The sequence below is a fragment of the Peromyscus californicus genome, unplaced genomic scaffold (genome assembly GCF_007827085.1).
Source record: "Peromyscus californicus insignis strain IS unplaced genomic scaffold, ASM782708v3 Scaffold_6__1_contigs__length_162567912, whole genome shotgun sequence".
In the NCBI taxonomy this organism is placed as follows: Eukaryota; Metazoa; Chordata; class Mammalia; order Rodentia; family Cricetidae; genus Peromyscus; species Peromyscus californicus.
This window is the reverse complement of record NW_026294584.1, coordinates 88,126,540-88,270,718: the sequence shown is the minus strand read 5'-3', so window position 1 is coordinate 88,270,718 and position 144,179 is coordinate 88,126,540. Positions and strand designations below refer to the sequence as shown.

Here is a 144,179-nt window from a genome sequence, read left to right as displayed (position 1 = left end):
CCCGTGGGTTGCAACAGGCGACCCGGCGGTTTGGAACATTCCGAGGCTGGCTAGCTGGCCACGCCCTGGGACTTCGGAGGGAGGGTGTGGTGGACGAGCCCCGATTCCTCGGCCTGCGGGCTACAGGAACGCCCCGGCCCGGGCATGCCACGTCGAGAGGCGTCCGCGGAGGGCGCGGGATCCAGGGAGCCCTGGTCACCCCCAAGCCTCAGGCCACCCACTATCGCTTTGGTTCGCCCATCAGGGTTGTAAGAAAATGGCAGACAAGCCGGACATGGGGGAAATCGCCAGCTTCGATAAGGCCAAGCTGAAGAAAACCGAGACGCAGGAGAAGAACACCCTGCCGACCAAAGAGAGTGAGTGTTCCCCCCCCCCCCCCCGCCTCCAGGTTCCCACCACAGCGCTCCACCCTTCCCTGCTGTGCCAGCCCGGCACCCCCCACCCTCATCCAGCCACTATCCTCCCACCCCGAATCTGAGAGGCCACAGCCACCCTTCCAGTTACACAAAGCACTTTGTCCCTTCCAAACCCCCTCCTTGTCCCCAGGCCTCGTGGGTGACTCACCCACACCAGGTTGGGTAGTTGGGGGGGAGGGGAGTCTGCAAGGTGGGTCCATCCTCCAATGCCCGCATCCCGCCCTTTGCAGCCATTGAACAGGAAAAGAGGAGTGAAATTTCCTAAAAGCCTAGACTGGAGGATTTCCCCACCCCACCCCACCCCGTCATCTCCGAGACCCCCTCGTGATGTGGAGGAAGAGCCACCTCCAAGATGGACGCGAGCCACAAGCTGCACTGTGAACCCGGGCACTCCGCGCCGCTGCCACCGGCCCGCGGGTCTCTGAAGGGGGGCCCCCCACTAATCGGACTGCCAAATTTCACCGGTTTGCCCTGGGATATTATAGAAAATTATTTGTATAATTGATGAAAATAAAACACACCTCGTGGCATGGCTGGCGTGGTCTGAATCTTTTAGTTGAGTATGCGTGGGCAGAGCGGCACTGGAAGTGAGTTGTGCCGCAGAGACGGGTGGAGGGGGGGGAGTGCATCATTTTATTTTGGTTTTACGTGCTTCGCCCTAAGGTTTCCTGGGTTCTCGGCTCTTAATGCAACCCCCGTAAATTTTAACCCCATTTTGAAAAATGCTGCCCCAAAGATTTGCATTTGATCAGCTCTTCAAACACCGCCGCCTCTTCCGCCCTGTAATCTCACGCATACCAGAAGCAGTGATTTAAAGTCTGAGGGGGAAGGGGGCAAAGAATCATTCTGGAATGTTGGAAATTGGGCGAGGTCGGGGTTCGTCCCTCACACACACATGACAAGGTTTTCCTCTAGATGGTACAGAATGAGATCAAATAAAAACAAAGGCCGGATCTAGTGAAACAACCGTGTGTTTTATCAGAACTTGCAGAATGAGCATCAGAACTACAGCCACAGGGAACAGGCTAGGTTTTGGGGGTGGGTAGTTTTGGTTTGGATTTTTTTCTTTTTGTCTCTGGACCTTCTGCGAATACGTTCGCCTTTAGTGGGGAGTGTTGGCTGAGCTGGGAGTCTCACAGGGGGAGTCTCCTGGGCTGAGATCTGCTGGAAGGCTAGAAGTGAAGGGAGGGAGTGTGGTCGCGTTGTGGCGGCAGAACTGAAGGAGGTCACACCCTCCAATGACCCGTGGGGAAGGGGTGGAACTAGGCCTAGTGGAGGAGGAGCCCAGGACTCCTGGGCATGAAAACGATTTAATGATTACAGGGGTAGCCTTTTTCTGGAGGAGGGGAGGGAGAGAGACTATCGGACAGGGTTTGCTCCACATTTTTGTCTTACCCCCAAGGGACTCGATAAATGGATGAGGGCAGTTAGTTCAAATGAGGTGTATCCTCCAGCAACAAGAAATTTAAAACCTAGTAGTGAGACAAGCAGTCAGGGTAGATCAGAGGCAGGCAGGTTGGGGAGGCTCTGCCTAGTTTACTTAAAGGAGCAACATGACAGACCTACACTCAGTTCCTTCTGCTGGTACCCGGAGGCCTGAATCACCTTTGAATGGGGAAGGATTCTTTTTCACTGATAGTAGTGATTCCCCCAGACACAGCTTTTGTAGAGACCCAGAATAGGATGGGGCTGATCAATAGTCCCATGCTTGAGTAAGAAATCTCTAGTTGATGCTCTCATAAGTGGGCCTAATCTCATTAGTTCAGAAGAAAAAAAAAAAAGAGGAGAACCCACTGAAAATCATAACCGGCCTCACCTACTCCGTCTTGGTCACGCTAAACCCAAGCAACTCCCATGATTCCCTTCCCCTGCACTGACTTGTTGACTCTGGTACCTAGATTGGCAGGGCCTGAGCATGATGAACCCCTGGGGATTCCTATGGTTTAGGGAAGCCAAACACACTTGTTTCCCTCCCTGGGGCCAATCCAGGGTCCGGGAGGAAGGAAGTACTGTTGGTTTACAATTGAGGCTAATGACGCAAGGCTGTCTACTCCATTAGTCAGCTTCGCCACTAGGAGAAACACCTGTGAGATGGTCTTCTTTTGTCTCATCTTCTTTTGTCTCAGAAGTCCCAGTCTGCATTCTGCTGACCCTGCCTTGGATCTGTGGTCAGGCCCACATCAGAGTGGGTTGCAGAGTGAAGCAAGACCTCTCACCACCAGGGAGCAAAAGAGAAAGAGGAAGGAATGGGGGTCCCACAGTCCACCTTCCATGTGGCCCCAGCTCAAAGGTTCCAGCACCTCTCAACAGTGCCACCCTGAGGATCAAGCCTCCAACATGTGGAGCCTTGATACCATCTCAAGATCCAAATTATAGGAAGAACCATGTACACGTTAGGAGATATTTTGGAGCTAGATGTGGTAAGTGGTGCATACCTATAATCTCAACACTTGGGAGGTGGGGTTAGGAGGATTTGGAGTTGAAGGTCATCCTCAGCTACCCAGTGAATTCAAGATCTGCAGCGGGCTACTTGAGACCCTGTCTCAAAAAATAAAAAAAATAAGGATACTGGGATGCTTGTTTCTACAACATTTAGAGGCCGTGTACAGGTACCATCAGTGTACTAAGTCTGCAGAGTTTTGTTGTTTTGTTTTTTAAGAGCAAGTAACTGCAAAATGCTCGATGAAAGACATGCTAGAGACATGAGCAGTCCCCTTCGGGAAAGCAGACAAAGAAGTTAGCTGTGAGAGCCGCTGCCTTGGTGAAAGAGGAAGCATGTGAATGAAGACAGGAAGTGAGAATGAGTGGGGTTTGTTCAGCTGTAGGCTCCTCCCCCCATTGACACCAGAACAGTTCAGTGAAGGGAAAGAGCAATCACTGAATGAAAACAGAAGCAACCTCAAAATGAACCCAGGAAGGAAGGTGGGTGTGTTGTATCCTGTAGTCATTTGGAGGCCACTCTAGATGTGGGGGTCAAAACAAAGTGATCTGAGAGGCATGTGTGGGAAGACACAAATAGTAATCACCAACAGCAGCACCTGCCCCCATCACCACCATCTCCACCAAACCAACCCCATCCTCACTAGCACACTGCCACTACCATAACCAACACTTACACCATGCCTGCACCTCATCACACCCGCGCTATCCACAACATCTGTTCCATCATCACCACCATCACCATTACCTTCATAATCACCATTACCACCACCACCACCATCATCACCATTACCTTCATAATCACCACTACCACCACCACCACCATCATCACCATTACCTTCATAATCACCATTACCACCACCACCACCATCACCATTACCTTCATAATCACCATTACCACCACCACCACCATCACCAACACTACTGTCACCTTTTCTATCACCACCCTCACTACCATAATCACCATCACCACATCAGTACCATCATTCTTGATGCCCACGGCCAGAAGAGGGTGTTGGATCCCCTGGAACTAGAGTTACAGATGATTGTGAACCACCATGTGGCTGCTGGAAATCAAACCCAAGTCTTCTGGAAGGACATCCAGTGCTCTTAACCACCAAGCCATCTCAACAGTTCTTGTTTTTAAATTTTTTTGTGTGCGCATGTGCATATGTGCAAAAGAGTGTGGATACATGTGCCCATACTTGCACATGTAGAGGCCAAAGGTCAACATGGGGCATCTTCATCTACTGCATGCTCTCCACCTTATTTTTTTATTGTTGTTTGTATGTGTATGTGTTCCTGTGTATGCTGTGTAAATATCCGTGTGTTTGAAAGTACAAGCGTGCACACAGCAGTTGTGCAAAAGTCAGAGGACAACTTCAATGTCAGTCTTCACCTGTAAGCCAGGCGTAGCTGAAGTTTTCCTGGTCCTGTCCGGCTCCCGCGGCCCTGTGGCCACTTGGACCCAAGTAAACACACAGAGGCTTATATCAGGCTCACTGGCCCGACTTCTAGAGCATCTCCCATCTCCACCTCCTGTCTCCTTGTAGGGACACACAGGAATTACAGATGCTTTGTGCTGCTGTGTCCAGCCTGTTTGCACGGGTTCTGGAGATCCTAACTCAAGTCATCAGGGTGGTGAAGAAAGCTCTTCACCCACTGATCCATCTCCCCAGCCCATCTCCTCCTTCTCTTTTGAGGCAGGATCCATCACTCACCCTGGAACTCGCCGTTTCAACTAGACTCACTGGCCCATGGGATCTGCCTGTCCACAAGCACTGGAGTTGCAAACACATGCTGCCACACACAGCTTTTCACATGGCTACTGAGCATCTGAACTCAAGAGTTCACACCTATGCAGCAAGCACTTTACCCACTGACCCACCTCTCCAGCCCCTTTTAAAAAAATATGTATTTCTTCTATGTGTATGAGTGTTTTGCCTTGCGTGTGTGTATATATACCATGTGTGTGCCTGCTGGCCTTGGAAGCCAAAAGAAGGTATCAAATCATCCCCTGAAACTGGAGTTACAGATGGGTGGTGCCACCTCTGGGCCACTGTGGGTGGTCCTGCATTGTGTAAGAAAGCAGGCTGAGCAAGCCAGGAGGAACAAATCAATCAGCAGCATGCCTCCATGGCTCATGCTTTTAGTTCCTGCCTCCGGGTTCCTGCCTTGAGTTCCTGCCCCGACTTCCCTCAGTGATGGAGTGTGAACTGGGAGTTGTAAGCTGAAATAAATCCTTTCTTCCCCACCTTGCCTTTGGTCATGGTATTTTATCACAGCAATAGAAACCAAGATAGCCCCCAAAATCTCAGTGATTTACAACAACAGAAATACATACCTTGTTCATGTTGCTTTCTCCTCGGTTTCTCATCTGCACCCCTCTTTCATTCTGAGAGGCAGGCTGAACAAGCAGGCCCTACCTGGGGCACAGCGCTAATGGAGAAGGTTACACAGAGTCACTCAGTGGTATTTTCCTCTCCTCAGACTTAACTTCTATCCAGTCACACTAAGCAAAGCAAATCAGGAAGCAAGGAACTGTCAGTCACAAGCCATCAGGCTCTGGTGTCTAATTCTGTCATAGGGAGAACAGGAAATAACTGGTACCCTGGGGTGGTTTGAGTGGGGGATGTACCCAATAGGCTCATGTATTTGGACACCCAATCCCCAGCTCATGGCCCTGTTTGGGAAGGTTATGGAACCTTTAGGAGTGGAGACTTGCTGGAGGAAGCCTGTGACTGAGGGGCAGGCGTTGAGGTTTTATCACCTGGGCCCATTTCCTGTTCTTTCAGCTTCCTGACTGCCAGACCAGCCTAGGTTTCTCCTGCCTGCCTTCCCCACCATGATGGACTCTATCCCTCTGGAAATACAAACCAAAATAAACCCTTTCTTTCCTAGCTTCCTTCGTGTCGGGGTACTTTATCATAGCAACAGAAGAATAACCAATACAGATGTATAATACAATTTATTGCATGTACCACAATGCATATACACAGAAAATTTTATAAAGTATCTTTCTTAAATCAGACACATTGGTTCACACCTGTAATTCCAACACTGCAGAGGTGGAGGCAGGAGGATTAGGGGTTTAGGTCACCTTGGCTACATCGTGAGTTGAGATCATCCAGGGTAAATGAGACCCTGTCTCAAAAAAAAAAAAAAAAATGTGTTTTAACGATTACCTTTTTTAGCCGGGAATGAGGCATGATGATGCACACCTTAAATCCCAGCACTTAGGAGGCAGAGACAGGTGGATCTCTGTGAGTTCGAGGATAGCTTGGTCTACAAAAGTGAGTTCCAGGACAGCCAGGGCTACACAGAGAAGCTCTGTCTCTAAAAACAAAAAAGAAACAAACAAACAAAAAGACTATCTTTCTTTATTTCACCTTTATATTCTAATGGAAATCATTTTGGTTTGTGTTTTTACAGTGTATGGATACACTGTAAAGTTATCCTTAATTTTTATTTCAAAAAAAGAAGTATCATCAAATATTTGAGAGATTAAGATATTTGGTCGCTGAGGGTTGGTGATGGCTGTTGCTTTGTTGTTGGCTGATTCAGGAGTAGGTGTGGACTGTGATTCTAGCACAGGAGCCATGGGAGGAAATCTGTTTGAAGGATTCTGGGGAAACTGTCCGTAATAAAAACATACAAATACCACTGGTGAAGGATGTGGTGTTTGAACCAAGACAGTCATCTTGAAACCATTAAAGGAAATTGAGCTGAACAAGGAGGTAACGTTAAAACATGGAAAGGATATAAGTACTGGTTGAGCCCTGGAGTCACAGTTTCCTAAAAGACCTTTCTTTGTCTCTGAACTGCTTGTGTGAATAATAAATGTCCCTGTGTCTAGTGAGATGGCTTGGCATTTAGTGTTCCCGCCACACAAGCTGGAAACAGAGTTCCAATGCTGCACTTCAGTGGCCAGAAGGTGAGACACAGAATCCCTTGGAGCAAGCTGGGCAGCCAGACTAGCCTTATGGGCAGTGAGCTCTGGGTTCGGCCCGACAGCTTTACTCAATGAGTAAGGGAAGGAGTGATTGAGGAAGACTCCCAAATTCAACCTCGGAGCTCTACATGCACATACACACATGTGCACATGCAAACAAATGAAAACATGCATACCCACATGAGGAAAATAGATCATTTTCTCATGTTTAGAAACTCTGTAGTTGGGTTTTCTGTTACAGTCGAAAGAACTCTAATACCTGCCATCAGGACTAAGAGAAATCTGACATCGGAAGCAATGCTGACTCAAACAAGGGACTCAAACAAGAAGAAGACCAGCAGATAGCGGTCAGCTGTACTGTCTATAGTCAGCAAGATGGTCCGACAGGTAAAGACGCTGCCACCAAGCTGGCAGCCAGAATTGATGCCCGGCAGCTGGAGTTCAATCCTCGGGACCCACGTGGGGGACGGAGAGAACTGACTCCATCATGTTCTCCTCTGGCCCCCGTACATGCTGCAGCATACACACATACACATAAATAAGCGGTATTTAAAAACTTTAGGAACTAGAGAGCTGGATAGGCAGCGCTTATTGCTCGTCCAGAGGACCCAAGTTTAGTTTCTAGTTTCTAGCACTCACATTGGGTGGCTCATCACTACCTGTAACTGCAAGTCCAAGGGATCCATGCCCTCTTCTAGCCTCTGTGAGCACTTTCACACATATGATGCAAATGTGCACACACACACACACACACACACACACACACACACACACACACACAGCAGTGGACAAATTTTAAGGAATTGTCTGGCGCAGGTATGGGGCCTGGAAAATCTGAAATCTGCAGACTGAAAAACTCCAGCACCAGCTTTTGCATGTTATAATCTTTGTTATTTATTTTTTAATATATTTATTATTTTATTTTATATGTAGGAATGTTCTGCCTGCATGTACATATGTGCACTGTGTACAATTCTGGTGCCCATGGAGGTCAGAAGAGGACATCAGATCCCCTGCAACTGGAGTGAACTACTATATGCTGGGAATTAAACCCGGGTCCCCTGCAAGAGCAGCACATGCCCTTAACTGCTGAGACATTTCTCTAGCCCCTTATTTATTTCTTGAAACAAGGCTTCATGCTGCAGCACCGGCAGGCCTAGATGTTACTGTCTAGCCCAGGTTGACCTCAAACTCACAATAAAATTCTTTTGCCTTAGACTCCTAAGTTATGAGATGTCAGACATGAGCCTCCACACCAACCTCTGCTTTATATTGAAGTCATGAGTGCACAGTGTGTGTGTGCGTGTGTGTGTGTGTGTGTGTGTGTGTGTGTGTGTGTGTGTGTGTGTGTGTTTGAGGTAGCCCAGGCTATCCTCAAGCTTGCTATGTAGCTGAGGATGATACTGAACTTATCTTCCTGTCTCCACAAGCTCTGGGATTACAGTGCTAGGGATTGAATCCAGACATATGTGCATGCTAGGCAACCACTAACAACTGTGCATATACTCAGCCCCTTATGATGGCCTTCACATAGGATTCCTTCTCAGAGAAATTACTTTTGCTCTTAAGGCCTCAACTGACAGGATGCCATCTTCCCACAAGCTAATCTCCTTGTGACTCACATCACCAAAACACCTCTGCAGCAGCTTCTAGACTGTGGGGGACTAAATAACTGGGCACCAGACCCTACCCAAGTAGACACGTGACATGAGCCACCGCAATGTCGAAAGGATAGTTCCCTTTTTCTCCTCGCAGGCTCCAGATTTGCCTGCTTCTGGTCTGACCTGCTGGGAGAGCATGAGAATGCAGAGACCAGCTCCTGCCCGCATTGGGGCCAGGAAATGTCTCACCCTGAGGACAGAACTCAAATGCTGCGGGTAGAGTGCAGCAGAGACCAAAGGTGGAAAGGAACCTCAGAGTCACTCTGCCAGACCTTGGGTGCTGCTCCCAGACTTCTTCCTCTGGCACAGAAATAAGCTCTTAGAATGTCACTCCTTGGGTTTTCCAACTTATGTAGCTCAGCCCAATTTTATGCAGCACAAAAATCAGAAAATACAGTTTAAGGAAAGCAAGAAACATTCTAAAACTTTTTAACATCTGTTTATTTATTTATTCGTGTGTGTGTGTGTGTGTGTGTGTGTGTGTGTACATATGTGTGTGTGTGTGTGTGTGTGTGTGTGTGTGTGTGTGTGTGTGTGTGTGTGTACATGTTTTCATGGGTCAGCTACCCTTCCACTATTCCACCATGTGGGTCTTGGGGACCAAACTCAGGTCCTCAGTCTTGGCAGCAAGTGCCTTGACTTGCTGAGTCACCCGATCAGCCCTTATCTTTTTACCATTGTTGTACATGCGTTATGTGTACGATGGGGTGCACGTATGTGGAGGTCAGAGAACAACTTTATACAGCTGGTTCTCTCCCTCTCACATGGTTCCAGGGGACCCCACTCAGCTGATCAGGCCTGTCATGGCGAACACCTTTGCTGAACCATCTTCACAGACCTGGAGACATTTGTAAAGAACACGATTCATGATGACAGAAATAAGACTAAAGAAAACTCGGGGGTCGGGGGCAACAGCTTGGAATGTTGCTCAGTTTGTAGAGTGCTTGCCTAGCATGCATGAAGCCTTGGGTTTTATCCCTAGAGCCACATAGACCAGGCATGCTGGTACATGTACAGAAGCAAGAGGATCAGAAGTGTGAGGTCATCCTCAACTCCAAAGCAAACTTAAACCCAGCCTAGGATGATACATGAGGCTCTGTCTCAAAAAAAAAAAAATCATGCATAAATCCGTCTCTTTCTGCACAGAATCTGTCCCACCTACACACAAGTGGGCACGCACACTTTGTTAACACATAGGAGAGCGCCAGGCCCAGATGGTTTCACAGATGATTTCTTTCAAAGCTGCAAGAAAACAATAACTTCAGTACCTCAAGATTTGTTTCGGTAGCTAGAAAAGGACATATGTCTCCCATGATGATTAATCTTGGGTGTCAGCCTGACTGGAACCTTAAAGCATTAGTTCTGGGAGTGTCCTTAAGTGTGCTTGCAGAGGACACAGGCATGTGTTAGGGGGCTGAGCTGGGAAGAGCTTCACTCTATGGAGATGGGCACCATCCAACCAGCTGTGAGCCCAGATAAAGCAAAAGAGCAGAAAACAATTGGATTCACCCCGCCACCACCACCCTTTCCTAGAGCTGGAACACCCTCCTTCTGAGGCCTTTGGGGATTTGGCCCACGCTTCAGACTGAAAATTACAACATCACTTCCCTGGTTCAGAAGCTTTTGGCCTTGGCCTGGGCCAGGTCTCCAGCCTGCAGAGAGCCTGTGGTGGGATGTCTTGTACCCGTAGTCAACCACCCCAATAAATCTACCCTCAGGCACCTGTATCTATCCAGAGGCAATTGGTTCCATTTCTCTGGAGAATCTTGCAGAGTTCAAATGGCAGCTTTGATGTTAGTCTTTTCTCTTCCTTTTTAGAAGGTTTCTCTATTTTCATTTTATGTGTATGAGTAAACATACATATGTATGTATGTATGCATGCATGTATTATGTATATATGTATGTATGTGAGAGACACAGGCTCCCCGGTAGGGAGAGGGGCCATGGCCAGACAATAAGGGTGTCTAGCTTCCAAGACGGCCAGCTTCTTCCTCACCTTCCTGGCAGCTTGAAACAAAGGCCTGATAAGATTTCATTTCCCCACCAGCAGACCCCTGCTGATAGACTTCCTCAACAAGTTTGAAGCTGGATCAAGACCTGTTACACAACAGTTGTGGGCCAATCCTGTCTTTCTGCAAACTGACCAAGCCTAAATTAGGGGAGAAAAACTCTTCCAAGACTTAAAAAAAAAACCAACCTTGAGAAAAGACTAGAGTTTTCATCTATCTGATCTCCCCGCCCCCTCCCGCGAAGCGGCCACCACTGCCACCTCCCCGTGAGTCTTTTTCTCTGGGTGTTCGTTGTTTGCTACACAAGTGTCTTTCCTCACCCCAGTAAACACTATTCTCCAACTGCTGACTCTATCTCCCCTACTCAGCTTGCTGCCAAACTTGATCCTGGTGTTTGATCCCCAGGCCCCACATGAGATCTGGTGTGTATGGGCATGCCATGCTGTGGATGAATGAGGAGTCAGAGAACAACTTGTAGAGGTCATCTCTACTTCTACCATGTGGCACCCAGGGATCAAACTCAGGTCACCAGACTTGACAGCAAGTGCCTTTACCACTGAGCCAGCTCGATGACCCCTTAAGCTGCTCCTTGTTCAGCTGGAATCTCCAGCTCACTCCTGCTTAATCCAGCCATTCCTCCCTCTCCAAACCCTGCCCTCTCAGAAACACCACCTAAAGTCCAGTTCTGTAGCAGTGGCAACTCCTCCCCCAAAGCTGCTAGCTGCTCAAGACCCCACCTAAAAGCATACCATGTTGGGTACAAACCCAGCCCATGGCTTATGCATCACCATCCCTCAGCTACAGGGTATTTAAGCCCCCTCCTTTAGACCAGCAACATGATTTTTTTTTCCTACCCTCTTCCCCCACCTCGATCTCTGGGGGCTGGACCCAGGAGTGCTTTGCCCAAATAACCTGGTCTTTTACTCTTAATTTGGCTTGGTCTTGCTTACTGTGTTGGTGAAGAAACCTACTATCGGAGTACAGAAACCTATCACTCCTCCAGGTGTTTGTCATAGGAAAAAGAAGAGAAGTAAAACACTCTAGCCACTCAACGGTATCAGGACACAACAAGGATGCTTGACCTATCACCTCCAGGTTTCTGTAAGTACAGCTAATGATGTAATGATGTCTGATGAAATAGCCTACTGTTGGATTTCTTAGAATGGGCCCCGATATTAACTACACATGGCTATGAGGTATGCCTGTCACATCTGCGTTTCTCTAGGGAAGGACATTTCCCTAGACAAGGGAAGGCATGGCTGTGGGTCTCAGCAACTTGAGGAGACTTCAGACTTCAGTCCTTCCCACTCATAGTCTTTCTAAACTATAGGAAGCATAGTTTATAACTCATTTTATCTATCCTTAACTCTAAAGCCAGAATCACATGGCTGAAGCTGCCAAGTTCTGCTGCCTGCTGGGGCTAGAACATGTCCCCCTCATTCAATTACATCTTCACTAGCTTTCTGTACTTCATTGCCTAAGCTTGACTGTCCAGATCTCTAGACCAGGCTGGCCTCAAACTCAGAGATCCACCAGCCTCTGCCTTCCCAGTGCTGAGATTAAAGATATGCCCCCACCACACCTGGCTCTAAGCTTTTCTTTAGCTCCTTTTCACAAGTTGGAAACTTAGCTGGGTGGGATCTTGTCCTGTGGTCACTGCTCTGGGATGGTCTTTCTGTATGCTGTGAATATGTGTTGCACTCATTGGTTGATAAATAAAGCTGTTAGGCCAATGGTGAGGCAGAATAAGATTAGGTGGTACATTCAAACTGAAGACAGAGATGAAGAAAGATGAAGTCAAACAGACGCCATCCAGCTGCCCGAGGAACAAGATGCCAGCAGACCAGTAATACCATGACCACATGACAAAATATAGATTAATAGAAATAGATTAGTTTAAGATATCAGAGGTTGCTAGCAATAAGCCTGAGACTTAGACCAAACAGCTTGTAATTAATAAGCCTCTGTGTGTTTATTTGGGACTGAGTGGCTGTGGGACACAGGAGAACTTCCACCTATAGGTCACCACTCCCTTTATTCCATTTCTTAATCCATTTATCTCCTTGAACATAGAACTTAGTTCCATTCCACTTCCTAGAGCCCCTTTTCTCCTCAAATTTTACATTTTGTAATTTATCCTGCTCAACTTGCTCCTTTTCATTATAAATCTTAATTAGGGTTAACACTAATCATCACACAACAATGTCTGTACTAGGCTGTTTTGAGATTTCCTCTACCAATGGAATTAATCCAAAACTCTTCACTTTAGCCTCAGGCAGACTCTTCACAAGGGCAAAGAGCAGCCACGTTCTTCACCAAAATATTACGAGAACGATCTCTAGGCCACATATTAATATTCTTCTCCTCTGTAACCTCTTAAGCCAGGCCCCCACAGTTCATCAAATGACACTCAGCACCACTGTCTTCCATGTTCCTACTAGGATGGCCCATTAAGTAGTGCTTAACGCATTCCACTGCTTTCCTAACCCAAAGTCCCAAAGTCTAAATTCCTCCAAACAAAAGCATGGTCAGGCCAGTCACAGCAATACCCTACTCCTGGTACCAACTTCTGTCTTAGGGTTTCTATTGCTGTGAAGAGACACCAACACCACAGCAACTCTTATAAAGGAAAACATTTAAGGTGGCAGCTTCCAGTTCAGAGGTTCAGTCCATTATCATTATGGAAGGGAGCATGGCAGCAGGCTGACATGGTGCTGGCTACATCTTGATCAGAAGGCAACAGGAAGTGAACCGAGACACTGGGCAGTATCTTGAGCATATATGAGACCTCAAAGCCCACCTCTACTGTGACACACTTCCTCCAACAAAACTGTGCTTACTCCAACAAGCTCACACCTACTAATAGTGCCACTCCCTATGAGATTATGGGGGCCAATTACATTCAAACTACCACAACCGCATACCCCCAAGAAGAGAAAAATGCTGTCTGGTGGCTGGCCAAGGAGGTAGTCCCAGAAAAAGATGAGCCAGGGTCACAAATCTCATTTAACATTGTATGCTTGATGGCAGTATTTACAATCTCCCAAGAAGCAGTTTCCTCTGACTCCAAAACAAATGGTATGCCTTGGAATTGAACAGTAGGGTGGCCCTGAATGGACCTGTCCCAAAGGTCCCTATAGTTTATGAAAGAGAGGAAGGAAAGAAGGCCCTGCTGTCCAAGGACAGATGCCCAGGACAAAGGACACAGAAAGGCATAACATAGTAGCCAGGCATAAGATGTGTGGGACAAGGCGAGATAAGTATAGGAATACCTATGGGTGGCCCAAGGGTAGGTAAAAAACTAGAGTACCATATAGATAAATTTTTTAATATAGCTTATAGATGTATGCTTTTATATTGGTTTTGTTGTTGCTTGGATTTTTTGTTTATTTGTTTGTTTTTTGAGATAGGGCTTCTCTGTGCAGCTCCGACTGACCTGGAACTCACTCTGTAGACCAGGCTAGCCTCAAACTCACAGAGATCCACCTGCCTCTGCCTTCTGAGTGCTGGAATTAAAAGTATGCACCACCACCACCACCACCACCACCACCACCACCACCACCACCACCACCACCACCCAGCTAGATGTGTGCTTTTAAATCAACAGTGTTCTAAGCAATTTTGATTGTTTGTTTTATGAGACAGGATCTCACATACCTGAGGCTGACCTGGAACTTGCTATGTAGTTAAGGATGACCTTAAACTTCTGATCCGGCCTCCACCTCCTGAGGCATGTGTTATTGGGATCAGACTAGGGCTTTATACAGGCTAGGCAAGCACTCTACAGACTGAGCTACACCCCCAGCTTGAATTCGAGGATTAGATTCCAGAGGTGAGAAAATACAACCAGCTCTGTTAAGTTAAAAAAAAAAAAAAAAAAAAACTAAGACAGGATCCCATGTAGCCCAGGCTGGCCCCAAGTTCATTATATGGTCAACAATGCCCTTGGGCTCCTGGATCCTTTTGTCTCCATCTCCCAAGAGGTAACAACACAGCTGTGAGCCACCATGCAATTTTGAACTTGAATACCTTTATATGGCACTTGCCCTCTCACCGGACCCCACCACTGCCCCCTAGCTGCACCCTTATGTTGTCAATTGCCCCTGAGGTACCTGCCTTTGTGACCCAGAAGGCTGCTGAGTAACCTTGTGTGGTATGGCTGCAGTTCATACGGTGCCAGCATCCAGTTCCTCTCAGTGATGTGTGAGCATGGCCCCTCCATCATTATCACTGTACAACAATGTCAAGTGCCCAGGCTCTCAATCAAAGAGTACTGAGCTAAACCATACCTGGCTTTAAACACAGAATTGAAGGGCAGATGTCCCGTCCTCACTTTCATCATCACTGTGGTGCCTCATTTCTAAGATACAGTCACCGTCCAACTGGGATTCCTTTCTGCCTGGGAATGCTCAGAGAATCTGGGTGGTTTTGAGGAGAGACATCTCTAATGTAAGGTTACAAAGATCTCAACCCACCAAGGCTGCGGGGACCTGGCTCCTACATCAAGCAAAGACCAGACCTCAGAAGGGAAGAGGTGCACCATCTGGTGGCCCTTTCTGGAGTGGCAGCAGATAAGTGGGACACATTCTGTATTGGCTTTTCCGTGATCATGAGCAAAACTTAAAACCCAGAGACTACTCTAAAACCTAATGACCACACCAGACCAGAAACAGTAACAAAAGGAAACACCAAAAGAAGTCCTTTAGAACCAAGCACGGCGGTACAGGCCTGTTATCTCAGCACTAGGAAGGCAGAGGAAGGAGTTCCCACAAATTCAAGGCCAGCCTGGTCTACATACTGAGTTTCAAGACAGCCTGAACCACATGGAGAGACCCTGTTTCAAAAAGAAAGAATGAAAGAAAGAAGGAAAGAAAGAGAGAAAGAAAGAAAGAAAGAAAGAAAGAAAGAAAGAAAGAAAGAAAGAAAGAAGGAAGGAAGGAAGGAAGGAAGGAAGGAAGGAAGGAAGGAAGGAAGAAAAGAAAGAAACCAAAAACCTATTTGTGTTTTATTTTCATACTCTTTTAAAAAATTGTACATGTATTTATTTATGGGACAGGGTGACTTGAACACACGACGCCATGCATGTAGAAGTCAGAGGCCACCTTGCACGAGTCCCTTCTTCTACCACGTGAGTCTTGGAGATTAAATTTAGTTCATCAGACTTGGCAGTGAGTGCCTTTACTGCCTGAGCCATCTCAGGCCCAATTTCCTGTCTCAATTGATCTAATAGCTAATTGTCCAAAGTTACAATAACAACAATATCAACAGTCCAACAATGCATCTGTCAGTTACCGTGCATGGTAAGTGGAGTAAAGGATGCTAACGTTTATAAAAAGGTACCAAGTCAACTCGTGGGGAGGTGATAACAGCTGTCAAAAACCAAAATGTCTCGTCTTGGCTTCCAAATCAAACATGATACTGAATCCATCTAGGTAAGGTTTTCTCTTTGGGAAGTAGAGGGGGAAATGTCAGAGAGTTAGGGGAGAGAGATCTAAGGAGGAACTGGGCGACTAGAAAAATCAAGATGTGTCCCAAGCTACATAAGTGCTGGGAACACAGATGGCAACCTGGAGGTTCACATGAGGGTCTCAGAGGTGAGACCCTTCCTAATGCAGCTGGGGGAGGAAGAAAATGCAGGGAGCATTCCAGTGCCCCCAGGACAAGGACCCAGAAGGGAAGGATTCTTCCAAGGACCAGCCAGATTTCTCCCATGGGAAAGGAGCCACAGAATAGCCAAGCCACTGGGAACCATGACAATACATCCAGTTGGAAGCTGCCATGAAGACCAGGCTGGCCTTGAACTCAGAGATCTACCTGCCTCTGCCTCCCAACTGCCTGGATTAAATGTGTGCACCACCACAGCTGGCTTCTTGAAGCATCTTCTTTGGTGATAAGGAGACTGAGCTAATCAGACACCACCCAATGGGATGCTTTCTGGTGTGTTTCTGTCAGCCATATCGTTCTAAGCCTGCCTTTACTGACTGGCAATAGAGAAGCACCAAAATTATCACGCTCTTCTTATCCTGTATAAAGGATAAGCGATTGAGTGATTGTATGTTCCTTAGATTATTAGAAGGAGGAAAGAGAATTGATAAATGAGTACGTCAGAGTAACTGAGACAAATTGACTTTTACTGACAGAATTGCCAGATTTTTTTTTTCCCTTGTCAGGGTCCTACATATCATAGTCTTGCCTCTAACTTGTTATATAGCCAAGGGTAACCTAGAACTTTCAACCATCCTGCCTCCATTTCCTGAGTGCTATGATCTGGTTAATACGGTGCTGGGGACTGAATCCAGGGCTGTGTGTGTGTGTGTGTGTGTGTGTGTGTGTGTGTGTGTGTGTTAGACAAGCACTCTACTAACTGAGCTGGCAATGGGAAGTTTTTCTCATTGCTCAGTTCCCACCACTGAGAACAATAACCAGCACATAGTAGGTGCTTAGTATATATTTGCTGACTACAAAAGTCTTTCTGCTGGTATAACTGCAAAATTAAATAGCATTATGTGTGTGAAAACCTGTGTTTGTGTGTGTGTGTGTGTGTGTGTGTGTGTGTGTGTGTGTGTGTGTGTGTGGTGTAATGTTTGCTCACATACATATTCGAGTACATCAGGTGTCCTGCTCTACTATTCTCTGACCTGTTCCACTAGCTAGTTTTTTTTGTCAACTGGACACAATCTTGAGTCATCTGGGAAGACAGGTCCTCAATTGAGAAAATACCCCATCAAATTCCTGTAGGAAAATCTGTGGGGCATTTTCTTGATTAATATTGGTGTGGGAGGACCCGGTCAACTCGGGGCAGTGCCACCCCCAGGCAGGTGGTTTTAGGAGGTATTAGAATGCAAACTGAGTAAGCTGTTGAGAGCAAGCCGGTGAGCAGCACTCCTCCATTGTCTCTGCTTTGGTTCCTGTCTCCAGGTTCCTGCCTCGAGTTTCTGTGCTGACTTTTCTCAGTGATGGACCGTGAGGTGGAAGTGTAAGGGGAAATAAACCCTTTCCTCCCCTGAGTAGTTTTTAGTCAAACTAGGATACTCCCTTATAGATGAGGGGATGTAATGGTATATACATCTACAATTTCAACCTCCATTTTGTTTCAGAACGGGTTTAAGGTGCTTTGTAGGTTGGGGAATTTTGTTAGTGGTTGCTTGGTTGGTTTGGGGGATAGGGAATCTAACTCAGGCTCCCACACACATCAGAACATTCTACTGCTAAGCTATGTCTTCATCCTGAAATTATACTGCAGCAAGGGCTATGAATGTGGCTCCATTGATAGAGTGCTTGCCTAGCATGCACAAGACAATGGGTTGGCTCTCCAGCACTAAACAAATCTATCACCTGTATACCTGTAATCCCAACACTAGGGAAATGGAGGGAGGGTGGTCAGAAGTTCAACGTCATCCTTCATGACATAGTTCTAGCTTCTGGTCCAGCTCCTGGGATAAAATGCATGACAAAAAGCAACTTAAGTGAGAAAGGATTTCTGGGTAGTCCATCACTGTGGGGAAGTCAAGGCAAGAGCTTAAAGGAAATGATAGTCACATCACATTCACAGAGAGGGGATGGACACACGCATGCCTCTTGCTTGGCTCGCCTTTTTTCTTAAAACTCTTATACAGTTTAAGACCTTGCCCATGCATGATCCCACCCATACTCAGGATGGATCTTCCCACCTCATTAAACCCAATGAAGAGCAGTCCCCTACAGACATGCCCACAGGCCAACCTGATCTAGACAATTTTCTCATTGAGACTCCCTTCTTAGGCGATTCTAGATTGTGTCTGTTATGGCCAGATCGCAGGGACCCCCAAAAGACCACCACAGAGACCGAATCCCATATGTAAAAGCAAAGAGCCTTTATTTTTCAAGCTCCAAGCTTGGTCTCTCTGTCTGTCAGCAGTGAGAGCAGAGCCCTGAGCTCAGGTGGAGTGGGGTTTTTTTGTTTTTTTTTTTAATCACAGCAGAGGTTGGGGTGAGGGGATTTCCAGGGTTCAGGACCCTGATTGGCTGACTTTTGTACAGGGAATGTTTGGAATGTCAGGTATTTTCCTCTTAGATGCAGGCCCCACTGGGCGGGGTCAGCTCATGGCTTTTCCTGGGTCCAGAGGTTGCCTGCCAGAAGCTGTCTGGGCCTCTAAGCCTGTCATGGCAGCTGTATGGTCAAGCTGTTTTGCCCCACCACACACACACATACACAGTGTCAAGCTGACAGTTAAAGCAAACCATCATCCACAGTAAATTGAAGACTGGCCTGGGATCCACGAGACACGGTCTAAAATAAACAAAATACAAATAAACAAAAAAAGCCAAGAAACCCCAAATTCCTATGCAATGTCAGTGCTATAGTCAATGGGGTTAATCTGAGTCGTGATCATTGATAATGGAAAACTTTCCCAACGCAGCCTTCCCCCACCCTGTGAGGATTTGAAATATGGTCAGAACCGGCAACTTTTTGGTCACCATGGAGCAGAGAATTCGCGGTGGTGCTGCTGGGCCCTGAGACGGAAGGCTGGGAATTGCTGTTTAGAGGGATTTGGCTGTTTGGTGTGTTTTTTGCTGTTGTTTTGTTTTCTTTTTGTTTTATTATTGTTGTTTCTTTGTTTGTTTTTTGTTCTTAGAGACAGGGTTTCTCTGTGTAGCTCTGGTTGTCCAGGTGTCAGGACCAACTTGCCTATGCCCCTGTGAACAGGGTCAGTGATACTGTACTGCCGAGGTGAGGTGTAGGGCCCTCTTTCCTGAGGGCTTCGGCCAGTGAGGGGCGGGGCCAACTCTGTATAGCCCTAACCTCTCTGCCTTCAACAGGGTCACAGACCAATTCATGGCCCTTGGCATCAGCCCAGACCCAGACATCTGGCCCTGGGTGGCTGCAGAGCATCTGCATCAGCCCATTCCTCATCTCCCTCTCCCTCACCTCTTCAAATCTGCCTCTCTCACATGCACATGACTCATTCTCTCTCTCTCTCTCTCTCTCTCTCTCTCTCTCTCTCTCTCTCTCTCTCTCTCTCCCACCCTCCCCTCCCCTTCCCTTCCCCTGGGCTAGAGTCTTCCTTGCCTCCCCCCACCCCTCCACCCCCCCCACCCCCCCACCCCCCCCCACCCCCGACATGGCAGGGAGCAGGAGTCCCCAGGTGACTCCTGGCTGAGTCCTGCCCCACCTGCGGCATGGCATGGCAGGGGGTTATTGATCCTGGGTATCTTAGTAGTGGCTGGCTACACCACTGAAGAAAAAAACCTCTCATCCTCTAGTAGCCACAAACTGCCTATAGATTTCCAGGAAGAAATGGGATCTCTCTCCCCTTTTCTTTGGATTTTTGAGAAAAAAACTTCATAGAGCCTGTTAAAAATTATAGTGGTGCTGGTTACCATACAGAAAGGTCATGAGGCACAAGCCACGACAAAAACCAATATTAGAGCTTTATTGGGGGGGGGGGGCAAAAGAACCAGGCCTGGGGAAGAAGCACATGCAGAGAACAGAGAGAGAGAGAAAGAGAGAGAGAGGGAGTGAGGGGGAGAGAACAGAGAGGAGAGAGGAGGCGTCTGTGTCCAGCTTTTAAGGATTCCCAAGCACATGCGCAGGTGGACTTACGGAGCTACGCCACGCATGCACTGATTGTGTGACCTGGCTGCGTACATTTGCACAATCATGCAGCACATGGGTGACGTAAGACATAAGATCCCTTGCTCAGCTCCTGAACTGCCCATGTGCGGTCATGCAGCTGGAGTGGTGGCAGAATCCTAACAGAGTCCAGGCGGTGTTTGAACTTTAATGTTCCTGTCCCCACCTCCCAAGTGCTGGCATTACAGGCACATAGTGAATTTTGAAGTCATAAAGGGGCAGAGACGTTAATTAAATAGTAAAACAAGCAAAATAAATGCTGAAGCACTCAAAATCCAGGGCTGATCACACTGATCAAAGAGCCTTTGGGCTACACAAGTGTGAAGAGTGCCTGGTACTAGCCCAAGGTCAAGAGCATGCAGCTGCCTTGAGGCAGCTCTGAGAGTCCGAAGGCTGGGGGCTGCAGTTAGCCTGAGAAGTGCAGAGCTTCCCTTGGTGTGTGCACAGGAGGCCCATCCTAGATCTGGATACTTACTACATTTCGGTGAGAATGGAGGGGTTGAGGAGAGGTTCAGTTCCAGCATGTGTAAGACCCTAGGTATGATCCTGTCTTAGTTAGGGTTTCTATTGCTGTGAAGAGACACCATGACCAAAGCAACTCTTACAAAGGAAAACATTTAATTGGGGCTGGCTTACAGTTCACAGGTCCAGTCCATTTTCATCATGGTGGGACATGGTGGCATGCAGGCAGACGGTGCTGGAGAAGTAACTGGGAGTTCTACATCTTGTGCAGTCAGCAGGAAGTAGTCATGGTGTCTCTTCACAGCAATAGGAACCCTAACTAAGATAGAAGTCAGTACCAGGAGTGGGGTATTGTTGTGATAGGCCCAACCATGCTTTTATGTGAAGGAATATCGACCTTGGGACTATAGATTAGAAAAGCAGTTGAGGCCGGGTGGTGGTGGTGGTGGCGCACGCCTTTAATCCCAGCACTCAGGAGGCAGAGGCAGGTGGATCTCTGTGAGTGCAAGGCCAGCCCAGGTTACAGAGTGAGTTCTAGGACAGGCTCCAAAGCTACCCAGAGAAACCCTGTCTCAACAAACAAGCAAAACTGGCAGTTGACCACTTTAAGTGCTGCTTAATGAACCATCCTAGTAGGAGCCGGGAAGACAGTGGTGCTGAGGGTGGTTTGAACTGTGGGGGCCTGGATCAGGAGGTTTCAGAAGAGAAGAAAGTTAGTACAGGGCCTAGGGACTGGTTGTCTTAGTTGGGGTTTTTATTGCTGTGAAGAGACACCATGGCCACAGAAACTCCTACAAAGAAAACATTCACTTGGCATAGCTCACTTACAGTTTCAGAGGTTCAGTTCACTGTCATCATGATGGGGAGCATGGCGGTATGCAGGCAGACACAGTGCTGGAGCTGAAAGTGCTACATCCTGCAGGCAACAGGAAGTTGACTGACTCACTGGGCAGTATCCTGAGCATAGGAAACCCCAAAGCCCACCCCCACAGTGGCACGCTTTCTCCAACAAGACCATACCTACTCCAACAAAGCACATCTCCTAATAGTGCCACTCCCCATGAGATTATGGGGGCCAACACATTCAAACTACTACACTAGTCTTGTGATGTTTTGGTGAACAATATGGCTGCCTTTTGCCCTTGTCTGAAGAGTCTGCCTGGGGCTAAAGTGAAGAGTTTTGGACTAATTCCGTTAGCAGAGGAAATCTCAAAACAGCCTGGTATAGACTGTGATGTGGTTATTAGTGTTAACTCTAACGAATATTTACAATGAAAAGGAGCAAGCTGAACAGGGTGAATTACAAAATGTAAAATCTGAGGAGAAGAGCTGCAGAGATGGCTCAGTGGTTAAGAGCACTGGCTGCTCTTCCAGAGGTCCTGGTTCAATTCCCAGCAACCACATGGTGACTCACAACTACCTGTAATGAGATCTGGTGCCATAATCTGGCCTGCTGGGACACATGCCAGCAGAACACTGTATATATAATAAATTAATAAATCTAAAAAAATTATTTTAATTTTTTTGAGGAGAAAAGGAGTACCAGGAAGTGGAATGGAGTTAAATTCTATGTTCAAGGAGATAAACAGACTAAGAAATGGAATAAAGGAAGTGTGTCACTGTGGGTTTGGGCTTTGAGGTCTCCTTTGCTCAAGCTATACCCAGTAAGACAGACCACTTCCTCCAACAAGTCCACACCTACTCCATCAAGGCCACACCTCCTAACAGTGCCACTCTCTTTGGGGGCCTTTTCCTTTCAAACCATCACAGATCACTAGCACCAAAGAAATCAATTAAATAGATGGTTGATTGATTGATTGGTAGATGACAGACAGATTCATACAGTATTTCATGTCAAAAGTCTCAGGTGGCAGTTGAATGAATATATCTACAATACCTATAACTTAAGATCTCTAGAGGCTGAAGCAAGAGGAGTTTGAGTTTCAGACTAACCTGGGCTACAGAGCAAGACCCTGTCTCACAACTATAGCCAAGACCATGCATGGTAGCACACGTGTAATCAGGAAGCAGAGGCAAGATCAAGAGTTCAAGACCATCCCTGGCTACAAATGAATTGCGGGCTAGCCTGAGCTATGGGATACTGTTTCTGAAAGCAAACACAAACACAGCCAAGTGTGGCGGCAGCTGCCTGAAGCCACGGCACCAGGACGCTAGGACTGCCAGGGGTCCAGGGCTGACCTGGGCTGCCAAGGAAAACCTTGTCTCCAAAAACAAACAGCAGGGCTGAGGAGACAGCTCAGGAAAACGCTCAATACACCAGCATGAGGTTCTGAGTTCAGGTTCAGCACCCACGTAAACACCAGGCAGGGCGGCACGGTCTTGTCATCTCAAGGCTGGGGAGTCGGACACAGGCTGAGCCTGGGCTCACCGACCAGCGAGCCCTTGCCTACATGGTAAGCTCCAGGCATGTGATGACGACAGGAACAAATAAAAACAGCAAGGATAGTTTCTCCAAAGAAAGGACACCCGAAGTTTACGTCTGACCATCACACACACACACACACACACACACACACACACACACACACACGACATCCTCCCCCCCCCCCCCCACCTCCCCAAAACAAAACTCAAAGAAACAAGGAAAACAAACAGAGGCTGGAGAGGGCAGGTGCCTGGTGAGTGGAAGCCAAGACCTCATAGCTCTCACAGGACCCACCCCCCCAGAAAGCTATTCCCGTTCGCCTTACCTGCCTGGCCCGTAAGGTACATGCCTACCCTCTCTTGAGGTTTCCAAAGGAAACGGGGGTGATGCATCTGACTCGCTTCCTTGGAGGAAAACAGGATCGCCAGCTGGTCCCTTTCACCTTTGAATGTACTCTAAAGTATTTGGCTAGATTTTAAATGTGAATGATGAAAAGAAAAGGGCTTGGAAGAGGCAGAGAGGCAGAGGACAAAATTGCTTTATAGAGACAAAATTAATCCAGATTTTGATTCTGCCAGAAGCTGGACTCCTTGAGCATCTACGGCCTTGAACTTCCCCGGACAGGGTTTAGAAGGAACTGGAACCCTGCAGTTAGTTGAGCCCCGACTTTGTGGCAGCCAGCCGTTAGACTCTGGTTTCAGTTTTAAACTTGTGGCTTTAAAGGGGACCCCCCCCTCCCCAAGCAGGAAATGCTGATGACGGGCAAAGCCTTGACCAGGTACCACACTTGCCAGAAAACACCTGCATCTGCTACATCTGGTGAGCCATATTGGCTGAGTCCATGGAGTAGCCACCCAGCTGCCAGCAGCTGGACCCAAGCAGATGACCCAAAAATCGGAGACCCAGGACCTTTTCAGGAGCAAGCCCTCAAGTTGTGACACCTCGAAGCCTCCCTTCTTTCTTAGGGAGAAGTAACAGGGAAATGAAAGCTGACATTATGGTAAGCAGCTGTCAAAAAAAAAAAAAAAAAAAAAAAAAAACAGTAAATTCATGCCAAGTCAACGTGAGGAACCAGATGCCAAGATAGCCTTTGGGCAAAGGATAAAGGCCTGACTAAGGCAGGGCATGGTGAGAGACACCTGTAACCTCAGCACTCAATAGGCTGAGGCAGGATCAGTCTGGGCTACAAAGCAACACCTTTCTCAAAAAAAAAAAAAATCCAGACAACAAGGCAGAGCACAGCACTCTGGTCTGTCCTGTGATCCCAGCAGTCAGAAGCTGAGGTAGGTCTACCAATGAAACAGACACCAGACCACAGGAATAAAGCCCTGGATTCACAGGAATGGCCCTGGAGGCCAGAGCTGGATCCCTAAACCAGCTTAGCATGGGGTTCCTTTCTTGGTGGTGACCGTTCCTGAATTTTAAAAGTCAAAGACCAAAAAGCAGGACACTCTGTAATGCCAGCACTTTAGAGAGAGGAGGATCAGGAGTTCAAGGTCATCCTTGGCTATATAGTAAGTTTCAAGCTAACCTGTCTTTTAAAGAGAGAAAGAGAGAGAGAGAGAGAGAGAGAGAGAGAGAGAGAGAGAGAACCTGGTGGTAGTGAATGGCTTTAATCCCAGTGCTTGGGAGGCAGAGGCAGGCAGCTCTCTGTGAGTTCGAGGCCAGCCTGGTCTACAGAAGGAGTTCTAGGATAGCCAGGATTGTTACACAGAAAAACCTTGTTTCAGAAAAACAAAAACAAAATAAACAAACAAACAAAAACAGAGAGAGAGAGAGAGAGAGAGAGAGACCTAGTTTGCGTCTGGCAAGTAATCCCCATCTAGAGAGAGTAGACAGTGAGTTTGGGACCAGGGATTGTGATAGGGATTGAACCCAGGGCCCCATACTAAACTATGTTCTCTATACATACATTATAAGTGCATGCGAAGAATTTTCCTCTTTTTTCCTATACTGTACTATGGCATAGTTCCTATCAGTGTGCCTGAGAGGATGTCCCATATTAGTTCATCACGCGTCTCCTCGTTCCCACATCTGCATAATGTTCCATGGACTGGCGGCACTATCCTCATTGTGTTGAGCATAGGGCTTATTTCTGATCTCAGAGGTTACTGACACTGCTGTAGTAATAAACTCTGGGGGGTGGGGAAGAGGACTTTTCCTGAGAGAAGTGTAGTGTCTAGGAGAAAAATAAATGGCGGCCTATCTTTACCAGTTGCTGCCCAATTGCCCTCCATCTAATTCCTGCTGGTTTCACTGTCCCATCTGCAGCGCCCCAGCTGCCAATGGAGCCATCCTGACCCTTGTTCTGGGAAAACAGCTTTGCAAAGGCTCCTGTGTAGCTGAGTTGGCTGCACAAGAGGGCACAGTTCTGGTGGAAGAGGAGCTGCCTCCACACATATGTACATATCCCCCAACACACTAATTGTTTATTTGGAACCTCCAGCTTGCCCCTGCATGATCCAGAAAACCTCATTCCTATCTCTCTCCAAACCCTGCCCACTAAAGAGAGTCTCCAAACAAAGGATAGACATCAAAAAACCCAGTTCCACCTCCTTGGCGGCTACTACAGCTTCCTCCCCTGAAGTTGCCAGCCGCCCAAGTCACCACCTAAAGTGCTCAGTTTTTTACCATAGTTGGCCCCAAACCCAACTTGTGGCTGATACATCATCACCTCTGGCCTACAAGCTATAAAGTCTCCCTCCTTTTGTTTGTGGGTGCAGCTTCTCCACCTCGATCTCTGGAACTAGAGAACCCACCAGGGAGTTGCCTTGCTCAAATAAACCTGGTATTACACTTTTTAAATTTGGCTTGATCTAGCTTACTACATCGGTAGAGAAATTAATTATGGGGGTGGGGGGAGAGGAAGAAGGAAAGCTATTACTCATAATTAAAATTTTAAGATAAAGTTTAAATTTAACAAAACAAAGAAGGGAGGAAGGAGGAAGTGAAGCGGCTGGGCCTCTAGGTTCCGCTGTCCGAGAACTCAGGCTACGGTAACCTGAAGCAGTCCTTAGACACTGCAACCTCACCATGCTGGTTTTTTTTTCCCCCTTCTACCCCACATTTCCCAAGAAAGATTACTTATTAACTATCTAAAACAAACCAGGCCTGTGCTTTGAGGGCATTCACAGCATCTTGACTCAGCCACAGGCATTGATAACTCCTTGTGCCCACGCTGACCTTATCCCGGAACACAGCTCCTGTCTCTGCACGAAGACTCAGCGGGGCCATATTGTCAGGTAACATGTATTTCCCCTGGGGGCCGAGATGTGCCAGGCACTATGCTGGTATGTAAGATTTCACAGATATGAAAACACACACACCCACTCATATTCCAGTAAAAGCCTATGACTCGCCTCTCCGCCCAACCCCAAAGCCACCGATCTTCCTCCAGGCTCCTCTGCCGGTTCCTGAGCTCGGGGATCATTCAGGAGCCAACAAATTTGGTCCTGGCCCCATCAGAGTGGTTCCAGGAACTATGCAGGCACGTGTGGGTAACGAATCTTCTCTGTGAGGCTTGACTTACCCATGGAAGGACCAAGGAGAGACTTGTTGCCACGTGGAAAGAATCCGGAGAACAGGAAGTGAGATAGGGTCACCAGGGGGTGACAGGAGGTCAGACACAGTGTGGACAAGCTGCACAGGTGGTGAGGGGAACGTTAGAGGAAGTGTGTAGGAAGCCCAAAGTACCAGAAACATCGGCCACGGCTCTGACCAGCAGCTAAAAGAAAGACATGAAAGAAAACAAGGAAAAGTTACACCTTGTTGAGTCAGGACTCAGAAAAACAGAGACACCCAGCTCCAAACTCAGGGCAGCTCATGGTTTTTTGTTGTTGTTTTAAAATTATATTTATGCTAGATAAAGTGACATAAACCTTTAATCCCAGCACTCAAGAGTCAGAGGCAGGCAGATTTCTGTGAGTTCGAAGCCAGCCACAGCTACACAGTGAGACCTGTTTCAGAAGCAAATAAATAAATAAGAAACAATAAAATTAATTTACCTGTCTGGTGTGTGTGTGTGTATGTGTGTGTGTGTGTGTGTGTGTGTGTGTGTGTGTGTGTGTGCGTGTGTGTACACACTTGCTGCAGAATAGGTGTGGCAGCCAGAGAACAACACTCCCCAGTCCCCCTGTAGGACCCAGAGGTTAAACTCAGGTCATCATACTAAGCAGCAAGCACCTTCCCTCACTGAACCACCTGGACATAGGCAGGAGCCTGTGAAAGATCTCTAGGTGCGTTGATAGAACTCAGGCACTCTGAGAGTGGAGTCCACCAAGAAGCCTTGCCTGCTGCACAGATAAAGCAAATACATCAATATGTGGAAGACAGAGGTGATAGCCAGGAAAAGCCAGGCCCTGGGAGAGCCTGGGGATTATCAACTGAGTTTGGTGTGGAGCAAAGAGTACTAACTGTCTTGTCTCCATGAGTCGTAACAGTAGCTGCTGGCTTCTTGGGTCACACACTAGCTAACTGAAATAGTTATTACACATCATATTTGTCTCTAGAGGAACAGAATGCATAGAATGAATATTTTTTAATTCATTATAAATTATACATAATGAATCATATATAATTAGTAATATATAATTTAAATAAATTGTGTGTATACATAATTTATAATGAATTGTGTATATATGTACATATATGTGGATGTGTGTGTGTGTGTGTGTGTGTGTGTGTGTGTGTGTGTGTAAAGGAGATTTGTTAGCATTGCTTACATGCTGTAGCTCAGCTGGTCCAACAGTGACTGGTCCAAGAATCCAGCAGTTGCTCAGTCCACAAGGCTGGATGTCTCACCTGGTCTTCAGTCTATGCTGGAATCTGGAAGAAGTAGACGTCAGTCCCAGTGAAGGAATGGACTTGCTAGCAAGAGTGACAGCGGGCAAAAAGAAAGCAAACTTCCTTCTTCCATGTCCTTTAGAGAGGCAGCCACCATAATGTATAGTCCAGATTAAAGATGGATCTTCCCACCTCAAAGATCCAGATTAGAAGTAGGTCTTCCCACATCAAATGATTTAATTAAGAAAAATGCCCTCACAGATGTGCCCAGCCATTTGTGATTTAGTTAATTCCAGATGTGGTCAAGTTGACAACCAAGAGCCCTCACAGATATTTTTTCCTCTTTTTTTTAATCTGCCACCTTTTTCCAATAACACTATCACCCACTGTGAGAAAGATGGATTTGTCATTTGTCCTGACACACAGCTCCTAAAATCCTGGAAACCTCGGGAGTGATGGGTGACCTTTGCCTTTGAATGATGGATGGCTCTTGGATGGAGGCCCTAGGTAGCTTCAGGATCGAGCAACAGCTAGGAGCTTGGCTCACATCTAAAAGTCCAGTGCTTGGGAGGCTCCTGCAGGAGGCAGGGGTAGGGGGCTGCAGAAGGTTTGGGCTAGCCTGAGCTACTGCGTTCCTTAGAGTTTCTGTGATAAAATACTATGGCCAAAAGCAATGTGGAGAGGAAAAGGTTTATTTTGCTTACACTTCCACATCACTCTTCATCATTGAAGGAACTCAGGACAGGAACTCAAACAGGGCAGGAACCTGGAGGCAAGAGCTGATGCCGAGGCCATGGAAGGGTGCTGCTTACTGGCTTGCTCAGCCTGCTTTCTTATAGAACATAGAACCACTAACCTAGGTATGGTGATATTTTATTTGTATTAAAATGTTATTTGTATGTTAATAAATAAAGTTGCCCGGGGTCAGAGCTATTAGCAAGCCATAGGAAAGCATGGCATATGCTTGTAATCCCAGCACTTGGTAGGCAGAGCTGGGTAAGTCTCTGTGTGTTCAGGGATACAGCCATTATTGGATCCACATGTCTTTAATCTCAATACCAATCATGGAAAACCTGGAGGCCTATATAGGAGGCGGTGATGAGGCGGTCATGTGGTTGGGTTTACAACCAATGAGAAGGCAGAACAGGAACTCTATATAAAGACTTTAACACAGGGGTAGCTCTGGTTTGGAGAGGTAGGACCACTGCAGGAGGAAGGGTAAGGTTTTAGCTCTTAGCTCTGACCTCTTGGCTTTCTTCTTTGCATTGGTTCTGTGTTTCTTATTTAATAAGAAGGTTGGTTACATCTACACCTAGGGTGGTAACACCCACAGTGGGCCAGGCCCTCCCACATCAATCACTAGTTAAGAAAATCCCCTAAAGGCTTGCTGGCCAGCACCTTTACCTGCTAAATCATCTTGTCCACCATGTTTTTATTTTTTATTGTTTTTATTCTTATGAATATCCAGGCTGGCTTCAAACTTACTGTGTAGCAGAGGCTGATCTTGAACTTCTTATACTCTTGCCACAGCCTCCTGAGTGTGGAGATCCTGGACTTGCTGATATATGTGACTCTGGGGTTTAGAACCCAGGGCTTTGCTACCTGACAGGTTTTTGTTTGTGAGACAAGGTCTCACTTGGTAGCTCAGGCCAGTCTGGAATTTACTATGTAGCTGTGGTGATTTGAATGAGAATGTTCCCCACAGTCTTAGGCATTCAAATGCTTGGTTCCCACTTGATACTGCTATCTGGGGGTGCTTAGGAGATGTGGCCTTGTTGAAGGAAACAGAACCCAAATAGTAGTCATAAAGCCAAAGAGATGCACAGAAACAGACCCTGGAATGCATGATGGGGCTCCCCAAACCAGCTTGGGATGGGGCTGGGCTGGAATGCAGTGGCCACTCATAAATTTTAAAAGCTAAGGGTGAAAAACTCAGGGCACCCCTTATAATCCCAGCACTTTAGAGGAGGAGGCTGGAGTATCAGAAGGTTAAGGATGGGGTTGTTGATTGGGGTCAGTGTTTAAGAGGCCAGCCTGGTTTACAGAGTAAGTTCCAGGACAGCCAGGGCAACACGGAGAAACCCTGTCTCCAAACACAAACACACACAGACACACACACAGACACACACACACACACACACACACACACACACACACACACACACACACACACACCAAAGCCAGGCTGGGTCTAGTGGCACCTGCCTTCAATCCCAGCACTCAGGGAGGCAAAAGCAAGTGGATCTTTGTGAGTTCAGGGCCAGCCTGGTCTATATAGGAATTCCAGTCCAGCCAAAGCTACATAGTGAGACCCTGTCTCAAAAGAAATAAATGAAATAAAAGTAAATTTTAAAATGTAGTTAGAAAAAAAAAAAAGCACTCTTTAGAAGACTTAATTTTTTTTTAATTGGCCAGACAGTGGTAGTGCACACCTTTGATCCCAGCACTCAGAAGGCAGAGGCAGGAAGATCTCTTTGAGTTGGAGGTCAGCCTGGTCTGCAGAGTGAGTTCCAGGACAGCCAGGGCTGCACAGAGAAACCTGATGTTTTTCTGTTAGCATGGTGCCACACCTGAATCTACTGATATTTTAACCACTGCCTGGGCCTTTCTGCTCAGACCACGGCCTGGAGGGATTTCTGGTCCTGCTGGCACCAATTGTCCTAGGCTGCCAAATGTAGTTTTAACTAAGTCTCTATCGTTCTATTTACCAATAAAGACTCAGGAGTCAGATGTTGGAGTGAAAACCTGCTAGCTCAGAGAGGCTGAGACCTTCCTTTTTGGCTGGAGACACAGCAAGAGAGCATCTCTCCACTCATCCCAAACCAAAAAGACTGAGAATCTCTAAGTCCCTCTCTACCTCTCCCTGTGCATCCTGCTAGCCATCTTCCTGGATCCTCTATCCTCTCTATAGCTAATTCCTGTCAACTAGTTGCTGGCTCTGCCCACTGACCCAAGGTTAATTTTATTAACAGTCTCGGAGTTTCACAGTCTGATCAAATATACTGAAACAAAAATCCTGTCTCGAAACACCAAAATAAATAAATAAAACAAAAAAAAAACCCAATTTATTGTGTACATATCTTGAGTGTGCACATGAGTGCATGCGATTGCTGAGACCAGAGGTGTCGGATCCTCCTGAGCTGGAGTTACAGGCAGTTGTAAGTAACCTGATGTGGGTTCTGGGAACTAAACTCAGAGCCTCTGTAATAGCAGTGTGGGCTCTTAACTGCTGCACCATCTGTATCCCCAAAACATTTTTTTTAGTCAAAGACCAAAGGAAAAGGTCAAGGAAGATAGTTCAGTTGATAAATTGTTAACCATGAAAATATGAGGGTTTTTTTTTCCCTAAAACCAATATTTAAAAAAAAAAAAACAAAAAAAACACATTATTAAGCGGGGAGTGGTAGTACATCCCTTTAATCCCAGCACTTGGGAGACACAGAAAGAAGGGCAAGCAAATTCCTGTGAGGCCCAGGCTAGCCTGGTCTTCAAAGGGAGTTCCCAGCCATGGCCACATAGTGAGACCCTGGCTTTAAAAAAAAAAAACAAAAAACAAAAAAAAAGCCGTCCTAGTGACAAGATCCCAGCACACATCCCCGGGGTTTGTTGAGTACCGGGTTGGGGAAACCTTCAGGGAAGCCACTGGCCACACTAGGAGGCGAGAGAGGACCGAGCAGGTATGGGAGGCTCCTTTGGGCATGAGCCAGTAAGGAGCCTGAGGTAGGTGTGCCTCACCTCGGCACTGTGGTCAGCACTCAGGCCTAGTTACTTCTCATCGGGACCCAGGATCATTAACTGCTGCCCCCGCCTCTCTTCTCGCCCTTTCACCAGGGAAAGCTCCCCAGAGCTCAGGTCTGACCTTCTGTCTCCCGCTTACACAGTTCTGATGGTTCCTCTCTCCGCTCCACAGCCTCCCCTTTGCTCCTAAACGTCTTAACGTCTGTGATCAATTCACCAACCCCAGACCCTTATCCCTCCCTTCGGTAGGTCGGCCAGGAATTTCCGGTCCCACTGCCCTCCCTGCGGTAGACTCCATTCCTGTTTCTGAGTCACTCAGAGGTGACTCAAGGGTGACTCATGCCACCACGGATGGCTCCTCCCACTGAGACCCACCTCTACTGGGTGTGGCTCCTGCCTATTCCCCGGTTTGCAGTCTTCCTTCTGCCACAACTGAGGAGAGACTCCTCCCCCATCATGGGGACCTGGCCTGTAAGGGACCCTCAACAAAAGAGAATCTAGTTAGTAGAGGCAGCTGGACCATAGATGGATCGGTGTTTCCCAATGCTGGACAAGAGGTAGTTGGGCTGGTTTCTCTGTCCTCACCCTCCTCAGACCCTGTCTCCAGCTACAATCTAGACTCACCTGGCTTCTCAGCAACCCACCTTTCTGTCTAAATACCTATTTACAGTTAGGAGCAACTGTGGGCCACAGACTGAGTTAACAATTATGATCGGGAAGGTATTCAATTTTAAGTAATACACAAATTTATGTACCAGGAGGACTCGAAAACACAACTCTCACCTCAAAGGGGATAAGAGACAGTTTATTCTGGAGCCAAATCTGAGTGATCATGGCCCAGGAACACAAATTTAAGCCACCACAAATTCCATGTTCCAATGTGGTAACAATAGGGTGAGGTTTTTATAGTAACAATAAATAAAGTGTAAATCAAAGGATTTATTAAATACATTGGGAGAAATATTAAGTGGATGACTAAGCAAAGCAGAGAAGTCTCAACTATAGGTTTAGGATGCCATCTGATGACTCTTAGGCTTTTGATTGGCAGAAACCAGGGTTCTAAAAAGTTTTTTTGTCTTTTGAGACATGGTCTCCCTGTATTCCTGACTGGCCTGGAACTTGCTATGTAGACCATACTGACCTCAGACTTGATGCAATCTCCTGTTTCTACATCTCAAGTGCTGAGATTACAGGGGTGAGCCACTACATCAAGTTTACTGGTTTTGTTTGTTTGGGTTTTGGTTTTTTTAAACAAGGTCTCAGTATTAGGCAAGGCTAGAACCACAGAGGAAGGACACTTGCTGATTTATTTCCTAGCTTACTCTCTGACTAACTGTTAGACTCTTACTTAGCCAACCTTCCTATACAGCCCAGAACCACCTGCTTAAGGAATGGTCCCAACAACAGTGGGCTGGGCCCTCCCACATCAATCATTAATCAAGACAGTCTCCCACAAACATGCCCATAGGCCGATCAGACCTAAGCAATTCCTCAGTTGAGACTCTCCTCTCAAATGACACCAGACTCTGTAAAGCTTACAATTAAGGCTAACCAGGACATTTTTCTCGAAGTTTGCACAGCAACAGAGCTGAGAGGTCATAGCCAAGACTGGCCCACTATGATGAAAGAATTCACTACTATCTAGTCACCACAGGAAAAACGTCCCACTGCCATGGTTTGGTCATATGTCCTCCAGGATTTGGAGATGTGCCAGCTGATAAAGAGCTTGTCTAGCATGTAAGAAAGGGTTTGATCTTTAGCATTGCATACACCTCACTTTCTGTAATCCCAGCCCTTAGAAAGCAGAGGCAGGAGGATTAGGAGGTCAAGGTCCTCGACAAGAACACATCAGGTTTAGAGACAGCCTGGGACAGCCTGGGATATACAAGACCTTGTGGGGGGGGGGGGGGGGGGGGAGTGGGGAGAGGGCCTGGAGAGATGTCTCAGTGGTTAAGGGCAGTCCCCTTGCAAAGGATCAGAGTTCACTGTACCCAGATAGGACGATTCACAACTGTTTCAGTGGGCCCCTGCACACATGTGGCAGACCACGCATATGCATTTTTTTTAAAGCCCACTACATTTTTTTATTTTTTTTTTTTTGGTTTTTCCAGACAGGGTTTCTCTGTGTAGCTTTGGTGCCTTTCCTGGAACTCGCTTTGTAGACCAGGCTGGCCTCAAACTCACAGAGATCTGCCTGGCTCTGCCTCCCGCGTGCTGGGATTACAGGCGTGCGCCACCACCGCCCGGCTACATTTTTTAAAGAAAGAAGAAAAAGCAATCCCACCTGCTGCCTCTTGCTGTCTTCGCTTCCCCTGTGTATGGATACTCAAACCAAGATGATAACTCCTTCAACAGTTCCTTGGGAAGCTGGGGAGGTAGCTGAGGGAGTCAAGTGCTTGTTCTGTAAGCATCAGGACCCGGGTTTGGATCCCCAGCCGCCACACAAACCCCAGGAGCTCACTGGGTAGCCAATCTAGGCAAGATGGAGACTCGAGGCTCAACTCACTAAGAGAGACTCCGTCTCAAACACAAGGTGGGGAGAGAGCGGAAGACACCTGACATCTGTTTCTGGCCTCTGCATTGGCACAGGGAGCACACCTTCTCATACAACACCACATTACAGGGGAGGGGAGGAAGGGGGCCATGCCCACACACACTTTTGGGTTTTCTGTCGTGCTGCTGGTGAGAATCTAGGGTCTAAAGCCAGGTGTAGTGATGCACACCTTTAGTCCCAGCACTCGGGAGGAGGCAAAGGCAGGCGGATTTCGGTGAGTTTGAGGCCAGCCTGGTCTACAGAATGAGTTCCAACACAGCCAGAGCTACACAGAGAAACCCTGTCTCAGAAAAAGAAAGAAAGAAAGAAAGAAAGAAAGAAAGAAAGAAAGAAAGAAAGAAAGAAAGAAAGAAAGAAAGAAGAAAGAAAGAAGAAAAAAGAATCTAGGCTCCAGCTTATGCTAGGCAAGTAATCATCAGTGTGCTACATCTGAGCCTTAAATTCTTAACAAGTATATAATTGTATATTTATAATAACTACATGTAGTTACTACTTGTTAATAAATAATATAATATATAGTTATTATATAGTTATATATAATAATACATTATGTATAATAGTGGTTATATACAGTTCTATAATATATAATAACTGTATATAGTTATTACTTGTTAATAATTTATATATTATATGTAATATATGTGTGTGTATATATATTATATGTAATATATATGTGTGTGTGTGTATGTATATATATATATTGGTTTTTGTTTTTTTCGAGACAGGGTTTCTCTGTGTAGCCCTGGCTGTCCTGGAACTCACTCTGTAGACACCAACCTAGCCTTGAACTCAGAGATCCACCTGCCTCTGCCTCCCGAGTGCTGGGATTAAAGGCTTGTGCCACCTCGACTGCTAAATAACTATGCATTTATATGTCACAGTGTGATGTTCTAATTTCAGGACATGAGTGCAATATTCACTGTTCCAATCAGGGAAGTTAGCACCTCCATCACATCCTAGCCCAGGGTGACCTTGAACATCTGATCCTGCTGCATCTCCTTTCTCAGTGCTGGAGATCAAACCCAGAGCTTCACAGACCCTAGGTAAGCAAACACTCTACCACCTACCTGAACTACACCCCCAGCCCCTTAGTGTAGTATATTTGATTTTATCATGGTGCCAGAGATTGAACCCAGAACCCACTGCATGCTGGGTGTCTTAGTTACTGTTCTATTGCTGTGAGGAGACACAGTGAACAAGGCAAATCATAGAAGAAAGCATTTAATTGGGGGTTGGCTTACAGTTTCAGAGGGTTAGTTCATCATTGTGGTGGGGAGCATGGCCGAACACAGGCAGTTGTGGTGCTGGAGAAGTAGCTGAGAGCTTTGCATCTTGATCCATAGGAAGCAAGCAGAGAGAGCACACTGGGCCCGGCGTGGGCTTTTGAAATGTCAAAGCGCCCCCACCCCACCCCCGCACTTGACACACCTCCTCCAACAAGGCATACTCATGCAATGCTTTAGAGCTAACATGCCCCCTCATTGGCTGTCCCTGTGTAGCTGGCTCGCCGGACCTGATTATAAATCAGAGGATACAGAACAGCAGCCCAGGAACTGGGGAATCTGTTCTCCAGGTGCTAGCTGGAAGGAGCTGCAGGGCAGGATGCTGGAGAGGTGCGTGGGGTAAGGAAGGTTACTACCGGTGAACCCCGAGGTGCACTCCAAAGTGTCAGGCTGAAGTGGCTGGGCAGAAGCCAGAGGCAGGACCAGAACCACAGGTGTCTGGGCAGAGCAAGTGTGTTCAAAAGGAAAGGAGAGAAGCCTGGGGAAATCTCTCTGAAATACTGGTGTGCCATCTGGCATAGCTTTGGGGCTCCAATGAAGCTCAGTGTGAGAACACTTGCAGGTACTGAATGAGGCCCTGGGTTTGATCCCTAGCAGAACAGATAAAACAAAACCAAAAAAAAAAAAACAGGCTTTTATGCTCCTGCCCCAGAAAGGTACTAAGAGAAACACCACCACCAAGACAGAGGCAGTGTACAGATATGAACTGAGGTTCTCAGGAAAAAGCCTCACCTGCGCTAAAGAATCTAAAGACTCATGAGAACTGTGGTTGTGGGAGCTGGAATGCTGCAGGTACAGAGTCAAATCATCTGAGGCCACGTCCAGCCCCTTTGCTAGTCCCTTTCACACCTCTGGGTCTGACCTAACATCCTTACTTATTATCTGGTGAAATCTTTTGAGCTGTACTGACAGGCCACCAACTCAAAGGCTAAGAATATCATCAGATAGCTTCTGAGGTCTCACAGCTTTGCCGTATGCCTCCATTTCCACTGATGTATATTAAAAGTGCCTTGATTTATGACTTTCTTTGTTCTGTTCCCATAAAGGCTTGAGGAAATTGGGCTGCAGCTCAGCTGGTAGCGTGCTTGCCCGGTGTTCACAAAGCGCTGGGTTCTCTCCCCAGCACCACATAAACAGCACGGTGGCACATGTCTGTGACTCTGGCCCTGGGAAGGGGGAGGTAGGAGGGCCAGTAGTTCAAGGCCATCCTCAGGTACATAGGGAGTTAGAGGCCAGCCAGGGCCATGTGAGACCCTGTCTCAATGAATGAATGAATGAATGAATGAATGAATGAATGAATTAAACTATTACCATTGTAACATGGTATTTGAGGTCACTTAAATTCGATTTCTTGAGCCAAGATCACTCACACTTGTCTCCAGAATAAATTCCCTTTAGAAAATATTTATTGATTATTTATGTGCACGTGTGCGAGCCTGAGCTTATGTCTGTGTGCCACATAAGTCCCGGAGCCCTTGGAGGTCAGAAGAGGGTGTTGGAGCTGGAATTACAGGCAGTTATGAGCTGCCACGTGGGTGTCCCAGGTCCTCTGCAAGGGCAGCAAGCGCTCTTCACCATTGGTCCATCTCTCCAGCCTCCAGAGTAAGGTGTCTTATTGCTTTGAAAGAAAGAACTGTTTTGTGTGGACACAAGTTATGCTTCTGCACTGGTCCCAGAAAACAGCCAAGGGCCCTCCCACCCTAGCCAGGAGCAGCTCAAAGAATGACTCTAAATACAGTTCGTCAAGGGCTGGAGAGATGGCTCAGCGGTTTAAGAGCACTAGCTGCTCTTCCAGAGGACCCAGGTTCAATTCCCAGCATCCACATGGCAGCTCACAACTGTCTGTAACTCTAGTTCCCTGAGATCTGACATCGTGGGCTGGGGATTTAGCTCAGTGGTAGAGCACTTGGCTAACAAGCACAAGGCCCTGGGTTCGGTCCTCAACTCTGAAAAAAAAAAATACAGTTCGTCTTCAAAGACTTCCTAGTCTTTCTTCTTTCACTAAAGTTCACCTTATACAACAACTTACCAGCCAAATCTTCTGTAGCCACAAGCAAAATGTCTGCTAATAAGGCAATTAGGCATAAGCATATTACAAAGAAAAAAATAGTCTGGGTTTTTCCAATTAATTTTTCTTTTCTTTTCTTTTTTTCCCCCCCAGAGACAGGGTTTCTCTGTGTAGCCCTGGCTGTCCTGGAACTCAGTCTGTAGACCAGGCTGGCCTCGAACTCACAGAGATCCACCTGGCTCTGCCTCCTGAGTGCTGGAATTAAAGGCATGTGCTTTTTTTTCAGTTCTTGAAAGGAAGACAAACACACATGCTCACTGAGCCCTCCAAGGCACATGGCACAGCAGCTTGCTTCTCACTGGCCCCTAGGTTGAATCGTCTTCCCTCATGCTGAGTCTTGAACCTGTAGCCTTTGTGCGTGCATTGAGTCATACCCTCAGCCTCTGTGTTATATGTGTTTGAGCTTTTAAGCCACTGAAATAACTTCCCTTATAAGTAACACTACAGATACAGATCAGAACAGATTTCCCCTGAAAAAAAAAAAAGTGCTTTGGGGACTGAGGCAGGAGGACAGACACAAGTGTGAGGTCAGGCTGAGATGCTTACAGAGAATCTGTCTCAAAAATACCACACACAAGAGGGAAGGATGTAGCTCAGTGGGTAGAGCATTTGCCTACCATGCATAAACACCTGGGTTCAACTCCCAGTACCACTGGTCAAAAGGACAGTGTAACGGTCTGGTTGGGCCAGGTCAATCACTTGGCCAAGGGATCACCCCTAGGAAAGTGGGCTCACTATAAGCCACGCTGAAGAGATGGCTGTGAGGTGCTGTGTTTTTCCGCTCCCAGAATCCCCGCCCCTATGCAGCAGTCTACCCTTTTCTCTTTTCTCTCTCTCTTCTAAACACACTCCCCTAACTTAGGGCGCCCCCCTCTTGGGCTTCCTTACTTTCTCTCTGAACCACTCCCCACCATGCAGGGGCCAGCGTCAACAGGATAGCTCTTTCCCTCTCTCCATCCTACTCCTGCAGGAGGCAGCTGAAGTTCACAGCCTTCCTGCCCTGGGGTTTCCTAATTAAACTGCACACACCTTTAATCCCAGCACTCTGGAGGCATAGGTAGGGGTCTCTGTGAGTTCGAGGCCAGCCTGTTCTACAGAGCCAGTTCCAGGACAGCCAGGACTACACAATGAAACTCTATCTTGGAAAACATAACAAACAAACAAGCAAAAACCTGCCCTTGGGCTTCCACTTGAGTCCACTCTTAAATTATTTTATTAATAAGACTAAGGACCCAAAAAATTCCAGTAACAGTGTAATCCTAGCACTCAGGAAGCAGAGGCAGGAGGGTCAGGAATCTAGGTGATCATTCTTGGCACTAAGCCAGTGTGAGAAGAGCCTGGACTATGTGAGACCCTTGTAATGATACAGCGTGAGGCCTTTGCCAGTTTGGACCAAGGTGCCCCCCGGTGGGTGAGGCACACCGTGCAGATGCTGCTGCAGCAGCGGCGTGGCGCAGTGGAAAGTCACTCATACCATGCAGACAGACATCCACGTGGAAAGTTTTATTGGGGGAGGAGAGAGAGAATAGAGGGTGGAGAGAGAGAGAGAGAGAGAGAGAGAGAGAGAGAGAGAGAGAGAGAGAGAGAAAGGAAAATGAAGGTAGAAAAGAGAGGGAAAGGGGAAGAAGGAGGGGCGAGTGTTTCCTCCTAAAGGAGGCTTTATGTCAGGACGAAGGGCGGGCCCCCAAAGGGCGGGCCAGAATGCCAACAACCCTCTTTCAATTTTTTTTTTAATTCTAAAAAAAAAGAAGAAAAGAAAAGAAAAAAGTCTCCATAAAAGAAGCTACCCAAGCCGGGCGGTGGTGGCGCACGCCTTTAATCCCAGCACTCGGGAGGCAGAGCCAGGCGGATCTCTGTGAGTTCGAGGCCAGCCTGGGCTACCACGTGAGTCCCAGGAAAGGCGCAAAGCTACACAGAGAAACCCTGTCTCGAAAAACCAAAAAAAAAAAAAAGAAGCTACCCAAAGCTGAAGAGGTTAGAATGTCAGAGGGCTTGCTGTCGTTTCAGAGGACCCTGGCGTCCACACGGTGGCTCACTACCATTTGTCACTCCAGGTCCACGGGATCTAAATCCCCCTTCTGACTTGCGATGGCATCAGGCACGCACATGGTGCACACATATACACTCAAGCAAAACACTCATACACCTAAAATCAAACAAATCAATCTCAAACAGAACAAAAGAACAAACAATCCAAAATCCCACCCTACAACTCTTGCGAAGCCTTCTTCACCTCTTGAGGCTTCTTCACCTTTGCCCCGAAATAAACTTCCTCCAGGTGCCTTTTCGTGTGCCCTCTGTGAACTCCTTCTACGGTGGAGACAAGGACGAGGGCACACCGGGAGGAGCACTCAGTCTGCCGTCCTAGAGATGTGCCAGCTCTCACACACTAGTGATATTCCCACTCCACCCAGCGTTCAATACACGGTCCACAACAGTCCACAGGGCTGGATGGTCCGGTTACCTGTCTCGATCTGAAACCGAGTCCTCGACCCTTCTCTGAAACGTCCTTTTCTTTGCCCTGCTGCTCCAAATGACTCATCACAGCAAGCCTCCACAAGCCTTTGCTCCAGACAGTGTCTCAAGTAGCCCAAGCTGGCTACGAACTCACAACACAGCCTGAAGGAAAGCTTGAATTGATCCCCCAGCTTCTGCTTCCTGGAGGTTGGAATTACAGATGTGTTCCAACACGTTCTAACTACAGACTTTAATGTGGGGGAAGGAAGAGTATTGTTCATGAGTTCAGGTGGAAGAAAGGTGAGGAATTCCAGGAATGGGCGGGATTGTCCCAGAATGGGGCTTACTCCACTTTTCTGTCCTTATATGGCATTTTCTCCCCTGGATGTGGCATGACATCCTGGTGCATGATGGGAAGGGGCACTTTTGCCAGGCTAAGGATATGGAGCTGCCATTAGAATGAAGACAAGCCACAAGGTTAAATCCTAAAAGCTACACCAGGGAGGTGCTGTGGTAGGGCACACCTATAATCCCAGCATTTAGAAGACAGGCCAGCCTGGGCTACTGAGGGAAACTGTCTAAACCGATCACCACCCCCAAACACACAGAGGGTACTTAGTTGGTAGAGGCTTGCCTATCATGCATGAAGTCCTAGACCCCATCCCCAGTATCATACAAGCAGAGAATGATGTTACATACCTGTTACACTAGGACCTGGAGGGCAGGGGGTTCAGGAGTTCAAAGTCATCCTTAGCTAGGTAGCATGTTCGAGGCCATGCCTGATACATTAGACTGTGTCTCAAAAGAAAAGGAAAGAGAAAAGGGGGGTGGCAGTGAGATACTTGCCGCCAAGCCTGATGACCTGAATCAAGCTGGCCTAAGCTACTCTTTATTGAAAGCTACTATGAAAGAGATGCTTCATTGACTTTTCTCTTGGTCCTCATAGCAATCCTGCAGTAAGATGGTATTGGCTCCCTTTTACAGATTAGGAAACTGAGGCAGAGAGATATTAGGTCTCATGGATGGTATTCAGCAAAGCTGGGTTTCAAACTCAGGTTTAAGTCCTCCTCCTGCGGGACATGGTCAAGAAGGGAATGGGCAGGGGATGTAGCTCCATGAACACCAGCCTAGCAAGTGTGATGCCCAGGATGTGATCCCCAGCACTGGGAGAAAAGAAGAATTAGGAAGGGACTACAGAGGACTCAGGACTTCATTATCTCAGAGAACCCACTCATAAACTCACCCATCCGCTCCTTCAACAGTTTGCTTACGTCACGTGTAAAAGTCCTGATGAACAAGAGCTAGAAACCAGTTGGATAGGGCAAGGCCCCAAGGCAGGAGTTCTGAGAAGGGACTTGGCTGGAGGCAAGTGAAGAAAGCTCTGGTACTTGTTTATGTTATCTCCTGAAAAAACACCTCTGCCTGGAGGCTGTAGGAGAGAAAATGACTGAAACTGACCAAATGACGGAAACTAACCCGGGGCCTCTCATGGCTGGACCAACTGGACTGACCAGCCCATCCCCCTCCCTGAGCTCCACTTAAAGCCCTAAGTCCTTCAAAAGGCTCCTGGAAGGGGAGCTCAGAGCTACCCTGGGGACAACCCCACCCCACCCTAGGCCACACCCCTGCCATCATACAGGAGCTCTGCTCTCTTCCTAAACTCCCACTTGTGAATCTGTAATCAATTTAATAAATTTCTCAAACTCGTCCTTTATGGTCTATGAATTTCATCCTTTGAATTCTCTAGACAAGAACTCAAAATCCACTGTTTCAGGGTGCTTTGCTGGCTTTGTAAATTTCAGGGACTGCTCCTGCCCTCTTTCCCCCAAGCCTAGCTCATCAAGAGAAGGGCTCTCACTGCCTCTAAAGACTTCCCAGTATTTCCACATCAGCAATAAGGGTTCAAATCCTTCAGCAGCTCAGAATTAGGCATGCAAATCTCTAAGTAGACCAGGCTGACCAGGAACTCACAGAGATCCCCTTGTCTCTGTTTCTGCTGGCATTAAAGGTATGTGCCACCACACCCAGCTGTGAACACTTGTTGCTCTTGAAGAAGACTCAGTTTCCAGATCATGGAGTCTCACAACCATCTGTAACTCCACTTCCAGGGGATCTGACATCCTCTTCTGATCTCCAGGGACACCAGGCATGTAGGCAAAATTCTCATGCTCATAAAATTGTTGTTTGTACCTACTTCCTCCTTTTAGGCATCCAGACAGTACTTTCTGGGTCTTTGGAGAGATATTGTCAATGCTACAGGCAGGTCTTCTGCGAAACTATTGAAGCTCTACTGTTGAGGAATATTTGTTTACACTGTGTGAAGATGTGTCACTGTGACTGGTTTAATAAAGAACTGAATGGCCAATAGCTAGGCAGGAGAGAATAGGCGGGATTTCTGGGAAGAGAGAGCATGATGGGAAGAAGAAAGGCAGGGGTGCGAGAGAGATGTTGAAGAAGTCAGACATAAAGCACAGAGTAGACGTAATGAGCCACGCGCAGACCATAAATTAATAAAAACAGGTTAAGTTGTAAGAGCTAGTGGAACAAGCTTAAGTTAACAAGCTTTCATAATTAATAATAAGTCTCCATGTCGTTACTTGTGAACTGGCGGTCCCAACAAAAAAGCTTGCTACACTCTAGCTTCAGGATTCTTCACTTACCAAAACAGGGTTTCAGAGGCCCTCCATCTATTTGCATTTTTTTCCCTCAGGGTCACCAGTCTTGGGCCCAGAGATGGCTCAGTGGGAAAAGGCACTTGCCACCAAGTCTGATGGCCTGAGTTCAGTCTGCAAAACCTAGGGTGTGAGGAGAGAACCAGAAAGTGGTCCTCTGATCTCCCAAACATGGCCCATGTCCGCAACCACCCAAACACAGTAAATAAATGTAATTTAATTTTTTTAAAAAAGGATCACTGGTCTCCATAGGTAAGCTTTGGGCTCTCAAACCTCAAGGCATTTGTACAGCAGGTCCTGGGGATACTGTTCCTGACCCTCAGGCTTTTTTTCCAGAGAAACTAAGAAGTTAGGGCTGACCTCATAGTTCGTTACAGGTTCAGTCAATCCCAAGCTGGTGTTCATCTCTCTCCTCTCCTCAACTTAACCCTATCCTCACTCCTCCTTTTAAAACACAGCCCTGGGCTCTGCATCTTCTTCCAAAATGAGCTCTCTGCAGTGAGGATGCTCAGGTGCCAGGGCTCTAAGAATCCTCTCTGCCACTTCCGGAGTGGGGAGCCATTCAAGCAGCAAAGGACACATACAATCTAAATGGAGTCAGGGGATGATGGAGGAGACGTACAGCCCTAATGGTGACGGAGGCCATGCACTAACACAAAGCCTAATGAAGGCAGGGTGTTGGTTTTGGCAGCGAGGGGCTGTCTTGTTGACCATAGCAACTAGCCCAGCTTTTTACCCTGTGTCTAAGGAGTCCATCTCCGAGGAAACAAGCTGTAAATGATTCAAACTCGAATGTTATTAATGTGAGAACAGAAGGTCTGACTGCAAAACAATTGGCTTTGGTTATTGCCTCAACACACAATACCATGTCAGGCAAACCCATAAAGCATACAGAATTACAGGCTGGAAGTGAGCAAGAATAACCTTGTGATGCCTCAAGAACAGGGTTTGTGCCTGTTTTGATCTTTTTCATATCTCAAACTGCTATCTAGTTCAACAAATACATGGGACATAGGATAGTGTATGCCAATAATCCCAACACCTAGGAGGTAGAGGCAGGGAGGGATACCATACAATTGAGGTCTACTTGGTCTGTATAGCAAGTTCTAAACTGGCCTAAGATACACATGGAGACCAACCAACAGGGCTGAAGAGATGGTTAAGAAGTTAGTAGCAGTTGCTCCTCAATCATGAAAACCAGAGGTCAGATCCAGGCACCTATGGAACACACTGGGCATCCCAAGCATACCTATAACACCACTTTCAACAGGGTCAGAGACTGGGGCTTGCTAGCTTCCAGCCTACCTGAGAGAATGCAAACCCCTGGGTTTAGGGAGAGACCCTGCCTCAAAGGAATAGGTAGAGAGTGATAGAAAACATCTGACCTACTCCTCTGGCATCTTCATGCAACAGATACATACACAAACACATACACATGATCATACACTCAACACAAATAGATGATAGATAGATAGATAGATAGATAGATAGATAGATAGATAGATAGACAGATAGATAGATAGATCTATTCAAACAACAAAAAGATTTGAATAATTAAAGAGATTAGTGTTGTGGGATATTTGATCACACCATGTGAAGATGTGTCTCTGTCTTTCCTTGCCTGCCTAAGGCACCTTCTGATTGGTTTAATAAAGAGCTGAAGGGCCAATAGCTAGGCAGGAGAGAATAGGTGGAACTTCTGAGGAGAAAGAAAGGAACTCAGGGAAAGAACCTGAGAGGTGGGGGATTCACCAGCCAGATGCAGAGGAAGTTGGACATACAGTACTAAGGAGAGGTAACGAGCCACGTGGCAGAAAGTAGATTAATATAAACGGGTTAATTTAAGTTTTAAGACCTAGTTTGGAACAAGCCTAAGCTAAGGCCAAGCTTTCCTAATTAATAAAAAGTCTCTGTGTCATTTTTCAGGAGCTGGCAGTCCAAAGAAAGTGGTCCTCTAATCTCCATGTGCACATCATGGCACGTGTCCCGTACCACCCATACACACAGTAAATAAATGTAATTTAATTTTTTTTATAGATTAGTTGTTCACATGGGGAATACCTCTTTTTCCTAAAATGAGTCTGCACTCTTTTGGATGGGCCGTCTCTGAATTAATATTGCAGCCAATAGTTTCAGTGCCTCTTGTCCTTAAAGTGAATGATGCTATCTAGGGATATGGATGTGGAGTTTACTGACTTTATGCGGCCACACCCGAAAGCCTTCTGGTGTAGTTCATTACCGCCTTATTTATTGCTTCCTTCGGGAACCCTTTTCCACTGATGTAACTTCATGATTTTTGGCTACCACACTTAGAATAGACAAGTACTGCAGGAAACGGTTTAGTTCATCAGTTTGCCTTAAGTTCGAAAGCCCCCTGCTTCAGCTTCCCCAGTGGCTGGAATCACAGGGCATGCCACTGCCCCGCTGGTCCAGCTGTTTTGGGTGGCTTCTAGCCTTTCAATCATTTGTTGATTTGGTTTGAGACAGAGTCTCATGTATCGCAGACTTGCCTCAAACTCATTATGTAGTCAAGGCTGGCCTTCAAATCTTGATCCTCCTGCCTCTGTTACAATAACCCATATCAGAACTCTGTTGGACTCCATAAGGGAAAGAAAGCTATTTCTTTCTGGTCAAAATAATCTATGTCTGGCCTGGGTGGAAACATAACATTCCAAGTTACTCAGGACAGAAGAGTTAATACAGTTGGGCCTATTGTTCTGTTTTTTGTTAGTTTGTTTTTCTGACAGCTTGACACAAGCCAGTGTCATTCGGGAAGAGGGAATCTCAAGGGAGCCAATGCCACTGTCAGATTGCCTACAGGCAAATCTGTAAATCATTTTCTTGTTGGATGACCAAAGTGGGAGGTTCTAGCCGACAAGGGGTGGTGTCGCTCCTGGGTAGGTGGTCCTGAGTTGTATAACTAAAAGCAAAGCAGTGGTGGCATAAGTCTTTAATCCCAGCACTCAGAGGCAGAGGCAGGTGAATATCTGAGTTCTAAGCCAGTCTGGTCTACAAAGTGAGTTCCAGGACAGCCAGGGCTACATGGAGAAACTCTGCCTCAGAAATAAATAACTAAATAAATAAACAAACAAACAAATAAACTAAGACACTTGCCAATCACTTGGTAGAGACCATGCCTCAGGAAGGCTGATTCACCTTAAACCTTGCCAAAGAGATGGGAGGAATATTATCCCTCTAGTGAGATAATGCACTTCTTTCCAGAAGGCCCATCCCTGGTGCGGTTGCTACAGAGCTCGCCAGGAGGTGCCCCAGCATAGCTGTGGGGGTCAGAGGACAACTTTTGGGAGTTAGTTCTCCCCTCTAACATGTGGGTCCTGAAGTTTGAACTCAGCTCTTCAGGCTTGACTGCAGGTAGTTTTACCCATTGAGCCATCTCACCAGCCCTTAAATCCTTTTATTAACAATACTGGGGAATCCCAATTTCCCTGGTAGCCCCTCTATTTCATAAGTGCTGAGATTGCACCACCACACCTGGCTTCAAGCCCTTATGTTTTCACATAACCTCATTTTCTAACATTCCTTAGGGTAGCCACACACAGTCCTGTTCCTCCAAGGGTATGTGTAGATATGTAAGGGTTTTTAAATTGTGATTTTGAAGTCTCAGTTGAAACAGGAACTGGCTTCATGAAGAATTTGGCAGTTAATGAGACAGAGCAAAATGTTGGTATGAGGATAGGGACACCATCCTTCACTCACTTTACAAATCAGAATTGAAGGGGCACTGTGAAAGTCAAGTGTAAGGTTGAACTGGAAGTTTGTAAATGGTAAGTGTATAAATGGTACAGGGCAGCCTAGTGGAGGAAGGGACGGGAATATTGTGAAAGTGGTCTTGAGTGCTTAATGGGGAGTTTTTTCAACTTATTGCATTATCAGGTTACAGGTGGGGATGTCCTTTCAATTGTGGGCCCTTGGGCCCCACGCTCAGAAATTCTGATGGAGCTGATGTAAGTGTTCAGGGACATTCAATATTTACTTCCTGACTTCCTCCCTGCTCTATGTCCTTCCTGAAGGTTATCCTGAAGGAAGAATTGATGAACACAGGAGACAGAAACTGGCCAGGTAGGGCAAGCACCCCAAGGAAGCAGTTCCAAGAATGTCCTCGCTAGAAGCCAGCAATGTCAGAAGAGTTCGGTTCCTGTTTCCTCTTTATATCTTCATTTCTTCTCATGAGCACGCTGCTTAGGAACAACACTTAGAACCACTGGAACTGAGACGCGGTGCTGGACACCTCCTGTCGGCCAAGTGGACTGACCAGCTCATCCCCCCATCCCATTCCTTGCCTCAGTTTCTTGGTGAGCCCTTTAAAAATTCCCTCCTCTCCCCCATGGTCAGGTGGGGTGATGCCTGTCCCAGCACTTGAGAGGCAGCTGCAGGAAGACCTCTGTGAGTTAGAGGGCAGCCTGGTCTACACAATGAGTTCCAGGACAGCCAGGGCTACATAATGAGGTCCTGGTGTGGTGTTGGGAGAAGCAAGCCAGTGTTCCTGTGTGGTTCTGCCTCAGCTCCTGCCTCCAAGAAATTCCTGCCCTGAGTTCCCTCGGTGGTGGACTGTGATGTGGAACTGTAGAACAAACCCTATCCTCTCCAAGTTGTTTCCAGTCACGGTGTTTCATCCTAGCGATAGAAAGCAACCCAAAACAGGCAGGTCATCAGGCTCCACCTCCTGAGCCATCCTGTCGGCCCATGAGTCTCCCTCTAGACTTAATCCAGAGCCTCACACATGTTGGGCAAGAGCTGTATGTCTGAGCTACACCCCCAGTCCTACAGCTTATTTTTCGTTCCTTATCCTTTTCTGGTTTCTTTTTTCTTTTTAATTATTATATTGAATTTAAACGATTTATTGTATTGTGCAGGCACATGTATGTGTGTGTCATTCTGTTGTCTAGGCTCACGTCAATGTTGAGATCCTCTGGTGTCAGCTTCCCTGGGACTGGAATTACAGGTGTAGCGCCATGTTCAACCTTGTGTGTGTGTGTGTGTGTGTGTGTGTGTGTGTGTGTGTGTGTGTGTGTGTGTGTTGCTTAGTTGGAGACAGGGTCTCATCTATCCCAGTCTTGAACTCCTATGTAGCCAAGGAGATTTTTTTGGAGTATGAAGGAAGTCAAAGGAGCCTGAAATGGCAGAATTAGCCTTGAACTCTGAAAAGATGGCCATGACACCACAAGTTCCTCCTCCACCAGACGGACCCTTCTCTCCACTGGCAATCACCCCTTCCGCACTGAGGAGGGTGAGGAAGTATCTTCCCAGTGAAAGCTGACCTCTCTGCCTCCCTCACCCGGCCCCGCCCCAGGCTTCTCAGTTTGTCTCCTCTCCTGGATCCTTCTGTTAAGCCTCTAAACACACGGACTCAGCCCTCACTCTGAACCTCTCTACTAACCACCTCTGGAGCCCATTTGTTTGTTCTTGCGCCCTTCCTCCTCCTCTTCCTCCTCCTCCTCTTTTCCTTTTAGACAGGCCCTGAACTCGTGTAAACAAACCCATACATAGATACACATGTATACACATAATTAAAAATAAAACAAAATACCCAGGAAGCACACACCTTTAATCCCAGCACTTGAGAGGCAGAGGCAGGCAGATCTCTGTGAGTTTGAGGCCAGCCTGGTCTACATCGTGAGTTCCAGGCAAGCCAGAGCTACAAGGGTGAAATACTATTGCAAAAAATAATAATAAAGGGCTGGAAAGAAGGGTCACTAGTTAAGAGCACTGGCTGCTCCTCCAGAGCCAGGGTTTGATTCCCAACACCCATATGGTACCCCACAAACCGTCTATAACTCCAGTTCTGGGGGAACTGATGTCATTTTCTGGCCTCAGAGAGCACCAGGCACACGTAGTGCACAGATACCCACACAGGCAAAATGCCCCATACACATAAAATAAACTAAAAAGATAAAAATAATAATTAAATAAATCAGAAACAGAAAGCGAGGAGGGAAGAAAGACTGAGAATGTAGCTCAGTGGATGACGCGGTTGCCCTGGAAGCGTGAGGAACTGAGTCACAGAAGTACGTAGATACATAGCACGTATCTGGAATCCAAGTGTTCTGTTCTTCCTAGGACAGAGACAGGAGAATTCCCGCAGAAGTTCAGATAACCTGGCATACACAGAGTTATCAATGAGAAAACTTGTCTTAAATGATGTGGAGGGTGAGGGCTGATGCTTTAAAGTGTCCTATGACCTCTACAGGAACGCTGTGGTACACACATGTCTGCACTCACACACACAAACATGTGTGCACATACACAAACATTTAAAAATTTGTCTTATCACACCCTTCAGAGGCATATTGAGTTTAATATTCATCCAGTCATTATGCATTTACTTTATTAGAAAAATAATTGTTTTTCGAGACGGGGTCTCTCTGTGTAGTCTTGGCTGTCCTGGAACTTGTTTTGCAGACCTGGCTGGCTTCAAACTCACAGAGATCTGCCTGCCTCTGCCTCTGGAGTGCTGGGATTAAAGGCGTGCATCCCCAGTGCCTGGCTTGGAAAGATTTTAACAGCTAGACATGGTGACTCATGCTTATAAATTCCAACATGAGAAAAGCTATGGCATGAGTCCCTGAGTTCACAGAATCAGTCTTCACTAGCTTAGGCAACAAAGTGAGACTCTAACTCAACAAAACAAAAAGGGAAAATGAAATTGTGTGTAAGTCTAGTACTGAGAGGGCATGGGCAAGGGGATTTTAAATTCAAGGTCAGCCTAGTCTACAGAGCAAGTCAGGAGGCGTCCTGGACTCCACAGTGACACAGCTTCTCAACAAAATGACTCAGATGCTGCTGAGGCTCAGGAGATGGCTCAGTGAGTAAAAGTTCTTGCTTTACAATCATGACGAGCGAGTTCAAATCCCCGGCATACACATAAAAGGCTGGGCATGCCTGTATGTGCCCGCAATCCCAGCAGAGACAAACAGCTTCTGGCCAGCCAGCCTAGCCAGACCATCCAACTTTTTGGCTCAGTGAGAGACAGTCTCAAGGCAATAAGGTCTTCACATGCATACCCACAAACTCATGTAAAACACATCACACACACATACCAAAAATAAAATAATAATAATTAAAATTTTAATATTATTTTTTTGAGACAGGGTCTCTTTATCTAGCTCTAACTGTCCTGGAACTCACTCTGTAGACCAGGCTGGCCTTAAACCCACAGAGATCTGCCTGGCTCTGCCTCCTGAATGCTGGGATTAAAGATGTATACCACCACTCCTGGCAAAAGTTAAAAATTTTATAAACTCAAGAAAGTAGAAAAGGTCCTTGCCTTAAGAAATCTACATTGTTATGGAGGGATACAGAGAACAAATAATAAAGCACCAAAGCAAAAATTATATCACAGTGTCAGAAAATAAGAAATTGGAGCTGGAGAGATGGCTTAGAGGTTAAGACAGGTTATTAGTCTTCCAGAGGACCTGACTTTGTTTTCTAGTATCCATCTTGGGTGGCTCACAACCTCCTGTAACTCCTGTTACAGGAGATCTGACACCCTCTTCTGGCTTCCCCAGGTACCTGCATACACAAATGCACACACACACACACACACACACACACACACACACACACACACATAAAAAAAAATCTAGTAAGGCTGGAGTGATGGCTCAGAGGTTAACAGCACTGGCTACTCTTCCAGAGGACTCAGGTTCAATTCCCAGCACCCACATGGCAGCTCACAACTGTCTGTAGCTCTAGTACAGGGGATCTGGCACTCTCACACAGGCATACATGAGGGCAAAACACTAATGCACCAAAAAAGAAAAAAAGCCTGCTGTGTGGTGTTTAAAAAAAAAAAATCTAGTAAAACATTTTGAGTAAAAGAAAAGAAGGACTGTCAAGACTGCTCAGTTGTTAAGCCTGAGCCCTGCCCTCTCAGAGTACCTGCACTGGGTTCCCAGCACCCCAGTCAGCACCTCAGAAGTGCCTGTAACTCCAGCTCTGGGAGACCAGACAGCCTTTTCTGGATTCTGTGGACACCCACACTCATGTACCCACACAGAGATATATACATACTGACAATTTTTTTAAATCATTAATGAATAAATAAAATAAAAACAATTTTTGCATGTGGAGCCAGAAGGATGGGGCCTGGTAAGGGTACTTTCCTCCAAGTCTGATGTCCTGAGTTTGATCACCAGGACCCACATTGTGGAAGGAGAGAATCAATTCCCACAGGTTGTTCAGTGACAATCATACATACGCTGTGGCACACATGCTTCCTTCCACACAAAGTAAATCAACTAAAAAAAAAAAAAAAGGCAGCTTTAGGTATGGTGCTATTGTATCTTTTTTTTACTGACAAGGTAAGTGAGGCTCTCCAAGACTCACCACCAAGAACCACAATGCCAGTCAATGGTAAAGCCAGCATCTGAGCCCTCATGAACCTCAGAATCCCTAATTCTAACCACAGATTAGAGCCTGGAAGGGTCAGAAAGGTGTGGTGGTATTTTACTTGTACTGAAATGTGATTTTAATTGTATGTTAATAAATAAAGTTGCCTGGGGGTCAGAGCTATTAGAGCCATAGCAAGTGCGTGGCGACGGTGGCGCACACCTTTAATCTCAATACCATAGAGGACCTGGAAGGCTGTACATGCAAGCAGTGACGAGGCAGTCACGTGTTTGGGTTTACAACGAATGAGAAGGCAGAACAGCTAGACTATATAAAGACATACACACAGGAAGTAGGTCCCTTTCGGAGAGCTCTCTTGGCTGAAGCAGGAAGGGTAAGGCTCTTAGCTTTGACCTCTTGGCTTTCTTCTCTGAATCGGCTCTGTGTTTCTTATTTAATAAGACGGTTGGTTACATCTACAGAAAGGTATGTGCCATATGGTTACTAGATCAGCTGTGTCCTCTCCCCATGCTAGTTTCTTCTCGATTGCTGTGATAAAACACCATGACCAAGGCAGAAGAAAGAGTTTATTATTTGAGTGTATGTTTCAGAGGGATAAGAATCCATCACCATCATTGTAGGAAAGCATGGTAGCAGGCAGTCATGGTCAATGGAGCTGGAAGCTGAGAACATACATCTTGAACTGCAAGCAGGAAGCAGAGAGTGAACTGGAAATGTCATGTGGATTTTAAACTTTCACAGCCCCCCCTCCCCCATCATATACTTCCTCCAGCAAGGCCCTCTAAACCTACCCAAATAGTACCTCCAACGGGGGCCCAAGTATTGAAACATCTGAGCCTACGAGGAAAGTTTCCCATTCAAACCACCACATTCCCAATCTCACACTACCTGCCCAAGAGTCATCAGGACCTCAGATCTTCTCCACAGTTTTCACTCCAGATTCTGCCTCCCTGAGTGACTTCACGCAATGCCTTGATGTCTTCAACTTTATCTGCACTTCCATATCATCCACCTCCTGGGCCTGTATCTGGCACTTTAACTTCCTCTCTTGTGGCTATTTCTTGTTCTCTGTAACTAACCTTTTCCCTATGCTGGGGATGAAACCAGAGCTTTCTGTATGCTTGGCAAGTGCCTCTCTGCTGAGCTAAACAGTCCTAAATCTATTATCTTGCTTCGGCAGAACTCCTTGATGTCCCCTCTTGGCTTTATTTGTGTTTATTTATATTCCTTTTAACCTATACCCCTGACAACATATGCTCTGTGGTTGGTTCAGCTCCTCAGACTCCTTATCCTCATTGTATCACTGTGGTGGTTTGAAAGAAAATGGCCCCCAAAGGGAGTGGCACTATTAGGAGGTGTGGCCTTGTTGGATTGGGTGTGGCCTTGGAGGAAGTATGTCACTGTGGAGGTGGTCTTTTGTTGCTGTACCAGCTCTACTGACCCAGGTACCCTTGCGGGGGGGGGGGGGGGGGGGGGGGGAGAGTAGGGGGTAAGGAGACACAGAGTCAACGACACAGACTCCAGGAGTTGCAAACAAGCTTTTTATTAAACAAAGGGCTGAGGTATTTATGTGTGGGTTGGTTGGCGGGCTTTGCTTCTATGGCTATTGCGGTGTTTCTTGATTTGGCCCTGGGTCTTATGTGGGCAGTTGTCATCTTGGGGGTCCACTTTCAGGCTCCTCTGGGTCAAGGCGCTATTGTGCATGTTACAGCTTTTTTTTTTACTTGAGACTTAGCCTGTTCATCTGGCATGTGGGCCTTATCTGCCTCATTTAACCCTTTTATTTTAAAACTTTTTTCAGGCAAACAGTGAGAATTGGGGTCCTTGGCTCCAATCTTGTTGTCTCCACCTCAGGGGCCCCCCAACATGGCAGCTGTGCCTGTATTAGGTTAGTCCACCTAATGGACCTGTCTTTAATTACCAGCCCTCAGAGGGTGGTGCACCTGGAGTCTGCCATGGGTGTGCTGGATATATGACCTAAGTTGGATGCTATAATTATGATCATCCCATCGAACCTATCCATATCACCCAGGGCACTCACAGGCTTTGAGCTCTCATATATGCTCAAGATATACCTAGTGTAACAGTCCACTTCCTGTTGCCTTCTGATCAAAACATAGCCAGCACGTCTGCCTGCAAGCTGCCTTGCTCCCTGTCGTGATGATAATGGACTGAACCTCTGAGCTGTAAGATGCAACCTCAGCCGGGCGGTGGTGGCGCACGCCTTTAATCCCAGCACTCGGGAGGCAGAGCCAGGCGGATCTCTGTGAGTTCGAGGCCAGCCTGGGCTACCAAGTGAGTCCCAGGAAAGGCGCAAAGCTACACAGAGAAACCCTGTCTCGAAAAACCAAAAAAAAAAAAAAAGATGCAACCTCAATTAAATGTTTTCCTTTTTAAAAATTGCCATGGTCATGGTGTCTCATCACAGCAATAGAAACCTTAACTAAGACAACCACTTTTAAAAGTTTTCTGTCCTGTATTAACTAAATAGTAATTCCTTCCCAATATTACTTGACCATACACTGAAAATTGAAAGGGTACAGAATAGATCAGCATGGCCACTGCAAGTATTTTGAACAGTGTTTCATGTAGTCGAGGTTGGCCTCAAACTCACTATGCAGTGAAGACGATCTTGAACCAATCTTCTTGCTTCCATCTCCAAAGTGCTGTGATTCTGGGCCTCCACCACACATAGCTTACAAAGCTCTTTTAAACACTGCTTCCCTGACTTATAATTTTCTTGGGATGTAAGGCATAGAAGTTTAAATGATAGATATGTAGTCTGTGACTTTTAGAAACATACTCAGAACCACTACATAGTTTTTGTCTTTGTTGGCCGTACTGTTCTTAGATTTTTTTGTTTGTTTTTTTCAAGAAAGGGTTTCTCTGTGTAGTTTTGGTGCCTGTCCTGGATCTCGCTCTGTAGACCAGGCTGGCCTTAGATTATATTTATTTATAAATTATTTTATGTGTATGAGGGATGCTGCCATGTATATAACTGCACCACATGTGTGCAGTACCTACAGAGACCAAAATGGGTGCATGACATTCTCTGGAATTGGAGTAACAGGTGGTGGTGAGCTGCCACATGGGTACAAGAACTGAATACTGGTTCTCTGTAAAAGCAGTGAATGCTCTTAACTCTTAGGCATCTTACCAATCCTTGTTCAAGATTTTAAAAGTTTTATGTGTATAAATGTTTTGACTGAATGTATATATGTGCACAACATGTGTGCCTAGTAGCCAGAAAGAGCACAGTAGAGGATGTCAGATCATCTGGAACTGGAGTTACACAGACAATTGTGAGCCACTAAGTGGGTCTTGAGAATGGAATCCAGCTCCTCTGCAAGAGCAGCACATGCTTTAAACTACCTTTCCAGCCCCTTAGTTTTTTGTTTTGTTTTGTTTTGTTTTGTGATTTTCAAGACGGTTTCTCTGAGTAACAGCCTTGGCTGTCCTGGAACTCTTTGTAGACCAGGCTGGCCTCGAACTCCCAAGTGCTGGGATTAAAGGCAGGCACCACCACACCTAGCCCCAACCCCTTGTTTTATTTTCTTATTAATCTTTGAGAATTTCATACAAAATATTCTGATCATATTCATCCCCAGCTCCCCCTAGTTCCACCCTAGTGCCCCACCCCAAATGTGTGTCTTCTATATTATTATTATTATTATTATTTTGGGGTTTTTTTTGAGACAGGGTTTCTTTGTGTAGCCCTGGCTGTCCTGGAACTCACTCTGTAGCCCAGGCTGGCCTCAAACTCAGAGATCCACCTGCATCTGCCTCCTGAGTGCTGGAATTAAAGGTGTTTGCCACCACCGCCCGGCTTTCTTTTGTAATTTTTAGTAATCCATCAGCTCCAGTTTGTATTGCCCATATACTGCTGGGTGTGGGCCCCTCCACTGGAACATGGTTGACCTACCAGGAGCCACACCCCTAAAGAAAACTGACTCTCCCTCCTGGAGAAGCCATCAACTGTCCTTAGCTCCTCAGCGAGGGGTGGAGCTCATGAATCTCTCTCCATGCTGGAATGATTCCTGGCTTGATCTTGGGCAGGCAACCACACCTGCTGCAGTTCTTGAGTTCACTGGAACTGTCACACTGAGATTTCACTCCTGGCCTCCTTGACCTCTTGAATCTCAGGTAACTCCGCTGTCCTTCAACTACAAAACTGAGGATGACCTTGAAATCCTGATCCTCTTGCCTCCACCTACCAAGTGTTGTTTACACTACACCTTGTTTATATGGCACATAGCACAGAGGATCAAACCCAGGACTTCCTGCATGCTAGGCAAGTATTTTATTAACTGAGCTACAATCTCGGCTGTGTTCTCAGATTATTTTAAAGACCTAATTTTGTGTGTGTGTGTGTGTGTGTGTGTGTGTGTGTTTTGGGTGCCCATAGAGGCTAGGAGTCAGAGCTCCTAGAACTGGAGTTACAGTGGTTGTGAGCCACCAGACTTGGGTGCTAGGAACCAAGCTCAGGTTCTCTGTAAGTGCCATACTTACACTTAGCCACTGAGCTATTTCTCCAATCCCTTATAGCTTACTAAATTATGTGTAAAATCATGTGTTTGAGTGTGGATATGTGCACCTGAGCACAGGTGCCTATGAGAGCCAGAGGCATCAGATCCCCCGGAAGCTCGAGTTCTGAGTGGTTGTGAGTCATCCATGCAGGTGACAGGAACTGGGGTCCTCTGCAAGAGCAGGATGCACTCTTCACCCTTGAGCCATTCCTTCAGGCCCTCTCAGATTAGTATCTGTGGGGTTAGGAAGACGGTTCCGTGGGTGAACCACTTGCCATCAAGTGTGAGTGAGGGTCAGAGTTCCAATCTCCAGAAACCCGAAGGTAGAGATGGAAATCCCCAGAGCAAACTGACCAGCAAGACTAGCCATATTGGTGATATCTGGGTTTGATGGAGACCTTGCCTCAGTAAATCAGGTGGAAGTGTCATTGAAGATCCCTGACACTAACCTTTGGCCTCCACACAAGTGTATGTGCAGCCACATCATACAAACATACACACATATATTTGTACCACAAACATATATAAACAAATAGAAAAATATTATAAACCTTGGCCAATTATCTCCAACTGTTTACTCACCCACATCCCTAGGTGGTAAGAAAATGCAGCAAGCAAGAAGGTTCCAAACGGACCTGTTTTGCCATCTCATAGCCTCACTGCATCCCAGAATGGAAATGCCCCTTTCCCTGATTGTACCACCTCTGATTATGATCCCACTTCATCTGGGCTCCAAATGATTTGATTCACTCACTCATCACTATTATATCCTGGTGATGGAAGGAGGTCCTGTGGTCCCTGCCCCCAGAGGAGTCTACCAGGAAAACAAAAACATGAAAAATATCCTACACAGAGAGAGACAGAGACAGAGAGAGACAGAGCTGGAATGGGCACAAGCTGAGCAAACAGGAAAACTTACTAAGGTACAGGTACAGAGAATATGAACTTGAACTGGGGCTTGAATTATCTGATCTCCCAATAAACAGAACAGAGAGCAGGTGCAGTGGCCCAGAGGCAGGAATCAACACCGGGCAAGCAGGCGAAGGGTCATGGCAGAAAGTCAGGATGCTGGAAAACACATCCGGCCTTACACAGCTAACTGCAGCCCATCCTGGCCAACAGGAGCTCGCTGTTGACTTTTTAAGTGTCACCTTATGTGCATATGTGTATTTCACAGGAGTTCAGGTGCTTGTGGAACCAGAAGAGGGAATAGATCCCGGGAACTGGAGTTGCAGGCATTTGTGAAGGGCCAAACCTGGGTGCTGTGAACTGATCTTGGATTCTCTGAAGACCAAGCACTCTTAACCACTGAGCTGTCTCCCAGGCCCCTTGGTGCTTCTTTGTTGTTTTTGAGACAGGGCATCAGTATAGCTTATCTGGCTTTGTCCTGACTCTTGGTGCTTCTTTGTTGTTTTTGAGACAGGGCATCAGTATAGCTTATCTGGCTTTGTCCTGACTCCATCTCCCGAGTTCTAGGACAGGCATGCATCACTACACCCAAACTCTTTGGGTTTTTTTTTTTTTTTTTTTCGAGACAGGGTTTCTCTGTGTTGTTTTGGTGCCTGTCCTGGATCTCACTCTGTAGACCGGGCTGGCTTTGAACTCACAGAGATCCGCCTAGCTCTGCCTCCCAAGTGCTGGGATTAAAGGCATTCACCACCACTGCCCAGCTCTTTTCTTTTTTAGAAGGATTTTTCAGATACCTCCTATGAGGCTGGCTGACCTGGAACTTGCTAAGTAGATCTTTTCTTCTTTAACAACCCAAACCCACAGGACTCAGTTTTATTTATGTACCACACATGTGCAGGTGCCTGTAGAGGTCAGAAGAGGTCACTGGATCCCCTGGAACTAAAGTTACAGGTGGTGGTAGGTCACCTGCTCTGGGTGCTCTTAACTGCTGAGCCATCTCCCTAGTCTTACTTTTGAGACAAGATCTCCTATGTGGCCCTAGATGGCCTGGAACACCTGTAAATCTGGCTGGCCTGGAACCCACAATTGTGTTGATCCTGCCTCTTGAATGTTGGAATCATAGGCTTGAGCCACTATGCCCAAATACTATTGATTTTCTTGCTGAAGGAGTTTTATTTGGTATATAGTTCTGACTTCCGATAAGCATATGCAGCATTGTAAAGAATTGTAATCACAGTATAGAATATTCCCATTATCTCAGTTCTCCGTTGACAATCGAGCAAGCTCCCCAGCCTCAGCTGCATCTAATTGCCTTTGAGAGTTTTGCCCATATGATTTAATTTCATACTTGAAAGAACACTATGTAGCCCAGGCTGGCCTCAAACTCAGAGATGCCTGCCTCTGCCTCTCAAGTGCTGAGACTGAAGGTGTGCGCCGCTATGCCTGGCTCACTTTCCCACAACCTTTACAGAAAAACACAGGCCAAAAAACTGACAATGGGAAGAAGTGATCTGCTGGACTACAGACTTTATTTGCATCTCATTAGAATTTACCTGGGCCACGCATGAACACAGGTTAGCTTGGTAAAGGCACTTGTCACTTACAACTGGACTAGGAGAGACCAAAGAGGCGCAGAGAGAGAGACTGTGCTGGGAGGAAACATTGCTAGGGTGGGAACAGGAAGATCAGGAGAGTTCAAGGCCAAGGCAAACCTTGCGTACTAAGCAACGAAAACATCTGGTGAGTGGTTGAGCATCTGTGCCTGTAACCCCAGAATTTGGGAAGCTGAGGCAGAATACTAAATTGAAAAAAAAAATTTTATTTGATGAGCAATTTGGCATAAGGGTTTACTTTTTTATTTTTGAGACATGGTAACATTTTGTAGCTCAGGCTGGCCTTGAACCCACAGCACTCTGCCTGTCTGTGCCTCCCACGTATACCACACCAGGTAATTTTTTTCTAATGACATTTCCCACATGGCAGCAAGGCAAATAAATGATTGTACTTATATTTTTTTTTTTTTGAGGCAGGGTCAGGCCTTGAATTTTGTGTCAAGTGTATGAACAAAGAGATTGGAGGACAATGTATAGTTCGTTCTCTCCTTCACCATATGGATCCCAAGGACTGAATTCAACAGCAAGCTCCTTCACTGTTACCCAGGCAGTTCAGGCCTTGAATTCCTCCTGCCTCCACTTTCTGAGCTGAACTTACAGGAACTTCCCGCCACCTCTGAGGAGGCTGGACTTTGGTTTCTTTTGAATTGAAAGCCCAACCCCTGAGTGAAGTTGATAAAACCTCATAACTATAGTCATGATCCTAATCTTACTGGAAAAGGAAGAAGTTTTTTATGCTCATTTTCTTACTCTTGCCCAACTGAAAACAATGAAATCACTGTCACAGAACTGATGGAGTCCCTCGGAGGTCAGACAAGGCAGACATCTGCTCCCCTGAACAAGACGAGCTAACCCTTCAACACAACAAAACTTCCTTTTCCTTAGCAACAGTCATGTTCACAATACCGAGTTTCCTCAGAACTTTTCTTATACCTGGAGCATACTCCACCTCCAGCTCCTTCCCTCTTCCTAAACAGTCTCCTCTTTTCATATCCAATTTTTCATACTTACTGGTATTTCTTTCTGGAGGTGTTGCTTTTGTGGGCCACCCTGTTTCAGCATTTTTACAGGACTGCTTAAAAACTTTGATACAAATTCATATAAAATCATCATTCACTCAAGAGACATGGGGTGTGTGTGTGTGTGTGTGTGTAAGAGCTGCTAGCTTGACTTTCACAGCTCAAGAAGTTTAGAGACTGGACTGATACCCACAATCCCTTGCCAATAATTTAAAACCGCTTAGAAAGGATCCTGCCCACTAACAGGGTGTCTTCGTTAGGCAGGTCAACTATACAACCCTGCTCTACCTTTGTAACCTTACTTTTGGTTAGCTTGGACTTCCTCCTCACATCGGTGTGGGAATTCCATACACAAATCAGGAATATTTCTGGTGATTTAGTCCTCATTTAAACCCAAGTTAGGTGGGGGTGTGGTGGAAGAACTTGGGAGGTGGGGAAGGCAGGAAGATCAGGAGTTCAAGGTCATCCTCAGCTACATAAGTGACTCATGGACAGGCTTGGCTGCATGAGGTTCTATCCCAAACAAAACAATCCCCAAATTAAAAAACAAAGAAACCTCGGGTTTATTTCTCAGTGATTACAACTATATACAGTTCCTTGAGTAGGCAGGGGGTGATCTACTACGTATTTCCTCAAATTAAACCTTTTAATATTTTTTTAAAACAGACATATCTTAAATCACATTCAGTAAAATACTGTAACGAACAGTGTCCTTTCTCTGCTAGACAGTTTACATGCTAAGTTTTGGTACTGTACCTCTTCTGCATCTATTGGCATGCCTTTTTAGAAAACCACAGAAGCCAAGGCAATCAGCGCTTGAACCAGGCCACACAGTCAGTGGAGGGTGGGCAGATTAGGAAAATCGCCAGAGAAAGCAGTATTCTGGAACCCAGTTTCAGTAAACTTAGCTGGGAACTTTCTCCAATTTCGAGTGGGCAAGGACAAAAAGAACTACCAAGAGCGCACAAGAAGCAAGGTTAAGTCACTTGTCCAAGGTTACACCGAGCCTATCAGAAAGAACCAGAATCCCAGGGCTGAACACGTCTTAACTCCCGGGCGCGATCTGCTCTACCTACACCAGGCCACCACTGCTGACACGTGGTCAGGAGTAGTCTCAAGTATTTGCTGAATTAGTAATGCCTGAAAAGAAAGTTGACTGTAAGGAGCCTGGGTGAGGTTGGGAGGAAAGGACATACACACACACACAGCCTGGGTGAGGTTGGGGGAAAAGGACATACATACACACACACACACACACACACACACACACACACACACACACACACACACACACACACACACACACACACACACACACCACAGAGAAGAACAGTCCACGAGCAGAAAGCAATACATACACACACACACACACACACACACACACACACACACACACACACACACACACACACCACAGAGAAGAACAGTCCACGAGCAGAAAGCAAGCCAGCCCCGAAACCCACCAAGTTTTCCCGGCCGCGCCTTGGGGCGGGCAGCGCGGCCCGGCAACCCAGCCGTCAACCGAGGTGGCTGGCTAGGCCTCGGCCGCGGCCTCCCCGCGGGGCCTGGGGACACGCAAGCCCCGGAGACCCGCCCGACTGCTTCCCTTCCGAGTCCCCCCCCGAAGCTTTCAAGAAGCACCCAGACCCATGTCCCCCAGCGGTCCGCGATGGCCCGGCAGCCGCGCGCCTGGGCGCTGGGGAGCCGCCTCCGGGGCGTTTCGCGTCCTCGTCCTCCCCACGCGCAGCGTGGCGGGCCGCGGCTGGGCTCGGGGTGCTGCGGGACCGCGGCCGGGCCGCCGCCGAGCACGGTCGCCCGCCGGCCGCGGGGCCTCGGGTGGCGGCGAGAGGCGGGGCGGGCGGAAGGAGGCGGAAGAGGAGGAAGAGGAGGAGGAGGAGGAGGAGGAGGCGGCGGCCCGAGCCGGGAGACGGGCGGGGGGCGGGCCGGGGGAGGGGACGAGCGGGATTTGCGGACGCCGCGCCGCTGCCGGGAGCCGGCGGGGGCCCAAGAGTGACCGAGTCACGGCGGGCGCCGGCGGAGCCGCGGCCGCGTCGGACCCGCCTCCTGGAGGAGCTCAGCCCCGGCCAGGCCCGGCCCCATTCCCGCCCCGCGCCGCCTCCCCGCCGCCGCCGCCGCCGCCGCCGCCGCGGGAGCGCTCCCCTGCCCACCCCGCCCCCGCGGCCGAGCCCGGGAGTCGAGTGGGAGTCGGCCGGCTGGGCGCGGGCAGCGCCGGGAGCCCGCGGTGGGGGCACACTGCAGCCGGGAGCCCGGGAGGGGCCGCGCCGCCAGCGTCTGAACTAGGATGTCCCGACATGAAGGTGAGAGCCGAGCCCCCGCCCCCACCGCCTGGGCCTCGGCCTACCCCGCCCGGGGTCCGGGCGCTGCCGAGGGCAGCGGGGCACCGGCGGAGACGCGGGCCGGGCCCGAGTCGCGGGGCTGGTGCGGGAGGGGGGGGCGGCCCGAGGCGACCGTGGCCCGAAGAGCGAGCGAGAGCGGGAGCGGTGGCCGCAACCGTGGCTTGCGGCGGCGGCCCTGAGCTGGGCCTGGAGCCGGAGGCGGGGCGGCCGGGCGGCCGGAGGCTTTGCACTGTCATGGGGCGGGAGAGGGGGAGGGGAGGCGGCGGGGCCCGTTACCGGCGGGAGCCTGGCTCTCGGGACGCATACCGGACGCCGAGGCCTGGCCGGCCGGGCCGAGAGAACCGCGGGGCCCCCCGGCGCGGCCTAGCTGCGGCGGCTCCCGGAAGAGCTCGGCGCGGTGGCCGAGCCGGGTCGCGGGCGTGCGGCCGCGGCAGGGTAGCGGGGTCCGGGCCCGGCGGACGCGTCCGATGTCCGGGAGACCACGGGCGAGCGGCGGCCCCGCCTGAGGGCCGCGGCCGTGCGGGCGGGAAGGCGCCGCGGCCCGGGCTCGGGCAGCCCTCGCTGACGGGAGCTCGCCCGGCCTCGCGGTAGGCCTCGGCGCGTCCCTGGGCTCGGGTAAGCCAAGTTCCCGGGGCGGATCCAGCCCGGCCGCGGCGAGCAAACTCCCTGCTCCGTCACCGGGTCGGAGCGGAACTCGCTCCCGGCCGGCCCCGGGCCCTCACCCGCGTGCGCTGCCCACCGAAGCAGGCTTACGGTCGGGGGGCGTTTGGACTTCCGCGGTGCCCTGCGAAAACACGCTAGGGTTCTGTGGCTACGAATCAGACCACTCACGGCTCAGCCCCACGGCACAAAGGCACAAGTGTTTTTAAGGCCGACGGATAGGCGATGAACGGGTGAAAAATAAGTTAACTTGAATTTACTACCATATGGTTTAGGAAGGGGGGAGGGGGCTATGTGATCTTTGTTTCACTACAGCAGGTTTTACATTCAAAAGTAGTCACCCGACTTAGTGGAAAGTTTATTTCGCTACGGTTAATGGGAGATTGGAGAAGTGACTTTGAAAGTATTATGTCCCTTAGGTTCTCAAGTCCTGGATAGGTGGTGGGGGAGTGGAGAAAGTTTGTGGAGGATCCTAGGGTGTGCTTCACCCAGGGAAAGGCATTCTTAGGGAAATACAGACCATGGGTTTTCTGGGTTGTAAAACCCTGATTGATTAACATATATTTAGTGCAAGTTTCAGAATTTGCATTCCTAATGGCAAGATTGAGATTAGCTCTGAACATTTTGTGTTCACGGATTCTGTATTTTTTTTTTTTAAAAACCTAATAGGAAAGAGACTTCTTGGAGCATTTTTGATTACTAACTGTTCAAGTGTTGGAATAGCAGGGTAACTATTTTAGCCCCCGTCAGGAACAGAGAAATATTTGGAACTCTACCTGTTAACCCATCCTGTTGAAAAAAGTTGTAATTAAGGTTATAATCAATTCCATTTGGAGATGTTAAGGTTAGTTTTGCATGGCAGTAGGTGTATTGACCACCTTCGGGACAAAATGGAAGTGAGCATGGGCTGCAGGCTCTACCTCAGGAACTAGATTAAATGACAGAAGAACAGCCTAGGAAGATGGGGGACTGAGATCTTTGCTCCTCACCTTAAGGAAGCATCCAGATCCAGAATATTCTTAATGAGCAGTAGTCTGGAAAGAGTCCTTTACCCTCAGATGGTGTGTTAGAGTAGTTAAAATGGCTTAGGTAGATATAATATCCTTCAGTAAATCACACGCTATGTATTTAAGCCTGTCTTTCCCTATTTGGTTCTGGAAAGGATGCTTTTATAAAACTTTTGCTGCCTTTCAGTTACTTGACATCTTCAAACTTGCAACATCTTTCTTGGCAACTTAATACTAGATATTTTCTAAATGGATGTGTTGAAGATACTGTGTAGTGTTTAATAAGTGATTTTTTTTATATTTAGATACATACATAAATTAAATTCATTTTATTTATTTACTTTGAGATAGGGTCTCACTAAGGAGCCCTGGCTGGTCTGGCTGTGAATTCTGCCTGCCTCTGCCTCCCCAGAACTGTAATTAAAGTTATGTGTCAACAGACAGAAACAGTTTAAGGGCCTAGTCTCTGGCCTAATGCAGGAATGGTAGTTTCAGTATCACATCTGTTGGTGAGAGATGTCTATGTTTTGTGTATCATTTCAGGCAGTGGTTATTTTCATCAGGAGGGATTGACATATCAGCAGATACAGGGTACAAGCCCAGGTCTTCACTTACCTTTCCTTTCAGCTTTGTTGTCTGTCTGTTTTTCCGATGTAGCCCCAGCTGTCCTGGAAGTTGTTCTGTAGACCAGGCTGGCCTCAAACTCAGGGATCTGCCCACCCTGCCTCCTGAGTTCTGGGATTAAAGGTGTGCGCCATGCTGTCTGGCCTCAGCTTTGCTTTGGAGACAGGATCATGGTACTGGTTCTTGGCTGGCCTGAACTCCCTTCACTCATGCACTAGGCTGGCCTCATACTTGCAGCCACCCAGCCAGTCCTCCTATATCCCCTCCCTCCTGTGACATCCCACCTAGCCTAGCATTGTTTCAGTGCTCTGGTTTCTGAGCTCTTTCTCGTCTGTCCTCTGCGTTGTCTGCAGTTTTTCTGCTCAGGAGTTTGACCCAGAACTGCGTCTGGTGCAGGGTAGAGCTCTGTAGAGCTCTGCCGCCTCTAATGTTCTTGCCTTCCTTCTCCTTGCTTTTCCAGGCTTCTGTGCACAAGTGACTTGTTACTTTGTCTTCTCCCAGCTCTAACCAGTTACTCTGTAGTGTCCAGATGATGGAACTTTGGACCACACAGCCCCAAGATGAATACCTGTCAAGCATTGGACTGCTCTGAGAAAAATGGATACAGCCAAGGACACGGAGAACCGCTCTAGGCCAGGCTTAGCATACTTTCTCCAAAGTGAAGGGCCAGGTAGAAAATGTAGTAGGCTTAGCCAGCTATAAGCTGTCACTACCACAGTTGTGATTTGAAAACCAGCTAATCGAGTGGTTGTGGCTGTGTTCCAATTAAAACCTTATTTATGGACGCTGACATTTGAATTTCATATAATTTTCATGTGTCATGAAATATGATTCCTTGAAACGCTGCCACCACCACCATTTAAAAATGTAAAATCCATTCTTAGCTAGTGAGGCCGGTCAAGAGCTGGTGGTGGCCACAATTCATCCAGGCCTTGTAGTTTGTGTGCCTCTGCCCTTCAGTAGAGGTTTTGAGTTGGGCTCCTGGAACTGGTGGGAGACCGCCCCCTTGGTATGCCAGTATTTCCACTGGGTCGTGAGCAGGGACAGCCAGCTCCAGTGTCTCCTGAGATAGTACTGCATAGACTGGGAAGGGCTGGGGAGTGAGCGCTACCTTTTTGTGGAGGTGGCTCTGCTCCAAACAGCGAAGTTCCTATTTGCTGTGTGACTTGACTCAGGAGAATTGCAAGGTCTCTTTTCATTTTATTTTGAAATGTACTTGTCATGTTAGCAAACATTTCCCAGGTACTAGCAGCCAGTCACTTTGTGTTCTTTATATCAACAATATCTAATTCTGTTTCTTACACACCAAACCCAGTCATTTTCTGTTTTCTGTGTTTATTTTTTAAAATGTCTCTGGCTGGGGCTCAGTTATGGAGTACATGCTGTTGCGTTCTTCGGCTTCTTGTTCTTTTGAGACAGGGTCTTAGGTATCTCCGGCTGGGCTTGATGACAGTGTGATCAAGAGTGACCTTGAGCTCTTGATTTCTTGATTCCCATTCCCGCCTACAAGCATGCCTGATTTATGGAGTGTTGGGACTTGAACTCAGGCCTTCATGCATGCTGGGTAAGCCTTTACCAGCTAAGCTGCGTCCCTGGCTGTGCAGTTGACCTGTACCATGAGGCTCTGGACTTCACCACCAGAAGAAAATAAAAGGGAGTTAGGTATGGTGTCACCTGGCTGTTAGGTGTAGCCAGCCGCTCTTCCGGTAAGGATCCCTTGAGCCTAGGAATTTAATGCCAACCAGTTCTGTCAAAAGAAACAACAAAACGTTCAGACTCGGGCCTGTATTTCCAGCACCCTGTCAGGAAGTTGAGGCTGAAGGGTTTAGGGGTCCAGGCCATCCTAGGCTACATAGCAGAATCTTGTATCCCACACACACACACACACACACACACACACACACACACACACACACACACACCCCTTAATGTCATGTTTTGGTAAACAACATATTTCAAATGTATGTGATTCCGAGTTTAAAAGTCAGGAAACGGCTTTGTATATAAAGTCCTGTCAGATCACTCAGCTCATTAGCTGTTAGGAGTGTTCTCTTTGGTTATGTGGGCTAGCACAGATAGCTTTAAGTCCTTGGACTGTTTTGTTACTATGTAAAGTGCACTGCTAGGTACCAAGGAATGTGGGAAATAAGGAGGCGCTGCCTTTCCCTTTAAGCCTGGTAGGAGAGAGGTGTTTCAGACAGTTTCCTGAAGGAGCACTGCCTGAGGTAGGCCAAAGAAAGAGAATAAGCACGAGGGTGTCAGAGTGCTCCCCAACTTTGTGCCTTTTCGGCCCAGTTTTAACGTATTTAGTGTACATGAGTTGGGGGTGTGTGTGTGAGCACTGCATGTGTATGAGTCGGGAGACCTTTGGAAGTCAGTTCTCTCAGACTCTGCTCACCATGCTTGGGTGGCAAATCCTGAGATAGCCTCCCCTGTTCTGCCCAATTTTAGAGAGGGAATCTGTTTTGACTTTATATCTTGAGTGGTTTTTTTCTTCTTCTTTTTTTGGGGGGAGGTGGGGGACAGGGGACAGGGTCTCTTATTGTGCAGGCTGACCTTGAACTCATGTTCTTCTACCTCAAGTTTGGGGATTACAGGTGTGTTTATTACTATATGTACCCACTTTCAAGTACTTTCAAGCTTGTTCTCTGAAACTCTTTATTAAAAAGCTGCTGCGTGTATTTCTGTTCAGGAAGTGGGGTGGCGCATACCGCAGTGTATCTGGGGTACTCGGGGGGGGGGGGGGGGGGGGGGGGGTGGTTCTCCTTTCACATCCACAGGAGTCCTGGGTTTGGTACAAGCACTTTCCTTGGCTCTGCTACTGGCAGCCCTCCTGCTGTGAAGTTGTCTGAGACAGGATCTGTGTCATCCTCACTGTGACTGGGGGGACTGAACTTGTGGCCCTCCTGCTTCCACCCCCAAGGCTGGAATTACAGGGGCACATCGCCATGCCGTGTTTATGCGGTGCCGGAGAGCCAACATGGAACCTCATGTATGCTGGGCAAGCCGTCTCCCAAGAGAGCTGAACCCCAACCTTTCCTGTGCTCTAGGCAAGAGAGAAGTTGTTTTGAGATGTCAAGTAGAAATCTGTTCCTCACATTTATTCTATTTACTTGGTGGTTTTGTAGTGCTGAGAATGGAACCCAGAGCCTCCTTCATGCTAGACAGGGGAATTACTACCAAACGAATACTTCAGCCTTTTTAAAGTTCTGACACAGTCTTTCTTACTTTATGAATTGACTCTGTGTCCCAAGCAGACCTTGAACATGTGATCCTGCTGCTTCAGCTTCCATTGTAGCTGGGATTGCAGGCCTGTGCCGCAGGGCTGTCTTTATCTGACTTCTATTCCACTAGCTTTTTGAGGGTTTTTACTTGCATAGTAACAGTGATAGGTGGGCCAGGTAACAAATTGTTACTTGTTTCCCAGAAACATCTAATACTGTTCACTTGCAGAGTCGGAACGCAGAGCTGTGTAGGCAACAGTCTCGTTAGTATCAGTTTATGTTCTCTTTTTGCAGCACTGGGGATTGAACTGAGGACTGATGTGTATATACATGCTGCACGGGCGGGCGCTGCCATGGAGCAACATCCCTAGCCTTCAGTTTTGGTTTTCTGAGGCAGGGTCTCATGTGGCCCTAACCAGCCTCAGACTTGATGTGTAGCTGAAGATGACCTTGACCTCCTGATCTTCCTGCCTCTGCCTACCAAGTGCTGGGGTTACCACTATACCTAGCAACTTTTTTAATTGACAAAAATTCTGTATTAACTTTTATCATGTACAACATGTTTAAACGTGTGTGTTGTAGAGTATCAGTTATAACTTTTTGAAAGTTGTGCCCATTTGTATATTTTTCTTTAAAAAAAATACTCTAGCACTAAACACACATAAAGACATAGAGTGAATTGAAATTTTTTTTCCAGAATTTGAATTTTGTTTTTAGAATTCTCAAGCCAGGCTTGACAATTGCATGCAGTTTTACTTCTCACTGAAAAGGTCTGTGCCATCATGTCTTGACTGGTCAAAGATCATGACACAGTTCCAATAAATCACAGGTCACAGTTACTTCGACTTTCTCCTTTTTTTGCTATGTGTATGTGTCTGGCCTGGAACTTATTTTGTAGCGAACGTTAGCCTTGAACTTGTGATCCTCCTGTCTTTTCTGAGGGTTGGAATTGTAGTCATAAGCGATCGTGCTCAGCTCCTTTGACTTTCTGTAAACAATAGATAAGAACATAAATTTATGAGAAAACACATTGTTTTTTGTTTTTTGGGTTTTTTTTTTTTTTTTGCCTGAACATAAAAACAGGTTATAATTTAAAAGTACAAGGTTATTTTAAACAGTAAAATATTTTCTCTGTAGAAAATAGTATAAATGATAACTTTTCCCAGTAAGCCCTTTTAAGTCAAATGATAGCTGAATTATACATATAAATATTGATTAGATTCTGGGATACAGAAGAGACCTATCTTCATCTGTTCAGAGAGCTATGTTTTACTTAAGTTGTGTAAGTGAGATTCCTATTCATCTTTCCCTTCACTGTTTGATTACAGCAGACTCATTGTATTTTAATTTTTAGGTTCTTCATATGAAGTTCAACTTGAAATATATTTTTTCCATGGGTTGGTATTTTGTATTTAGGTTCAAACTGTACTAAAATAGTACTTTCATGTTTTAACCTTGGAATTTTACATTGCTTTGCATTAGGCTGTGTATGTAGTCAGAAGGCTGAGGCAGACAGATCAGGCAATTCCTGGCCAACCTAGACTACATGAGACCCTGTCTCCAAAATAAAAAAAAGCAAAAGAACCATAACCAAACGACTACCAATAATTTTGTAATTAGAAAGGAAGTTTTGTCATAGTACAAACTTAGGAACTTTCTGGTCAAACAGATCCGTTCATTTGGTTTGCATCCTTGTAGAAAGAAGCCTGTGCACTCATGAATTGAGACTTAGTTTTCAAAGCATTCACTTTATAGTATCTGTTGTGTGCAGGAGCTACTTTATTGGGTTTTTGTTGTTTGGTTTTGGTTTTGGTTTTTTGAGACAGAGTTTCTCTGTGTAACAGTCCTGACTGTCTTGGAACTTGCTTTGTAGACCAGGCTGGCCTTGAACTCACAGAGACCTGCCTCTGCCTCCCGAGTGCTGGGATTAAAGACGGCCCTCATCCCTACCCTGCCACTGTTGCTTTTTTAAAAGTTTCTATACATTTTGCTTTTGCTTGCGTGCATGTCTGTGTATTACAGACTTAAGCCAGAAGAGGGCAGTGGTTCCCCTGGAACTGGAGTTACAGGTAGCTGTGCTGTCAGGTGGATGCTGGGAATCAAACCCAGGACTTCTGGAAGAGCAGCCAGTGCTCTTAACCACTGAGCCATCCTTTTTTTTGTTGTTGTTGTTATTGTTTCTAAATAGTCTCATGTGACCCAGACTGGCCCCAAACAATGTGCCAAGGCTAACCTTGAACTCTTGACTGTAGCTTGAGTTTTCCTGCCTGGCCCACAGTCAGGACAAATCTCTCTCACTTGCCAGTCCCACAGCCGCTCAGACCCAACCAAGTAAACACAGAGACTTATATTGGTTACAAACTGTATGGCCGTGGCAGGCTTCTTGCTAGCTGTTCTTACAGCTTAAATTAATCCATTTCCATTAATCTATACCTTGCCATGTGGCTCGTGGCTTACCAGAATCTTCACATGCTGTTTGTCATCATGGCGGCTGGCAGTGTCTCTCTCACTCAGCCTTCCACTTCCCAGCTTTATTCTCCTCCTTGTCCCACGTACACTTGACCCTTCTACCTCCCCCTCCTGAGTGCTAGGATTTCAGGAGTGTGCTACCATGCCTTGACTCCACAGGTTTTTAGTGAAGATTATTGAATTACCTCTGAAATGTTATTGCATAATTAATTATTACTGCTGTGAGGCTACTTTCTTGGATGTGCATTCAAAGGAAGCATCTATACTTCAGAAAAGTAGAGTGTTATTTGTAATTAAAAAAAAATTGCAGGCAGTGGTGGCGTACATCTTTAATCCCAGCACTTGGGAGGCCGAGGCAGGCAGATCTCTGATTTCGAGGCCAACTTGGTCTACAAAGCGAGAGCCAGAGCTGTTGCACAGAGAAACTCTATCTTGAAAAACCAAATACATACATACATACATACATACATGCATACAAAGTAGTAATTTTGTATTAATTTTAATGTTGTCCTAAGGGATGTAACCTTTTTCATTTCCTTAAATAGCTTTTTTTCTAAGTCACTGAAGTTATTCATTAAGGTTGAAGAAAGAGTCCATAAGTATACAGAGCTCAGCAGTTTTTAAGTGTGTTCATTGTTGTGTATTGATCATCTTCAGTACAATAAAATAAAATAAAGCAGACAGTTTCCCAGACTTAGGTTTTACCTAGGAAAAACCTCTGGAAGGATGTGAATGGTCAAAACAAACACAGGGTACTCTCTGTTGTAAGGACCGGAGGCCAGACAGGTGTTGGCCTAGGAGAGAGAGTGAGTATGACATTTGGCAATGATTATATAGCTGCAGTGTCAGAAACAGAAAACACCTCTCAGGCCTGGTGCAGTGTCCTGGGAAGCAGACACCAGGAGGCTCAGTGGCCAGTGCATTTAGCAAGAGATGAATCACTATGCCCAGCATCCTGTGTGGTGCATCTCTGCACGCTGGCTTGTGGCCCTCCTGGTGCTTCTTAGTGCTGGTCACCGCCTAGGGAGTTGTTTGAGTTTGAGCAGAGCAGAGCTTGGGGGGGTCCATCAATAACGCAAAATTGTCTCATCTTGTCTCTGGCTCTGGTGCCAACCAGTGTAGCTAGAGTTTTCCTGCCTGGCCCACAGTCAGGACAAATCTCTCTTACCCGCTAGTCCCACAGCCACTTAGACCCGACCAAGTAAACACAGAGACTTATATTGGTTACAAACTGTATGGCCGTGGCAGGCTTCTTGCTAACTGTTCTTACAGCTTAAATTAATCCATTTCTATAAATCTATACCTTGCCACATGGCTCGTGGCTTACCGGCATCCTCACATGCTGTTTGTCATGGTGGCGGCTGGCAGTGTCTCCCTCACCCAGCTTCCTGTTCTCTCAATTCTCCTCTCTGTTAGTCCCGCCTATACTTCCTGCCTGGCCACTGGCCAATCAGTGATTTATTTATTGACCAATCAGCAACACATTTGACATACAGACCATCCCACAGCAAACCAGCAGTCCCAACAAACTTTGCCAGCGGTTACGGGATGTGGGGAGAAAGTATGGACGGATATGAACCCTTGAAATTTATCATTGCCACTAGAGAGGAAAATCCTGGACTGACAGAGTGGGCCAGGTATGTCACTTTGGGCTAGGAGGAACAGAACAGTGAGTGAGTTCTTGACATTAGGCCTAATTAGGTTGCACGTTCTCTCTGTTGAATTGTGTGTGTGCATATGTGCATATGTGTGTTTCTTACATTGAGCTGGCATGAACTATACCCTTTTTCTGTAGCTGAAGAACTTTCATTTAGAAAATTCCTTTTTATGTTTGTTACTTTTTGGTTTGGTTTGGTTTGAGACAACATCCTTGCTTTGTAGCCTAGGCTGATCTAGACCTAACTATGGATGATGGCTCAGGCAGGCTTCAAATTCACAGTAGTCCTCCTGCCTCAGCCTTCCAAGTGTTGGGATTACAGTCATGAGCCACTGGGCTTGACTGAGAATCTTTTTCAAGTGCTAAATTGAGGCTGGGGAGCTGGTTCAGTGGCTAAAGCCCCTGCTGCATAAGCATATGGCCTGAATTTAGATCCCCAATACCCCAGAAAGTCTGTAATTTACCTTTTGGTTATGACTTGTTTATTGTTCCTTAAAGACCAATACAATGCCATCTCTGCCTTCGAAGTTAAGGGCCTGTCCAGGAACGTCTCTCCGGGTCCTCTACACAGTGTTTACTTTTGCCGTCCCTTCCCTTTGCTAGGTAGGAATAGTAGTTATTACCTGTGAATTTTACCACCACCAGTGTCTGGCTTCTGAGAGCCCTCGCTTTAAAACAACCAAGACTGGAAATCCTCTCCTGTTTTTATTGGGGGATGCTGATTAACCAACAGGAAGGGGGATTGTGGGAAAGAGGATCAATGAACGAACTACCCAGAGCAGAAACAGTCCAGGGAGCTGAGTCCTCGGGCTAGCCTGGCATGGCCCTGGGCAGCGTTGGTTTCAGTGCTGCCTCTGCTGTCAGGTTGACTCTGTGCTGAGTGTACTGTGTGTTGGAATTGTTGGTCCGTTTATGGTTGGTTCGGTGAGTACTTATGGACTGCCTACCCTGGTGCCACTCAAAGGCATCCAGTGCTTGCCGCAACTTGGAGATCCCTTGCTAGAAGATGGTACTGTTCAGTGGGTCTGAAACACATGTCTGGAAATGAAATGCTTTCCTGTTGGGCTCTCTTCCAGTGTGCTGGAATTAATCTTGAAGTTTATGTTTTATGACAAGGTAGTTAAACCATGTAAGTATTTTAATATTTTGTCAACAGTTGCACGAGCCTTCCTCCTTTATGTTTATTTTCATTTACATTTCACAGTCTGATTCTGCCCAGCGGTTCACTTCTTTCCTTTTCGGTATTAAACCGTGGTGCCGTTCTGAAGTCTCGGTGCACATCTGCATATGTAAAAGTATGTTAAAATAGATTATTCCTCATAGGTTTGCAATTATATTTGATGCTTAGTGAGAAAAGAGCTCAAGGGATTAAATGTTTAATTTTGTGTTCAAAGCACTTAGATTTTGCATTACAGGCTTTGTACGGTCCTGTTGCTTATGTAACTAATAACTGCTCGGCTGAGCAGCTAGACCCCCTCTGTCATCCTTGTCCACCAGTGTCCCCTCCATGCCTGTCTAGGCTTGGCAGTGCAAGCAGCTGGGCTCTCCGAGGGGCTAAAGGAAGCAGGCAGTACACTGTGTAAGAGTTGTTGTAGACGTGCCATTTTCTGGCTGGATGGTGGATAGGAAGCAGGTGTTTTTCATATCCAGGTACCCTGCTCATCAGCTGACCATTCCAGATTCTGATAGTTATTTGTATGATCTTTGTGTGGCTGTGGTTATGGATAGACATAGTGGTGGCACAGGTCAGAAGAGGGACTGGGATACAGCTCAGTTGATAGCCTAAGCTGGCTTCAAACTTAGCAGCAATTCCCCTGCCTCAGCTTCCCAAGTGCTGGGATTATAGTTGTACATCACATGTATACTTAAATTTTCTGGTAGCTACATTAAAATGAGGTGCTATTAATTTTAGTAAGTTAATAATGCCCTAATATTATAACATGCTACTCGTAACATTAGAATTATGCAGTATTTTTGTTGTTTTTGTTTTAAGACCTGGTTTGGGGGGTAGAGAGATGATGGCTCAGCAGTTAAGACAGACTCCTTGGGGACACCAGGAAGGCATGGGGTGCACATGTGTACTCACATAAAACACTCATACACATAAAATAAAAATAAATCTTTAGCTGGCAGTAGTGGCACACACCTTTAATCCTGGCGCTTGGGAGGCAGAGGCAGGTGATCTGAGTTCCAGACCAGCCTGGTCTACGAAGTGAGTTCCAGGACAGCCAGGACTGTTGCACAGAGAAACCCTGTCTCAAAAAAACCAAAATAAGTAAATAAATAAATCTTTAAACAAAAGACTCCAGTTTCATATCTTCCAGGCTAGTCACAAATTCATTGGGTAGCCAAAGATGACCTTGCTCTCTGGATTCTCCTACATCCACACCCCAAATTTGTGAGTGCATGTTTTATCACACCTGCTTAAAAAAATAATAGTCTTTTGGCTTGGTTTGTTGGTACTGCTGAGGAATTGAACTCAGAACTTCGTGCAGGCCAGGCAGGTATTCCACTGCTGAATGACATCTGCAGCCCTTAATAAGATATTTATTTGTACATTTGTTCATGCAATCTTAAATCTGGTGGACACTTTATGTAGCGATACTAGATCTCAGCTGAGTTTCATCTTTAGAAAGTTTCGTGCATAGATTTGTGAGTTCATTTTTTCATCATATCCGTAAGTGAACTTTTGTATAATAGTGCCTTCTGCTTACTGGGCTGTTTAGTAACATTCTGAATTTTTCTCTATTAAAAATGTTTCTAAGCTGGGCGGTGGTGGCGCACGCCTTTAATCCCAGCACTCGGGAGGCAGAGCCAGGCGGATCTCTGTGAGTTCGAGGCCAGCCTGGTTTCCAAAGCGAGTTCCAGGAAAGGCGCAAAGCTACACAGAGAAACCCTGTCTCGAAAAACCAAAAAAAGAAAAAAAAATGTTTCTAACCTACATTAGCAAACTATAACCATCTTGGCAGTAGAAACGCACTTTATAAGCAGCAACTAAATCTCTTAGTTTCTTGAGGCAGTCTTATGTGAGCTTCTGCTGGCCTTGAGTTCACTGGTTCCTCCTACTTGAGCTCCAGGGGGTTTACAGCAGGAGCCACCCTGGCTAATACACATACTTGTTGCTGTTTGTTTGTTTTCATTGTAATCCACTTGATCACCCAAGGTCAGAAGAGGAAGGGGTATGGAGTGCAGACCTTGTGAAATCGTGGTTACTCCATGACAAGTTCTAAAGTAGTTCAGGGGACGGAGAGTTGTTTCTGATGGAGGTCAATTGTTCAGCCCTTAGGCGAGGACGACCTCTCTAGGCTTGGTCATTTGTGGCAGATGCTTTTATTTTATTGTTTGTTATTTTATTTTATTTTTCCCTTTTGGAGACAGAGATCCACCTGTCCCTGGCTCCCAAGTGCTGGAACTAAAGCCCCCTCACCCCTGGCTGCAGATTATTAACATTATGAAGAGATTTGATCTCAAGTAGCTGTCCTGTTTTTTTCTTTTAAAAAAGGCTTGCTTGCTATCAATTACAGACCCTGCCTTAAAAATGCAGGTGCTGAGGATAGAGCTCAGTGATAAAGCGCATGCTGTGGAGCTTATCTGGAGGTCAGAGGACTGCTCTCTCCTTCCACCGTGTGGATGCTGGGGATTGAACTCAGGGCTTCAGGCTCGGTGGCAAGTGTCTTAACACGGAGCCACCTCACTGTTAGAAACTCGACGTTTTCTGCCCTTGTTTTACTGAAGAGGCAGTTGTGCCAAGGGCTGGCATTCCCCAGGCTCCTCCTCTTCAGCTCTGCCCCATCAGATGACATCTGTTTTCAGTAGTGTAAGATCCTACAAGTAGAGTTTGCTGCATTTTGTGGTTATTGTTTCTTTTTTTTTTCCTTCCCCACACTTTAGCTGGGTACTCCTGTTTTGTTTTTTGAGACAAGATTTCTTTGTGTAGCCCTGGCTTACTGGAACTCGATCTGTAGACCAGGCTAGCCTTGAACTCACAAAGATGGCCTGCCTCTGTGTCCCAAGTGCTGAGATTAAAGGTGTGCGCCACTATGCCCGGCTTCCAGTGGTTTTCTTTTTTTTTATTTTTTTTCATGTGCACTGGTATTTTGCCTGCATGCATATCTGTGTGAGGGTGTCAGATCCCCCAGAACTGGAGTTGCAGACAGTTGCAAGCTGCCATGTGGGTGCTGGGAATTGAACCCCAGTCCTCTGGAAGAGCAGTCAGTGTTCGTAAATTAACCATTGCTCTAGCCCCATCCAGTGGTTTTTCTAAGTGTGGTCCAAGTACTACCAGTGAGGGCATCATTAAGTGGGCATGTCATCTAAAAAGTACACCCTCAGGAATCATGTAGTTAAGCCTGGGGTAGTGGTGGTGGTGCACGCCTTTAATCCCAGCACTTGGGAAACAGGCATGCTGATCTGCCTAGTACGAGGCTAGCCTGCTCTACACAGTCATTTTCAGGATAGCCAGGGAGATATAAATACATACATACATACACACACACACACATACACATATACATACACACACAGAGACCCTCAATAATCATGCCATTAAGTTAAATAAAAACAAACAAAAGCCACCCACCTACCCTTAGTGATTTTCTCTTGGGTTGGATTGCAACTCTCCGGGGTAGTTGTGACCCTGAAATGCAAGGTGGATGCTTGGCTGTAGAACTTGCTGAAAAGTTAGATTCTTTGGCTCTGCCTAGATCTGTCTACTGGAGGAGAATTTGTAGAGTGGGCCCAGCAATCTGTATTTTAACAGGTTTCTACTTAGACCAAGAAAGGACCAAAGTGTTTAAATGGGGCATGATTATTGCTGGTGACAGATACACTTGGTCTGGGGACCATTTGCCAAATAAAAATAAAGCTGTTGGCCCCGGTTTCATTCCTTTTGAACCACTGTTGTATTGTCACCCGAGAAGGTGGGGAAAGTGTAGTTCACCACTGTCTATTCGCCCATGCTGCAAGCAGTTACTGGTTTCATGTTTGATGTTGGTCTGTTCTGGCCACAGGATATGACACTGAACGAAACAGAAGAGTTTCTTATTATCCCCATGACATTCAGACTTTGTTAGAAGTTTATAGGCCAAATGAGCCCATTCTGTTTTTGTAAATAAAGTTTTATTGAGAAACAGCCACATCTGGTCATTTATATGTCATCTCAGCTATATTTGTACTGTAATAGAATAGTTGAGGAGTTCTGTCAAAACCACTGGAAATATTTACTGTCTGGTTCTTTACAGAAAAAATGTGTAGGTTTCTGCAATAAACTATAAAGAATAAATATGCAGTAGAGTATTTGGAGGTGGCGAGTAGTAGGAAAACTCATAAAGCAGGTTAAGGGACTAGATCTCCTTGTAAACAAGGTTATCAAGAGGGCCTGTCTGAAGATGGGGCTCCTCAGGGGAAGTCTGAATGAGGACATGTAAAGGAAAGTGGTATTGAAAGGAGAAGGGAAGACGACAGGCCATGGCTCGTGAACTTGGAATGCTTTTGGAGAGGCCTAGTGGACGGAGGGCAGTGGTTGGGGTGGAAAGGGGGGATGAGGTTGGCACAGTTGGCCACGTCCTGTACACCCTTCTGTCATGTCCTGCCTGGGGACAGTTTAGTTGGGAGTGTTTTAGGAACGCATTTCTGTAGCTCTGCAGCCGAAGGGGTCTTTGGGTGACTGGATGGCAGAGGCTGGGGTTGTCCAGTGTTGTCCTGCACATAAGTATCTCCCAGAAACATTTCTTTGCAAACTTTACCCACACAAAGTCATTTTAAGTTTGGTTTTACTCAGCCCCAGTGTTTTTTTCTAGAAGGTGGAGGGAGGTGTTGGTGGAAAACAAGTCTCCCCTACTTGAATGTTAAGCCCTTGTGCCTAGGATTGGGTTGTTTTCATTAGCTTTCAAAAGGGAAACAAATTTTTGTATCAGGAGCCAGTAGTCGTGGAATCACATGTACTCGCCTGGACCGAGCAAGAATTTTGCAAAGTAGCACTTACCTACACTTTGAAAAATGTGTGGTGGAAAACATACTGTGACCTTCTCGAATGATTTCCCATTCTACTCAGGGGATGTGTCTTGCTGGTTGAGAACCTGCCCTCTCCTGCCCAATCCCAAACATTGAGTCCTCAGATCGAAGCTCTGGTGATGGTACTGAGTTACAGAGGATGCTTTTCCACTTGAGGGGTGGATGGGAGAGCAGAAGCAGAAAAGGCCACAGTTGTAAGTAGGATAGCTGTCGTCTGACTAGATGATGGCAAGTGTCGCATCTAAGTGGCTACAAGCTCCATAGCTCTGGCGGGTAGACTAAGGCATTGTTCCTCAGAGAATATAGTTCCCAAAGGCTGTCATTTCAGTTCAAGACACAAAGAAATTCTGTGGTTGTTTTTATTTGTTTTGGTTTTCGAGACAGGGTTTTTCTGTGTAGCCCTGGTGTCCTGGAACTCACTCTGTAGACCAGGCTGGCCTCAGAGATCCACTGCCTCCGCCTCCTGGGTGTTGGGATCAAAGGCTTGTGCCACCACCCCATCCCCACCTCCTGCTTGAAATTGTGTGTCTTTATGGGAAGAGTTGGGTGGAGGGAACAAAGTAAGAGAATTGTAGGAGGCAAAATACAGAGCTACAAAAAGAGGAGCTAGGTTGAAGTCAATGAGAGCAGCTTCTCAAACTGAATACCTCTGTGTAAGTAGGAGTGAAGTGTCTTACAGACATTGATTGACTTGCCTAAGGTTCCAAAGGGGAAGTGGAACAAGGACTCCCTTATTCAGACTTCCGGTTCTCTTCTGTAAAGAGGGATGGTAGTGGCAGCCTCTCTGAGGGTGATGTGTGTAAGGTTTGTGAGTTAGAGAACGCAGCAGGAATGAAAGGTGGCACTGTTTTTATCATGGGAGAAATGGAGGTTGGAGCAAGGGAGGTAAAAAGGCAGATTTCAGTGGCCACGGAAGGACAGACAGTTTATCACTGTCAACACAGTGGGATGGAGGAGGGACTATGCCTCAGAGTTTTAATAAACTGACATGGTGACACACATCTGTAATCCCAGCACTCGGGGAGGTTGAGGCAGGAGGATGGAGAGTTCCAAGTCAGCCTGGGCTACTTGAAACTGTCTTAAAAACTAAACCGAGAAAGGGTCTCAAGAAAAGTGGCGAGTTTAGAAAGATTCGTGTGCTGGCATGAGTGGGATCGATTGTCACCGATCAATTGGCACCTTTGACAAGGGGACTGCCTAAAGGCTCTTTGCTCAAAAGAGCTTGAAATAAGAAGACCCGATTTATCAGTGGCAGTCGGAACAGAAAGGAAAAAGGTGACAGGATTGAGTCTCATTGTAAGAGAGCAAGGGGCAGACAGGGTGCTGGAAGAACAGCAGCTTCCTCTAGCAAATTGGGAGCATAAGGACGGGTGGGGGTGGGGGTGGGGGGGACCATGTTCAGCTTTTGACATTTTGAATTAAAGGTGGTAGTGGTCCATCCAATAGAAATCAGAGGTTAGGAAATCCACACACTGCTCAGGGGAGAGAAATCCAGGCTGAAGGTGAGCATTTTATAGCCTTCTTCACAGAAACCTGGAGATTGGTGCTTTCTTAGGAAGAAAGCACAGGAAAAAGAGAAGGGATTTCGTATTTAGCAGCAAGCGACAGAGGGCTCAAGGTAGATGGTACAGAGGTCAGGGACAAAGGGATTCGCTTGGAAGGTGACTTGTGTGGTATCGCCTGTCATTCAAGTATTGATGGACTTGCCCGTTTTCCCTACACACAGGGTTCTTGGCAGTGGCAGTGGGAGGCAGGAAAAGGACAAAGTGACAGTCACCAAGTATCGGTTATCGAGTCCGAGAATTTCATATGACCCAGTTAATTGTCACGTCAGTCATATGATACACCTGTTACAATTTTCTATGGGTGTGGGTGTGGGTGCACATGCATGGCACAGCACATGTACGGATTGCAAACCTGCACTCATGCAGAATTACATCAGTAAAGCCAAAATAACATGCAAAGTCTGTGTTATAGATTAGAAAGCTGAAGGCTTATTTGTCCTAGGTCACACGAATAAAAAAATGCTAAAATGTTAGCCAGAATTTTGGAGCAAATTCTATCAGAAACTGAAGCCAGTGTCCGTTTCTTTTGTTTTGGAGGTCAGCAAACTTTGTGTTTGGCCAGCTAGTGCATTTGGCTGTGTGGGCCCTGGAGCCTGACTTACGGCTGCCCCACTCTGTTGCTGTGTAATGAAAGCAACCAGCGATGCTAGAGACACAGATGAACGTGACTGTGAGAGCCAGTCAGTCTTAGGGCGCTGAAATACCAAGTTCGTGTCATTTCCAAACATTAAATGCTGTATTTATTTAATTTAGCCTGTCCTGTGGGTTAAACCCGGAGGCTGGAAATGGTAGGCAAGCCCTGTCACACCCTTAGCCATAACTATTATTCTTTTAAAAGCTTCCCAGCCATTTAAAAGTATAAATACTATTGTTAGCTAACAGGCCACGTTTAGTCCTCAGGCTGAAGTTGGATGGTCCTTGCTTTTTTATGTGTATGAGTTGTTAGGTCTCAAACCCTGACGGCCAGCTGAGGTGTCTATTAACATCAAAGCTGATGCTGGCTGCCAGATTCTCCCTGTATCCCTCAGTCCTGTCACAGGGTCTTCTTGGCTGGCATACCTCAACCCCTACCCTAAACTTCTCCAGCCCGTGGACTGGGCTGAGCTGCCCTCCCCCAGCTGCTCTTCCCTATATATCCTAGCCATTTTGACTCCCCTGGCCTTTTCCGGCCTTTGCGGCCACTGTTCTGGGTTCCTCTCTCCCTCTCCTCTCTTGCCTCTGCTCACGTGGCCCAGTTCAGTCGGCCAGTGGTGTTCACCCTGAACTCTTCAGATGCCTCTGTGTCTGGCCATGCTCACCCTCATATCTGCTGTGCCCTCCTTTAGGTCTATAAACCTCCTCCACCATACCAGAGAGGAGTCTCGTCCTCTTTTTATTTTATCTTTTTCATTCATGAGTGTTTGGCAAGATTATACGTATGTATACCATGTACATCCCTGGTGCCCATGGGGCCCAGAAGAGGGTGTCAGAATCCCTCGATTTGGAGTTATGGGTGGTTGTGAGCTACCATGAGGGTGCTAGAACCGAGCCTGGGTCCTCTGTGAGAGCAGTGAGTGCTCTTTACCAGCGTACCAACTCTCTAGCACCCACCCACCCCTTTTTCTGAGACCAAGTCTCGTTAGGTAGCACAGACTAGCCTTGAACTTGAGATCATCCTGCCTCCCAAGTGCTCTGGGATTATGGCAGAAACCACCATGCCTGCCTATGTCCACTCTGGAAATAATCTAGGCTTTGGGGAGCTCCAGCCTTCTAAGGTAAGGCAGATAATGCTGGGTAGCAAGAATCATGAGCTCTTGCCTAAGTTTCATGGATGAGTGTCTGAAGGCATCCCATAAAGAATGGTAGCTGTCAGATTAGCAGGTCATGGAGCTGGGGAAGGTAATAGATAGGTTTGGAAATTGATTAGGCATAGGGATTCTGGAAGGCGTTGAAAGTCGGGGTTTCTAGCTTGATGAGTTAAGGTGCATCAAAGCCTGGTTTGAAGGTGGGAGCAGTAAACACTGAAGAGGAGTGGCTCCTTTTAGCTCTTGGTCCGCCAACAGCTCTGCAGTAGTAGAGCTGCTTGCTCAGGGTGGCAGACCTTGTGGAATGAGAGGTCAGTGAGACTGTGTCAATAAGCTCTGGGGAATTCTCAAGAGTGAAGGGGTAGGACAGTGAATAGAATAGCCTGGAGAGAGCATGGTGCTGAGTAAGGAAGGGGGTTTTGTCAACTTGACACAAGCTAGAGTCATTTGGGAAGAGGGACCATTAATTGAGAAAATGCCTTCACTGGAGTGGCCTGTAACCAGCTTGTGGGGGCATTCTCTTGATTAATGATTGATGTAGGAGGGCCTGGCTAACTAGGGGCAGTGCCACCCCTGGGCAGATAGTTTGGGACGGTGTAAGATTGATTGGTCTGTTATTGTTGTCCTTTGGTTTATTGTGGCCCAGTTTTCTAGGCCTTTTGCTTAGGTGGCAAGGGGCCTCTGCAGAAGGCCATGCAGAGCCGTACAGGTCCAGCCTAAGATCTAGCTACGGGAATTAGTTTATTTTAGTCCTTTTTTGTAATCAATTCAAAAGAAAGGTGGAGTAATGGACGGGTTGGTTTTATAGGAAGTCAGTTGTCGCTGCATGCTCTGTCTGCTCCCCCTTTGCCACCTCCCCCTTCAGCTGTGCTCCAGAAGGGCTGAGTCACCACAAGCTAGTGACCAAGTAAGGCCTAGAATTCAGATCTCATGACTCAACTCTAGGCAATATTCTCCTTCCATGCTGCTGGCATGAGAGACCAGAAGAAATACAGGCTTGGAGCTAATTTCCAGGTCATAGATGCACTGAGGGACGGCTGCTGCCGTGGGTAGAGCTTCTTGTGGATGCTGAAGTTCTCCATCGTGAGACTTGAATGACTGCCTAGCTTTCCATCCCACTTTGACCACTGGCTGTGACCTAGGGTAAGTCCCTTAGGTCTCTGTGTATCATTTAGTGAGATAGGCATAGTCCTTAGCAGCCGTGGGGCAGGATTGTGTGGAGTGGCTATTGTAGATGAATATTTAGGGCAGTACCTGCACGTAGTAGACTGTTTTAGCTCCTAAGTATCATTTCCATCCTGGATACAGAAAATAGCCTTGCAAATTGTTTTAAATTGACTAAATATATATATATAATATATATATATATTATATATATATATTTATTTATTTCTGTGTACAACACATTTTAAGATGCATGTACATTTATGGGATGGCTCATAGAGCTAATTAATGTATATAGTACTGCTTTAGATATTTTTGTGATAACTTTGCTCTTTATATTTATTAGTAGTATCTTTGTGTACCAGAGGACAGCTTTAGGGAATGGCTTTTCTCCTTCCACTGTGGGATCTGGCAGTCAAACTTAGGCTGCTGGGCTTACAGAGCAAGTGCTTTCACCCAGAGCCATCTTGCTGGCCCTTTCAGACAGTCTGACTAAACTTGGCTGGTCTAGAGCTCTACTAGAAAGGTCTGGCCTTGACTTTGTACTTGTGAGCGGTGAGATTCTAAGTGTGTCCCACCACACCCTTCGTACACTTGCTTTGCCCCTGTAGGGCTGCGAGGTGGTGGTGCAGGCCTTTAATCCTAGCATTTGGGAGGTAGAGGCAGGTGGATTTTTGAGTTCGAGACCAGTTTGCTCTACAGTGAGTTCCAAGATAGCCAAGAAACCCTGGGGTGGGGTGGTGGTGGTGGTAATGTTCCTGTCCCTGAGAGGTTTGCATTCTAATGGTCAGTGAGTACAAGACACACTCCTGGTGTACCTGTGGGAGTTATGAATAGTCCTTTCCCTCTGGTGTGTGAATTCAGAATTGTTCTGGGTGAAGGCTGGGGGTTGCCTGCCTGCGTAGAGTAGAAGCAGATAAGGCCTTCCAGGCCAGGGAGCGTGAGGAGGCCAAGGCTGGAAGATGCAGGAAAACAGTTATGCTAAGGAAGAAGAGTGGTGAGGGGCAGCCAGGGCTACGCCAGGCTTGCACACCAAATCAGTGGCTTGTCAGACCATCACTGTAGGCCTTGTCTTGCCCTTCATTGTGTATGGTTGAAAGACTTCCTTGTGGACATGATAGGTTTGTTTGGATATTGAAGTAAGGCAATCTTTACTGGTTGGGTAGTTCACAGTGTTGTTTCTGTAGATGTTAACCTGGAGTCAAGAGAGGGCTGCTTGAAGTGACTGGGTTTTGTTAGTGTTTTTGTTTTTGAGAAAGGGTCTCACTGGAACTCAGAGACGCTGCCTTTTGATTTCCTAGGTTTCAGATGGGTGCTGCTCCACCTTGATGTGTTTTGGGTTGTTCCCCCCCCCCCCCCCCCCCCCTTGAGACAGGGTTTCTCTGTGTAGTCTTGGCTGTCTTGGAACTCTCTCTATAGACCAGGCTGGCCTTGAACTCTCAGAGATCCACCTGCCCCTGCCTCCCTAGCACTGAGATTAAAGGCGTGCGCCACCACTGGCCTGCAGTAGAATCTTTGCTGTATCACACATCTTTCGCACGTCAGCATTTCTTTCGTTCTTGGTGCTGAGGGCTTTGCAGTACTAGGACAGAGTGGAAGCTGATGGACTTGTGGGTCAATTCCAGGCCTGAGGCATGAACTTGACATGCACACCCAGATCTTTTGCTACAAGTCTGTGTATGTTGTAGTGGATGTGTGCCTGGTGTGGGTGTCATTCCTCGGATACTTAATTTTGGAGACAGATTTTTCACTGACCCTTGAACTCACCAATTTGGCTAAAGTGGCTGGACAGCAGTTCTTGGGGTGGGGGAGAGAGTGTTATATTGTTTTGTTGATTTTTGGTGTGGTTTGATTTGGGGTATCTGTCAAGCTGGCCTCCAACTTGCTGCAATCCTCTTGCACTGCTTCCCAAGAGCTGGGATTACAGGGTGAGACACTACTTACTAAATGATTTCTTTGCTAGTGTTACACCCATTTGGGCTTGTATTTGATGTATTCTTTCATGCTCCATATTTCTTTTAAATGGTACTCAGTTCCAGAGGCTTATTTTTAGAAAGGATATTATATAGGTGCTGAATATTTCATGATACTTACTTACTCTATCAGACAAGAACTCCATAATGTCTGGTTGCCTGAGTGGGCTCAGATGGCATGCTGCCCTCCACTGGGGGTCACCAATGTGGACCTCTTGGGGCCATTCTTGCATAGTGATTCGAGATGTTGGGTTTCTTGTCACTTTTCTGTAATACATTTTCTGGAGTTTTTCTTTAAATACATCTTACTCTCATTTTTTTTTAAATAAGAAATAACCAGAAACTGTACCATAAAAGAAAAATGAAATAATGTTTAATAAAGTCATTCTGGGCTGGAGAGGTGGCTGAGCTGTTAAAAGCACTTCCTGTTCTTCCCGAGGGCTTGAGTTTCCAGCACTCCTGTGAGGCAGCTCCAGGGAGTCCAGCGCCCTCTTGCTTCCGCAGACACAAATAAAGACAAAAACTATGTCTTTCATAATATTAATGCTCGGGGTCTGGGATGTAGTTAGAAGTAGAAAGAATACTTGCCAAACATTCCAGAGGCCCTGGGTTTGATGCCCAGCTCCACCTACATACACTCCAAGGTATAAGCGCTCTAGAATAAATAATAATAAATTCTACTAAAAGTCATGAGCTATAGTAGTTGCTGTTGCATTGTTTGTATTGACCAACTCAAGGGGTCACATTCCAAACTGTTGCATTGTTGGTGATGTCATTGTGTGTTAAAACCTGCACAAGTACTTAGTGTCTGCATGTAAAATGGAGTTAGTACTTGTGTTTAAAAAATTACAGTTTTTGTCGGGCGGTGGTGGTGCACACCTTTAATCCCAGCACTTGGGAGGCAGAGTCAGGTGGATCTCTTTGAGTTTGAAGCCAGCCTGGTCTACAGAGAGAGATCCAGGACAGGCACCAAAACTACACAGAGAAACCCTGTCTTGAAAAAACAAACAAACAAATAAATTGTACCATTTTCCCCCTGTTGGTACATTTGGAAGTCATGTGACACGTGGAAAGTTCACCAGTTGTCATCACATAGCAGGTATTAGACTACTGGCAGCCACTTCCAAATACTAAGGCAAGAAGCAGTGTGACCACCATGCTTCCATAGCACCCACACCAGTAACCACTGGTCAAGTGTGCATAGTAAGATAGGAAATAGAGTGACTTTAAAGAAACATTGATGGGAGCTAAAAATCATCTGTTTGGTACTGTTATTCTATACCTTAAAATCCTAAGAGGCTCCTTAATTTTTAAATTATATATGTGGGTTTTTTTGTTTGTTTGTTTGTTTGTTTTTTACACGGAGTGGCACACATGGAGGTAGGTCAGAGGACAATATGGGGAAGTTGGTTCTCCTGTATGTGTGTGCATGCATGTATGCGTGCTTGTGTGCGTGTGACAGTGGCACACGTGGAGATCGGAGAACAGCTTACATGCGTTGGCTCACTTCCCACCACAGGGTCCCAGATACTGACTCAGGCTGACAGGCTCCTTTATTTGCTGAGCTGTCTCACCAGACCCCAACTTTGAATTTTTTATTTTTTTGATATTTCTTTATTTGTTTTTGTCATGTGGATCTGGAGATCTAATTCAGGTCTTCAGGACTAATAAGTCCCTTTACCTTCCGGGCCACTTTGCCAGTTCTGCGGTTTGTTGTTTGGTCTGATTTTTGAGACAGGCTTTCATGTGGCCAAGGCTGGCCTGGAACTCTTGACCCTCTGCCACCCCCACCCCCCAAGAACTGGGATTACACACCATGCTCAGTTTTCCGTTAGGATGCCTAAGAAAGCCAGCGCCATGTTTGAGAGGTTTTGTTTTTGTTTTTTCATTTTTGTTTTTTCAAGACAGGGTTTCTCTGTGTAACAGCCCTGGCTGTCCTGGAACTCACTCTGTAGACCAGGCTGGCACCAAACTCTTGAGATCCGCCTGCCTCTGCCTCCCGAGTCCTGGGATTGAAGGTGTGCGCCACCGGTGATGGCTTGTTTTTAAGTAAGACAGAGAAGGCGAGAACAGCTGAGGGAAGGCTTTGTGTAGGAGGTGGGAAGATGGAAGATACGAGAGGGAGGGTCTGAGTGTGGGAAATGAATCACAGAGGCACGTACGAGACCCGTGCTGGAGGCAGAAGTGGGAGGAACTTAGAGGAGGCTTGTTGAACTGTGTGGTCTGTTCCCTGGAGAAAGCATTTCGAGTTGGATGACACTTAAGTTTTAGTTTGCAGAATTACTTGACCTTGATCTGTAGCATAAAATACATTTTATGGTACCTATAAAATAAACACATAATAGAAATAAAATTATAAAATAATAACCATATTTACATATGGTCTTAATATCATCAACTCTATTCCATTTTAAAGAAGTTCTGGTTCAGACCAGGCATGGTAGTATGTTCCTTGAATCCCAGCAGAGGCAGGCAGATCTCTCTGAGTTCAAGGCCAGCTGGGTCCCTGTGATAAGTTCCAACCTAGCCAGAGCTACATAGTGAGACTGTCTCTAAGTAAGTAAATAAAGTCCCACGTGTACAGATAGTAGCCAGCACAAAGCAGGAAAACCATTCTAAGTTCTCTTGATATCCACTAAACTAAGTTAGCAGTCCTTAACCAGGGCCTCCTTTATTTTTACAGCATATTTAATACCTGTTGATTGTCTGAAATAGTTAACCTCATTAACGTAATGTTTTTACTACCTTAGACATTACAGTGTAGTAGATAAGAATCTCCATCTAGTTAAAATACATTACTTTGGATTTAAAAGAAATTGAAAAGTCATTCTGTTTTACAGAGTATGGAAATGAGCTCCTGAGGCTGAAGCGTCTTGGAAATTTGGGCTAGGCTAGCTGGGCTACATAGTCAGATCCGATCTCTTAAAAATAAAAAGTGAAAAAAATCAAAGATCATAAAGATACTAGACTGGAAACTTGGAAGAAAAATGAAACATTTGTAAATAGTAAGTCTTCTTACTGACTAGAGTGTCACTCCGTGGTGGAACACTCCTCAGGAAATGGCTGAGTGGATGGAGTGATTACCATGTAAGCATGAGGCCCTCGGTTAGTTTTCCAGTACTCACATAAACCCAGATGCAGCAGTGCACACCTGTAGCCTCAGCTTAGGGTTATGGGGTTAGTAGCCAGGCATATCCTGGGGCCTTGCTAGCCTAGCCATATCAGTATGAACTCCAGGTCCAGGGAGAGACTCCATCTCAAAAAATAGGTGGAGTATACCTTTAATTCCAACACCTGGGAGGGAAGAGATGGGGAGATCTCTGTGAGTTTGAGGTCAACCTGGTCTACACAGTGATTTCTATGGTAGGGCTACATAGAGAGTGTAGCTGGAGTGTTTCTCTCCAGGTTCTGCCAAGCTCCCATAGTCCCACAGCCCACTTTTAAAATAATCACTCAGGCGCTTATATTATTTATAAACTGTATGGCCATGGCTCAGGCTTCTTGCTATCTACTTCTTATATCTTAAATTAACCCATTTCTATAAATCTATACCTTGCCACGTGGCTCGTGCCTTACCAGTACTTTACATCCTGTTCCTCCTGGCGGCGGCTGACAGCGTCCCCTGACTCAGCCTTCCACTACCCTGCCTTCTCCTCTCCTTTGTCCCGCCTATACTTCCTGCCTGGCTACTGGCCAATCAGCACTTTATTAACCAATCAGAGCAACACATTCAGAGCATACAGAACATCCCACAGCAAGAGAGACTGTCTCCAAAACAAACAAATGAGGTGAGCTAGGCAGTGGTGGTACACACCTTTAATCCCAGCACTCCAGAGGCAGAGGCAGGTAGATGTTGGTGAGTTCAAGGCCAGCCTGGTCTACAAACTGAGTTCCAGGACAGCTAGAGCTGTAACACCGAGAAACCCTGTCTTGAAAAATCAAAATGAATGAATGAATAAATGAATGAATGAATGGATGAATGAATGAGGTGGTGAGTAATTGAGGATAAGTAGCATTGATCTCTGGCCTCCACTTGTGTGCATACACAGGCAAACATACCCATGCATGTATACAGAGAGACACACCCATCTTCATTGTCACATGAGGAAAATACTTACCCAGTTTTTTGGGTATACCCTAATCTTACGCTTACACGTAAAATTAACCATCACAGCGGAATATCTGAAAACAAATGTTCGCCCAAACTGGAAAAATGTTTTGTGTTTATATAAAAAATAGAAATAGGTATTATATTTAGATAATTTTTTTAAAGTTTTTTTTATGTGTATGTATGTGTGCCTGTGAGCTTATGTGCTCCACCTGTGTGCAAATGTCCAAGGATGCCAGAGGATATGGGAATCCCCTCCCCCATCAAACTGGAGTTACAAGCAGCTGTGACCCGGTTGTTAGCTGTCTGGTGGGAGTGGTAGGAACCGAACACTGCTCCTCTGCAACAGCAGAAGCGCTCTCAACAGCTAAGCCATCTCCGGCCCCTGTGCTTAGATAATTGTTGAAGTTTTAAGTTTGTTGTGTATGTTTTTAGTCATCTTTTCCTCCTCCAGATTGATTTTCTTCTATATGTATGAGTGTTTTGCCTGAGCGTATATATGGGTACCATGTGCATGCATACCTGCTGTCCTGGGAAGATGGCATCAGATCCCCTCAGAGCTGGAGTTATGAGTGGTTGTAAATTACCATGTGGGTGCTGGGAGCTAAAACTGGGACCTCTGTAATAGCAACAAGTGCTCCTAAATGTCTTTTGGGAGGCTTAGTCGCCAGTGGGATGCTAGACAGTTCTTCATTCCATTTCCTATGCATTACAAGGCCGTACTTGGGCACTGTGCTCAGTGGGTACTAGGAAAGCCCCCAGTACTGAGTACCTCCCGCAGCTGGGCAGTACCTGTTGGGAACCACAGTGACCAAGCTCGTTTCAGTGGGCATCGTCTAGAATGCTCTGTCACTTTTGGAGGCTTTGCATTCTCCCCCAGCTGGGAGAATTGATGACATTATTGTGATTCTCCTAGTGCTGATGGTTCTGCGTCAGTTAGCATTGTCCTGTTTTCAGACGATTCGGAATTATTGACTGGTTAAATCATTTGGCCTCTGATTTAGATGGTACCTGTTTCTCACAAATAATGCAGAAATACTTTCAAAGCAAGTTTAAGTTTGTATAGGTTTGTACCCCCAAATCCAGTTTATGTGGTAATGGGGATCAAACCCATGGCTTTGTGCACACTAGACAAGCATACTGCCTCACTCACCCAGGCCACACACACACACAATTTTAGACAGGGTTTCTCTGTGTAGCCCTGGATCTCCTGGAACTTGCTCTGTAGACCAGGCTGGCCCCAAACTCAGAGATCTGCGCATGCCTCTAATTCCAGCACTCAGGAGGCAGAGGCAGGTGGATCTCTGTGAGTTGGAGGCCAGCCTGGTCTACAGAGCTAGTTTCAGGACAGCCAGAGGAAACCCTGTCTCCAAAAACATTTTATATATAATCTGTATGGGTATTTTGTGCCCGTGGGTTCTGTACAGCAAAGGCCGGAAGAGGGCATCAGATCCCCTGGAACTGGGATTGCACATAGTTGTAAGCCACCAGGTTGGGTGCTGTTAACTGTTGAGTCTTCTCTCCAACCCTGTCGTTTTGTTATTATTGTGTTGTTTTGTTTTTGTTTTTAAGCTTGAGAACAATTGTAATTTAAGACAAAACAGTACAGGTTAGGTGAGAATTGAGGCAGCTGCCAAGAGAAGAGGTGGAGGAAGTGCCATGCCTTTCAGGGTAGGCATGGGATAGACTGGAGACAACTTCCTAGGCAAACAGCAGTGGTGTTGGCGCACGCCTTTAGTCCCAGTGCTAGGGAGGCGGCTCTCCCATCCCCTCAGCACTGCTCCAGGCTCTTGTGCCGAAGAAGCCATCAGGACATAGTTTCCAGGTCTGTCTGTTCAGGCAGTGCACGAGCTAGACTTGCTTCCCATTTTAAAAGCAGGAGAGCTGCAGCAGCTCTTGTGGATGGTGTGGTCACAGTAAAATGTTCCTCTCTCGTGTAGCTCGTACACCTGTCATGGGACCTGAGCTTGCAGCTTGCTTTCTGTTGTCTCAGTGCTGTTGTACAGCTTAGGCTGGCCTCTGACCCATCGTGTACCAAGGATGACCTGATGCTTCTGCCTCTACTTCTCAAGTGCTGGGGTTGCCGCCACAAAGCCTGGCTCCTTTCTTCCCTTTTTTTTTTTAAAACACATTTAAAATAATGTGATTCATTGTGATGCCTTCATGCACGAATATTGGATAATTGGATAATCTGTCTCCCTGCCACAGTTGCCTTTCTTGCCTTTCTCTTTAACCCAAAGGTCTCATACATGCTCAACACTCCCTTGCCCACCCACAGCCCTGGCTGATCTTACGCACATGCTTATACAGTTGGCCCGCTGTTCTCCCAACTGATTAAAATACTAAAATATACTAACATTTAAAAAAAAAATGTGTATGTGCTAAGCATATATGACCCCTCTTCCCTTTGGGTGCAAGGATTGAGCTAAATGATAACAGTATAACAACTGTCTACATCAGTTACAGTGTGTTCTAATAGGTGTTCTAGGTGATCTGTGGCATCAGGATATGTAAACACTGCATTTGATATATCAGACTTGTACGTAGTGGGGTTTGGGCAGGTGTTGTCCTGGAACCAGTTCCCTGTTAAACTGCTAGATGATTGGAGTTTTCTGTAAGTTTCTAAAGTCACTAGGAAGGCACATTTCAAGGGGGTAAATTTCCAGTGGGTTTCTTTAGGTGTGACACAGCATTCTGTGCCTGCTCCCCTATGCTTTTCCCACGTCAGTGTTTTCTAAGGTGGATTCTCAGAAGAGGCTGATGAGTTCGCTTTATCCAGCTGTGATGGTATTTCCAACTCAAAATGCCCAGTGTCAAAAGATCACTGAAACTGAATCAGATAGAAGGAAACACAGAATCACTTCAGTCTGGCTCAAGAAAGGAATCTGGAGCAGAAGACTGGGAGGAGTACATGATGCTGCTATCCAAATTTGAGAAGTATTGGAAGGGATCAGGGAACTGATACTAATTTAATTAGAATACAGGCCTTGGAGGACTCTGGAGAGCTGTGAGGGGCCTCACTATATAGCCTTGGCTGGCCTGGAACTCACAGAAGCCCACCTTAGCTGCCTCTGAGGCTGGGATCACAGGCATGTGCTGCCGCACACTAGGAAAGAGAAATGCAGTAGACCGAAGAACTATGGCAGAGTAGGAAAACAAAAACTGAAGGCTTCCGGAGCCCTCACAGATTTAGTAGAATTTCCCAGATTAAAAAGACATTTGCAGGAGATTCCCAGTGTGAGGCTGGCCTTCCAGTTTGCTTTTCGCCTTCCCGCTAGCTCCCTTCCTCCCTCAGCAGCAAAAGACACCAGTCGGCATGGTAGGGAAGAAGATGCCGTATAGAACTAGTAAGTACTCCCTTGTTCTGGACAGACCCCCTGGCCCTGCACAGATTTGCATTCCCAAAGAGAACTCTAAAACGTGCTCAGGAAGGGCTCCCTGAGCTTTCCAGTCTTCAGAAGAGTTGAACCTTACAAATGAGGGGTACCAAGGGGAGCAGTCTAGCATAGGACCTTGCCATCAAGTAATCCAATATGGCAGATTTGTAACCATGAGAAAGCTAAAAAGTTGTTGTTGGCTTATAGGGCAAGCCTACAGTGTGGCTTTAACCTGTGGGAGGTGACAAAGAGATTTGCCCGGGTGGGACCCTTTGGGGGGCGGGTAGGCAGAGAGTGTCTTAATCCAGCACAGATCAGTTGAGATGCACAGGATCTGTAGTGCTGGTCCACTTTACTGTTCGTGCCTGGCTGTCTATTGAGATTTTCATGAGCTTTGCTTGATCTTTTTACGAACAAAAGCAAATCCCAGAGGACTGTAGGAATCCGTCTCTTATCACCGAGGAGGCATCTGAATGCCTCCTTCTCATCCGCTTTGCTCTCTTTGGTGGTTTCAGTTGTTTAGAAAGGCCTTGCCTTCCAAGGTGTAATAAAAATGCCCTCATAGACTTGAAGAATTTTATCTTTTAGTTGTGAAAAATATATGACTAGCCAGCCTTTTGAATGTAGCATTTATGTTTATATGTGAGAAATGTGTCTTGCATTGGAAAGAATGTCTAGAGGGTATGTACTTAAAAAAGAATAAGCTGGGTATGGCAGTGGACCTCTTTGAGTTGGAAGACAGCCTGGTCTACATAGTGAATTCCAGATCTACATAGTGAGTTCCAGGCCAGACTTCATCTTTAAAAAAAAGGAAGAAGTTGTTAAAAGGGGCAAAGGGCTAAAACAAGCATCCATGGATCTAAGTGTTTGCATTATTAGATAGGCCCCTCTCATGAGCATCTTTGCAGTCATGAACTTAAATACTTTGTCTTCAACAACTTCTTGCTCTCTGCAGCTTACAGTACTCCTCTTCCAAGCTAAGCCACCATTGCTCAGTTGGGAAACTTGGAGCTGATAGCCCCACCCCCACCCCCAAAGAGAAAAGGGACAGTTACACTGTTGATGCCACTCCTGGGAGAAGGAAGCAGAGCAGTTTGCCCTCAGCCTCCCTGGGAGCTCCTTACTTACTCTTTGAAGTCCTTTTACAAGGACCTTGGAAGTTCAGGCCCCACTCTAAGTAAGGGAGGAGGATTTGGTGGGACTGGACTTTGGCTGGACTGTCGTTGGTTGAATTTTTAGGCTGTAGTCAGAAGGTGGCTGTTCACTGTGGCCCACTTCCAGCTCCCAGGTTAAAGCAGGACACTCCCTTGGGGCAAACAGAGTCCTCTGTCTCCTAGAGGGAGCATGGGGACTTCATCAGTGAACAGGGGAGACCAGCCAAGTCCAGATAAGAAACTAGCCCTGTGCCACATTCTCTGGGCTTCATTCTGTATTCGGGTTAAAGAGAAAATATATATTATATGTACACACATACTGTGTAGTCACTTTTTAAATTCTTTATTTTGAGTTAATTGTAGTCATATGTAGTTATGAAAATAGTGCATAAGAATCTCCTAGTAACTGAACAGTAGTACAGTATTAAAACTGTGATACATCTGGGCGTGTACAGCTGGGCATGTATCACGCTCACACCTTTAATCCCAGGAGTCACAGTTTGAGGCCAGCCTGGTCTACAGAGTGAGTTCTAGGACAGTCAGGGCTGCATAGAGAAACCCTGTCCCTAAAACCAAGACCAAAACAAAAGAAAAGCTGTGATATGTGCACTGCTGCAGTGAAATGCAGACCGTCCCGTGGCTGCGAGGGTCCTTATGTTCACATGTGCACTGCTGCAGTGAAATGCAGACCGTCCCGTGGCTGCAAGGGTCCTTATGTAACACACCCACCTACCCCCTTTTGCAGCCCTTTCCCTGGTCACTTCTTTTTATTTGTGGTTATCTTGTATATATGAAGCTGACATGAGCAGACCCTCTGCTCCTAAACAAAATAAACACAACATTAGGTTCCTGGAAGCCTCTGGTTAGAACCTTTTCATCAGGATTATTCTATAACTTTTTTTGTGTCAATTCTTGTTGAAATACAAGTAATTAAAATTGCATATTCGATGGATCATAATGAATAGACTGTCATCGTTCACCAGCATAAGCCAGCAGCACCATAACTCATGCCTGAGCTGTTTTGCACATGTGTTTGGAACACTGGCAACACTTCATCTTTGCTCATGGGGGCTGCTTTAGAGTCACCAATACAGAGAGAGCACAGATGATTTGTTTTCCTGTTTTTTCTTCTTCCTTCCTTCCTTCCTTCCTTCCTTCCTTCCTTCCTCCCTCCCTCCCTCCCTCCCTCCCTCCCTCCCTCCCTCCCTCCCTCCCTCCCTCCCTTCCTTCCTTCCTTCCTTTCTTCCTTTTTTCAAGACAGGGTCTCTTTGTAGCTCTGGAACCTGTCCTGGAACTAGCTCTGTAGACCATGCTGGCCTCGAACTCACAGATATCCACTTGCCTCCAGGGTGCTAGTATTAAAGGTGTGCGCCGCCGCCGCCGCCGCCACCACCACCACCACCTGGCCCCACAAGTGACTTTTTTTCAAAGGAAACCATGGCACTTAATCTAGACTGGAAGGTCCCCCGTGCGCAGTGTGAAAGGTAACAGTAAAAGGGCAGAACATGACGGTTTGGATTGAGCTGAACTGGGTGCACTCTCCTTGCGATCTTGTAAGCTACTCCAAGCGTCTTGTGTCTTAGACTGTGAAAGTCGTGCCGGAGATGATACATACTCATGTATGTGTGCACGTGTGTTCCTGTATGTGTGCACATGCATTCATGCAAAGAAGCCAGCCTGGGCTAGCATGCTCAGCGTGGTAAGCTGAGATAGTACGGGTAGTGTCTGTTACTGAGTCTAGACCACTTGTTATTTCAGACATGTTCACCAGTGAGAATGAAGCCGCATTTCTGATTCGTGTCTGTTCTGTATGCTACACTTCAGTAAACTGTAATCATAGCATGGCCTCGGGATCTGGGTGATGACCGACATCACTTGAAGCCAGGCTTTGGTTTCTGTCTTCTTGCTTGTTTGCTGGTGCTGGGGACTGAGGGTAAGGCCTCATATGTTCTGGACAAATGCTCTACCACTGAGCTCCATCCTCCAGCCCTGAGTTCAACTGTGTCTGCCTCTGGCCTCGAGTGGAGCAGCCACCTCATGTGGCTGCCATCTGCCATGTCACTGTCTTCCTAGTGACTTGGATTGCTGCTCCTTCAGATGGGATCTAAGGGTCTCTACCTCCTGCACCATTACTCAACTCTGTTACTCTTTGGGTTTCTGTAGTTACGAAGAAAGTGTCAAGGCCTACAGGAAATATTCTCAGATGTCCGTGTCTGCTAACTACCCTCATACTTGAATGGTGACTTTTCTGGGTGGAGAGCTTTAATATGGAGTCTTGGCATCAGGGCACATTAGTGGTCATATCGAAAATGTCAAATTTACTTTTATTTGTTTCTTTGTTTTATTTGTTGCCTTTGTTTTGTTAAGACAAGGTCTTGGTATATATTGCAGACTGGCCCCAACTTAGGATCCTCCTATCTCAGCCTCCTGGGTACAGGAACTGTAGGGATGTACCACCATGCCTAGCTAGAATTCTTGATCTCTGTGGGAAACCTTTACTAAATTCCCCATCTTTCCTGGAAACTGGTAGAAGGTCCTTTTTTATCCAAGTGGTTGAGTACTCAGTGGATGCCTTTTCTTTCTCCTTCCTTTCTCCCTTCCCTCCCTCCCTCCCTCCCTCCCCCCCCCTCTTCCTTCCTAAGATTTTGTATTCATGTGTGTGGGTGTAGGTGCTGGTGGAGACCAGAAGAGGGCGGCAGATTCCCTGGCACTTGAGTTCAAGGAGGTTGTGAGCTGCCTGAAGTAAGTGCTGGAAACTGAACTCGGTCCTCTAGAAGAGCAGGCTGCCCTCAACCAGTGAGCCGCCTCTCCAGCTCCTAGGGCACTGTCTGTCTGTCTGTCTGACAGTTCGTGCTCGCTCGCTCGCTCTCCTGGAAAGGTTTCGTGAATATTAGTCCATTGGTGGTTTTCTCTGTCTCCACTATTGAAATTCCTGGACTGTTCTTCAGTTTTCTCCTTTGGTGGTTTTTTATTTGTGTGCTTGTTTTTATTTTTTTGAGACATGTTTCTCTGTGCAGCCCTGGCTGTCCTGGATCTCGCTCTGTAGCCCAGGCTGGCCTTGAGCTCACAGAGATCCACCTGCATCTGCCTCCTGAGTGCTGGGATTAAAGGTGTGCACCACCATACCACCCGGCTCGCCTTTGGTGTTTCTTTCTCTCTCTCTCTCTCTCTCTCTCTCTCTCTCTCTCTCTCTCTCTCTCTCTCTCTTCCTCCCTCCCTCCTCCTTCTGATCTTCCATGTGACCTAGTCCCTGTCCTGACTGTACTCACACACCTTATTCCTGTCAGTGATGCTTTGAACTCCTGTTGTGTTCTTTAGTGGATGAACTGTTCTCCACTTGGGTAGAATATAATTTTGGAGAAACAGCTTAGACTCTAGCTGTCTCAGGAAGTTTGTCCGTCTCCCCCTTTCATTGGTTGCTCTGGTTGGAGTAGCACCTCACACTGCCAGTGCAGGCATTTTGTTGGGTGTCTCTTAAACTGAGTTTTCTTTGTTTCCTGTTTCTAGGACTAGAATTCAGCTTTTTCCATTCTCCTAATTCCACTGTCTAGTTTTTAAATCTGTGACATTTCATTCTTTTCACCCTTGTGAAATTCTTTTTGTCCCAACTCCATTACAAAATTTTAAAAGTTTCAAAAAGGAGCAAGGTAAGTTTTTGAGACCATTCTAGCTCTTATTTTCACAAAATTGTGACTCACAGTCTCAGATACCATTCATTGTCCAGAACTTCGGGGTCTGAGGCAGTAGCCATAGTCCCGTGAGTGCGTAAGTGTGTCCAGGGCCGTTGAGGAACTGAATTTCACTTTAGGGTTACCCGTTTAAGTATGACACCAGACCTAATGAAGTAGGGATGGGATCTCAGTTCCATCTACGGTAAGGAAGAGTTTTTCATGTTTCCTTCTCCCTGTTGGCCTTTCCGCTTTTGTCAGCATGGACTCTTCCCTGGTGTTGTTACTGCTACTTTTCCTTCTGATGCTCCAGTGTCTGGTTTCGGCTGGCCTGGAACTTGTTATGTAGACCAACCAGGCTGGCCTGGATCCTCTTCCTGCCTCCTGAGAACCAGGACTATAGGCACTCGCCACCACACCTGACTGTCTCCCGTGTCTCTTTTACATGCTCCCATCATTCTTTTCTGGGTCATTCACTATAGATCTGGGTATCTCCTATACTTGCTGTTCCCCAGACCCTGGTGTGACCCATGTCTTCAGGGAGCCCTGGTTCCTCCTTATGGAGGTGCTGTTTGAATGCCAAGAGCTTCGGGGCTCGCCAGGTCAGGTGTGCTCGTCACCAGCTCTCACTAGGCCCACTTAGCTACCGATGGGTTCACAGTGCTCTTATTGCATAGGACAGTGTAGAACCGTGGTTCTCAGCCTTCCTAATGCTTCAACAGTTAAAACAATTCCTCATTCCTCATGTTGTGGTGACATTTTTCACTGGTGAATGAATGTGGCCAGCCTCTCAGATGTAGGCTTGCTACTGCTGTTTGTATGCCTTGGGCCAGTGTAGCCAGACAGCATTTTAGACAGCTGCTGGATGCTGTGGTCAAGCCGTCTACACTGTCTGGGGTTCTTAGCGTACCTAGCTCATATGCACATGGGAGAGCTACTCAGTGACCTGGAAACTCGAATAGTTTCTACAAGAATTAGACGAGTTTGAGGTTCAGAATCCAATTCTGGGTACAAAAAGGAGGGGGGCATCGTTTTAATGATGAATTTGTTAGGTCAACTGTTTTACCCATTTATATCTTATTATAAAACAAGTCATAATTGGCACCAAAAGTCATCTTTTGCTCTAGCTTGGACTTAGTTGCCAGGTTCCAGCCCCAGCACTACAGAAACAAAGCTTCTCAACCGGTGTGGTAGTGCACTTTAACCCCAGCACTCAGAGACAGAGGCAGGAGAATCTCCATGAGTTCCAGGACAGCCAGGGCTACACAGAGAAACCCTATCTCTAAAACCAAACCAACCAAAAGCTTCTTACAAGTTCCCTCAGGCTGAGATGAGGCAGTGTGTCTCCCCCAGTGCATGGGACAGGACAGTGCTGTACACACAGCAGGTTGTACTTTGTGCCCTGTTTTGTTCTGTAGTACACGAGATGGAAGCTGGCCTTCTGCATGCTGTGCGAGTGCTCTGCCACTGAGCCACACTCCCAGCTTGCACCCTTTCTTGGTCTCATTGACTCTTGGTCTCATTGACTCTTGGTCTCTCTGAGGTTATCTCTCTTTTGCTGCTGGTGTTGGATTTTTGTTTGTTTTTTGTGGGGTGTGTTTGTGTGTGTGTGTGTGTGTGTGTGTGTGTGTGTGTGTGTTTGTGACAAGGTTTCTCTTTATAGAACTGGCTGTCTTGGAATTCGCTCTGTAGACCAGGCTTGCCTCAAACTTAGAGAACCGCCTGTGTCTATCTCCCAAATGCTGGGATTAAAGGTGTGAGCCACCACACCTGGCCCATGGTGTTGGATTCTTGCCACACATATACTAGCATGTTTTCCAGCTGTGTATATGACCATGCACAACGATGTAGTATTACTATGTATTTTAAATTTTACATGGGGGAAACGGGGGACTGAGAAATGGCTCACTTTTGGTAAAGTGCCTGCCTGCCTTGCAGGCACAGGGATCTGAGTTCGAATCACTCACACATCTAAAGATAATCCCAGGGCTGTGGTCAGGGTGAGAGAAAAGCAGAGACTGGTGGATCTCTAATTCAAGCTGGGTTCATTGAAAGACCTTGTCTCAAAAAGTAGGTGGGTTGGCCATTGGGGTAGGCCTCTGGCCCCCATGAGTCAAATACATAATATATATACAGTATTTACTCTGTCTTTTTGTTTGGTTGGTTTAGGGGGGGGTGTTTTTAGTTTTTTGTTTGTTTTTTGGTTTTTCGAGACAGGGTTTCTCTTTGTAGCTTTGCGCCTTTCCTGGAACTCACTCTGTAGTCCGGGCTGGCCTCAAACTCACAGAGATCCGTCTGGTTCTGCCTCCCGAGTGCTGGGATTAAAGGCAAGCGCCACCACCGCCCTGCATGATTTTAGTTCTTTAAGTTTGTTGGTTTTGTTTTGTTTTTAGGCAGAATCCTTATGTAGCCCTGGCTTAAAGACCAGGCTGGCCTTGAACTTTCCAGAGTTCTGGGATTAAAGGCGTGCACCACTATGGCAGTCTTTTATATGATTATATGTGTCTTTTGCACCTTGTTTTTTGGTAACAGTTTCTGTGTTGATTTAAGTGTAGTACACTGAGCTGTAGTGTTTAAGAATTCAGCTATGTGCTAATGTCATGGGCCACAGGTTATTGGTTCTCATGCTAAACAGGTCCTTACAGATTTCTTTATATATTTGAGAAGACAGAAATTGAAAAGCTTATGTATTTGGAAATCATGTTGATTGTTACTCTGCAGTGTTCTGAAGGGGTGAGGCCAGATGAGAAAGCTTTAGATAAGAAGATGGCAAAGCTCTGAAAGAATGTAATAGACGTCAGTTTGCAAACAGCTGAGAAATCCCGCCCTATTTGAACTGACAGAAGGTGCCTAGGAAGAGCTAGCCAGATTTGAACACTTGTCACCCTGTGAAAAGACATATGTATAAGCACGTACCTGGAGGAATTCTTAACCTGGACTGATGGTACAGGCCTTTAATCCCAGCTGTTCCAAAGGCTGAGGCAAGAGGATTTTGAGTTCATGGCCTCCCTGGGTCGAAATGTTTGTACATAATGTACTTTGATCACGTCCACCTTCCTCCCCTACTGTCTTCCCTGCCCCCATCTCTTCCTCTTCTCTAATGCTGCCTTAAAGGGTTGTTTCTCAAGAAGCAGGGGTGATGTAATAGAGCTCCTCGAAGAGCCAGCCTCCTAGTTTCCGGTTCCTGCAGCTCCCTGATGCATACACATAAATAAGTTAGTATTTTCAAAAATAGAACCCCTGAAATATTTTCTCCTTTTGTAAGACCTTTTTATTGTTTATTTTATTTTTATTCCAACTTTTATTTCCTCTGATTCCTCAAGTAGAAATAGGGAAACTTCCCTACATACTCTTAGCATGTAAGCGTTGTAATGTGTTAACATTTGTCTCAGATTCCTTCTTCCTTAAGCAAAATTACCCTGATTACTGCTAATTGCAAAGTTAGTGTAATTTGTTTCCTGTTTATCTCAGGTCCTCTTCAAAGGACTGCAGGTTTCTCTTTATTTTAAAAATTCTCTGTGTATGAGTGTGCACGTGCGCGCACGTGTTGGGTCTTGTGCCACAGCACATGTTGGAGGTCAGAGGACAACTTTCAGAAATCAGTCCCCTCCACCATGGGTTCCAGGAATCAAACTCAGGACGTCAGGCACACGTGGCAAGTACGTCCACCTGCCGAGCCACTTCCCTGGTCCAAGACTGTGCTGAGAATAGCCTTGGTCATTGTCGTGTTACTTTAGTAGTGCTTTAAAAACTATAAACAAAACCCTGTGATTCCAGCACTTGGTAGACAAAAGCCACCACAGTGTACATAGTAAGTTCCAGGACAGCCAGGGTTACATAATGAGAATCTGTCTCAAAAACAAACAAAGGAACTGCTGGAGAGATGATTGCTTAGCAGTTAAGAACTCTTGCTGCTCTTCCTGAGCACCCGAGTTTGACTCCCAGCACCCATGTCAGTCAGGTGGCTCACAACCGCCTAATACTCTAACTCCAGAGGATCTGCTGCGTTCTCTGGACATTGGGTGTGCATGCACACACACATACACAGGATTAAAAATAACGAAAATCTTGAAAACTAGGCTGGAGAAATGACTTAGAGGTTAATTTAAGAGCACTGACTGGACTGCTCTTTCAGAGGTCCTGAGTTCAATTCCCAGCAACCACTTGGTGCTCACAACCATCTATAATAAGATGTGTGCAGGCAAGTAGGCAGACAGAGCACTGTATACACAATAAATAAATAAGTCTTTTTTTTAAAAAATCTTGAAGATAAAAATAACTGTAATCAATAAAAAACCCCACGGTTTTATTTTCTTCTTGTGTCTTTAATATTTGTATGTGGGTATGTGTGCATGTGCCCACAGTGGCCAGAAAAAACGTTGGATCTCATCGAACTGGAGTCTCAGGAACTGGTTAAAGACAGTTGTGAGCCACCTGTTGTGAATGCTGGGAAATGAACTTGGGGTCTCTTAAAGAACAAGGAGTACTCTTAACCACTAAGCTATTTCTCCATTCTTGTTTCATTTTGTTAAATTACATTGTTGTGCTCGTGCGTGCATGTGTGTACAAGTACATGTGCACATTTGTATACGATGGGGGTTGGGGCACACATTGCCTGGCTTCACAGAGGCGAGACAGTGTTTTTGCACTGTTGTGCTCCCAGTACCTTGAACATACTCTATGACAAGTCGCTGTGACAAGCTACTGATAGCAGCAGCTTGAGGGAAGTGTGGTGGTGGAAGTGAGAAGGTCCCGTGGACTGACTCCTGTTTGCTGCTTGGCCTCCAGTTGGTGAACTGCTTGGAAGGATTAGGAGGTGTTGCCTTACTGGAAGAAGTGTGTCACTGGGGGATGGGCTTTGAGTTTCAAATGCCCCCAGGCCCACTGTCTTCCTGCCTGCCTACCTTCTTGGGGTCAGGGTATCTTTAGCACCGTAGATGCTGCCATGATAATGAACTAGGACTCTAAACTATAAGCAGGCCCCCCAGTTCAGTGCTTTTGTTTGTAAGAATTGCCTCGGATGGTGGGTGATGGTGGTGCACCCCTTTAGTGCCAGCAGGGGCAGAGGCAGTTGTATCTCTGAGTTTGAGGCCAGCCAGTGCTACCCAGAGAAACACTATCTTTGAGGGGAGAGGCGGGGGTGTTGACTTGGTCATGGGGTCTTTTCCAGCAATAGAACAGTGACTAATTGATTGTGTTGTTCGTTGTAAACACCTACCAGTAAGGTCTGAATTACTTCTGCAGCTCCTTGTCCCCCTAGCACTTAATAGCATAGAACTTTTGCTAGCTATAAAATGATAGCTAATAATGGTTTTATGGTATTTGGTGACTGAGGAGATTAAGCATCTCTTCCTGTGGTAGTTGGGTTTGTTGTTCGTTGTGGTGCCCCTTGACAATGGTCCACTTTTCTATTGGCTGTTGGTTACTTTTTTATTGATGGGTAAGAGTTCCTAACATATTCTAAATACCAAACTTTTGTCTGTAACATTGTACATAACAAGTATGAGGCCTTTCATTCCCTCTAGCATGTTAGAATATGAAACAAAGAGTTGGTTTTGATGTAGATGAATTTACCTGCTGTCCCATGTGTGGGAAAGATGGAGAGTTAACAGATAACTCCTCACTCTGCAGCTTAGCTTGGTGTCCCCTTGCAGTCCTCTTCTCGTGGCTGCCTTCCAGCCTCTGGTCCTGTAGTGCCTTGGGGGAGGAAAACATTGCTCTCTCACAGTGATCTTTGAGCTGCTGGTCCTTAGCTTTTCAGCACCTTGGTTGCTCTTCCTCCTCCCACTGCTCTGTACTGACCTTGCCTTCGTGGTCTTAGTACATGCATCCATTATTGGACTTTCAGTTCTGTTCTGTGGCCTAGTTTGTCTATCCCCACCCCTTCCTTCCTGTGTATTTGTGTGCTTTATGTGTATGTACATGATGGCATGTGTGCTGATGCTTATGCACATGTGTGTGGAAGCCAGAGGTCAGCTTTGGATATCTTGGATCTCTTCCCCACCTTAATTTTGAGTCAGGATCCTTCACTGAACCTGGAGCTTACTGATTGGCTGGCTATACTGGCTGACTAGCAAATCCTAGGGATCCTAAGACTGAGTGGGCACTGCTGCACCCACATTTTTACCTGGGTCCTCCCTCATGCCTGTGCAGTCAGTACTTTACTTACTAAGCCAGCTCCCCAGCACCCACATTTTTAAATTGTATTTTAAATCTTTAATGCCTTTGAATACATTTTTACTAATTTGCTTCATAAAGAGATTCCTGTCTTTGACTAGATTTATTCATAGGTCTCCCCCCATCCCCATGGCCTGCCTTTTATTGTGACACTAAGTCCATTCACATTGTTGTCATGACCATTATCCGTCTCCAGAATTTTCCCATCATCCCAAACTGGAACTCTACTCAGTAGACAGACACTCCCTGTTCCCCTTTCCCCAAGCTTTGATAACCAATATTCTATTTTCTCTGTGAATTTGACTAATCTAGGTAGAATCAGAAATTGCTTCAAAAAAAAATAGTATGCCTTTCTATTTTGGAGTGAAGTAATACCATTGATAGATTGTTAAACTACCTTTTCTTTTTTGGTATTTCAAGACAGTTTCTCTGTGTAGCCCTGGCTGTCCTGGAACTCTCTTTGTAGACCAGGCTGGTCTTGAACTCACAGAGATCCGCCTGCCTCTGCTGGGATTAAAGGTGTGCACCACCACTGCCGGGCGTCTTTTCTTATCTAACACACTCATCTAGTATTTCATTTTGAGTTCAGCTATATATGAGCTTTCTGCACAAACAAGTGTATCATATGTTAAATAAAAGGCATTTTCTACTGTTAAGCCTGCCTGTTGACTTTTCAATTTAAATTGTAAAACATTTGAACTCTGATCATTTGATTCATTCACAGATCTGCTATCTGCCTCTTGAAGTGCCCCAACTCCCTGCCTCCCTTTCTGTCTTTAGGCAGGGTCTCACTGTGTAGCCCTGGCTGATCTGGAACTCACTACCGAGACCAGGCTGACCTCAGACTCACAGAGATCTTCGTGCCTCTGTTTCCAGAGTGCCTGCCATCTTGTTTAATCTTCATTTGAACATGCTAAGAATTGTTGATGGCAGCCAGGTGGGGTGGCATATGCTTTGAATCCCAACACCTGGCGGCAGGCTAAGGCAGGAAGATCATGAATTCAAGGCCAGCTTGGGCTACATAGTGAGACATTATCTGAAAACCAGATACTGAAGAATTAGTATTTGTTTGCTAATCTGTTTCTGATATGAACTTAGAGTCTGATTATGGCATTTCTTTGTGTGTGTTATTGTTTAAAATTTAGATTTTATACCTGCCTGGTGTTTGGTGGCATTTTTGAGCCATTTGGCAAAAACTGGACCGTGACCCTATGGAAAGAATGTTTTGTAACTACACCTTTTCTGGTCACAAGGCACTTCATAACAGGGGATTTTACGTGTCTTGAGATATTTGAAGCTTCCTCCCGGACAGTTTGTCACCACATCCCTGGCCTAAGTTCACTGTTGACGAAGCCAGCCTCATGTTCGCCGCAGTCCTCCTGCCTGCACACACAACTCAGTGTCGTCGTCATTAGGATCATAAATGGACCTTTCTGAGCAAGCAGTTTACCCCACTGCTGGGATGGCTGGGCTCCACTATGTTCTAGCTGCTAATTGAAGGTGCTTCTTCTTGTTTTATAGGTGTCAGCTGTGATGCATGTTTAAAAGGAAATTTTCGAGGTCGCAGATACAAGTGTTTAATTTGCTACGATTACGATCTTTGTGCATCTTGTTATGAAAGCGGGGCAACGACAACCAGGCATACAACTGACCACCCGATGCAGTGCATATTAACGAGGGTAGATTTTGGTAAGTTCTTAATGAGAGGTTGTCACTTGAGGGCTTTGTATGGGTATGAAAAAGCAGAACAGCCTGAAACTATCCCCACCAGCATATCCCAGGATTCAGGTCATTCCAAATAAAATTCTTTCCTCTGTCCTTCTTTCTCTTAGTTATAGTTTGCTTAAGAAACCCTTTGAAAAAATCCACAACTTGTAAGCAATGAGATAGAGTGCCTCTGGAAACAAGCGATGAAGTCAGGCCGACTGCTGCTGCTGATAGCACGGGAGTGTTGTTGAGAGTGCATGAGCAGTCAGGAAGGCTGTCCATCTCACACTAGAATCTCTTAGCTAGTCACCACACTTGTTAACTGTCTTCTCAAGTGGTTTTGATTTCAAGTCTCTGATAGTTAATGATCTAAGCTTTTTTTTCTTATGCTTATTAGCTATTTGTGTACATATTGGTTATATATATATTAGATATATGTATATTATGTACATTAAATGCATATCTAGTGTGATATATATATGTCATATATATGAGATACACGTTCCTTTTCAGAAGAGTGATTTGACTCCCCTTCCGATTGTTATCTTCTCACTTTCTAGGTGCTGTATTTTGAAGTACAGAAGTTTTATTTTAAAATGCCTAGTTTGTTCTTTTTCCTTGCTTTGTGTGTTGGTGTCATCTAAAGCCCATAGCCCACTCTAAGGTCGCTGGGATGTGTGTCTGAGGACTCCAGTTCTGTTAGCATTTAGATCTTTTCATGTTCTTAAAATTGCTACTTTTTCCTTTGAAATGGGATTTCACTTGTAGTCAGATTGGCCTTAACTCACAGAGATTCTCCTGCCTCTCTTTGCCTCCCAAGTGCTAGGATTTGAATTAGTTTTTTTCACTTGGAGTTGAGGTAGAGAGTCTGCTCCATTTTATATGGGGGTATCCAGTTTTCTGGGGTCATTGAACTATCCATTGTTTATTAATTAGTTTTCTTCTGTTCAGAATAAGTTGACCATAACAAGGGCTTATTTTGACCCATTTATTTGTTTATTGTTAATTTTTTGGTTTTTCAAGACTGGGTTTCTCTGTAGCCCTGGCTGTCCTGTAACTCACTGTGTAGATAGACCAGGCTGGCCTCAAACTCAGAGATCCACCTGCCTCTGCCTCCCAAGTGCTGGATTAAAGGAGTATGCCACTGCCCCCTGGCTTGGACTTATAGTCTCTTCACTTGATCTGAATCTCTGCTCATGATAGTGATGTTTGCATTTCCAAAGCTTTGTAGACAGTTGAAATTTCTGAGTCTTTGAGTTTATTCCTATTCAGACTTTTGAGCATTCTGGGTCCCTTGAGTTTCTCTGAGTTTTTGGGACACTGTCCAGTTTTCTCAAACCAACTGGATTTTGATAGTGGTTATGTTGAGCTTATAGACTTGTGTGAAGAATATTGTTAAATTGATTTTATCTTTGGATTATTTGTTGCAAATGTTATAGAAAAATTCTATATATGAATTGTGTAGCTTGCTATGTTGTTACATTATTAGTACTAGTAATTTAAGATTAGTTCTTACCTCGTGGATTCTTAGGATCGTGGGTTTTTTTCTTCCTTTCCATTGGATACCTTTCATTTACTGCAGTTAGATCTCCGAGGGAAATACTGAATAGCAGTAGCAAGAATGGAGATGTTGTCCTGTTCCTCATCTCAGGGAAAAGGCTTTTAGTCTTTTACCAGGGATGTCATGGTTGGGGGTTTGCCATTCACTGGGTAAATAAATTTTTTTTGCTACTTATTGTTATTTGCTACTGGGTGTTTGTTTTTACGACAGGGTCTCACTATTCAACTTAAGCTGCCTGGATTTGCTTTGTGACCTAGGCTAGCCTTGAACTCATGCTTCTCCTGTCTCTGTCTCCCAGGTGCTGATATTTCAGGCACACACCACCATCTTTGTCTTTTTTTCTTCTTAATTCTTAACTACCACAAATCTACCTTGTAAGTCTTTTTTTGTTTGTTTGTTTCGAGACAGGGTTTCTCTGTGTAGTTTTGGAGCCTGTCCTGGATCTCACTCTGCAGACCAGGCTGGCCTCGAACTCATTGAGATCCGCCTGTCTCTGCCTCCCGAGCGTTGGGATTAAAGGCGTGCGCCACCACCTCCCAGCTACCTTATAAGTCTTAATGCAGACATAGACACACATACACATGCACCTACACATACACATGTGCACACATGCATGTGCACACATACACACACACACACACACACACACACACACACGCACGAGTGATATTTTTAAGACAGTTTAAATCTCTCTTAATTAGTATTCTCCTTCTCCTCCCCCATCCCTCGTTTTGGGCAGGTCTTGCTATCAGCCCAGAGTGGCTTTGAGCTTGTGGTCATCCTTCTTCAGTCTCCATGGTTCTCAGTTAGATTCACTTAGGAGCCACCATGCTCCGCTTGTCATTCTCTTCTCCCAGAGTAATCTTAGACTCTTAAAATTGAGCTTTCTCCCCCATGTTAAAAAAATGAAATACATCTTTGTAGTGAAGTAGGATAACGTACTAAAGATGCTATGGTTTTTCTTCTAGGTTACCTGTGGAGAATGATACTAATGATGCAGATAGATTATTTCCACAGACTCTGGTTCATTCTTCAGAGAACTGTTTGGGCAGTGAATTGTGCTTATACCATATTCAACTTGGCATCCACCAGAACTGGATGCCTAGGGAGGCTTCCTGCTCTGAGGATGCCGTATTCTGTAGACAGGTAGTTGCAGCTAACAGTTTGTATATTGGTCATGGTCATCTTTTCTTTCCTGAGTTCTTACATCCTTGTGCATGGTACATCTTTCTGTTCTTTCTTCCAGTATTAATGTTACCACTGTATATAAAGAAATAAGGAAGCTGAGTGGTAATGGATCACGCCTTTAATTCCAATATTCGAGAAGCAGAGGTGGGCAGATCTCTCTGAGTTCCAGGACAGCCAAGGCTACACAGAGAAAACCTTGCTTCAAAAAACCTAAGGGAGACTGGGAGGGAGGGAGAGAGGGTGAGAGGGAGGAAGGGTGGGTGGGAGGGAGGGAGGGAGGGAAGGAGGGAGGGAGGAGAAAAAATAAGGAAAAAACAATACAGTAAAATTATAATTAGATCCAGATGTAGACTAAGCAGCTTCAGATTGAAGTATGTATAGAGGCAGGTTGTTAGCCTTCCATTGCTGTGATAAAATACCTGAGAAAGTCAGTTTGAAAGATTTACTTCAGTTTCTGGTTTTTGAGGTTTTAGCCTGATTGTTTGGCTGTGTGGTTCTGGAGATGGTGGCATAATCCGTTTTAGCAGGAACAGAGGACAGACAGTCTCCTGACAGGTGAAGAACAAACAGAAAGGGGGCCTGGGGTCCCAGTGTTCTCTTGAACAGTGACTTAACCTTTCTTTTAACTGACCTACCTCCTTAAGGTTCCGCCTCTTCCCAGTAGTACCACAGGGTAGGGACCAAACCGTATCCGTGGGCTTTTGGGACACCCTGGAAACTATAGGTGAGGGGAAACTTGTTTGCTTTGTTTCCTCTTACGTGCTATCTGGAGAGAAGATTTTGGAAGAATATGCTGAGTCCTATGTGGAAATAAAGGTTTTATAAATGTTAACAGAGTTATTTGAAGCCAGGCTTCCCACTGTAATCTGATACTCTTAAAGTGGTTTGGTTTGGTTTAGTTTTTGCTTTGTTTTGTTTTTAAACTCCTCATCTACACTCCTTTAATCTCAGCAGAGGCAGGCAGATTGATGAGTTCCTGGCCAGCCAGGGTTACACCGTGAGACCCTGTCTCAAAAATTAATTTCAAAAAAACAACCAAAACCTCACTTACCAAGAGAGTAGGGTTATTGTACTTGAGGCCACAGCTTTTCCTTCACACTGTTGTGTACTGTGATTGTCCTTGTGTATTGAGAAGAAGCGTGGGTATTTCTCAGTTGCATTCTGTTTTCTTTTTCAGATTTGTACTATGGTGGGGAAGCTTTCTCTGTAGAGCAGCCCCAGTCTTTTACCTGTCCCTATTGTGGAAAAATGGGCTACACGGAAACATCTCTTCAGGAACATGTGACTTCTGAACACGCAGAAACATCAACAGAAGTGGTAGGTGAAGCATCTTGATAAGATGGCAGCCCCTGTCCTCCTGACGTGGCTGAGACTAGACCTGCCGCCGCCACCGTCCACCTCTTGCTTAGTATAATGAGCTTCTTATCTAGTGATGTAAGTTACCTTCAGCAGCAAATTTTAGAGCCCTCAGGCTGCCTTTCTTCAAGACACATGCAGGGATGCCTCATCCAAGGCCACAGGAGAAGGTAGAAAGGGTCCCGAGCTTGCCTGTGTCTCTAAGTACTTTGTTCCTTAAGGAATTTTTCTCGGGGAAACTCACTCTTTGGTTGGTTGTATCCTAAGCAGTGCTCCCTCTGCAGTCCGGACGCTGCAGCTCAGGCCTTTCTCAGTTCACATCAGATCGCATCTCTGCTTCCACGTCAAAACTCAGTGCCTCCTAGTTCTTTCTGCCTGCTTTTCCCCCAGTGACTAAAAGCAAAAAGGCCTAGAATAAAATACGAAGTCTTAACTTAAAAACTTTTTAGACTTTTTTTTAACCTCTCATCAGAGTCAATATGCTTCTTTCTAACTGTAAGCAGTGGTAAATACACCCACAAGAGTCTGCAGAAGTGAGTCTCAGTCAAGATACTGCTTCACAGGGAGAGCAGATCAAGGGAGATTAGGGAGGGAGGGAGGGAGGGAGGGAGGGGGTATGGCCGTAGTGGGGAAGTGAGCTAGATCTTAACCCTCAGCTCTTCATTCTTGCTGTTGCTAATAGTAGATAAAGGGAAGTGTCTGTGTGCAGCTGGAGATCCCGATTGCGGAGAATTTGCATCCACATCCAATAGTAATTCTCTAGATGTGCTCAAAACAGATAAAGTTCAGAGACATGAAGTCGTACACTCAAGGGCATACAGGTATTTAAACTTGACCAGAGGCCTCTGCTTCAGGCTAACCTTCGTTCCCATGGACGCTGCCAGTGTGTGCTTCTGATTCCTAAGATTGGATTAACTTCGTCTGGTCCTAAACCAGATTTCACTTGAGAACACCAAGGGGAACCCCAGAGCCCTGTCGTCACACTGTTTGGTTCTTTTCTTTTCAGATAACTTGGCTTCCTCTTGTGTCACCCTAGTCACAGCAGAAAGAGGCCTGACTCAGTCTGTCCCCATCCTAACTGCTGTAGAAAATGTGTCGTTGTTTTTCTGTTTTCCTGTTGAGTTTAACTTAGCCCACGATGTTTTGTTGTGCTGACCCAAACCCTTTGTTTTAATGTTTCTTGATTGATTTTAGGGGAAGGGTAGGAGCTGGTTCCCTCCATCGCTGTATGTGCTCTGGGTATTGAATTGAACTCAGGTCTTCAGGCTCGGCAGCATGGGCCTTGACCCACTGAGCCCCAAACCAGGTATTTTTAAATTGAATCATGAATTTCAAGAGTAAACCCCTTCATTTTGATGGCTGCTGTTAGCGTCTTCTTTTTCTAACTGCCCAATTTGTTATTATTGCAGCATTAACAGCACATGTCCTCTAGGCCAATCACACTTCACTGTAGGATTTAGGAGCCATGCTTGCTAATAATCAGCATCCCTTTGGACCATTGCAGGGCAAGAGGCCCTGTCACTGTAAACAGTTGCCATAGTAAATGCTCACAGTGAGTTGAAGTGGCTAGTGAATTTTACAGCAGCTTTAGCCCCCCCCCCTTTCCTTTTCTGCCCTTTTTCCCCCAGTCTGGTCCTCTGTATTAAACAACTAGAGCCCCTTGCCTTCTTAAGATTCATTTTAAGGGCTGGAGAGATGACTCAGAGGTCAAGAGCACTGACTGCTCTTCCAGAGGTCCTGAGTTCAATTCCCAGCAACCACCTGGTGGCTCACAACCATCTACAATAAGATCTGGTGCCCTCTTCTGGCCTGCTGTTGTATATGCTGTATACATAATAAAAAAATTAAATCTTTTAAAAAAAATTATTTTAAGATCATTCAAGAAAGCTTAATTTTGAGTGTACCGAAGAACCCTTTAAAAGCAAGTCCCTGCTTGGGGTATGTCAGACTCTTGTTTAGTAGGAAAGAGACTCTGGGTGCAGTCTCCAGAAATGTAAGAAAACCAGGAAACAAAACAGAAAAATATCATCTGACATAGATTGTGATAAAATATTTATTTGAGTTCTCATAATTCAAAATCAGATAATAGGACTTCTTTTTTAAGAGAAATTTCGCTATTAGCATTCCAGTAGAAGTTTTTTGAGTTGCTATCAAGGAGAAGGAAAGGATAAATTGAGGGTCTGAGATGGCTCAAAGGGTAAGGTGCACGCCACCTGAGTTTGATCCCACATACGTTGTCTTCCAACTTCTAGCACACATGCATACATACACAATAAATGGATTAATTTTTAAAAATCATTGTATTAAGGGAGAGTCAAAAAACAAAATCTACCTTGCAAAAAGATGGGAGTTATTCTAAAGCTGAGTGGTTATTGCTGCTGTTGTTTTGGTTCAGTTTTTTTGTTTTTCTTTTTAAGATTGGGTCTCAATCTGTGGTCAGACTGACCTTGAACTCATAGAGATCTGCCTGTATCTGCCTACCAACTCCTAGGATTTAAGACATGTGCCACCATGCCTGATCCTCCTGTGCTTATAAAGTGGAAAGTTAGCACTAATGAGTGCTTAATGAATTGGCTAATCCAGGTGGTGGCATTATGTGTGGTCTAAAACAGATGGGATGGCGCTTTGGCTTCCATGGCTTGTGTTCTTTGACTGGAGTTGGGGAGGGGTTACACGTGGCAGCCGGGGGACACTTTACCTGTCATAGCTGTGGGAGACGGCTCTCTCTGAAGGCACGGTCGCAAGACTCAGATGCGGGCTTTCACCTTCATTCGTATAGGCCGCAGACATAGGTGGAGAAGGGTGTCCCGGTTTTTAGAAAGCACGGTTTTGGTAAACACCCAGTTTTAGGCTCAGTGCACAGTAGTAAGCTCCAGTCAGCACGAGCTGTTAGGAAAGCCTGTTGAAACTTCTGCTCCAGACTCGAGCAGTATCAGCGTTGTAGAGGGGAGCTTGAGGTTGCGTTTTTATGATTGGGGAGATTCACAAAGGAATGAGAAATTAGGCAGTTTCTCTAAGAAAGCAGGGCTATAGCAATGTCTGGGTTCCTTATTGTATCTTAATTTTTGTAAAGATTTTTGTTTGTATGTATGTGTGCCTGCATGAGTTTATGTGTGCCACACGTGCAGGTACCCTACCTCAGAGAACAGTGTGTTGGATCTCATGGAATTGTGTACAGATGGCTGTGAGGCACTCCACATGAGTGCCGGGGACACAAATTTGGGTCCTCTGCAAGAGCAGTAAGCACCCTCTTAGCTGATGAACCATCATGCCAGCCCCTGTGTCTTCATTTTGCATCAAATCCTATTATTCCTCCAATGAACACCCCTTTAAAAAGCATCCCAAGGCCGGGCATGGTGTGGCACTTAATCCCAGCACTCCAGAGGCAGGGGCAGGCTGATCTGTCAGAGTTCAAGGACAGCCTGGTCTACAAAGTGAATTCCAGGACAGCCAGGGCTACTCTGGCTTCAAAAAAAAAAAGCATTTCAGACTTGATTAACATCATTATTAGACCTACCTAAATTAACAGGAAATGAATTTTCAAGGTGCTGGACTGAAAGTAGAGAAACACAGGAGAGTCAGAGCCGAGAATAGATAGCAAGTACGGGGGAGCCTGAGCTATTTGAAACTGAGTTGTTGGATGTAGAAGATGAAAGATGTACAAGGGGTGGGGGAGAGGAAAGTGTTTGGGAGACTGAGGTGGAAAGATCAGGTTCCTAGCCTGCTTGAGCTACATAGTGAGACCCTATCCAGACAATTATACACATGTATGTAACCTTTTCGTGTTGCCCTTGAACTTCTGATCCTCCAACACTCTCTCTCAAGTGCTAGGATTGCAGGTGGCTACCAGCAAAGCTTGTTTACAAAGGTTAATGATAGAAGAAACACTGCCTAGATAATTCTTAGGGCTATTACACCATTATTAAATACAAGACAAAATATTCATAGCTTCTCAATGTCTTTTCAAGCAGTGTGTGTGTGCATGCTATGTGCATGTGTGGGGTTTTTGTTTGTTTGTTTTGGTTTTTCAAGACAGGGTTTCTGGAACTCACTCTGTAGTCCAGGCTGACCTCAGACTCACAGAGATCTGCCGCCGGAGTGCTGGGATTAAAGGCGTGCACCACCACCGCCTGGCTTTTTTTTTTTTTTTTAAAGATTTATTTATTATGTATACAGCATGTATGGCCATAAGGGGGCACCAGATCTCATTACAGATGGTTGTGAGCCACCATGTGGGTGCTGGGAATTGAACTCAGGACCTCTGGAAAAGCAGTCAGTGCTCTTAACCTCTAAGCCATCTCTCCAGCCCCTCATGTGTGGTTTTTGTTTTCTAAGGGGTTGTTTGGTTTTTTTGTTTGTTTTGAGGCAGGTCAGGCTGGCCTAAAACACTGTGTAGACCAGGCTAGCCTTGAACTCATAGAGATCCACCTGCCACTGCCTCCCATGTGCTGCAATTAAAGGTCTGCACCATGATGCCTGGCTCAAGCTGAGGTTAGAGAACTCTTTGAGTATAATGGCTCTTCGTGATAACAGATTTAACACCTAGCTTCGCTGCACATAGATACTATAGTGTGGGGCTCAGTGCATGGCAAGCTCTCCAGTCAGCATGAGCTGTGAGGGTACCTGCACACATAAAAATAACCTTTTAAAAAAGAAAAGACATGGGGCTAGAGAGATGGCTCGGCACTTAAGAGTACTGGCTACTCATGCTGGGCAGTGGTGGCGCACACCTTTAATCCCAGCAGAGCCAGGCGGATCTCTGTGAGTTCGAGACCAACCTGGTCTACAGAGTGAGTTCCAGGACAGGCACCAAAACTACACAGAGAAACCCTGTGGGGGAGCGGGGGAGTACTGGCTGCTCTTCCAGAAGACCCGGGTTGAATTCCCAGCATCCACATAGCAACTCACAACTGTCTGTGACTCCACTTCTAGGGCACTTGACACCTTCACACCAATGCACATAAAATAAATTGAAGTAAATTATTTCTTTTAAAGACACAATAAAGAACGCACACATTGTTATAGCCCTGTTGTCTAGAGAAACTGCCTATTTTTTTCATTCCTTTGAATCTGCTCTCCCCAAACATAAACTATTTGACTCAGTGAGAGAGCAGTGAAAGAAAGTCGGGGAGCTTTTGACTTAGGGCGCCCTTGAAAATGTGATGTGGTTTTGAAAAGAATCAGAAGGAGACAGCATCTCTCAGACACAGCCAAGATGCATTGTTGAGAAGAAAATAGCAAACAGTGATACATCGCGCTGGGAAATAGAACTGGATCCTACAGTAAGACCAGGTAACAGAAAGAACCTTCACAGCCAGGAAGCCGTCCCCTGACTTTATGGGGACATTTCAGCTCCTCTACAGAAAAATGATAGCATCTTCATGGCTCTCTGCTTGTGCTGAGAAACAAGGAATGGTAGGTACTGTCAGTGTGACTTGATGTTTCTTTTCAGTATGACAGTTCTAGCTATGATGATTACATGGATGAATGTGAATCACAGGAAATACCCCAGAAAGCTGTTCCTTACAAGTTGATGGTCGCCAGAGAATGGGTGTACACCAGACACTTAGTGGCAGGAGAAAGTAAATGATGTCAAGAAGTCAGTGCTTTTGAGAAAGCAGATACTCTCCTTAATCAAGGTTCAGAGGAGTTATCTGTGGAGTTCAGTTCAGGTACTTTCTCAAGAGATGCCCACTGCTGAAGCAGTTGTTGACACATGATGCTTCTGTTAACAAGAAGTGCGGTGTCTGCTGCTGGCTATGACTTAAGTGCCTCCATGTACCAAGTCCTGGGTTCAATCACCAGCACCAAAAAAGAAGCAGTAGCCTTTCCAAGAGTTCCAGTTCAGAGGCCATGTTCAGGTAGTCTGAGGATGGTAAGAGGGTAAAGAACCTGCCCAACTCCCCATCCATCTCCCCATCCTGCTGCAGCCTACTTCAGAGAAAGCTAGGTTTATGCTGCAGCTGTGTGTGTGACATGGAGAGGGAGTGTGCACCGCAGTATGTTGTGTGGAGGTCAGAGGACAGCTTTGTGGAGTTGGTTCTCTCTTTTCACACGTGTTCTGGGGATCCAGCTCAGGTGGATCCAGTCTGTGCAACAGACACTTCACCTGCTGAGCTATCTCACCAGCCCCAGACAGGCAGTACTTTTTAATAGATTATCTGTACCCACAAATGAATAAAATGAGCAAGAAGTTTCCTTCCTTCCTCCCTCCCTCCTTCCCTTTGTTTGTTTGGTTTTTCAAGACAGGGTTTCTCCATGTAACAGCCCTGGCTGTCCTGGAACTCACTCTGTAGATCAGGCTGTCCTCCAGGGGTCCACCTGCCTCTGCCCCCCAGTGCTGGGACTAAAGGTGTGTGCCACCATGCTCTTGAAGAAAGTCCATAAGAAGGCTGAGAGAAACACATTACACGGTAGAGCTGACCCTCTCCTATTGTTGTCAAGCTGTGCACAACACCCAGAGCAAACAGGCTGCTGGGATTGTGTTTGCTGGAGGAGGAAACCAGAGGAAATTTGAACCTGCTTGAGATGGGAAGTAATTGTAGGGGAGAAACGGGGGAGCTCCTGTGGAGAGCAGGAATGCTGATGGCTACCTTTAGAGGGTTGTCGTCGTCGTCTTCTTCTTTTTTTTTTTTTTGAGAATAGGTTTCTTGCTACCTTGAACTCACGCACAGGTAAGCTAAGCAGCCAGTGAGCCCCAGAACTCCTGCTGTCTCCACCTCCCCAGCACTAGAAGCACAAGCATGTGCCACCATACCCGGCAGCATGGGTTCTCGGGATGCAGCTCAGATCCTGTGATTGGAAGACAAGCACTTTACTGACTTGAGCTGTCTTCTCAGGGGTTTCCGGTGGGCAGCTAGCCTGTGTTGGGGGGAGGGTGTCCCTACATTCAGGATCTGCATGTAGAATGATGATTCGAAAGGTACATAGGTAACAGCATATGTTGAAATGGGCACCGATTGGTTGCTGGCTGGTAATCATGCCAGAGACCACGTAGAAACAGCACCATCTTTGTGAGGCCTCGCCTCATTTGGTAAAGGCTCTCAAGAGGGCTGCAGATAAAAAGCAGGACGGACGAGATCGCTGACAAGATGAACCAGAAGTGAGTAGCCCAAACAGTAGCAGGGATGTTTGTGATGAGAGTGTTTTTGATTATATAAGTAACAATAACATGTGGCTTTTTATTTAACAGGGAGATAGAGATTTTAAATACCACACTTTGTGTCAGCTGTTCTTTGCCAAACTTACCCAGCCATAAGACCTAGGATTCTTGTGCAGAAATACAGGTCTACACCTTCCCAATCTTTCTCAAGGGCCTAGGAGGAAAGCACTTCTAACAAGTACTCCAGGTGACTTACATTCTTAGCCAAATTTAGGAAACACTGACATAAGCCAATTCAGTAAGCCTTATTGTTGACAAGTTGTTATAATTTTAAACCAGTGTGTTACGGAATTTTCATGTATGAATAATAGAGAATACTGTGCTATGTGGTGATGGTAGTATGATAAATATTCATGTTGACAGGCTGTCACATTTTAGAATGAATGACTTACCCTTTGTGTAGAATTTCCCCGTATTGTGAAGGAATTGAGTACCACAATGGAGAAGCCTGTTCAAAACTAGCAGTCTGTGCTTCTGACAGCCAGCTCTGCTCCCTTGAGGGCCCCACCCCACCCCACCCCACCTCCTTTTTCTTTCTCCCACCCCATTTTGTTTGCATTTTCCTTTCTTCTCTTGTTTTGTTTCCTCCTTTACTCCTCAGAAAGTGCAGCCCTGCATGACCCTAAGGCCTCGGGCATGTTTAGAGTTTGCAAAGTGTAAAATGCACAGCATAAAAGATGGCCAGGCCTCTGTTCCCATTGGCCCGAAGCTTGAGTTTCTTTTTCAGGTTCTCACCTGTGTTAATTGTAGTGGCCTAAACTTGACAGCATTTTCTACTTGTTTCTAAATCTGGTCTCTTGATTTTCTGTGCCAGCTTCCAAGCCAAATGACCCTTCCTAGTAAAGTTTTCATCCTCAGTAACTCTTTACCCCTAGTCTTTGTGGAAGTTAGGTTGAATGTTTTCAGCACTCTCCATGAGTACCTTTAACCTTTAGCCCAGTGGCTCAGTGGAGTAGCTGCAATGAACCCAGAGATTGAGCATAAAACTAAACACATACAGTTGTGGGGACCATGGTTTTCTTTGTTTTACATCCCCATCTCAAAGGTGCTTTCTAGTTTGTAGATTGTCTAATTGGTGCACTCTTAGTACATTGAATATTTATGCTGCCATTCTGTCTTCCTTCTGGGAATGTGTATCTCCAGAGGAGACTTCATCTAACACTACTTACATGTGCATCAGAGTCCTGAAGCTCTTCCAGCTCTCTTAGTGCAGTCTGCCATGGGATTTATCCAAGGCTAACCTAAAGGGAGCTATTGTAGGAGAAAGATGCTTTCTGCTTAATGGTTATTTTCTCACTAGATAAAAATGTTATGTGGCCTTAGACTGGGCTGTGGTGGCACATGCCTTTAATCCTAGCACTTGAGAGGCAGAGATAGGCAGATCATTTGAGTTTGTAACCAGGACTACACCGAGAAACCCTGCTCCCTCAAAAAAACAGAAACAAATCTTATGGTCTTAATGATCCTCTGAGAAAGTTGTACCTAATTCTGCTGCTAAATGAAGTTTCAAAATAGGCTTGTTTAATCTTTAAATAACTAGAATGTGTTGGGGCTGGAGAAATGGCTTAATGGTTGAGTTCTCGCTGCTCTTCCAGAGACCCCAGGTTCAATTCCAGCATCCATGTGGCAACTCAGAACCATCTCTAAATCCAGTTTCAGGATCTGATGTCCTCTTCTGGCCTTTGCAAGTACCCACACAAGCAGGGGACACACACATATAAGTAGAATATAAAATCTTAAAACAAAGCAAAACCCCCACCTAGACTACAATTCTCCTTCTTTAAGCCTTGCTTTGCTTTTAAAATCTGGCCATGGTTTAAAAAACACAGACAAACCATTGTACACTTTCAAAAAGTTTATACTCTCAGAGCCAAGCATAGTAGCACACACTTGCAATTCAGAAGGCAAAGACAAGAGAGTTACTGCAAGTTCAAGGCTAGCTAGGCCACATATAAGATCTTGTCTCAAAAACCCAAAAATTTAGGATCTAGCTAGGCAAGGCAGAAACTCTTAGAAAGTTGAGTAAGCAGACCCCTGCCGGGAATACCAGAACCCGGGAATGGCACCAAGTGATCCGGATTTCTAGTGAAGGGTTCAGTTTGTAAACTTGAGAGCAGATACCACAGCTTTTCTGTTCAAGAGAAAAACAAAAACCAAACTGCCTGACCTTTGTAAGAAGGGCTTGAGAGTCTGCTGGCTTCTCTCCCTTCCCCTTGGGCATGTTCCATCCTGGCCTTTCTAACTCTGCTTGCAGGCCATCTGCTTCCTTGTGTTTTCTTGTGAACATCTTTAGATTTTCAAGTCATAAAATCAATCAAACTCTAGGGGCTTTGGCTCTCTAGTCACAGAGGTGGGAAGTTGTGTTTGCTTGGGCTCTGGAAGTCAGATCGGTTGGTCTGTTCCATGACCCAGCATTGACTTCTGGGTCATCTTCCTAGTTTCCTCCTCCCATGCCACTGTGAGTGAGCTACAAAGTCACTGAGCCTGTGAATTATATTGGGCATGTGTGCTCGTGAGGTGACTGACAAGCAGTGGAGATGCACAGACCTCAACTTTGAGCTGCTGTCCTTGGCCCCTCTTCTCTGTCGGGCCTTCTTTCTTTCTTGCCTCTTGTTAAGACTTGGAAACTTTTCCCACTTCAGGGATTGGAAACCACTGTTAGACTATCAACTGGAAGAGGACAGCCTTTCCTCCAATAGTTTCTTACTATCTTTTGTTCTTCCTACTCCCTAGTCACTAATTGTGATAAAGCTATTTCAAAGTAGCTCTCCAGGAATTTGCTACAGATCCTCCTCTGCTGATCCTGCTCCCCTCTCTAAGTTCTAGCCCCAAAGCATAACCACTCCTTTGTCGCTCTCCCTTTCTAGCCCTTTGGATACTGGCCAGTCCTACGCACCCTTCCCCGGGCGCTCTCATCCTCACCTGCTCAAAAGGCATGACTTCCTCTCTTCTTCTTCTCCATCGCCCCCTGCTCACTGCTGCCGAGCTCACCTGCTTCCCTGCCCTGTGGTTCTCTCTCAAGCTCTAAGGGAGGGACGCTCCTCCCCGGCTCTCACCGCCTCTGCCTGGGTGCACATTGCTTTATTGTCACTGTCGCTTGTGTCTCCTGCCGTAAGGCAAACACAGAAGGTAATTACTCCTTGAACTTGGCCTGGTCACAGACTTGCACCACACTGCCCATCCTTCTTGGAAACAGGTTCTGGGACAAGCTTCTCCCCCCTCTCCCTTTGCCTTGAAGTTGTTTCAAAAATTGCATAATTGTGCACAATTGTGCGTAATCCCGTTGTCCATCTTCTTCTGTACACGTTCTGTAGCTGTTGCACAGCTCCCTCGATTTTCTAAGACAGGATCACTCATTCGCCTGCAGCTTGCTGGGTAGACTAGACTAGCTGTTCGGGGAACCCCAAGATCCTTCTCTCTCTGCTCCCCATCCCACAGCTACATTTTAGTTAAGCATTTGCTGCCCTACCTTGCTTTGAAGAAGCGTGCCTGAACTTATGTCTGATATTACCATTCAAGTCTGAATTTAGGAAAAAACATTTATTTTTAAAGTTTGAACACAAACTGCTTGGCTAGACCGTGCCAATGTGGCTCGGCGCTACTGATAGAAGGTTCTGCCAGAAGTCAAGTTTAACTCTTGAGACCCGCTGTGTTGTGACCCTGAGACATGGCACTGCCGCTGAGTGACAGACAGCATGGCTGCTCAGACCTGCAGTGGCTCTGCTGGGTTGACACTTGATCCCAGGCAGTGTCCGTCTCTCAGCAACTGTGTCCTGACCTCTCACTCCGTTTGCTTTGCAGATTTGTCCGATATGTGCAGCGTTACCTGGAGGCGATCCTAATCATGTCACAGATGACTTTGCAGCTCATCTGACACTTGAACACAGAGCCCCTAGAGATTTAATATCCTTCCAGGAGCATCGTGCCGCTTTGGGGGGGGATAGTCGTTGAGGGTGTTCTGAGAGTAGTGTTCCTAGAGAGAAAGACATAACCTCCAGATTATTTTTATTTGCTTGACCTTCTCATAAAAGTTGACTTTATTGTTTTGTAGACTGATTATGCTGCATTTAGGTTATAAATTGTCTTTCTAAATCTGTCATCCATTAGGACTCTATCCATATGAAAGTTTAAGTCAGTTCAAAATTCCTCAACCTTTCTGTCTGCCAGACTTTTCTTCATATTCCAGAACCCAAGTTTGGACTTGTTGGGGACCAAACTGCTTGTTGTTTTTTCAGTCTGTAGCTCTGATCTCGCACTCACAGATCCTAGTTTCCAGCTAGAGATACAGCTTCTTAAGGGAAGGTGGACATGAACAGAAAGCTGAAGAAAATGGAACAAACCTGAGAAATTAGAAACCTGAGCCAACTTAGAGGCTAGCAGTAAGTGGACGGCAGAGAACGTCGAGACCTCCACCATGTGTGGAGCGCAGCCAAAGCAGCGTAAAGGAAACAGCGCCGGTTGTGTTTTTGTGGTTTTGTTTTGACTTGTCTTAAAATTTAAAAAAACTAAAAATTAAGACCTCAGACTCACAGATCCACCTACCTCTGCTTCCTACGCACTGGGATTAAAGGGATGTGCCACCACACCCAGCTGTTTTTGGGGTTTTGGTTTTGTTTGTTTGTTTTTTGTTTTGTTTTGTTTTTAATAAAAGGATGAAAAAAATTAGGACTGGACATGGGACTCGGTGGTCAAGAGTACTAGCTGCTCTTAAAGGACCCAGGTTCAATTTCCAACATCTACATGGGAACTTACAACCATCTGTTACTCCAATTCTAGGGGCTCTGATACCTCTTCTGACCTCCATGATCAAGAGACATGCACATAGTACACAGACATCTATGCAGGCAAAATACCCAAACACATAAAAATATATATGTGTGTATTCCCCCCTCCCCACCCTCCAAAGACAAGGTTTCTCTGTGTAACAGCTCTGGCTGTCCTGGAACTCACTCTGTAGACCAGGCTGACCTCAAACTCACAGATTCGCCTGCTTCTGCCTCCTGAGTGCTGAGATTAAAGGCACCAGCAGCTGGCTGAAACAAAACTTTTTTAAAGATGGAAAAAAATTAAGTGTGCTAAGGATACTTAGGCCTTTGAGTTCCTGTGCATTCATAGGGGCACTACGAAGTAACAGAAAGTACATAATAACCTGAATTTCTTTTTCAACAAATTCTGGGGCTTCTGGTGATACAATGTACATTCAGTAAAGACTGTCCCACACATAATCCGGACCCATTTTTTAAGCCTTCTGTGAATGTCTTTGGTTACCAAGGAAAGATAAAATTTTGAAAAGTACAGGAATATAAAAGGTACTTCACATGTTTTTATTTTTTACCAAACTTTTAAAACACAAAATGCTGCAGTGGCAGATACTAAAGGCATGAGGAGTTTTCAGATCCCTCCAGTGTCGTGTTAACACCAGTATCTAGTGTCTGCCTGTGGTCAGCGGTCACTCCTTCACTGTTGACAGATGTCTTCCGAAACTTGCTATTCTCACCCAACTGCCTCTTAACAACACTCCTGATAACCTTCTGTAGACCCTAAGCTCGTCCCAAGCACTACCGTGAGACCCTGCACATTGAACCGACTTACGCAGGAAGTTGTTGTTTGCCTCTGTGGAAATACAAGGTTGTCTTTTCAATTTGTTTTTTTCAGACAGTTTCTCTGTGTAGCCCTGGCTGCCCTGGAACTTGCTCTGTAGACAAGGCTGGCTCAAACTCACAGAGATCCATCTGCCTCTGCCTGCCAAGTGCTGGGATTAAAGAGGTGTGCACCACCACCGCCCGGCCTTGGTTTTGCTTTTTTTTTTGTCATGATTTTACAGCTGTTTGCTGCACAAGACCTTGTGTTTGACGCTCGTTCTCTAAGAAGAATGAGGCTTCTAGAAGTCCGCTTGAGGAGTGTCATATTAATCTGTGTCCAATGAGACAGCAATTCAAGTATTTTCTGTTTAGCAGCAGCACTGAAAATAAAATTTGAAGACAGAAATTAAAGCTAACTCAGAAACTAGCTGCATCTACAGAATTTAGATTATTTGGCCTGCTCTTTTTCACTTTAGAGGATAATGTGTCACAGGAGCTGTTTATACAGCTCCTGTGTAGTTTTTGGTACGTAAAATTCAATATTAAGACTACCTTAGCTGTTTGACCAGGTAGCTTTTTTGACCTCATTCTGGCCATGTTCCAGGTCTAGAACCTGGAAGAAAGTTCTTGACTTTCAGCACACACAAAATTTACTGTGTAGCCCAGGCTAGCCTCAAACTCCCGTCTTCTTGCCTTAGCCTCCTAAGAGTTAGGATTGCAGTCATGTACTATCATGCCTCGTTTATACCTGTTGCTTTATATTTGAGTATCTTTTTTAGGGTTATCAGGCCTCATAGAGTTGGAACATTTATATTCTAAACTAAAGGTGCTATTTTAAGCTGCTTACAGTTTAGAAATTCCTAACTAACAAGAGCTCCAGTGTTTTGTTGTTGTTGTTGTTTCTTCTTTTCGTAAACTACTCAAGCTTTCCTTAACTTTGGAGTTATGATGAATCGAGTGGTGTTCGACATGTCCGTAGAATGTTTCACCCTGGTCGGGGGTTAGGAGGTCCTCGTGCTCGTCGATCAAACATGCACTTTACTAGCAGTTCTACCGGGGGACTCTCGTCTTCACAGAGTTCATACTCTCCAAGCAGTAGGGAAGCCATGGATCCTATAGCTGGTAAGTTTGTTTCCACTTCATAATGGCAAGGGCAAGGGTTTCGTGTTTCGGGTGGTCTGTGTTTTACTTTAGCATCTGGCCCTGTGCTTGCATTCCTCCAAATCTTCTCCAAATCTATAGAAGTCTGACATTTGTAAATGGACAGTGTAAAGGAGTCCATGTGCTACTGCATCTCTCTAAGGCGTTAGGGGAGAAGAAGGGCTTTAGGAAAGATTTCAGAGTGGAGAAGGCCTTCAGAACGCCATGATTCCATCTCAAGGACTAAGGAACTCAGTTGGCCCTTCTGGGGAGGAAGGTAGGGATGCACATGCTGGTTTGTGAACTGTGTTGTTGTAGAATGTACTGAAGGATGATGTTACAACAACATGAACAGCTCCACTAAAACAAGAGTATGGGTTGTAATAGACCAGAGTCAAGCACTCCAGGTGGGGAGGACCGGCCTAGCAGAGCACTGCCCAGTAATCTGGAAGAGCAGTATCCAAAGATACTAGAGAGAAGGAAGAAGTGAGAATATAAGGCCACGCTTAGAAATGCTCCGGACTCTGGGATTTCATCCTGCTAATTCCTCTGATTAAATGATCAGAGATGAATAAATGTTGATGTCAGGGTGCCGGGCCCTGTTCTGAAAGCTGGAAATAGAGTAAACAGTAGGCTTGACCCTGCCTTCATGCCGCTTCTGTTAAGAGGGCTTGGTTATGATCCCACCTGTAGGTGGGTCTTCAGTCTACATAAGAAGTATAGTGTACTTTATGGAATAATTTTCTCTGAAGTTGTGCCTGAGCGGGCATAGTTGTGTGTAGGTTCGTGGTGGTGTTGGTCCTTGGGGAACGAGTATGTTGCGTGAACCTCTCCGTTCACAGCACTTGTTTTTCCTGAGTTGATTGATTGTCTGCATTTCCATTGGCAGAGCTGTTGTCTCAGTTGTCAGGAGTGAGACGTTCTGCAGGAGGACAGCTTAACTCTTCAGGACCTTCCGCTTCTCAGTTGCAACAATTGCAGATGCAGCTGCAGCTCGAGCGGCAGCACGCGCAGGCAGCACGTCAGCAACTGGAGACAGCTCGCAACGCAAGCCGGCGCACTAACACAAGCAGCGTCACCACTACAATCACCCAGTCCACGGCCACAGCCAACACGGCCAACACGGAGAACAGCCAGCAGGCTCTCCAGAACTCCCAGTTCCTTTTAACAAGGTAGGGTGCTTTCTTGACGATGGCCAGGCTAGTGAGCATTGCCTTTTGTGTGTGTGACTACATCCACTTCAGAACTCTGCTTTTGATCGGACCGTTACAACTAACTTACAGCCCTCCAGTTAAAACCACGTAGTTCATGTTCCCCCAGGAACATGAGAAACTATTGTTTCAGATAAAGTAAAGATGTTGGTTTTGTGTTCACAAGGTATAGATCGTCATTGAAAATATTTTCCTTTCCTACATTACACATAACACTTAAAACAGTATCATTTCATTTATATGTTCTTTATCAGCTAAATTTGTTCCATAATTAATGTTATTTCTGATTTTCCGTTAGTGTGCTGAGATGTGTTGGAAAGGACAAAAGAGGAGGGTTTAGAGATGGCTCAGTGGTAGGATGCTGGCTGCGTCAGCCTGAGGACCTGAGCTGATCCCCAGCATCCATCAAAAGTAACATGTGGACTGCAGAGATGGCTCAGAGGTCAAGAGCACTGACTGCTCTTCCAGAGATCCTGAGTTTAATTCCCAGCAACCATATGGTGGCTCACAACCATCTGCAATGAGATCTGGTGCCCTCTTCTGGCCTGTAGGCACACGTGCTGTCTACATAATAAATAAATAAATCTTTTTTTTTTTTAAAGATGTTTTAAAAACATAGTTTCTTTAAAAAAAAAAAAAAAGTAGCATGTTTCCGTTATCCCAGCCCTGAGAGGTAGAAACAAGAGGATGGGGGGGGGGGGGGGGGGACTCACTGATGAGGCATGAATTCTAATTGGCCTTAATAATAAAACCCAGAGTCAGATATCGGGGTAAATGCTGAAAAATCAGAGAAGGAAAGGCTCTGGCCAAAGTCACCTTACCTCCAAGACTTCTCAGACCCAAGAAGGGTGAGCTCTGTCTCGGCTCCGCCTTGTCCCTTCCTCTCTCTGCCTAGCCATACCACTTCTTACTGTGGTCTATACAGCTCTCCAGACCTCTGTGGTTAGCTGATGGCCAGCTCCACCTTAGATCTTCAGGCAAACTTTCTTTGTTAGAGCACCAACACAGTATCACCACACACTGGCCACCAGGCTGGCCACTTGGTGAGCTCCAGAGCTCATGAGAAAGTGCGTCTTGAAAAGTAAGACAGAGAGCAGTGGAGACGCGCAGTGCCAGCCTCCGGCCTCACAGACTGAACCGGTGCACGGGCGTCCACCACACGCACAGATACATACAAGAGCAAAAACTTCCATACGATGGAGGCTTGCTTTCATGAGTTTCCAAAGTTAGTATCCAAATTAAATTCTTGAGATGAGTACTCCAAATTAACTTTATAAAATGGCTTACCATGCTGTCGGTGATACTCACTTCCACTGGCTGAAGTTCTCCCGTGCTGCTAAAGCTGCAGCTGAGGGTGGGGATGTAGTCTGTTAGAGTGCTTGCCCAGCACGGGCACTGGTGCAGCCTGTAATGGCAGCACTCAGAAAGGCCAAGGCTCTCCTCCCACACTGTGAGTTCACGTCCAGCCTGGGACATGTGAGACACTATCGAAGGGCTGGAGAGGTGCTTAGAGAGCCCTGCTGCTCTTTTTGAGGACTTGGGTGTAAATCTTTTTACAGAATGGGAGCATGAAAGTGAGTGTATGGAATACAACACCGGAGGGGGTTGGGGGGGGGGGGTGGAGGCAGGAAGACCAGGAGTTCAAGGTTATCCTCAGCTATCTGATGAGTTCGAGGCCCACCTTTGACTGCCCGTCTTTGAATCCAGTCTGGAAACTATCTTTTGTACGGTGCTTTTCGGGGACCTGCGAGGAGACAGCTGTAATTTCTACTTCCTCCTTCACCTCACACTGAACTCTCCGTGTGGCAGTTCACGGGCGTAGGAAAATGAAAAGGGACCCTTGCTTTAGAGCCCCAACTGGCTACTTAATACATTTAGCCCTTCAACGGACCACTTGCTGTCTTCAAACTTCAGTTCTGTCGTCAGGGTTCCCCCAGGAATCCCCCTGTTTGCAAGATGATTTTTAAAATACTCATCATTGTCATTTATTGTGGATTTAAGGAGACATTTTGCAGAGAGGTATCTGTCTTTGCAGAGGCCTTCCCTTTTTTTCTTTTTTTTTTTTTTTTTTTTTTGCCTATCCTGGAGCTTGCTCTGTAGACCAGCCTGGCCTTGAACTCATAGAGATCCCCCTGGCTCTGCCTCCCAAGTGCTGGGATTAAAGGTGTGTGCCACCGCCGCCCAGCCCAGTTTGAAGATCTTAAACTTCTTTTTGGGTCTCAAACAAAACTAACCCATCAAAACATTGAGCCCTTGTGCCATATTTTATCTGCCCCTCAAGAATTAGGCATTTTTTAGCTACTTCCCTTAAAGTTAGAACAGTATTGAGTTTGAATCTTAACAGCAGGGAGGCTTTCTCTTGATGTCTCTAGTTCATCTGATACTATGTTACAGATGGACTTCTAGATCCCTGTCCCACATTGACCAAAGGCCTTTGCCAAAGCTGAGCACACAGCAAACAGTCATCCACTATCACTTTGAGAGTTGGGTTGGGAATGTGTAGCCATTACTCAGGCTCCAGTCTGTCAGTACTCCCTGTGACACTCTTAAAGTACTCTTAACCACGAGTTCCCTTTCAGTGTGGTTTTCGTGGCGCTTGAGTAACTGACTACCCCCACATACTTGGCCCCTTGGAGTTCTCTAGTTTAGCTCTTCCCTTATCTGAGCCACAGAGCTCACTATTCCCTGGTGCTTTTCAACTGAGACTTTGAGCAAGTTAGCTAATCTCTGCTTGAGTTTCCTCTTCCTGTAAATGGTAAGTCTCAACCACTGGGCACAGAAGGATGCCCACAGAACAGTCAGGCCTGCTGTCATCACAGCATGTGCTTCCTCTGTGATTCGGGGGCCCTGGCCAGACAGCAGGAGCAGCTGCCAGGTGGTGAGCTGCCCAGTGGTCTGGATACTCTCGCCCTCACTGTCCGATGCCCTCTGGTTTGCTCCTCTCCTGAGCCAATGCTACAGCTGCCTGCTTTGCCTGTCACTAAAATGGAGAAAGAGAAGGTCAGTGCTGACACGAAGCAGATTCTCCCCTAGTTGTTGGGTATTTTGTTTGTTTTTGTTTTTCGAAACAGGGTTTCTCTGTGTAACAGCCCTGGCTGTCCTGGAACTCGCCTTGTAGACCAGGCTGACCTCGAACTCATAGAGATCTGGTTGCCTCCCTGATTGCTGGGATTAAAGGCACATGGTTATGCCTAGCTGGTTTTGTTTTTTAATGGAAGAACTTGACCCATTTTAACAAGTTGATAAGAAGTAATAATAATGGGTAATAAGTATAATTTTCAACTTTTTTTTTTTTTTTTTTTGCCTCCCAAGTGCTGGGATTGAAGGAGTTCGCCACCACACCTGGCTGAATTTTCAAATTTTAACACCTGACCAGGTTCTGTGGGGATGACCCTTGGTTTCCCAGCCAGCCAGTGACTGTCATATCTGTGTTTCCTACTCTGGTGGGAAAATGACATGATGGGCAGATGAGGTAGCATAGCAAATCCAGTAGTCTCTGAGTTCAATCCCCAGAATCCATGTAAGGGTGGAAGGAGAGAACTAACCCTGCAAAGTTGGCCTGAATTCATGCATTCACCATGACGTGCACACATTTAAAAAGAGAAAGACAGATGTGGTGGCATAAGCCTTCACTGCAGCACTGGAGAGGCAAAGGTGGATGGGTCTCTAAGAGTTCAAGGCCACTTTTCTTGACCTGCATAGCAGTTTGCCAGCCGCCCAGTAAGACCTGACAGGAAAAATGTGGAGAAGAAGAAAAAGAAAATGCATGGTGTGTGCCTTCGCGTTTTTGTGCATACCTTTATTTCAGTGAAGTGAAGTGGGAAAGAGAAGAGTCTGAAGTGGTTTAGGTTGCAGTTTTTCAGCTGCACGTTCTGGTTACCGTGGATTGGTTCTGTGAGCAGGGTTACAGCTGTGTGCACTGCACTCTCCACAGCCGAAATTCTGACTGGGGACATCACCTCTTCCCAAGAATAGTCTGTTAGCAATGGCTTTGTTCAGGTGTTTAGAGAGCTTTCCTCCAGAGGAAGCACGGGTTTTGTTTCTGTATTTGCTTGTTTGTTTTGTGTGTGTGTTTGTTTGTTTTCATCTCATTGAATCTATTGAACTCAGGTTTGCACCCCAGGAACATGACTTCTACAGTGTGGGGATTTATCTGCACATAACTGAGATCCTGATGCCACCAAGCGGAACGTTTGCTTGTCCCATGCAGAATGTAGCAGTTGGCCTCGCCATGCATTAGTCAATGACTTTTTACCCATACCGTCTTTTCTTTCTTACCTCTACAGGTTGAATGATCCCAAAATGTCTGAAGCAGAGCGCCAGTCCATGGAAAGCGAGCGTGCAGACCGCAGCCTGTTTGTCCAGGAGCTCCTTCTGTCCACGTTAGTGCGTGAAGAGAGCTCGTCCTCAGATGAGGATGATCGGGGGGAGATGGCAGATTTTGGTGCTATGGGCTGTGTAGATATTATGCCTTTAGATGTTGCTTTAGAAAACCTAAATTTAAAAGAGAGTAATAAAGGAAATGAGCCTCCACCACCTCCTCTTTGATGACCTCCCCACTCGCAGACAATGTCCTCTGTGCTGTATTTGCCAATGAAAGTGGACAACAGCTATCCCGGGTTTGTTTGGTGATTGTAATTTCAGGTCTGTCACTCTTGTTACATTGTGTACATTCAAAAGGAAGAGAGAAAATATATATGATAATCATTTCCACTTAACTAATTTTTACTTCTAGCAGGTAAATGTAGGTAGCAGTGCAGGGTGAGCTCTGCTTCCTGTACCTTGACATGCAAAAGGCTCTCCTAATACTCCACATTCAAACTGAAGAGGAAAATTGAGATCTCTAATGAAGCTGCTGTGTGTATTTATGAATATTAATGAATAAAAACTGCTTGGATGGTTTACCTAACTACTGCATGAGGTTTTTTGCAGCGTGCATGAGTTTCAGTGACCTTGTTATTTAAGAAAAATTAAATACAAGGATTAAAACTTTAAAAATAAAATTTAAAAAAATAAAAATAAAATACAAAGCCCAAAGCTTTTCCAACATTATTCAATGGTTACGGGGCAGAGTAGCTTTTGAATAATGTCTGCCTGACTCACCCGTATCCGTGTGCCTCCTATGCACAAAGCCAGCTCTGCAGTGGGACCTGGGGGTCCTAGCCAGGTGGGTCCCTCCGCTGTGTGACTGTCCTTCGCCCTCTTCACCACCTTGCCCCTGCGGAGCCGGCCTGTCTAGCTCCTCATCAGTAGAAGACACACCGGGGAAGGCGGATCTGCTGCAGGGGATCTCTGTGCCCTTTAAACAAATCTTGTTTGTGTTGTTGGAAGTTTTTCCTTTTTGTGGTTGTTTAAATTTTTTTGATTGTTAAATATGTTCATTCAGGTGTAGATGAATTTCATTTATTCGCTGTTCAGCAAAGTTAACCTGAATTATGTTGTCTTGTTTTTAAGAATCTCACATTCTCAATCATACTTTGCGTTATTTATGTATTTGTAGTTTGCTGAGACAGATCAGTATCGGGGGAGCCCCTGAGGATTTGCCTTCCCAGATTTTGTCAACCAAATTCTTAATGCTATTTTGAGCACCTTTATTTTATTGGGGGTTTCTTCCTGGCATAAAAAGTAAAGTCTTTTAATTGAATCATGCCACTATGCCTATATTATTAATCCTGTGTGTAAAAAAAATTAAAAGTAGAGCCTTCTTGGGTTGTTAGGGGGTTTGGAGGATGGGTGCTTTTTGTTTGCTTCAGTTTTTCACACTAGCTCCAAGAAGGGGCAGTGGGTCTGGGGATGGGGCAGTTTTTGGAATGTAAACTTAGGACTTTGGAAAAAAGGTGCACAGCTTCTGATAAATTTCTAACTAGACTTAACGGAATCATGTCTGGCTCCAGTCCTCTTCCCTGTGAGCCCTCCTCTCTGTTTGCTCTCCTCTCTCTCCACCATCCTGTCCTTTCCTCTGTTTCCTCATGACAAGCATACAGACTTGAACCCCCCGGGTGTTCTCAAGAACTGTGAAGTCCATGTTCATCCAAATGTACCAAAAACAGAAGTCACCTTACATGTCTACAAAACCGTTGCTTCTCCTCGGAAACGTCAGACTCCACCAACTCCAGATACAGTAGCTGTTTCGTTGGTCTCTGTGATGGAAATGTTTTAAAGGGAACGCCTTTCACTAGGTTTCTGGTTATACTACAAGTCAAGTCTAGTAGGGATTTTTCTTTTTTAATCGGTTGTTGAGAAGTTTCAGAAGTCCATTTGCCAGCTGTGGTCGTTTCAGACACATCTGCACATAACTCACACATTTCAATAAAGCGTTTTCAAGACTGTTGGCCACTTGAATTTCTTTGGTGTTGAATTAACCTAATTATTATTCAGATTTTTTTTTTTTTTACGTCTCTAATGCAGTATTTTTTGCTTTTTGTGCTAAACGTGGAGATGCTGGTTTTGTGTGAATGTATAACTTTGGATGTGAGAAAGTAGCTGCCAATTATGTACTTACCCTTTTCTGCACAAATTCTGGGAAAACCTAAAATCCTCCATTTTCAGCATGGTTTTAGGGAACAGCTATAAGTCTTTTCAGGGCAGTTTAATTTAGAAGATGGATTTAACCCTTCAGAAGGCCTACAGGTTCATAAGAGTCCATCTCATGTAGAATATTGTATATTAATTATTTTTATCAGCTATTTTACAAATACCTCACCTCATCCTGTATGTAACCAATAATAATGTATTATTTTAGGGTAGAAAGACACAGATTATCAATATAAAATATATTTAAGCCCTTGGAATTCTTGTGTCCTTTTTCTTTAGTTCCCGAGTCATCATATTATTGGATGTACTTCACTGAACAGGTTGCATCATTTCTGCAGGGAAGGACCAATCCTGATTTGAGAGCTCTTCACTGTGGAGTTTGGAGTGTCCATGAGATCAATGTCCTACAGTTCTTGCCTTCACTTCCTGTTTGGAACTAATTGTGATCAAGATGTTCTAGAAGAAGCTTAAGTTCATCATTTGTAGAAACCAAAACTATGTAGACTTCGGAGTGTGTCTGTGGTGTCCTTGTGCCTTTGTGGTTTGCAGGGTGGAGTGTGGGGTGCACTAAGACTTTCACTTCACCCTGGATGCCATGACCCTGTGAAGGGACCCTGTGGGCAACCATAGGGAACGACAGAACTTAGAGCATAATGGAACTAGTTGACTCTTCTCACGGTTTCAATTCTTCAATTGACTTTTCCTAAAACTGTTCAGCTCCACCATAGGACAAGTAGAAACAGTGGACTTCTTTGTTCATGGCCACAGTCAGAAGATGACATTTTGTGTGAAATCTAGTGTATTTTGGTGACATTGCTATTTTGTTTCACTTTCATTGGCAGAATTAGAGCCTAGACTTGCTAAACCAGATAGTCTGGTGGTAGTTGGTTGGTTTTGGATTAGTTGGATTGTTGTTTGTTTGTTGGTGTGTACCTTGTTTTGTTTTGTTAGGAGCTAGGGTTAGATGTAGCCCAGGCTGGCCTCCAACCCACAAAGTAGTGGTGGACTTTGAGCTCCTAATCCTGTCTACTTCCTGAGTGCTGGGATTAGTCATGCACAACCACAAAGTAGTGGGGATTTTGTTTCATTTTTTAGAAGTTTTCTCTGTGTAGACCAGGCTGGCCTCCAAAGTCTGCTTGCCTTTGTCTCCACCTCCTGAATGCTGGGATTAAAGGTGTGCACCACCACACCTGGCTAGTCATGGGTTCTTCTGTAGCAAATATCCGAGACCTCCAAATACAGTTTGGGATGGCTTGTGCCTTCTCAGCCCTTCCTTTTCCTCTCTTGACATTTCTTTGAGTATAGTAGTTTCGTTAGTACCCAGTAGGTGTTTAAGGTCACCAAGCCTCTTGTGTGTTCTGATGTGGGGGCTCCATCTTCAGACAAAGGAAGAGTCGAGTTCTCTGCCTAAGTCCTAGCTCACGTTCCCAGGAGAACGCTGGACCCGGCAGCAGAGTCCACTGGCTGTGCGGTATTTCATTGCTGCTGAGAAAAGCACAGACATCATGCTCCTACTTAGGCAACAGGAAGTGGAAGGCGGATGGGGACTGGGTGGCAGAGCTAGAAGAGGGTAAAATGGAAAAAGGAGTGGTGGTAGATAATGTTGGAAATCAGAGTCTGGGGACTTAGGGAGTGGGATCCCTACAGCGGAAGGGCCTCGCTTGTAAAGATGTCGCCTGTGATTGGCATCTGATACAGGTGTTCAGTTCTGCAGCTCAGCTGGGCATTAACGCATCCCGAGCATGATGGAGAACATCAGCCTTAATAGTTCCTAAACAGATATATCCACTCTATACAGGGAAAACCTAATAGTGATGTCAACTAATGAAACCTATTGGGGCTTTTCTTACAACCGCAATTTGGGGGACACATACATTAATTCCATGTGCAATTTCTTCTTGAAACTTCCACCCTAGACTAGTTTTAACAAAACGATCCTGCCTGAGCCACCACATACACTCACCTTGTTTAGTTTTTTTTGAGACAGGCCCTCCCAAAGTAAGTTGGGCTCACTCAGCCACCCAATTGCTGAGATCGCAGCATACACTATACCCTACTTGGAAAAATCGTTAATGCTTGCAGAGGGTAATGGTTGTACCTGCTCTTCGTAGCTCAGCCTCATGCTCTAAGATGGGAGACGTGGGGCATGTATGAACCAGCTCAGAAACGGCAGCCTTGTGTCCAGTTGAGTGGGGAGAAGTTAGGGTGGAACACAAGACCGCAGCCACACTTGGAAGACTCCAGTTACACGTGGCAGTCTGAAACTGGCATTGAACATAGCCCCATTGAGTCACTGTGGTCCAGCGCCCTCTTCTGGTGGCTTTTCTGTTTGCTTTGAGAACAGTGTAAGAAGATCTGATTTCTTTTTGTATGTTGGCTGCAGACATGCTAAGTGCCTTTCTTTGTCCTGAAGCTCGGGTCCCTCTAGTTCTAAAGCCTATCTTCCTGTCAGTCCACAGCTCAGTTGCTCTTTAAGGAACCCTGCTGCAGACAGATATGATGCTGCAGTGGTGTAGATCACTGTGTGAGGGAGAGCCTAGACTCCAGCACCAAGTAACAAATATTGTGATGTTTTTTGCCTCTTCAACTTCATCAGAAAATTCAGATTTCAGAAGAAGATCTAGCCAGGCATGGTGGCTCATGCCTTCAATCACAGCGCCCAAGGCAGAGACTGGCCTGGTCTATGTAGTTGAAGGCAGGTCAGGGCCACATAGTGAGGCCCTATGTTAGGTGATGAAACTTTTAATGATCTACCTCCCAGAAAGGCCTCTGAACATCAGGTATGTGGGTGGATAGTGGCTGGATTGGCTTTCTTAAAACTTTACAGTTTGGTTGGAAGGATCCATTGAGTCTGATTTTGTGTCCCAGCGGCTCCTGGCTATGCAGATGGTGGGCAAGTGTTCTATGTGCCTGATTAGAAGCCCACGCTTAGTCATCTGCACATAATGGGGGTTGCTTCCTTCAGGCCTGGATGGTGGTTTTTCTCTTCTAAGAGATCCTTCTGGTCACCAGGAGCCTAGTCCCCAGACTTTCCTTAGCAGGCAATGGCATGACTCCCCTGTGTACATAATCCACCCTTAACCATTCACACTCCCATCATTCATGTCCTAGACAGTGGGGGTGGGTGGGAGATACAGTTCTGTGTACTGCCGACAGCAGCCCGGACCGCTCGAGTGGAGCCTTCGCTCTAGCTGAAGTCAAGTTTGTTTTGGTTGTTTTGGTTTTCTGGTGGGTTTTTTTTGTTGTTGTTGGTTGGTTGGTTGGTTTTTTGTTTTGTTTTTTCTTTGAGACAGGGTTTCTCTGTGTAGCTATTCTGGATCTCACTCTGTAGACCAGGCTGGTCTTGAACTCACAGAGATCTGCCTGCCTCTGCCTCCCAAGTGATGGGATTAAAGGCATGCCCGGCAATTGGTTGGTTTTGCTTTGTTTCTCTGAGCCCTGGCTGTCCTGGAACTCTTCCCTATAGACCAGCCTGACCTCAACTGGGATACACGTTGCCTGTGCTGGGATTAAAGACATGTTCCACCACCACCTGGCTAAAGTTAAGATTCTTGACATCAACACAAAAGAGTTTCAGGACAAACCCATGTGAAGCAAAGTTGGAGTTTATTAAGAGTTCAACAGGTTTAGGCACGAGGGTTCACAGGTCCTCAGGGAAGGGGCGGGGCACGTGCAGGTGTAGGTGTGAGCCGCTCAACCAAGCCAAGCATTGTCACACCTGGAGATCTGTGAAAGAGCCTTATATATGATATTGGTGCCTCCTAAGTTATGTCTCTAGGGTTACTAAAGAATCCACCCCCAATTTTTACATATGATGGTGGTTCTAGAGGTGCCTTTGATAGATTAGAGACTGATAAAACCAGAAGTCACAAGAGGACCAAGACGTGTCTTTTCAATGGTTTTTCCAGACAAAGTTTCTCTTATGTAGCCCTGGCTGTCCTGGAACTCACTCTGTAGACCAGGTTAACCTCGAACTCAGAGATCTGCCTGACTCTGTCTCCTGAGTGCTACGATTAAAGTCACGTGCCACCACCGCCTGACTTATGACACATAAATGAACTTACTGTAAATGAACTTCTTGTGACATTCCTAGGAAATTACAGGTTCACAGCTGGGAAAGGAAAGGGCTGCCCTCTTCACAGTGCTTAGGCCTTACAGTGCTATTGTAGCATACTGATTTGTAACATGTAAAAGGAACATTGTCAGTGTGTCCTGACCTGTGTAGGCCTGGCTGGCCTGCCAGATTCCAATGGTAGTGATTGGACCCCGGCCTCACATATGAGAAAATGGGACCATGTGACGGTGAGATGGAGCTGCCACGCGTGGGTCCATCCATTCAGGTGGGGTTTCATTCTGAGACAGTCTCGTGTACCCTAGGCTGCCTTGAACTTACTGTGTGACCCAAAGATGACCTAGAATTCCTGGTCCTGCTTCCCCCACCTCCTGAGTGCACCACAGTGCCACGTGCCGGCTTTATGTGGTGCTAGGGTTAAAACCCAGAGCTTCAGGCATGCTGGGCAAGCACCCTACCAGCTGAGCTACATCCCCACCCCATCTGTCACATTCCCACCTGTGACTGTCCCGGACCTCGGGGTTTTCTTGAAGCAGGTTCAGAACTCTCCCAGAGGTAAGATTCTGCAGTCTTCCTAATGTGGAAGTGGACTGGGCCGAGGAAGAAGTACGCCTGTCCCCAGGAAGAAAGTGAGGACATGCGGGTTCTTTTTTTTTTTTTTTTTGGTTTTTCGAGACAGGGTTTCTCTGTGTAGCTTTGCGCCTTTCCTGGGACTCACTTGGTAGCCCAGGCTGGCCTCGAACTCACAGAGATCCGCCTGGCTCTGCCTCCCGAGTGCTGGGATTAAAGGCGTGCGCCACCACCGCCCGGCCGACATGCGGGTTCTTAAACAGGTCACGTGAGTATCTGGCCAGTGCTGCCTGTGAGAGCCCTCAGGAAGGCAATATAACTTCATTGACAAGGGCCCCGTTTCAGTTTTTGTTGTGATTTTTTTGAAACACAATCTTACAGTGTAGCAGAGTAGGGGTTCCCTTATATGTTTCAGAAGAGGGGGTAGGTACCTGGCCCCATAGTTGATGAGAAGTCCATAGCATGGGCTTGTTTGTAGTTGAGCTGTTTCTGATTCCTAGGGGAAGGGGAGGGTCTTGCATTTTGAGGAAGGAATGTGTGACCTTGAACATGTGGGGAAGTGGAGGAGAATGGCCCGTGTAGTTCAAGCGTATCCATCACATAAGGTGTGTCACCAGTAGCCCCCGATACCTTATGTCTGGGAGTCGGAGCCTGAACACAGACTCAGCCCTGGAGGAGGAAGGAGGCACAGCTGCGGAAGGCGGGGCCCGAGCAATAAACGGTCTGGGTTCTAGCAGTGTGATTTCCCACGTGTTCATCATTCTACGGCGAGCTTGTGGACTGCTCATCGGATTGGCCCAAATCCCGCCTCACAGACTCACTAGGGTCCTTGTCCAGCAGCAACCTTGGGGCCAGGCTCTCCTTTCACACAGCTGTTGTAAGTTGCCCTCAGCCTGTGGAACCCCAGACAGAGGTGGGCTGGCTTGAATGATGATTGCACTAATCCGACAATTTCTAGAACAGTATAGCGAATAATTGCCTTCCATGGCCTAGTGCGCTGTTGGAAGGGGAATGCTGTCACCATAATTACGGCCATTTGGGCCAGAATTCTAGGCACCATTTGGCAAAGTACTCAGCATTTAGATGCTCATAAATCCTGTGACCAGGTGTAACAGGTGGTGCTCAAGATGGAAGTCAGCTGGAGAGGTTATGGAGCATGATGATGACGTCAACACAAAAATGTGATCCTCAGCTGGGCAGTGGTGGCGCACGCCTTTAATCCCAACACTGGGGAGGTAGAGGCAGGCGGATCTCTGAGTCCAAGCCAGCCTGGTCTACAACCTAAGTTAGGGAACCTCTTCTGGTGTGTGTGGGGCAACTCTAAATGTCTCATGAGCAGAATCTGGCCATGGTCTGGTCTGATGAGTCTAGGCAGAGTAGCCCCTTTCCTGTGGAGAAGACAAGCTCCAGCACTCTTGTGCCCTGAGGAGCTTCTCCACGGTCCCCTTCATCCTGTGGGAACCTGCCCTGAGGCCATTTCTCCCTCACCTCCCTTCCAGCCCCCGCATGACTGCAGCTCTCAGGGGTCTGTGATAACCGTTGGCAGCGTTGGCAGCGGATGGATGTCAGCTTGCAGGCCTCGGGACACCAAGAGCTGGCACCATGTTGATTTTGCCTTTGCGTGCCGGCCTGTCTGAGTGGGCTCCTCATACAGCCCCCTCTGGGAAAGTGAGCAGCCAACCCACATTGGCGCTGGTGTCCCCATGGCTCAGAGAGCCACCATGCTGGTGACTTGAGAAGGCTTTACACTGAGATAAAAACAAGAAATAAACATCCCCCGATCTCGGGTTCCCAGGAAGTGTGACTCAAGTCAAAGGAAAGCATCTCTGGCATGAAACCCTGAATAACAGCAGTTCTAGAAAACAAGGATTCATTCTGATGTTCTCTCTGACTTCTTCAAAAGGCATGTGTGTATGTGTGTGTCAATGTGTATTCGTGAATGTGTATGTGTCTGTGTGCCTGCCTGTGTATACGTGTGTTTGTGTGCTTGTATGTCTGTGCATCTGTGTATTTATATTCATGCATGTATGTGCATATGTGTGTGCATGACCACACACACAAGCATGTAGAGGCCAGGAGGCCAGAGGTCCACATAGTTTGTTTTGATCTATCTCTATCACCCTTTATTTTTATTTATTTATTTAGAAGCAGTCTCTCTCACTGAACCTGTTGCTGATTTGTCTAGACAAGCTTTTTTTTTTTTTTTTTTTTTTTTTTTTGAGACAGGGTCTTTCTCTAGCCCTGGTTTGCCTGAAATTCCTCGTGTATACCAGGCTGGCCTCAAATTCGGAGATCCAGCTACCTCTGCCCCTTGAGTTAAAAGCATGTATCACCACGCTTGGTCCCACGCCAGTTTTTTATGTGACTGATGGAGATCGAACACAAGTCCTCATGTGTGTATGGCAAACAATTTACTGAATGAGACATCTCCTCAGCCTGTCTTAGGGGCTTCAGGCCTTCCATTCAAAGTGGATCTGAGGGGCTGGAGAGATGGCTGAGACACTGGCCACTCTCACAGACCCAAGTTGAAGGATCCAGTACCCACCTGGTGGCTCACAACGGTCTGTAACTCCATTTCTGGAGATCCAATGCCTTCTTCCAGTCTCCTTGGGCACTAGGCATATACATAGCTCACAGATATACATACAGGCAAAATGCCCACACACATAAATTAACTTTAAAAGGGGGCGAGGAGGGGGAGAGCTGAGCCTAGGCAGAAAGCACCAAGCTATTCTAGGATGTGGCCTGCTGTTGAACTCCAGTCCTTCTTACAGTTTGCTCAGTGCTGAGGCATGAGGACCAGGGAGGGCGCTTCATTTCAGACAGGAAGGAATTAAGCACTGCATCTCCGACCAGAAATTAGGATGCGTTATTTTACTTCATATTTCCTATTAGCCTGGTATCATACCATTTTTGAAAGAATGCAGCTGAGGTCCAAGGAGGTAAGAGTCTGTCCCAGGTTGCTGTCTGTTTCCCACCAAGGGAAGGGAGGGGAGGGAGGGCTTCATGGTTTGGGAGATACAAACAGGGGTGAAGTTCAAAGATGTGGCCACGTGGGGGCAGTGTATCAACGTGAGATAGACAAGCAACCTTGCCCTGCCTCTGGCTTTGCAAGAAAACCTGCAGCAGGTGGGTCTTCCCACCTAAGCCAGGTAACAGACTTCCCTGGATGTAGGGGAAGTTGGGTTTCTGCAGCAAACCACCTGGTTTCGATGCCACCACTGCCATTTACTGGGTTGTGGTCTAGGGAAGGCGCCCTCTGGCTTTCTGTCTGACCTTGCTTTCTCATCCTCCAGGGAACCATTGCGGTGATCACTGTGAGCAGCCAGTTAGAGCTCACGGGGTCCATCAAAATGGACATCACATGGTCCATCAGGTGGAGGTGGTCCATCGTAAATGATAAAAACAGTTAACAAGAACTGGAGAGATGGCTCAGCAGTTAAGAGTACTGGCTGCTCTTTCAGAGAACCTGGGTCCCTAGCACCCACCTGGCCGTTCAGAACTGTCTGTAACTCCAGTTACAGGGGATCCAACACCCTCACACAGACATGACACATGCAGGTGAGACACCAATGCACATAAAAAAACAAAAATAAATCTTTAATTAATTAAAATAAAATAAAAAAACAGTTAATAAGCAATAGTTCTACTCCAGTGGAACTATCCAGAGAAATCAAGAGTGGGTGGCGACAAACTGAGGACAGTTATCGACGTGAAGTCACACCAAGTTATAAAACATAAAGCCCACAGGAGAAAGGACACTGCAGTGAGCAGCCGTTGAACTTGGCAATGAACCCATGACTATTTACATGGGCAATTACAGTGGACACCGAGAATATAAACATCACAAAGCATTGTGAGATGCTTGCACATAGGCTCCTAGTTGATACTGCTAATTAAAAACAGGAAGGGGACCTGGGGAGATGGCTCAGCAGACAAGAGGGTGTACTGCTGTTCCAGAGGACCTAGCACCCCCACACACAGGTTCACGACCACCTGTAACTGGAGCTCAGGGGATCTGTTACCTTCTGACTTCTGCAAACACTGCACTAATGTGCACTTACACACATAATGAAAAAAACAGGTCAGGTATGGTGGTGCACGCCTTTAATCCCAGTACTCGGGAATTAGTGAGTTCCAGGACAGCCAAAGCTATGCAGAGACCCTGTCTCAAAAAAGAGAGAGAGAGAGAGAGAGAGAGAGAGAGAGAGAGAGAGAGAGAGAGAGAGAGAGAGAGTAGGGCTGGAGAAATGGCTCAGTGGTTAAAAGCACTGTTTGCTCTTGCACAGGACCCAGGTTCAATGCATACGGCAACTTGTAACTGTAACTCCATTCCAAGGATCTGGGACCTTCTTCTGGCCTCTGTGGCCACTAGGCATGTATGGAGTGTAAAGATACACATACAGGCAAAACACCCATACACACAAAATAAAATAACTAAAATTTAAAATATAAATAACTTTAAAAAGTTATGCAAAGTTGGCGGGATTCTGGGGACCGAGCTCATTTGGTAAAATGCCTCATCCAGTGTGCAGGAAGCCCTCGGGGAGACTTCTGGAAGGACAGTTAGAGCAGCCACTGGGGAAATAGAAAGACTGCGCCATGACCAGCCCAAACTGCCTTCACAGGGCGAGGGATGGAGCTGGCCATCTTCCTACTTCTGGAGAATCACCCTTAAAATTGCCACCTGTGGGATCTCTGCCTGTTTACACAGGCCTTTATACTGGACACTGGAAAGAGAAATATTTAATTAAAAACAACAACAATAAAAAAACAACAACTCTCCTAGGCAGAAGCAAACGTACTTGCCTAGAGTGTGAGGTACCCTGGGTTCCCACCGTAGCACCACAAACAACAAAATGAGCAAACCAATGTTCCTCCCTCCCTTCCCCCTTCCCCTCAGCCGCTGGGGCCTGCGTGTGTGTGTGTGTGTGTGTGTGTGTGTGTGTGTGTGTGTGTGTGTATGCTTTGTTTCACTTTATCTTCTAATTATGCACAAATGTGCTAGGGGGAATCGGGTATGCACGCAAGGGCAGTGCCTGTGGATGCCAGAAGAGGCCATCAGTTACCTGCGACTGAAGTTACAGGGTCTATGAGCTGCCAGACATGGGTGCTGGGAACCACACTGGGGTCCCACGCAAGAAGAGTATTCGATCTTAAACACGGAGCTCTCTGCTCAGCTCTGAATTGGCTTTGTAGTGGTAGTTCAAGCTGCGCCTTACCCCTTCCTGGAGAGGAGAATTGGGCTGACCCATGCAGATTGCCCAGCCCGACAAAGCAGCAATATGGGCACTGGGTAGGAATGAAACCCAAAACCTATTGGGTGTTGACTGGGGTGACGGTTCGGTGTAAGGGCACTTGCTGCACAAATACGAGGACCTGCGTTCGAATCCATAGAACCCACGTTAAAAGCTGGACATTGCTGTGTGTGTAGCCACAGTGCTCTGAGGGGCAGAGACGGGGGACTCGTTGCTTGGGGCTTGTTGACTGCCAGCCTGGCTCCAGGTTCAGTGAGAGACCCTGTCTCAGGGAACTAAGGCAGAGAGTGGCCGAGCAGGACACCTGATGTCCTCTTCTGGCCTCCTCAGACCTGTGCACACCTATCCACATCCATCACACACACAGGTCTCGTTTCAGGTTTGGAATTCATTGATGCAATGAGAAGGGCATAGAGAGGAGGCCTAAGACTCCACACTAGGAAAATACAGCGGCTGTGCCCACCAGACCACCTCCTGCCTCCTGTGGCTCTATCACCCCTCTGGGCAGTTTCTTAATCTAGGACTCAGCCAACCAATTAAAAATCTTTTCAGGCCAGGTGGTGGTGGCAGCGGCGGCGGCGGCAGCGGTGGTGGCGCACGCCTTCAATCCCAGCACTTGGGAGGCACAGGCAGGTGGGTCTCTAAGTCTGAGGCCAGACTGGTCTACAGAGTGAGTTCCAGGACAGCCAGGGTTATGTAGAGAGACCCTGTCTAAAAACAACAACAAAAATCTTTTCAGGAAGTGGGAACAGAACCTGTAATCCCAGCTCTAGGGATGGAGAGGAAGGAGGATCATGAGGTCTAGACCAGCCTGGACTACAGAGTGAGCCTGTCTCAAAAACCCAAAAGAGTTGGGGGGGGGGGGGGAAGCTGAGCAGTGGTGGCACATACCTTTAATCTCAGAATAGGAGACAGAGACAGACAGATCGCTGTGAGTCTGAGGCTAATCTGGTTTACATAAAGTGTCCCCAGGCCAGTCGGGGCTACATAGTGAGACCCTGTCTTGAGAAAAAAAAAAAAAGGAAAAACATTCTCTTAGCATTATTTGTGTCACGTACTGTGCTGTGCGCTGTTCAGCATCCTGAAGTCATATGCTATGCCATGGGGTCTTCCTGACACGTCTTTAAGGAAGGCATTGTGGTACCATTTTAGAGATGAGGAGAGCGGAGCTCAGAGAGGCCAGCCATGGCCTAAGGACAAGTGTCAAACAGATGCTTCTTCTAGAACCCCCCTGTGGATGGACTCTGGTGCTCAGGCACACGCAGAGCACTTCCAGGTGTGGTGAAGTAAGCCCACCGGAGACCAGACACTCTTAAAGCTGAAAAGGAAGTCTTCATTGCCAACCGGCAACTTCACGGAGAACTTGCCCAAATCCCAGAGCCCTGGGCCTTACAGTTCTTTGTCTTTTATGAGCAAAAAACCATATCCTGCTGTCACACTTGAGTTATCAGGAAGCAGAACCACAGAAGCCGAAAAACAAGGTTAGTACATTTAGGGACTTTTTATTCGGGGACGATCCTGGAATTATGGATGAGGTCTTTATTCCCATTTTGACAGGAGGTGGGGCCTACAGGCTGGGTTTTAAGGCCAGAATGGTGCCTCTAACACGGTGTCAGTCGTACTGTTGTCTAGGGACACCTCTTTGCTCCCTTAGGGTAGCCACTTCACGCCCCATTACACTACTCGGGTTCTGCCGACAGCCGCCATCCCTGGTAACCTGTGTGGCAGTCTGTGCAGCCTGGACCTTCCCTAGTGACGAGTGCTCAGCCTTCTCAGGTTCTCAGGTTTGTTGCTGTCCCAACAAAAGCAAAGCAGAGCTGAGGGAGGAGGGTAGAGATCAGGCCCTCAGGAGGGAGCTACTGACTTCACTGGCCAGAAGGAGACTTTGAACCTGCCAGGTTGTGGGTGACTAAGACTGGTTTAGATTCAGGAGAGGGGCTCCCGTAGTCAGTGGGGTGCATGCAGCTCTTGCTGAAGACCCGAGTTTAGTTCCCAGCACCCACCTCAGGTGCTCCATAAAAGCCTGGTTCTCCAGCTTCAGGGGATCCAATGCCCTCTTCTGACCCCTCTACCCACCTCTACTCAAGTGACCGTCTCCACATACTTTCAAATAATTAAAAACAAAATCCCTGTCCCCTGATCATCTGGCCAACAACCAATTGCCCTCTTTCCTTGGTGGTGGAAAAACCTATCTTTTCCCTTATTTGTGGAGTAACAATAGAGACACAAACAGAGTCGAACCAGACCTGCAGCAACAGCAGTAGTGATTCTCTCCAGTAGCCAGGCAGACAAAGCAATGTCTACATCTGGTTTTTAATACCACACAGTCTAAGAAGCGTTTGGCAGGTTGAATTTGCAAATCAAAACGATGCCGGCAGGTCCAGGGTGCTGCAAGACTGCAAGCTGTGGAGAGCCATGCTGAGCTGAGCGTGGTGGTGTTCTCCTAGTGGAAGGAAGGGAGGGAAGGGCACTCGCCAGGGGGACCGAGGAGGCCTGCAGGTGCTAGGGCAGGAGGCTCTGGAATTTATGAATATTCCAGACTGACTGCCAGGCCTGCGGGAGCAGAACCTGATCCTCCACAGGGCACAGCTGGGGGTCTCAAGCTGGTGGGGTGCAGAGGCCATCTAGACTGGGAGGTTGCAATCCACTCTTAGCTCAGTGCAGGGGGCCTGGGCCTGGCAGGGGAGGGCGGCAGCCCGAGACCGCAGACCCCACCCAGCTTCTCCTAATGAGCCCCAGTAGGAGTGCCAGCTGTCAATCATCCCTCCTGGCAGAGTCTGAGGAAAAGGATGACACAAAATGATGCCGGGCAGCAGCAGATCTGGCCTGACAGACCTCGGGGTGAGAGTCCTGAACTCCCAGGGGAGCTAGGATCCCTCAAGTTAGTTGTTTTCTCTCTGGTGAGTCCAGGAAGCCAAAGCCTGCCTCCCTCCTCAGGGGCCCGCTCAGTATGAGCTTTCTGAGGGAAACACAGACTGGAGGCTAAGAACACTGATATCACAAAAAGCAGAGAAGTCGGGGACAGCTTGTTGAGAAGGTGTAGTCGGACTGGGGGGAGGGTGAGGCAGAGCAGAGCAGGGTCTCGGAAGCCACCCCCAAATGATCCCGTCCCCCAGCCTTTGGCCTCTCTCAGGTGTGTTAGCTCCCTCTCTCACTGCTGGGACCAAAACCCTGACAGAAGCTTAGTGGTGCACACCTTTTAATCCCAGCACTGGGAGGCAGAGGCTGGTGGAGCTCTGTGAGTTCGAGGCCAGCCAAGGCTATACAGGAAGGCAACGTAAGGAAGGAGGGGCTTTGTAGGCTCTCGGTTTGAGGGTCATGGAGGGAGGGCAGGAAAGCACGTTGGTTGGGAGCAGTGGTGGGGGTGGGGTGAGCTGCTTGAGGTGTGTGGGGGAGGGAGAGAGGGAAAAGGAGGGAAGGAGGGGAGGAGGGGCATGGGGAGAGAGGGGGGGAGAGGGAGAACTAAGAGCGTGTTCTCCTTGCTTTCTCCTCCTCTTTTTGTTCAGAACCAGAACCCATGGGATGGCGCCATCACATTCAGAGTGGATTTTCCCTCCTCCAGTAAACGTTTCTGGAAAATCCTTCACAGACAGGCCCAGAATGTGTCTCCCAGGTGACTCCAAATCCAGACAAGTTGACAATAAAGATTAGCTAACACACCAGGGGACCATCTATTGCTGAGTATGGCACTAAACCGTGGAGCCCAAGTCTGGGGTCCTTGGCATCTAGAAGGCTCTGCAGTTTCAGCAACTCAGTACAAGGGAGTATATGAGATGTGAACCCTCGGAGGTAGGGGATATTGAGGGGCTACTTAAGCAAGCACAGTCCTATCTCTGGCCATCTCCTATCCATGCCCTTCTAGTACACAAATGTATTCACTCCTTTGCAAAGTGGACCAAGGTCTCTTCGACCGTGGGCTTGGAGTCCCATCTTCGTCAGATCTGGATGTGGATGGACAGCCTAGGGCACAGCTTCAACTCTCGAGTAAACTCTCTCGTCCTTCGGGTCTGTGAAATTGGACAAGCGCCCTTCCCCCGCCTGGCACGCAGTGGTAGACTGACACACATCTCAGCTGGGACATGTCCCATTAAAAAACTGGGGAAACAGAGGTAAAGGAAACCCTTCCTTCACAAAAATCCCCCAATCCAGCTGACTAAACACTGGAGTCCCTTGATTAGGTCTGGAAGCCTGGGAGCAATTTTCTGTGAGTTTTGGCTGCACCCTCGGGCTCTTGGGTCTGCCTCAGAGTACTGCTTCCTGAGACGAGTGGCAGGCATTACATGTTTGCCTCTGAGCGGCTATCTCTATACACTTCCTCATGGTGAAATTTGGAAGGGCCCAACTGACAGCCCTTTCCTTCTTCCTCCTTTCTTTCTTTCTTTCTTTCTTTCTTCCTTCCTTCCTTTCTTTCTTTCTTTCTTTCTTCCCCTTCTCTCTCTCTCTATGTGAGTGGTTTTTTTTTATTTATTTTTTAATTACACTCATGGTATTCATTAATTACACTCATGATATTAATTACATTTGTGGTATTCATTGATTACGTATTCATTCAATAATTATATTTATGATATTCATTAACTACATTAATTGTATTGATTTATAGCATTCATGATTTTTTTGTAAGTGGTTTTTTCAGAACAAACTTTTTTTTTTTTTTTTTAAGATTTATTTATTTATTATGTATACAGAAGAGGGCACCAGATCTCATTACAGATGGTTGTGAGCCACCATGTGGTTGCTGGGACTTGAACTCAGGACCTCTGGAGGAGCAGTCAGTGCTCTTAACCTCTGAGCCATCTCTCCAGCCCGCATTCATGATTTTATGTCCTGATACTACTGTCCATTTGTGGGGTTTGTTCCATCACACAAAACAGAGATTCTGTACTTAGGAAATCATTGCTCTATATTCCTTTCTTCTCTGTCTTGAGA

The 144,179-nt window shown here is 46.3% G+C and overlaps 2 protein-coding genes across 2 annotated transcripts in view; both read left to right on the top strand.

The window, feature by feature from the left end:
• Nucleotides 1–946, top strand: part of Tmsb10 (thymosin beta 10) — a 1,151-nt gene extending 205 nt beyond the window's left edge. Inside the window, exons 2-3 of the mRNA XM_052719045.1 lie at nt 245–356; nt 647–946. Of these exons, the coding sequence (XP_052575005.1) occupies nt 257–356; nt 647–681 (135 nt within the window). The 5' untranslated portion in view covers nt 245–256 and the 3' untranslated portion in view covers nt 682–946. The remainder of the gene's footprint in view (nt 1–244; nt 357–646) is intronic.
• Nucleotides 947–61,811: 60,865 nt separating this feature from the next.
• Kcmf1 (potassium channel modulatory factor 1) lies at nt 61,812–129,147 on the top strand. The gene is made up of 7 exons (XM_052719009.1): nt 61,812–61,901; nt 103,431–103,598; nt 107,543–107,682; nt 118,685–118,786; nt 121,416–121,587; nt 122,495–122,777; nt 127,103–129,147. Exons 2-7 carry the CDS (start codon nt 103,568–103,570, stop codon nt 127,362–127,364), a joined length of 990 nt encoding a protein of 329 aa, XP_052574969.1. The 5' UTR covers nt 61,812–61,901; nt 103,431–103,567; the 3' UTR covers nt 127,365–129,147.
• The last annotated feature ends 15,032 nt before the right edge of the window (nt 129,148–144,179 follow it).

Excerpts from the sequence above, each read along its gene's own strand:
- Kcmf1 (XM_052719009.1), top strand. The coding sequence starts at position 103,568 with ATGCAGTGCATATTAACGAGGGTAGATTTTG. Across the intron at positions 107,683-118,684 it reads CAGAAACATCAACAGAAGTG|ATTTGTCCGATATGTGCAGC; the intron begins GTAGGTGAAGCA and ends TTTGCTTTGCAG. Across the intron at positions 121,588-122,494 it reads AGCCATGGATCCTATAGCTG|AGCTGTTGTCTCAGTTGTCA; the intron begins GTAAGTTTGTTT and ends TTCCATTGGCAG.